The following is a 144,179-nucleotide window of genomic DNA, read 5'->3' as shown; positions in this document are numbered from 1 at the left end:
TTCATCCAGGTTTATTTTCACACATACAAAAATAACTTTCAAGGGTTTTATGAAGATTGGATATAAAAGTATCTGCATTTTTTTTGGAGGGTTCCCTCCCACGTGAAATCTGCTGTCTGAAACTAAAGGATAAATCTTTATAATCTTCAATGTTGGAAACCTGAAAATTAAATTAACGTTGATTTTGCATTTTCCCTCTTCTTTGGATAATGCAAAATCTTTTCCTCTCCTATCCAACAAAAATACTAGAAAAAACCCCGAGCCTGTCCCCCAAAAGGGACCATAACTTTGTGAGAAAAAATTTTTCTTTGAACCTCTTTTCTAAATATATTACTCTTTACTACCACTGTGATGATTTTATTAATTTTTCCCCCTGTATTTTTCCTGTTTGTTTATTATCTAATTTAAAAGCTGCATAGTTGGAAGATGTTTGAATTGTCTTTTGTAAGAAGGTGACTGGAAATGCAGTGTGGTTGTGGAAGTCTTCCAGGTTTTGCTGAAGATGTGCTACTGCCAGCTCCCAGAACAACTCGTCCCAAGGGAATCACAGCTGTATCAACATGACACTCATCTGTACCTGAGGCCTCAAATGCTGCAGACATTGCAAAATATATTTGCTTTCTAGTGGCTTGTGCTTCATTTTTATACATGCAAAAAAGCTGCAACAGACAATGTCATGGGTTGGTTTAGTTAATGCTGAAACACTTTGAAACAAATGACTGTTTGGCTGCAGAGAGTAAAGGCTAGTTGAATGTCCCATGGGTGGGACAGCCTAAAGGTGACCTGAGTGCACTGCCAGTGGGAGACTAACATGTGACTAATCTGTAACTTAAAGGCACCAAACTTTTTAGCCTTTGACTGTCTATAACTCCTATCCAATTGAGCTGGTTGCCTCTCTTCTGTAGGGCAAGATGCATGTGTGATGAACTATCCTCTGTCATGGAAGTACCTGACAGTGAAAGTATAGTGGCTGTAATTAAACCTGTTCTGTAGCTGATTTACTGGAAAGCTGCTATATACGGCTATTGTTCTTGGAAGCGTCACTAACGGTCTCTGGCAGACACCAGCTCATTTTGAGATTGGAATGGCTTGAGAAATCTGATCTACATTTGAAGTAGAGCTCTTGGAGCAGCAGATTAGACTAGGTGACCTCCAGAGTCCCTTCCAGCCTGAATTATTCTATGATTCTGTGGAATTTTCCTCAATCTATTCAGGGACACTGTCCTGCAAAGCCTCCATATGACCATGTGTTAATCTTGGACTACACTGGCCATCAGTTTCTTCCATGCTAAATCTGTCAAGTGAAGAGAGAAAATTACAGTGCGTGTGCAAACCTTATGTCCATACCACTTCTTACAGGTACATCTAGAAGGGTTAGAAATAGTACAAAGGAATATCTCAGCTCTGAGAGCAAAGCTGTTAAGAAATCTAGGGAGTTGGCTTTATTGGGAAAAGCAGTATACAGTGGAGCTTCATTATTCTACACCTGACCCAAGACAGTGGGTCAACAAGTGATATTAACTCAGCATCACTCTCTAGTGGTAGTGGATTAAAACCATTCCTATTTTTCAGTTGCAGTGGAAGAGAATCTGTACATGATGGTGGTTTGGAACAGGAATGGATCAAGCAGCATTTGTATTTGAGACATAAAATAGCAGAAAAATAACGACTTTGGAGCAAAACTCTTCCTCTCCAAACCTGAAAACTGTACCCTCCCAGCTCAAAATAAAAGCTATGGTTATAAAATCTCTTCCCCATAATACGGTATTAACTGGTTTATATTAAGGCATAGGGATCCTAGATGCTGTTTAATAGATTTAACACAGCTGCATAACCCTGGAAAAAGTCATGTCCTGAACCTTCTCATTCGATCATCAGACTTTGTGAGGAGAAAATAAAATGTCTTGCAGTAGTAGACAGGAACAGACCATCTGCCTAATTAGGCAGGTTCACAGTCCCATTAAATCCTTTTCTGCTCAGTTGAATGCTTGGTATGTTGTAGCAGACTATTATCAACAAAATGGACTAGACTTTGAAAAGCAGTCCCTGAGGAACTACTTAAATAGGACATTCAAAGAGAAGCTTTAAAAACTAGTGGGAGTTGTCTGTTTGTTTTCTTTAAACTGTTAATCAACATCATTTGTTGTTACTGATAGGCAATTAATAAAGACAATTTAAATTCCCAAGAGAATGGGGCATCCAATAAGCTAGTGCAATAGATGTGCCAGAGCAAAAACAAATGAAAAGCTTTTCAGTCTGTGTGACCATTGCTATGGAGCACAAGGGACAGGGAAGATGCAGGTAATAGTAAGAAAAGGAGGAACTCCTTTCACAACTATGTCAACTGTCTCGATTTTTCTTTGATTAATAGGACTTGGAAAACTAAAAGTATTAGAATAGGTTGCTCTCCAAGCTCCGAGAAAACTCTAATTAGGCAAGAAAAAGATGAGCACGTGATGAAGATGATTAAAATGTTTTTTGAGTGATAGAAATGAAACCAGGATGATTTATTGTGAGAAAGGAGGTTGGGAGGAGTTTTAGAAAGAGATTGATAATCAGGGTTTGGGAGATATTAACAAGTGTTGGAAGTGGTATAAGAGTACGAAGCCAGTGATAGGAGGAATTGAAGGACATTCTCTTTAGTTAATTTTAATTTTCCCAGTATTTAAAGCTTTCTAATTAGAGTAAAAACCCAAAAAAAATTCAGTAATGATTGTGAAGTTGATGCTGAATTTGCTGGATCCATTATTATCAGTCTTTACATGTCAGTATTTCCTCAGCCCTGGGTTAAGACTGGAGGTCTATTTGATTTTGGCTAGGGCAGGCTCTTAGAAATTCACTCTTTCACTCACTAGTGCAAGGAATTCTTTTCTTCTTTTGCAGTATGTCTGTCTTTTGTGACTAGACAGCTTTGTTCTGAGCCTGTTAACAGAGCTGCAGGAAGGACAAAAATACTCACTGAAGGGCCAAGTGAGGTGTTCCCATGTCTGAAACAGTCTGGAGATCATCCAGGACAAAGCTAGCAAAGGGAGAACCTGGAGAAAGCAGTTACATGACACCAAAAAATGAAAAAAAAGAGAAAAAATCAGAATCACTTGGGAGATCAGGATATTCTGACAGGATCTGTGGAAACTCAGTAAGACACCCTAATCTACATTTTTTTTTCAGTGGCCTTATTTAATTCTCATTCTACTGGCCTTGCCCAGGTAATGATATATGGGAGAGATACCTGGAGTATGGTTGTGCAAAGCAGAATATTTGAGTGATACATGGAGATAAAGACAGTTTTGTGATACAATAGCTAATAAATAATGTTGAGTGCACTGCTTTCTAGTGCTCCCCTGTGCAGGTGTATATGTTACAAACTGGCAGATAGCACATGCTGAAAATATATTGCACCTAATGTATATGTTTCTGTGATTTATCTGCATGCTTTTCTATACTGTACAACACTTTGAGACATTTTTATAAATTATGGCACTCAAACCCATATGTCATAGTACTTAGTATTTGCTCTCCTGTAGTATTACCCTGGGAATCCAGGTCATATAATACTTCCTTTGGAGGAGAAATATTTATCAATTGCTGCATCTGCAGCAGACTTTGCAGCATTTGAAGGGAATGTGTTAAAAAAAACCTAACAAAAAAACCAGAAAACCCCCCAAACTAACCAAAAAACCCTGTCTGCTCAGACTTACGCTTAAATATTTGGTTTTACACTATATTTAGGACCGCCTGGCTGTCTGCCAAGACAGAGCCTATCACAAATCTAAAACACTAGGTGGAAAGATCATGTGACTGCTAGTTTAATTTTTTATTTTTTTTGCAAAATGCTCCTTTTATCAGTACATCACTTGGTATTGTGCTATTAAAGTGCATGGGAAATAATGTTAACCACAATTTCTTCAGAAAAGAATCTATCAGACTTTTTTAGTCACATTAAAGGACTGCTCTGTTAATAGATTATTTGGTATTTCCACCACTACTAAACACATTGTTTATTACCATGAAATGTCCTAGTGCTCAGCAGTATCTTGGAAGCAGAGCCTGACAGAAGAATAAAGGGAAGATGACAGGGTATTTCCCCAAGCTGTGATGGACCTACATACAGCAGGACTCCTGTGCAGAGTTTTGATGGAGCTCTAAGTGACTTGCTTTGTCTCATTGACACGGGGGTAGAAGTAATTCACCAGGCCACTAATTACAGACAGTAAGTTTTAGGCACTATTAACAAAGGAGGTAAGAATCAACAATGCTTAAAAGCCCTCCCTCCCCAAATGTGTAGTCAATTGTTCTGCAATGAAATGAACCGTTTAGCTGTCCTGACTGGTTGGTGTGGATCTACTGTTTGTTACAAGAGATGGTGCATGTCTGAGTGGGGATTTCTATCCCCAGAATCCTTCTGACCTTTTACATCGCGCTTACAGACTCTTACTTGGAGCCTGGTTCCAAGCTTTCCCATATGTTTACTCTGTCTTTCAAGGTACTTTGCCCTTCTCTGTGCTGTTCTGTGCGTGCTCACATTAATGAATATGCTTGCACCTTCCTCAGAGGGTGAATACCTTAAATAATCCATGCCTCTGAAAACACTCAGATGTGGAAAAAGTTACAGAAGTACCAATTCTTATGATCACTTTAGATCCACACTTCTAGTGTAACAAAGTTAGAAGGGAAAAATATGCCTTGATCTTTGCTTGGGCAGGTGCTGGTTCTTCTCTGGTATATAAATATACATATCTTCTCTTCTCATGTGTACACAATGTAGAAGCTGGAGATTGAGGGGAAGATCTGCAGAAAAGTATGTATGTTAGTTTGGGTCCGGTAATCCCACTTATCATTTGGATGTCTTCAGCACATTTTGAACTAAAATGTTTTACAAAAGTCTTTTCCAGGTGTTATGAGCCAGGCTCTGGTTTTAAACACCAGACAAAGGAAAGGGAGCTCTTGCATCAGCTCCTGGAGATGTCTTATTTTATGAGGTTCAGGCATAGAGGACAATTTCTCCTGGAAGATTTGGGCCAAGAAAATGCACTCTCCTGCTGCAGTGTCTAGCCCAGGTCATATTATTCTTCATCTCTCATATTGCTGGAGCACTGACTGCTATCCACAGGAATGCAGGGCTGTTAGGAAGCACTCCCAAACCTTTCTAAACTGCAGGTGAACCTACACAGGAATGATCTTTGCTTGATACACCACCACCTTTCTTCCAGGGCCCCACCTCCGTGCCTGTAGCCATCTCTGAGTAGAAGGCAGCAGCTGGTTAAAAGTGCAGAGAAACAGTACATGATTGTTTAGGACAGGAAGTTGCAATATCCACTTGCAAGAGTGTAATTGCTTTTGAGCTGGAACAGGGCCAAGACGGTTGATTCCAGCTGGTAGGAACAGCTGCAGCTGTGAAGGCAGCCAAAGCCAGGCCTGCTGCACGGAGGGAAAGGGGAGAGATGGAGCTTGCCAGCAACCTTGTGAACCCAGAAGTGTGCAGGGAGGACCCTGCCCAGATGCGTCATCCTCCCCACTCCTCTATGTGGCTTGTGGGGAAGACTGCAGAGGAACTGGCCGGAGACTGTAGCCAGCCACAGCCTGGGACTTCTGGCACTCAGAGGGCTCTAGAGAGTTTTGCCTGGACTCCAGCTAGCCATGCTGTTTGCCTGTGTCCATCCTCCCATTCCCTTTTGTTCAGCTTCCTCAACTCCATGCCACTCCACTCTTACCCCTTTAGCTACCATATTTTACAGCTGCTTTCTCTCTTTCATTGCTTAAACCTTCTGGCCAATCTCCCTTTCCAATGTCAGTGAGCTACTGCTTCGTGTACATTGTGCTTTCTGAGGGCTTATTTGGACAATATGCTCCTTCTGTGGAGCCAGTCTGCTGTTCTCTTGGTGTGGCACCTTGCACAAGGCTCAATCTCCACTGGTTCTTAAGACAAAAAGAAGGTTATAAGTAACAATGAACTTTTTTTGCCACATGATAGCGTCTTGTGAATCCTACTCTACATGGAGTATGCTGGCTTAAGTATACACCAAAACCCAACCCTGTGATCGAAAAATTTTGCTCTTTCTAAAAGAGGGGACTAAAAGTCCCCTAGGCTAATAACTGTTCACATGAATCCAACATACAGATTAAACACAACTGTACAAACAGATTTTTTTTTTAAACTTGAAATCCGTATTTGAGAACCTTAACAGAAAAAAACTTTGTACTGAAAAGAGTATCATGCCACTGTGACACAACAATGCCTTCATACTGAGGCTGAACTGTGAAACTAGAGCTTTTGCAAACTCAAAACTTTTCCAGGTTTTATTCATCTGAACTTAGATTTTTCCAGGGTTGGTTTTGCAAATAAAGAGAGGCGTGTGACTTCTGAAAGTGTTAGAAAGCATGGCCAGTCTGCCAAGCTGTCTAATGCTGTCTGCCACATGCATGCATGGAAAATAAAAAATTCTTTTCCTTTAGAAAAGTCTCCTATACTTCCCGGAGGGTCATTGTGCTCACACTGCTTCCCATCACCTCCCCGTGTGCCAGAAAAGACTATGTGCTCCAGGTTGCTTTTCTTTCCCTTCGGGGATAAGTCTTCATTCAGCTCATGTAGTTTCTGTTGGGGAAAGTCCTTTACCCTTTGACTCTCCTGAAGTATGTTGGGGAGCTGGATACATGATACAGTTTCTTAGTACTTGTGTTTTTTAATTTACCAGTCCTGATGAAAAACACTTTGATCTTACCCAGCTACCTTAGCCTAGTTTAAATTAAAAGAGAGTTTTGGGAAGAGCGCCAGGAGAAGTATTTACAGCATCCAATATAGGCAACACAGTTACTAATGTTTATAAAAGAGGTAAGTGAAGAAATTACAGAAAGAGAACACTTAATCTAATCACAGCAAGCTCATATCTAACAGGATCTTTTAGGTTTCGGCTGACTTGTCACTGCCCCAAAAACCTTGTCAGGGTTTTTCTACCCTTTTCATCTGCAGTTTGGGGAGCACTCTTCAGAGCCAACTCTGTCCTGGGCAAAGAGATCAGAGGGATCAGCTCTCTCTTGATGGCTTTTTTTTGCCGTCACCCTTCCCTTCACCCTCAGGCAGAGCCAGCTTAATGATATGTCCTCCATAGATTTGATGCTGCTCAGATGGAAGCTGTGACTTTAGTGCTTTCCTCTCTTGTCAGAGCTGGCAGTGTGTATGTTTCTGTGGCTCACAATTTTTGCCCACCATGCCTTTGAATTTCCTGCCAATTTGTATCATAATAAAGGTACTTGCCCTAAACTTGTAAATGGGATTGGTGAAAATGATGATGGCTAGCTTGTGACTGAGACTAGGCATGAGGATCATCAACCCCATGGAGAAACAAAGGCTATGAGACACTTAGCCACAGCAAATTTAACCCTCAAAAGATGCTCTAACATTAACTTTTACTAAAATAAGAAACGAATCTTATTTCTGTCAAACAAGCTCTGTGGTGAGGTTTTTCATAAATAACAGGTTGAATTTGAAGAGAATTAATTTTCAATTGATTTATGAATGGGCTTCTGTAAGTACAAGGCTGAGTAAGGTAAGTGATGATGCTATAGAAAAGGTTGCATTGTATGTGGTTGAGAGCTGATACAAATAGAAAGCTTTGCTTTTATACCTGGGTGTCACCAAGTGATTCTCTGACAGTCTTGAACAGGAGGGATGCAGCCCTCACGTGGACATGCTGGCAAACTTGCTGTAAAATTTCTGGGATCAGGCACTGGATTGTCCTGTCTGGTGCCATCAGACACCTGCATTGATTGTTATGAAGATAATAAGAAATGGTTTATAAGACTTTTTTTTTAAATCCACTTTCCAAATCCACAACTAAATTTAATAGTTTTATTATTAGTTGCATATGCCTAATAAATATGAATATATGTAAGAAATCAAGATAAAGAAACATCTTGGTTGGCTCATTGCTTTAATATATATTCTAGGAGGTTTTCTTTTTTCTATTGAGTATTCAGAGAAAATGTTTGTTGTTACCTCTTTGCCCAGATCTCATTCTCGTACTCTCTGTCATATGTCCTAATGCCTCACTCAGAAGCTGGCACTGACCTTATGTGGTGGAAAGTTATGATTTTTTTCCAAATGCAAGTCTGTAACCCTCTAGTCCTCTGCTGTGAATTTTGAACATAAAATATCTCTCAGCTGAAGTAAGAGTTTGTTCTACAGCTGTTGGCATTGACTGGGTTTCAATTATTCATTTACAGAGGTCTGTAGAAATGACCTGGTAACATGCTGTGACCCATTAGATATCTATGGCAACACAATTTTTGGAAGAATGCAGAGTATCTACTTGCATGGATGGAGTCTAATTTGTAGACCAAGAATAGATTTTTTTTTTTAATTAAATCTAACCATACTGCTGTTCAGATCTACATGTAACTACAGATACTCCAGAGGAAATTCACTATAGTGTTGAATTTACATATGTGAAGTCCAACTAGTGCTTCTGCAAACTTTGGTTTTCCCATTTCTGCAGCTGCAAGCACTGCTCAGAAAGCAGCAGAGAGCTTACATTCCATGGCCACCTCATGGTCCCTTGCTGTGATTGCATGACACAGGTAAAAGGCATTAGTGGCAGCATGCAGGTAAGTCACATCACTTCTTCCCTTAGCTTTGAACAGCTGGTAATTCTGAAATCGAATCTCAACCATCTACTTGCAAATAAAAATGTAGAAGTAGAAATTCATAACAGCAAACCATTTTCTTTAAGTTCATTCAATATCAAAGCCAAAATTCAGTTCAGCCTGCTGTGTGTGTGCAGTTTCAGGGACCAATGGGAGACTGCTATTTGTGAAAATAGTCATGTGAATGAATGATACATTGGCTTTTAAAAAATCACATACTAGATTACAGACAGTGGTAATATTTTGGAATTCATCCTACAATGGATACATACAAAGTTGTCTAAGTGGGTAGGAGAAAGCCTTTACAACCCATATTGTAACACTACAGTCTAAGTTTTTAGATTATCTATTTACAAATGTAATTCAAATTACATTTGAAAAACATTACTTCCAAAACTGTTTGGAGCCCAAACAATATTTACTGAAGAAATTTTGTCCGATATATGAGACAGCTTGTTTAGACGGGTATACAAATGATCAGGAAGGAGCAACACGGGGTGTGAGGAAAAAGGTGCTGGGGCATGGTAATATTGTGAAACCTCAGTCTCAGGACACAGATTGAATATGAGCAGAGGAAGAAACAATACATAACTGAATCATTGTGAAATGTGGACTATTTAAAATACATCTTGTGAATAACTTTCTTTTGGGTGCCATGAAATAACATGATGGTGACATACTGGCTTTAAATAAGATCTGTTTCAATCCAGCCTTCCAGGAACATGGGATGGAGACAGCTTCAGAACATACTGTAATAATAAGCACCTTAAGCACATGTATTTACCTGAGAAACACTTTCACTTCAAAGGACTTGTAAATGCCTCTGTAATATTTCTGGGTTTTACTGAACATGTGCACACAGAAAGTACAATAAAAAGGTATTCTATGTAGGTTCTTTTGGTTAAGGGAGAGTGTCATAAAATGTTATGGCACTCATGGTTCAAGCAGAGTGATGCCATTGCTCATTAACTATCTGTGAATATCTCTGAAATGTGCCTCCATTTTTCAGTAACGAACATAGTCTGTTGCCAGTTTGCTTCTGTCAAGAGCTCTTACAACATGTGAGAGGAAACCTGTCCACTGGCATCTCTTCATCACAGTGTTTGCTGCCCACCTACAGCTAGAAGGAAAACAAAGGAATAAATCTGTAAAAAGCAGAGATCGTCTGTAAACAAATTCTGTAAGGCAACAAGGTCCAAGTCCACCAAGGGCTGTGTTTAGATGGGTAAGTAGTTTGTTTGACTTCATAACTGTGTGCAAGCCAAAAAGAGATGCTACCACCAGAAAAGCAAAATCTGACAAAAAATGGTAACTGGGAAGGAGAGAGGGAATCTGGAAGCACTCTTTCCTGATGTTATGCCTGCCAAGACATGTTTCACTCTCACAGCTCCCACTCCATGCCCCTTTTGTAGGGAGCTGTCTATGGCACAGCCCTGTTCTGCTCCTCTGGGGAAATGTGTCACTGACCGGAGGAGATGGTCTGGTATTCTCGGGTGGGAGCAGAGCCAGGCAGTGGACTGTTAGGCATTGTAGCCTAATGACACTCTGGCAGCATGTGACTTTGTGTGCTGGAGGACATACATGTCCTCTGTCCAAATGAAAGGTTTGCCTGACCCGCTCTTCTATTCCAAAGAGTGAAGCTCATGTGCCTGTTTTCAGACAACTCACTTTGATGCTGCTGAGAGATGCTCCTGGGGTACCAGGAGGCCTGTAATGTGCAAGGACTCAAGAGAGTTTTACTTCATCGAAGACCAAAATCTGCTGCAGTCAATGGGAGACTTGCATTGACTCTAGAGCTTTTTAGGTCGGGTTCCAAATGATTAATTCCTCATAAACAAAGGGGAAAAAAGAGATTCCAAGGAGTCAGGCCTGGAAGAATGAAAAAATTTGGTCCTATAACTGTCATACTCTTTATAAACTGAGTTACATGGTTATGCAGCTTCTAATTATCTTGTAATCTTCAGTGCTGGGTGAATATTAATATTTACATAGCGTCTGGACATGTAGTATGATTGCTGTGTGCTACAGTTCTGTGAGTACTTGCCCTTCCAAGAAGTGCCTGTTCAAGAGTGAAACAAAAAAGCTCACATGGAAGAATAAAGTTTAGCCTCTGGGAGCAACTTCCAAGTGCATTACTGAAATGCCAGAGTTGAGTATGATATAAACTGCAAAAATGCTGACTGAGAAGGGAGGAAGGAAGGGAGCAGAGAAGAGATGACAGTGAAAAAGAAGATTAGAGTGGAGAAGGACAAGGACCTTGAGTTCAGATGCATTCATTTGCAGCTTTCAACTGAACATTTTTAGCATAGTTAGGTTTAATTCTATGCTGTTGAAACAGCGAGGGCAGAGCCAGACAGAGGAAAGCCTAGTAGGCTTTCCCGTTAGGTGGACAGACAGGTTTCCTCTCAAGTGCTCCCACTTTTATGCCTGTATTTTACATACCACAATCAACATGGCTTTAATTCATCTTCTTTGTGCATTGATCCCAGACTTGTGGGATTTCTAGTAAAGGAAGCAAAGGTGCTTGCTTTTTCTGACAGTGAATGAGAGTTTGTCTCAGAAGGCATTAAGCTCCTGTCTGCTGGGTGACACTAGCGATCTGCCAACAAGAGCTCTGCACCACTGGTGTGCAAAGCCAGTGTGCCAAGTTCATCTTGTCTGTGTGTGAGGGACAGCTGCTGCTTTGTGCTACAGAGCAGCAGGATTAAACATAGCCTGAAATACAGGTGTGTTATAATCTGGATTCTTGTGTACAACTGATCAGTGCAGCTCAAGGATGGGCAAGAGAAACACCGCTCTCCTCTCTTAGTCTTTCATGGAGCACAGGCTGTATGAGAGTAAAAATGTGAGGTAGGGTTGGTTCTTCATAAGAGTGAGTAGAGATCCAAATGCTAACATCAAGCTGAAACCCATAGAGTTGCCATCACTGGTTTTACATTAGAGAACTGAAGCCCTTGAGTTGTTATAGGGAGGAAACATGGCACTTTGTATCAGCACTGAATCTAGAGGAAATGGCAAGGGAAGAGACTTCCATGCAGATATGGCATTACATCTAAGACAGTGTTATGGGAACTAAATTCATAGGGAAAGCCTCTTGTGGAAATCAGGCATCATTTCCTTCCATGAGTTCTCATTGTGCAATTTTTTTGGCCACTGGAGGCCCACAATGCCTTTTATGAGTAATCTGCAAAGGGCTTTCAAATGTGGCTTTTTTTGATGGAGCCAGCAGATCCTTAGTTTTGTGGTCTCTTCTATCCTCCCTGGGGCTGGAGCAAATCAGAACTTGCACTGACCAGCCAGACTAGAACTGGCTGTCAGTCACCTGACAATGCCAGTTAGCAATGAAATATTATATATAAGGGACTGAGCATACAATGTAACACATTTCCAATTAATAAAAAATCTCTTGTCCAGAAGTCCAAGACTCACCTATCTGTTGTAGCATTCTTTAAAAGAAATATTCATAAATCCTGGCATAAATCCTGGCATGCAAGGGCATGCTTAAGTGGGAAGAAGAGCTCAGACTGAACACTGCCATGTTACAAAATGTTTGCTTGGGACTAGCAGGTTAAAGAAGTTCTGACTGACCAATCTTAATAAGATAGAGACAGCAGCAATTTTACATGATAAATCTGTTGTATAGGATTTGCACTATCAATCAGAAAAACACATCTGAGCAGAACAGGGTCAGTTCAGTTGCCTGTTGGTTTGAAACTGTTGCACTGAGGTGGGCTGAGTGCGCACATAGCAGTTATTTTGTCTTAGCTGGGAATCAGCAATGGACAGCTGGAACATGACTTACGCAGCAGAGCTGACTTGCAAGTGAGCCTGTGGTTTGCCACTGCATATGAGCAACTTACAATTGACATAGAAGTTGAATAGAAAGCTTAATTAAGCCTCACAGGCTGGGCAGGCTTTAGAGTCCCTGGGAGGTGATAATTTTCTGAGGTGCCTGAAAACATGACCTGGCTCAAGGCAAGAGTTTTAACTAGTTAATAGTCTCTGCGTCTGAAGCCAGAAAACTGGCCTCCTCCCAGGCCAGTGTGAACACGCCCTTATCTCTGGGATCTGACAAGAATCCGGCCTAGTCTCTGCTCCCTGGTCTGACTCCACAGAGTCTCTAGCATGGGAGACTCAGCTGCAGAAAAGCAGATAAAAGTGGTGGACAAGTGCTGCCCTGTTAGTGGATAACATTCTTACTGTCTCCCTAGGCTCCTTTCTCTGTCCTGCCAGGTACACGTCTGTGACAAGCAAAGTAAACTATATAGATAGTCAGAATATGAGTGGCTAATTCACATATAAGAGCTATGTTTAAACCTACACCATCACTCAGAACATGCAGACTCTGGTTGACTGGAGACATGGTTGTATTTCCCTTTGTTTCAGTTACAGTACATAGTGTCCTAATTCTGCAGTTAGAGAGGAGGCAAGCCATCATGTTATGTTGGCCAATGTACATGAAGTTTTATGCTGTAAATATTTCCAGTTGCAACACTGAATTTCTCTCATCCTCTGTCCTCCCCTGGAAACATCTTCAGTGAAACTATCCATGCCCAGTGCTGTCCTAAGCCTTACACTTGTGAACAAAACTCTGAGGCACAAGGGATGAGCACACTGGGGAATGAAATCTTAATGGGCAATGATCCCCTTCTGAAGGTGTTCTGGGTGTTCCTTTCAAAATGTAGTGGAGTTTTCTCCTCCTAAATGCCGCACTCCTGCTTTCTATCACTGGTAAAGGCATATTCATTTTTACCCTAGAGGGTGGACTTTCATTATTTTAATTGTAACAGTTCATATGCTGCACAGAGTTTGATTTTTAACATATGTTCCCTGGTACATCAGTTGGAATGAATTACACTCCTTTAAAAAGTCACTTAACCCAGTACAGGATATTTCTTTTTATATTAGTTGTTTGGAAATGTTAACACTCAAATGATCACGAGTACCCTTTGAAGTGAACCCTGGCATGGAGATCAATTGCTGAATTTAGCACCTTGGTTGTTTTTGCTTTACTTTGTCTGCTTGAGGTCTCTCTAACACGTGAGTTGATTGTTTTACAACATGGAGGTTATCTTTGACATCTAAAGGGGCAAAGCACTTAATTTTCTTACCTTCGCAGTTGGGGTTTGGAAGTAGAGAAGGTCTCAGTCTTGAGAGTCTCCAAAATTTCCCTGTCTGACAAATTGAATTACTCGGTTTTGATTCAAACAACCAGGACAGATATTTCAGTTTTGTGTAGGCGATGAAACGTGGAGGAGTCTCTGAAGCAGCAAGGTTTTTGTTGGTTGTTATAGGTTATTTGGCAGGCAGTATCACTAGTAGGTTGCGGTAGAAGTTGATGTAAGGGAAAAGTCTAGTGAGCTGGAGTGCCTCTGCACTAGATTGGCTAACCTGAGGCACCAGCAAGGCTGCTATTTTCAGGCAACACCTTAAGCCTTAGAAATCAGAGATCTTTGTGGAGTCTCAAGTCAACTCAGTCATCAGTCACTAAAAAAAAAAAAAAATCCTGACTCTTGTTTGGATAAGGCTTAAAGGATACTGCAAGGCTATTTTCTTTCTTCCTCCTTGGTCAGAATAGAATATGCTCCTGAGGAGCTCAGTCTCATGGAAAAGCAAATCATTTGCTGGATTGCAGATTGTTGCTCAGTCATTTCATACAAACCTTTTCAGGAAGCCAAGAAGGAATTTTACCTCCCCCAAATATTTTTCCATTTTTACTAAGAATATTTGCAGACCTTGCCTAAGTTTGTAAAAGGAAAGATAAGACACACATGCCTCAGTGAGAAATATACATTAAGGAACTTGGGCTGTGATTTATTTCCCAAGTATATAGCACAATATTCCACAAACCACATTCATTTTCTCACACTGTGAGATAATGGCAACCTGTGCACATCAAATAGATTCATCGATAAACCTTTATTTGGAATGCAGCAGGGAAGCAGCATACATGAGTTTTGTCTGTCTAACAGAAAAGCAATTTTGTGGCAAATGCAAGGTATATCTCTCAAAAATAGCTGCAATAAAATCTTTCCAGTACACAGATGGCTACATTCCTAAGGATATGTCCAAACTGCTTGAAATAAGAGGGTATGTCTAAATTTCTGACAAGTTAGCAGTGTCAGAAAATCACCACAAAACTTTCTTCATGAGGTCCAAAGCCAAAAATAAAATCTGAAGAGGCCATCAAAGAAATGAATGACTTTACCTTTTCTGAAATAGCAGGAGAGAATTCACAGTATGAATCTACAGTAGTATGAGAGGTTTTAATTTTCTGCTAAAGTTTCTGGAGTTTATTGGTATTGACAGCAACTACTTCAGTTTTTCTGTGACTGTGTTGCATTTTGTCCTTGGCAACTGTTAAGGAAAAAGTGTTTCTGATTTACTTGAAAGGTCTCATGAAGGGCACTGCTAGAGGAAGAGACTTGCTACTCTACATTAACCCTAGGATTTTTGGTGGGGAGTTTTGTGGACCCGCTTGCCTTTCTTCTTCCTGAGCTTAGGGTGTCTCTGGGAGGAAAAAGATCATTGTACTGGTGTGGAAAAAAAGAGTCCTGAATGATGGTAATGTGGCCAACTTGGGCAAAGCCAGAAATGTAAGACCTTGGTCCAGAATGTGTAATTAATCACTAAAACTCACTTCCTCAAGTTGTCGTAGAAACAAAATAAACTGCATAGTCTGAAACAATTGTATTAGTTGAGATTATATAGAAATTTTAAAAGGGAAATAAGGTCTCAAAAAGGGAAATGCCGGTCCATAAATGGATGAGGAAGGAGCTTTCCCAGTAATTTGGTTTCTGTAGAAAAGATTTCTTGCACTTGCATTGTGGCTCTCTTCACCAATGGAAACAAGATTTGAGCAGGATGATTCACCTTACCCCATGTGTTGCACTGCTCTGTTTATACACAGGCTATAGTTGTAGTTTGGTCTTGTACAAAACTTTTGCACAGGACCCTGCTAGTTATCACCGGGCCAAAGCCTGAAAAATCTCAAAAAAATAGGTAAAATTATTCTCAGGTTTCAGACTTTCTGAGCAGCTCTTTGATTGTGAATTGACTTTGGTGGGACTAAAATCAGGAAGAAAACAAGCCTAAAAACCATCAGAACTTTTGCTGAATAAGGGTCTGAAGAATGTTAAACTACCAGGTGGTTCTAATTTGAATTACTGTTTTAATTAGTCACTTGATTTTGACACGTCTAAAACTTTCCTCTGTTGGAGTAAGCTTTCTCTTTCTTATGACTAGCCTCTGTTTCTCAGTCCTCCTCCACAATTTAACTTCTTCTTCAAACAGCAGTATTAGCGCAAGAATGACAAGTGCTCTGCCCTTGTCAAGACTGAACTCTATATAATTTTCTTCTCCTCCTGAATCATCTGTTGGAAGGATGTGAATCTAGGATGTTATTTTAAAAATATTATCTCTGCAACGGAATATGGCATCTTTGATGTGGGTGATCCATTAAAAAATACATTCTGCTCGTAAATTTTAAGTCTTTCATTAAAGTTTAATCGTGACTTCATGAAAAAGACGTCAATACATTTTATTTAGCTTAAATGTCATAGATGGCTTAAAGTTGGAAAAGCAGCTAACATTTCAACGGTCACATGTAACTGCTCTTGAAGAATAAAGCTCCCATATTTTATTCTTCCATTCTGCAAGATTTTGGTATAGCTTCTGTGTCTTGTGCTCAAAACTCTGCATATACCCATTGATCATGGGGCCAGCAGAGGAAGGAGATGTTCCCTCAGGATTGTAGAGTCTGTGTCTTGTTCTCTTGTTATCCTGAAGAAAACTCTATATAATTTTTTTGACTTTGTTTTCATTTTTTGTGACTTGTGAGCTCTTGAAGGCAATAAAATGGATGGAATTTGTTCTGAACTTAGATGAAGCTGTTCAGAGGACAGGATATAGGAGAGAAGAAGCCAGCCTCTAGCAGCTTTCCTGAACTGCGTCTTAAAAAATCATAGCACATCATGGACCCATCATACTTAACAAATTAAGGACAACCATACATGAATTCCTGCTTAGCATATCTCACAGAATTTAAACAATCCCTTTTTGTATAAAGCATGCAGCTTCTGTCTCAACTCTGGTGTATATGTCTGAAGGACACTGGTGAAAATCTTCACATAGCATAGGATTCACTGTTCCTACACATATTGTTCAGAGAGTTAATTACAACTGCTGTTTTGAATGAGCTTCCATAGCTAATTTAAAGGAGGTATTTCTGTGTTACTACATCTGTGTTAACAGTAGGCTGAGGAGACCGTAGTTGAGTTTCCAATGCTGTGTGGTCTTTCCTGTGTTGCCTGACCTGATAGACTGTTTTGACACCACCTTTTCAGTTTCACTTAGTAAATCCTCTGGTTAAATACATGGTTACAATTCATTACCAGGCTAACCTCAGACAAGTAAATGGATGCACAATGACTAAATGTTACCCATTGTTTAGTTTTAAAAAACTTTACTCCTCTTTACTCCTTGCACAAAGTTTGCATGGTTGCAGCAGCTCAAGTAAGAGCAGAGCCTGATATTTCTTAGATTGCCAAATGACAAGGATCCTGCAGTTGTGAGACAGCTTAATAATATGTATGTTTTCCAAAAGTCCATTTGTAACTCGTTTATCATCAGTTGATCTCTACTCCAATTTGACTGAGTCTGAGCTGAAACTCTCTCCTAATGTTTCCTTATCTTCATCAGCTTTGGACTTTTAGCCTATGTGGCCATATTTAAACATAGAGGTAAGAAAGGAAAATAGTTTAGTTAGTAGATTAAGTTAACGAGCATGAGTAGGAGGAAGCCATAATTTTATTTTGTATTTTTAATTTATAGCAATACGACCAAGAACAAAACTTGGGTTTCACCAATAAAGTCATCTGGAATACCTGCATAAGCAGTTAAAAAAGTATGCTGAACTCTGGCAGCACATCTGTCCTAAACAGTCAAGCCACAGTCTGGAAGTTGCTTTTTATTCCATTCACTACAAAACCTTTTATATGGGTGTCTAAGGAGGAAAAAAAAACCACAAAAAAACTTAATAGGGCAATCTTCAAATTTTTTCTTCCTTATAAATGAGTTAAACTTCTATTATGACTTGTGGTCTCAAAAGCCAGAGAAACAGTCAGAATACAAATAACTTTAAACCTCCTTTTCCCTCCAGTCACAGTGACAGCATGATTTTCACAAAGTCACCTCCAAATGCATAATTTGAAAATAGTGTTCACGAGATACTTGGGTATCCAGATACTGAGAGCTGCCCTACAGAGTTTCATGGATATTTTGTTTCTTTTTTTTCCTGGTAAGTTTATTATTTTTGTACACTTAAAATAATAAAATGTATTCAATCCTGGGATAAGAATGAATCTACTAGTGTAGACTAAGCATCCACATTGAAGACAGAATTTTAGTGAAATCAGATTGCATTTCTTTTGTCCTTTCTCACTTCAGTGGATTTTAATTGACCCAAATCTGTGCAACCTGCAATGTATTCTGATGGATTTTTAATGGAAAAATAGTTTTTTATGAAGACATGATATTCCTCTGAGATTAGTTTTATTGCTTGGTAGTTAATGCTTTTTATTTCTACTAGTCTTTATGACGTTTTCATGGTATGTTTTCTCTAGTGCTGGCTTTGATTTTACACCCCTGTAAGAAGGAGTTACAATAGGAAATTTCTTCAGTTTGGGGCAGGGAAAATTTTACTTTTTATATGACTTTTGAAATTTTTATCCACAAAATTAAAACAAAGTTACATGGAAAATCCTGGGGAAAAAGAGCACACAAATCATATAGAAACCATTCACTAAAATAGCTATCAAAATGTTGATAAACTCAAGTCACATTCATATGAAAGCTGTTTTAGGGCCTGACTGAATTCCCTGCAGCTCACTGAGCTACTGGTTTTCCTTTGTGCCTGCCTAGTCCCAGGCATGCCACCATGTTTTGGGCACAGGAGAGACGTTTGGGTGACTCTTGCATCCTACTCATGTTTGAAAGTCAGTTTTAAGTATGGGGATCTGAATATTGTGAGTGCTTACACCAAAGCAGCCTGTTGGGTCCCTGTGTTGGAAGACGAATTGGAAAAAAATCACTGTGCGTTTACCTCGTCCTTAGTGAAAATGCAGAAGGTCGCCACTGTGCTTCCCATGATGTGGGGGAGGACAGGTATTGTTTGGAATGGAGCAGAGGTGTTTGAATGGACAAAACCTTTAGACACGAGTGCACATGTGAGACAGCAGTTGTCTTTTAGCTTTTAGCTCTGCTAAGTTGAATTTTAAAGATTTTGGCTTTGATGGATACTGAAGATATCCTACACCTTCAGTGAAGGTTTCCCTCTAACAGGTGTTCTGAGTTAGGCATGTCGTGGGAGTGACTGCCATTAAAATCTCTATACCATACTTTAAAGACGTGGGTATAATTTTGTAATATCTGGTAGCAGCCACTTGGTCTTTGACTACTGTTGATCATTTGTTCCCCTTGAAGCAGTTTCTATCATAGACATCTCTAACATTTCTTCTCAAGACTGAATACTTTTCAGGGTGCATCAAACAGCAAGTAGTTTAAAGGCGGATACTTTCCACTACACAGAACGTATCATACCTTTCAAGACTCTACGGGCTCTACTCATGCTCAGCATCAAACAAATCAATCAGCTATGCATATTGCTACAAGTACATGAACAATTTTGGACAGGATGCTTAAAAAGAATATATTTCTCAATGGATATTGTTTGGTTTTTTCAGTTACAAGAAAATTTTTTTTCTTTCTTCTTTTTTTTCCTTTCTTTTAAGTGGGACAAAACAGTTTGAGAAGTCACCTTTTGCAACATCTGCTTGTATAGATAAACATGTCGGTGACTCAAGCTGCTTCTGCCCTGTCTACCGGGCCTCTGCTGCCACCCACCGTGGGCTGTGGAGGAGAAGCTCCAGGTGTGTGGTCGGCTGGAAGTCTTTTATATCCGTTATCCAGACAAATTGCAAAATGAATCACCAAATGATGTGATTTACTCAATATGTAGAATTTTGTGATGGAAGAATTGTTCTCCTATAAGCAAGTAAATATTAAAATCTTTTAAAAGCCTATTTCCATTCAGAGGGGTTGGTGAATATTATTGCTTAAATCCTGTACAAATAGAACATGAAATCTGATAAATTGAGCTAGAATGATAATCTCTGGAAATACAGAGTAACTGGGGCCAGATTTTTCTTGTATTAGTCTCTGAAATAGCATAGGCACATTTGAAAATATCATTCTGTGTTAAACTCCCATCTGTTGTCCCTCTGATGTATGTCACTGTTCTTTGCTGTGATGGGACCCAGGACTTTCCAACTTGAACTACCAGATTTGGGTAATGTCTTAAAATCATTCATGTCTGATAGTACTTGGATGGTTACTTAATTTTCACCCCATCTGTTGATCCCAGACAGTTCCTCAAAAGCAGCACCTGGTTTGTTACTGGCTGGAGGCTCCTGCACCCAACAGAGGCAGGAGGCAGCCATCACCCTGCCCACAATGAGCCTGGGCAAGCTGCCAGGCTGGGTCTGGGCTGCAGCACCACTCCTGTAGCCACTGCTGTCATGAGCAGGTCTCTTCAGAGCTGTTCTCACTGCAGCTTTCCTAAACTGTAAATTCCTCTGATATAAAACAGCACTGTGCAAATTTTATTGTTGTATGTCACTAGTACATCCAAAACCAGTCTTAGTAATGAATCAGTTAAGCAAATCCTTCCCCCTGTCCTTTTAGCATCCCATCTCCCATGTAATGTTTGGGTTTATGGGCTTTTTAAAGGCTCCAGTGATAACTCTCATGAGCAAAGACTTGTATGCAGCCATAGATATGTGTAGGCAGGACAGGGTCACTGACTGGGAAAATCTGCTGTCTCCTCACAGAGGGCAGTCCAAAAATAGTAACCTAATTGGTCTGTATTAACTCTTTAATGGCTTCATCCCTTCTTCTGTGCATGTGCTTAGGCTGCCTTTGGTGAGTTGACATCCCATCTTCCCTTTAAATATCTCATAAATGTGTAGTCTGTCGCCTCATGGATTTTAGCATGTTCAGTTGTGCATTGAAGTGCAACACTTGATAAGAACTGTCATAGATGTTATTGGGGGAAGACAGGCTCTGAAATATTCATGCTTTGAATTCAAACACCCCCACATCACATCAGCTGTGGTCAGTGTTCTCCACTGCCCAGAAACAGGACAAGGAGAGGAGAGCAGAGAGGTCTGTCCCTTTCTGTCTCCCAGAAGACTGCTAGGTAAAGGCTGGGCAATCTCTCTTGCCCTCTTCATGTCTTGCACACATATAGATAGGAGAAAGGAACAGCAGTTCAGCTGTGCATCACAAGGGTCCTGCAGGCAGGTAACAGAACACAACAAATGTCCTTTGGTGGCTGGCATACTCCATGATTTGACTGGGGTTCACCTTAGGCAAATGTGTCCCTGGCATCAGGGAAAGGAGCTGCCCCAGGCCACTCAAGGCAGGAGTGTCGCACTGCAGGCTTTTCTCAGGAGGATCAGCAGGCACTTGGTTCTGCCCTGTGGCCCCTTGCTGGGCTGCTCTGCAAATGCTAAAGGGCTTCTCTGAGGACTAGTCATAGGGGAAGCTCTCCGAATAAAAAGTGGATCAGATCTACACCCCAAGGCTGTGCTACATCTAGCTCATAGTTCTGGTGCTGCTGATGGCCCATGCCTGTGGTCAGCCTCTCTTTCATTTTCAGTATGACAGTATTTTTCCATCTAAGATGCCTTCAGCAGCACCAGCTTATCAGCTGATACAGTTTGATGAAAGCAAAACCTTTTTCTCCTGACTGCTTTGAGGGTACAAGAGAAATGCCTAGCTTTACTAAGAGTTATGTCATTTTAGATAAGATGTACAGATTTGTGGCTGCTTCCTCTTGTGAAACTCTTCCATATGGAATTAGAATGACATAGGGATGAGACGGACAAAGTTCCTCTTGGTGGGGGCAAGAACTTTGATTTGTAGGTTACAGATTAAAGTTTTATGAGGTAAGTTGTGGAAAACTTTACCAATCATTCTAGCTGTATCACCTTCATCCTCTACAGCATAAAGCAATAAAAGCACAGAGAAGAGATGTGATCACACATTTCTCAGGTTGCTGCTAACAACAGTTATTAAACAACAGATACATCTTGAGCATGAGACATTAATGTGCATGCTGAACTGAGAGTATGAAGGTCACTTATTTGAAAAATGTATTCTAAATACTTATTGATAAGTTGCAGGTGACTACAGACAAGAGCGAAAAGCTTTATGTGCTACTAGCAAAAAACAGTTTTCAATCCAGTGACAGCATTAACTCTTTTGAAACCCCTCAGGGTCAATCCTATAAGTGTGTCCTCATATGCCCAGGATTCATATGTCTCTCTCCATCTGGCTCTTCTCTCAGAACAGTTTTATATTGTTCTATTGACTGCAATGCATATATCATACTGCTCAGATCTCCAGGAGAGTAGAACTGAGTCAAGGGAGTTGAAGACGAATGTACTAAAGCTGTGAGTGATACTAGGTGAGAGGAAAGTGTCTGAAAATAAGCACTTTAAAGAGAATTAGGGGAAAAGTTTGGGCAAAGAGGAAAACATGAGGACAGAAAAAAAATAATAGTTGTTTTGAGGATACAGAATTCAGTCAGTACAGAGAAATGTAAAATTACATCCTTAAAAATTATGCAGAGCATAAAAGCAAGTGGTTTTGGTTTACAAGTTCTATGGTGGGAAAGGGGAGAAGGGAAGTTATTTATTTTTATATTTTTACCTATATTTGCTAGGGTGGCTAGTGGGTTACTAGGTGTGATCATTAAAAAGGTCTATTACTGATCATTTTAAAAGCTGAATGGGCTTTTTGGATATGTGGTAACCCAGAGATTGACTCCATATGACTGGTATGTGAGTGACGGTTTGCTTATTCCAGTCCTAGTTGTGTGTGTGACATGGTCTGTCACTGCTCTTTCACCTTTGGTGTACTGGAGCTGTTTGTTCTGGATTAAAATGTAGTTTAGAGATTACGGATAGTTTAAGACCTGTCATGCAACAGGACAGCAGGAAATGGAGAGGGACCTTAAAAGCTAGTGGAATCTGTGTTGTATTGGCCTACTATACCTGTGAAACATTTGGATACACTCTGCTGTACTGCGTCCGCATACATAGATAGCAGATGCTAAACTCGGATGTTTAGAAGACTTTTTGCCCCAACAAGACAGCACCCAAAGTCTGCCTAAGAGCCAGAATCTCTTGTTTTCTTCTGGCTAAAACTCAGTTTTTGGGTTTCAAGGGCCAGATCACCAGCCGTGACATTGCTGTTTTTCCAGTGTGTGGGCAGACTTGGCATCGCCAGACAGTGATGTTCAAACCCTGAGGGACAGAGGGTGTGGGCTTTGGTATGTCCTTGAGAATTAAATTGTCACAAGTCTGAGCAAGAATTGCTTTTCAACCAGATGGTTTGTCAATAATTGGTGACAGGTAGTTGAGTGTGCTGTTTGGATTTCTCCTCCATTTCCTTAGCTATCTGGTTTTCATGAAAGGGTGCTTATCTTCTATCAGCCCTCTGCCTACTCATTACTCTTTTCCAGATAGTAAGGAACCTTTACAACTGTTGTATCACACTCTCTTTGGGGAACTTCCCAAGAGAGGGCACATCTCTCTCCTACAAAGAAATGGTTGTGTATAGGAGGTGCACACAGGGCCATCATGAAGCCACAAAAATGGACCCTCACATTTCCTCATCCTTTTTTGTAATAAAGCAAATACTATTTGACTTTTGTAGCAGTGGTGTTTGTGTTCTCATTGCCTCCCACTTGAACATAGCAATTCTTGATCGGGTACAGCATCAGATTACAGCGGGGTTAGCATGTGGTAACAAGAATGATGTTGGGGGGCCTGAAGGAGGGAGAGCATTGCTCTAATTTTAAATCGCTGAACTGGCACCTTCATCTTAGATCAGCTTACCCAGACTCAAAGGATATTGCTATGATCTATTTAGCTGAAATTAACCTTCACTGATATGAGGTAATTACATTCCAAAATCATCTGATTAGCAAAATTCTGCTAATCAGTCCCCGTGTGACACTGTCCCTACGTTTAGGACCATTACTTTCAAGCTGTGAGAACAGATTTTTAAACTCAGCTTTGGGACTTCCTGAGTCCTGCCAACTTGTGGGCAGCTGAGTGTTTGTGCTGCACAGTTTTTAATCAAATACATTCTGCCATGAGATGGTTTTGCAGAGCAAGCTGAGCTTGTCCTGCAGCTGAGCTCACCTGGCTCCTGGGCACTCTTGTCCTCAGGAGGGAAGTGTAAGGTAAGAAGCCTCTTTGTGTGTCCTCTTCCTGTGTGCAGTGAAATCACCCACCTCCCACAGTCTCTTCCCTGTGTAAGGACAGCACTAGCATGGTCTCCACAGTCCTGCTTTAAGGGAAGGCAGGAGAAGACTGAGAGAGGCCAGTACCAGAGACACCTATTTCTGGAAAACGGCTGAATCAGCCAACAAAGCAATTCATGTAATGGGTAACGAAGAAGGACAGAAATAGGAAGCCCCTTGTTTGTGTCCTCACTTAACAATGACTTATGGACATAGAAGAGGAAACAGTTATTGAATGGCAACAGGAGATGCCAAGTCAGGTTACTCTGCTGACTGAATAGATGAAACCCAGTGGCTATCTTCACAGGGTGGTAGAGTGTGCTAGAGAAAAAATATGTGGATGAGAAGGGTAGACAGCTCTGCTTCTCATCCCACACTGTTTTCCATCAACCTTGTGAAGAGACCTTCCTAAGGAGTGACATGTGGATGTCTAATCACCAAAAGAATCTTGGGGGTTTGAGGAATCAGCCACAATTATTGACATTTAACTGTATCTAAATGTTCAGAAGACCCACATTTAGGCAGTTATGTGGGACAGAGGTGAGCCAGGAGCCACATGTTAATGTCCACACAGCCTCTTGTTTTATTGTAATGATGTTCCATACTGGTAGCTATTCTGAAGATGCTTTTGGATTGAAGCTATGTTTACCTTTACTAATGATGACATTGCTGTGATCCCTGTCCTTCTTTTAATATGCTGTGACAATCTACAAACTGCTAAGTTTTCTTTACGTGGCCTTAGATTCTGTGTGGAAGATTTCTTGTGTCTTGTTTTCTGATTCTCAGCAGTGATGTTTGTTAAACTGTATTAGTTGAAGGTTTAATACCATGAAGTCTACTCTACAGTCAAGAAAAGACACCGCCTGACTAAAAAGGAAGGTAAGTGCAAGAAGAAATGGCTAAGTATTGGCTATTTAAATTTAAGCACAGATGAGCTGCTAAGTCATCTCCAGTTCACCTCCATGCCAAACCCTTTCTTTCATTCAGACCTTACAGGTGATGGTTAGTGCTTCACAGGGTTCTAAGCAAGCTATTCAAAACACTTGCTCTTCTATTTGAAGCTTCTTTGGAAGTCCCCCAACAAAGTGGGTCTGAGCAGTCCTGCTTGTGCTTGTGTCATCTTGAGTCCACGTTCAAATAGTGTCCAGAAGTAGCTCAGCATTTTGTGTGCCTCAGCCCATATATAGAGGAAAGCAGCTTACTGGAGTCAAGACCAATAACCAGACCTCTTTATTTCTACTGAAATAGAAATGGTGTGGGAAAAGATCAGACTTTGTTTATTCAGGGTAGAGAAAAGATCCTGTTATGGCTGAGACATAAGGCAGCAGGATATACACATCTAAACATAATGCTGCTAAGGTGCTTGTAGAAGTGCAGAGCTGCCAAGTGTCCTGATTGCATTCTAGTGTCTAAACCAAACAGAGTGGAAAAGTGCCTCTGTACTTTAATGACCTTTCCTGGGGTCACATTCTCGTTCTATTCATTTGGGGATTGAATTCTTTTTTTTTCCTTCTCCCTTGAGAAAATGTTTAAATGTTAAAGTTCATCATGCATCTTGGATGGATTTCTGTACCCTTCTCAAAAGCCTCTGAAGCACTCCCACCTCCCTGGTGCTGACCTGCTATGTACCTTATTTTGTATAGCTCTCAAATAATGCCTGCTTTGAGCCGCCTGCTGATATTCACCATAAAAAAGAAAAGCTTTAACAATCACAAGAGCCTGGATAAATATAGTAAAACTATTGGTCTTGTAGCAATTCCTGTGTTCTCAACCTGGTTTCTTCATTGACTCATTGGGTGACCTTGGAGAAAGTGTACTGGAACAGGGCTTGACTTCATCAGGGTGGTGACTAACTCGTCTCAGCTTTGTACTGGTAAAAGAAGAGTTTCTGTGTCAAAGAGAAACCCCCACCCACGCCCTAATTCATCTCTTTTTGTACTTGTTGGGCTTTACTCTGAGTTTTCTTTGACAAAAACAATGCCATCTTTTATGGATGAGAGGAGTGGAGTTTGTCAGAACAAAATGATATAATAGAGAGGCTTCCACTTGCCAAAGATTCAATCCAACACTGATGGGAAAATTTAAATTAAGCTCATCCAAATGTTAATTATCCACTATGTAATACTGTTTGAAAGCAGAAATATCTGCATGATTGTCTCTATGCTTGCTCATAAAGGACTATCCCAAAATCTCACGTTTCTTACTCTAAATTATGAAAGAAATGTCTAGTCAGTCTTTTCTATGCCATGTTTTGATAGTGAGCTTGGAGAGTGCTTGCATTGGAAAACTGCCCAGAGAGCATTTGATTGGTCACATTCAATTTTAAAATGGTTTATATCTCCCTAAAGTCCAGGTTCACCATATTTAATATTACTAATGGGATGGTGAGATTGCCAAGCATTTATCAGCATAGAGATATCAGAATGGAAATAGTAAAATGACACATTAATCTTTGAGCTCTCAAAATGCCACCACAGAAACACCCACTGCCCATTATCCAAGTGTTATGAAAATACCAAGTTCTTAATAACAGACACTTTGGACGAGAGGTAGAAGTGCTCAGGAAAGAATATTGCCATTGACTCAATCCTCCCTTTCCTTGTTCATCTTCAGTCACAACACGGACTTGCAGGCAGCACAATCTGCCTCCCATGGAGACAGATCATTGCCAGGTTGTATTTAAAGTAAATATAAGAGACAGATTATATTTTATTTTTTATTTTTACTTTTTTTTTTTTAAATAAAGTGACACTTAGTACTCTTAAGCAGGACACTACATCTGTGACGACAGCAGGGCTACAACTAGCTTTACTGGCACTAGATGAAACTCTTGGAGACCTGACATATATTACAAAACAGGTTAAAATCTTAAGGGTGATCAGGAAATGAAATAGCAGGCAGCTCATGTATTGGAGGGCTGTGATTTAGCAAATAGCATCACTTCAAGGCTTGGCCTCCTCACTATTGCTCCACGTCTTGACCATACCAATAGTCTATTCCCAAGGGAAAGAATTAGAAAATGGAGAAACTGCACATTTGAAATTTCTGGGGGATATCTTTAGGAGTTAGCATAAGCAGCATTTGCACCTCCTGCCTCTGAAACTGCTTCCCACAGGCTTTATTGGGTAAACAAAGTTTAGTTAACTGTCACCTCATTGAACAAACTGATTCTCTCTGGGTAGTGAAGGAACTGGAACTGAGTAACCCGTGACTGAATGTGCCTCTGCCTTTTACTACAAGCGAAAATAACTGGTCCCTTCGTAATGAGCGAATCCAAAGGAATTTTTTTCCCTTATGACTAGGAAGGTCCCTCTGGTATGCCCCAGAAAGAGGCAGTCCAGCCTGAATAGCTCAACTGGTTTTGGCTCTGTTAATTCCTTCAGTGAAGGAATAAACCTCCAGCCTCTAGTGAAGAAGAAGAAACAACTGTTTCCCAGCTGAGGTCAACTCACTGGCCTTGCTTGGACCAGAAATTGTGCAGGAAAGGCTAGTGCACCACTCAGGCTGATGGCTCCGGGCAGAAGCAACATCTTATCCATAGGTTATGGCACCAGTATTTTCCAAATGCCCTTAATAAGCAATGAAACTGCTTCTTTATACCTTTTCCTCATATAAATGGTGATGATTTTATTAGTGGAATAAGCAATGGGGCAAAACAGAGATTGTCTCTTTTAATCCAAATGTTCTAAACAATAGAGAGCAAAGGAAGACATACGTGGGTTTCATCTGCCTTAATATGCAGCTCTGCTTTCTTATGAGGAGTGCACATATGACCTTTCCTCATCAACAAGGGATTTGATGTTAATTGGTACATACACAAGCTTGCAGTTCTTTGGCATGTGTCTCTAATAGTGCTGTTGGCCCATCTGTTCAAAAATCAGACCCCACACACAAAATGTGTGTTTAAGTCAAACTTTCTCTGTGAGACACTTATTTTAAGCTCCACAGACACTTTGCAGGTGCATCAGAAATAACCAGAACTAACATATCTGCAGTGAAAACAAAAAGCTCTGATAGTGATCTGGCTGCTTGTGTCGTCCATAACGTCAGACAAAAAGTCAGCACCTCTGTTTAACTTATGTTTTTACTTTTCACAGACCTGATATCCTTAAGTATAACTGATACCTTCTGTATATCTTATGAAGAGTCAGGAAGCACATATGAAAATTACAACAGCAGTTCTATAAGAGATTAGCCTGTGCACTAACTTCGCCAGTCAGGGTCTATCCCACACAGGTATGTGTTCAGAGACTAATGATCCTTTGGGTGCATTTTAGAACAAAAAAAGCCACAACTACCAACCTTGCGGATTCTTTGATGCTACTTGCCCAAAGCATTTTATTCAACCAGAATAAACACTGTGCTCTGATGATGACCTAGTGGAGCACACTGCAGGGGAAATCATTAATGCCCACACATTTGTTCGCTTGGTCACCATGGCCTAAGAATAAAAAGTCATCTGTGGTGATGCATGTGCACTTTGCAGGGATTAGCACATCTGTATGTTTCCATCTTTTAATAAAATGTCAGCTACATGAATGTTACAGCACTTGTGATGATTACTGTATTGTGCATCTGCTAAAACTAATGATTCAAGGAATTTCTAAAGTTCAAACACTTTCTTCATTTCCTAAAGCTCAAAGCTAGAACACTTCTGGGAACTGAATGCAAATTTCTGAATTGAATTAGGAGGTTTTTCTTTTTTCATTTTGTAATGAAAAAAGTAAGAAAAGAGAGTTAAACATCCTACCACAGCACAGCTACATACAGTAGACCACACATAGTACAAATTCAGATCAATAAAAGACTTTAATTGTATTTATTTTTGGATATACAGAATGAGTCAGAGCCTCATCTTCTCATTGAAATGAATGAAATTCTGTTTGGTTTTTTTATACTGTGGATATGCTATGTTTCTTCCTCAAATAGTCCATCCATTGTTGTGTATATATATTTTTTTTAATTTTTTTTTTTTTTTTTTGTTCTTACTGGATGAGGATTAAACTTGCACTCTAAGCATACATACCTGTTCAGACTTCTCTGTAGCCAAGGGCTAGGCTACTCTAGCCAGCTGTGTAGTCAGCCAGTCTGGTGATCTTGATCACCAGACCCTTTTCTAAAATGAGCTAACTGCTGAGGCTCACTACAGCAAGGCATCCATTTCAGCAGAGAGCTGGTCTAGGCAAGGAAGATACTGCCTGTTGAGGTACTGTGTGATTTATATAACATTCCTGTTCTGCATTAACTGTCCATTGAAATTGCTCAATGAGCAGATGGTATTGAGAACAACTCCACTCTGATAGTGCCAAACATTATCTGGCTTTGAAAGAGAAGGAATCTCCTTGTGTTGGCAACTGTATGGTTGGAGTAGGGCTGGGTTTTTTTCTTAGTAAGGAAAAAGTAACTGTTCCCTGTCACAGCACCTTAGAGCCAGCTCTTAACAATCCATCAGCTGACCATTCCACTGTGGTGTCCAATAACAGCTGCTGTGGCCCAAAGATCCCAGACTCTAGAGCTGCTTGGCTGTTTTCAGAACTAAATTCCTCATCCTGAAAATCTCCTAGTCCTAGCTCACTCGTAGGAGTGGTTAAATTTTGGGATTGCCCTGGCTCTAAGGGAGGTCAGTGTCCCAGGTAGCTGAGTCTTGGGCCAAGCAGGGTTGGACTGTTTCAAAGGAGCACCTTGCACACCTGCACAGGGGAAGTAATGTCAGCCATTGTAATTCCAGTAACACGATCCTCCCTTGTTAGTATTGTCCTACAGAGTTTCAGCTACAGCTGAGTAAAAGCAGATTTTTGTCTAGGCAGAACATATGAAACTTTAGGAACAGCTGTTGAATAAAAGACATCCCAAAATACTTTGCTTCCCTCCTGTGAGTATAGCACAGTTTCAGTAACTTCCTGATGTCCTCAACTCCTCCTCTCTGCATTCTCATTCAACTTCAGCTTCCAGCTTTCCTATCCCTATCCACACTTTGTCTATGGCCAGCACTAGAAAACCTGTGGGCTTGTCTCTGGGAATGGTGGAACCATAGCCTGAGGTACCTGAAGGTAAGACCTGCTCATTTTGGAAACTTGTATAGTTCCTTTCCCTTCAAATGGAGTGGTGCAAGGTTTTGCAAGGTTATATAGAGTGAATGAAGCTGGACAAATAATTCAATCACTATCTTACAGTATTCAGTTTTCTGAAATGTAAGTCCTAAATAAAGAAAATCCTGCAAACTTCTTCTATAGGAATACCTTTCGATAATGTAAAATTTCCACTTGGATTCAGCAGTGCATCCAACAGTAGCAGGCACAAAGTTGAGTAGTAACATATCACTGGGTCATGCCCTAATGTGCCTACATTTGGGCACATCTGGAATGATGTGGTGAGACTGTCACAACACTTCCACGTCTCTAGGAGCTTTCTCAGTTCTCTTTGCAGAAGGAATATCTGAAGAATCCTAAGGCAGGGAGGATTATTGTGCAGGTTCACCTTGCTCAGTCATGTCTCTCCACCACAGCTTTGCTCTGCCTTGGCAGGCAAGAGCATCACAATCCTAAACAATGTTATATAAAGCAGGGTCTGAAGTTCTGGGACTGCTTGAGAAGAAAATCAGGATTTATAAAACCAGAGTAGGACCCTGCCTAGAGGTTGGCCATGACTTCTTCAGCCTTGAAGGCATTGCTACAGACAGTTTGTTCATCTGCATTTCCAAGCAGATGATGGTGGTGCTCAAGTTTTTAATGGTCCGTGTTGCATTATAGACTGGATTATAAATGAGAAAAGTCTGAAATGAGATGCAGACTGGTATGTCTGACTGCATAACAACAGACAGACATGCCCCTGCTCCAGAGGGCATGTTGTCCTGTGTTTGGAGGTGGGTGCCATGTGTCTCCACAGGCCGCCTCAGCAGGCTGCCACGTGGGCAGAACAGGTGGTTGTGGGTGGCAGTATCATTTACCCACTGCCATCAGGATGGAGTCACTACACCATGCACTGAACAGTGTCAGTAGCAGTTGTCTGTCCAAGATTATGATCCACTCAGGCATGAGGTTAGAACAGATTGCTGGTAGCAGCCACCTGAGACCATAATGTGAGTGCTTGGAAATGTGTTGCTGGTTTTGCCTCCTCTCTAAAAATATTTGTGTTCAGTATGCTTCACTTAGCACAATGCAGCAGAGTACAAACTCGTAGTAATGAAGAAACCTAAGAAAATGCTTTTAACATATTAATAGATACATAGATTCTGAGGAAGAAATAAAAGTAATTTCACGACCAGCACAGAAGAAACCAAATCTTTGGTCTTTGAAGAAACCAAATCTGAAAACATTTTCCATATAAAATTCTTTAAAGACAGAAGGGAAAGAATAAGCTAAAACACATCTTTTTCACAGGAAGGAGCTGAAGCATTTCAGCACAGTGCAATCTTCTGTTGACTGCAGAAGTAAAAGTAAATCTGGCGGCCCAGCCCTGGAACTGTGCTGGGCGGGAATAGAGGTAACCCAAGAGCAAGTGACAGTAAGAAGAAGCAGCTGCAATTCCTTGATGTGGACATCACCACTGTTACTGCAGGACCACATGAACAGGGATTTTTGTGAGGCCAAATCTTCTGTTCACACAACTTCACAGATGATCTCGGTTTAGCTAAATCTGTCAACTCATAAACTCATTCTTCTCTCAGAGTGCTGAGAATACTCTTCCAATTTGAATTCTTTGACTGTAATCCAGAAAGTAAGCACTGAGAAAAGCCAGTGTTAAGCGATCAGCCTACATGGAACATCAACTGAAATGTTAAAAGTGCATAATCTTGCAGTATCAACCTGCAGAGTATCTTCATCTTCTTTTCATCTTAGGTCTGACACTATGTGACTGTTTTATTAGAAGCCATGTGTTAAGGCCCCAAAAAGTGCTTTTAAAGTTTTAAATGGAATTTAAAGATGTCTGTACACAACCCTGATACAACTTTCATTATCACCTAGTGGTACAACACTGATTTCAATTCAAATGTTTAACTTACCTGAGTAATTTTCCTTGATGGTTTATGGAGAAGCCACTTTGACAGATGGATTCAGCTTTGCTTCATTTCATATTTATTAGAAGATGACCTCTTAAAGTGATTTTCATAGGAGCTCAATTTTACAAAGAGACACCAAATACCATCCAATCTGTTATTTTAACCTTAGGTTTCTAGTAAATAGGCAATACCTTGCAGAACTGAGCTCAAAATTAATCTTAGCAGTGAAAACACCATGTTGGCTCTGAATCTGTAAGTTATATGATTTTTGTTACTTTCAGTGCACAGAAGTTCCTCAGCACCTCCCAGTCTGGACAATGCTGTCAGAAGTGTTTCATCATAACAGTCTTTCTCTGTGAGAGGCCAAGGATAGTGAGTAAATCGCAGAACTGATCCTGCAGATGGATTTGTTTCATAGAGTCTTAAAAGACATTTGTGACACTTAACAGCCTTGTTTACTGCAAAACCCACTTCAAAACAACACTTATCTAAACACATTTGTCCCTGAAGGTCAGCACTGGGAAAGGAACAATATGTCCTTTAATGATATCTCTCAAATATGGTTTCTGTTGTTGATTTTTGTCTCATCTGGGTGCTGTGCCTTGTACTAGCAGTGAACTACAAGAGAAAAGTTTTTCAGAAGCAGTGAGTGGTCTAGAAGCCTCCCTAGCCATTCTAGGACTTACATGGCTAGTTGCTGGTGCTGACACAAGCATCTGCAAGATCCTCACAGGATTATACCCTTGGATAAATAGTCTAAACACCAAGACTGTGGAACAACATTCAGCTGCATTTCCATGGTTAAGCTAGAAGATTTTAGCTCATTCATTTGTGGTAGTTAGCAGAGCTTAAGGATACTTACAGAATCAGCCCCAGCTGTCAGCAGAATGAACATGGCCATCTAAATGCTCTGTTTGGACTCATCTTCAAATTCTGTCCCACGTGAAAAGCAGGCATGCTGCCATCTCAATGTTCATGGCTTAACAGCAACAGAAATGCAGGTAATGCACAGAAACCTGTTAGTAATGTCCTCCATTGCAAGAGTTTTGTCAGTTTTGAAGATTTTGATGACTCCTGAGAATTACCAAGAGTGAAGTACTTCAGATTACAAACTGCTGCTCTTTCTATTTATTGTACAACAGAGAATCAAATTCAGAACTGACCCAACTTCCTTGAATTTTTGAGATGTGGCTGAGATAAACTTTGCCCTTTTAACTCTTGTTTTTCTTTCCAAGCTGTGTTCAAACACTTTGGGTCTGTGTAGTTTTTCATTACAAGGAAAACATACTTGCACTGTGCCTCTTTGTGTCACTATTTTGACGTATCGACCCCTACTTTTCTCTCCAGGCAGTCTCTGGAGAGCCTGGAAGAGCGCAACAGCTCATTGACTTGCAATGTGATTAATCCATGGATTAGTTAAAATATGATGCAAACAGATCCTGACCCGGTGCTGAACACTGGTTTTGCCTGTGCATGCAGTGTTAGGTACCTTACAACTGTCTCGAATTGATCAGGACATCCGGATTTTGTAACCTCATTTTGTAACTGTTCCTCTCGCTCAAATTCCATCCTGTGAAGTTCTGAGGATATGTAACAAGAAGCCACCCAGTTACTATTCCTTGCAGCTATCTGCCAGTGTCACCTGCTTCTCTGGCATCATCATGCAAGTATGCACTGTCACACTCCCCGCTGGAATCTCAGCTCGCGAGTTGAGATTCACACCATCACTCAGCCTGACAAGAGTGTTGACTCCTGGAGCCAGAGCTGTGCTTGGGAGCACATAAAAGCACCAGAGTCCCCTACGTCTTGGCAGGACTTCAAGGACTATCCCAACGAAGAGATCTTGACAGCATAGTTGTAAACTCCACAGGCCCCAAGGGCTCAAACACCATGATATTTATGCTGCAGACTGGATTGCCAAGATGGTATCACTGTTATGCAGACATTGGTCCCTGAGTAAGAAGTAGCATTTCTCACACCTGTTAATTGGCATTTGAAAAAATTGAGACTGGCTGGAGTGGGCAGTGTGACTGAGAAAGACAATGCATGCAAAGGCTGTATCCGGTGTTTCTTCTGTTCTCTGTTCAAAGAGACTTCAGCTACATGGGTACCACAAATAATTGTGAAAGCCAGTATTAGCTGAAGGAATTACATGCTGCATTATTGGCATTCCTGATATACTTAGGACTGTTGTTTTACACTCCTTTCAATCTTTATTACAATCTCAATCTCTTGAAAAAATAAAAAGTCCAGAGCTGTTAAATTAAAAACATGTTTAGGAAGCACTTAACTGTACTGTGGGGTTACATGTAGGCTATCAAATGAAGCACAATCCTTCATCCTTTCTCAGCTCTATCCCTGATGGAGATACTGTATCTGAAGTAGGTCCTCCACAATGTTTCACCAGACTGGTCTGATTGTAGTAGTAAGCTCAGGTATTTTTGTATTAGCAGGCAGTATTTAGAACATTAAAGAGAAGAGGTGAAGCTGGAGATGTTTTGGCAGGTAGTGGTTCCAGCACTTCAGGCAGTGTGAGGTAAGTGTGGCAGCACTGGAGTGAGTTCATGAAGTCAAGTGCTGATAGCGGATTTCAGACTCAACCTTATGAAGTAAATAGGGAAATTAATACCTTGTAAACTGGTTTTGAAGTTTGTTTGTGTGGGAAATGCCTTAAGAACTTCTGACTGACGTCATAACTGCATTACTCAGCTCTGATCCTCAGTATCTTTTCCTGAGATTTGCAAGGGTTATATATTAACATAACATCTAAAAAAAAAATTGGACCACAAAGGGCATAATTATGTGACCCAGACAAACTGCTCCATAAGCAGAATAACAGAACAGAACATTAAAAATCCTGTTAATAATTCTTAACTCTATTTTTCCTGTCTAAAGACCTGATTTTCTTTCTGAACAAACAAATTTTAATTTGGAACAATTCCATTAATTTCCAAGAAATTATAAAGTAAATAAAGTCCATGGCAGTAATATGAGAATCTCCATTATGGGAAGTCAAACCCAAAACCATCTTGAAATTATTCCGCCTCATGCAAAATATCTCGAAAATGCTCCCAACTTGTAGCAGCAACTAATCAGATTCATAGTAAAATCTCTCCTTAGTGAATGTAAGAAAAATGAGAACAAAGGGTAAAATTTTTACAAGTACTTGAAAATAGGTATCCTAAAACTTATCTTAGAATTAGAGAATGGCTTGAGTTGGAAGGGTTCTTAAGGATCATCTAGTTGTAACCAATCTTTCATGGTCAGGGATGCCACTCACTGGGCCAGGTTGCTCAAAGCCCAATCCAACCTGGCCTTGAACACTTCCAGGGATGGGGCATCCACAGCTCCTCTGGGCAACCTGTTCCAGTGCCTCACCACTCTCTGAATAAGAGTTTTCTCCTAGCATCTAATCTAAATCTATCCTCTTTCAGTTTAAGACCATTCCTCTTGTCCTATCACTATCTGCTCACATAAAAAGTTGCTCTCCCTCTGTTTTTTATAAGCCCCCTTTAAATATAGAAAAATCACAATGAGATCTCTGGAGCCTTCTCTTTCTCAGGCTGAATAACGCCAGTGCTCTTAGCCTTTCCTCACAGCAGAGGTGCTCCAGTCCCCTGATCAGCTTCGTGGCCTCCTCTGGACCCGCTCTAACAGGTTCATGTCTTTCCTGTGTTGGAGACCCAGAGCTGGATGCAGAGCTCCATGTGGGATCTTATGAGGGCAGAGTAGAGCAGAATCACCTCCTTTGACCTGCTTGTCACAGCTGCAAGAATTCTGCAATAGTACTCCTCCTCAGATTTTTTCCTATTTTTGTCTCTATTTCTGGTATAAGTGGAGAAAACAGCATTCTGTGCTAAAGTGCTGTTGTGCTTGTTTACTGCCCTCTCCCACCCTGTTCTGTGTGTGCCCTCAGATTTATTGCTCTTTTTGAGTGTTTTATTTCAGGGTCTACGTTTCTACTTTTCTCATATTCCTTCCTTCCTTCCTTCTTTTCCTTCCTTTCCTTCCTTTCTTCCTTCTTTTCCTTCCTTTCCTTCCTTCCTCTTTCTTTCTTTCTTTCTTTCTTTACTCTTTCAACATGGTTTCTCCCACTCTCATCCAACCGCTCGAAGGAACCTTTCCAGCATTTGAAAGCAACACAAAACAGATCCTCTCCGTTAAGTAAAAGGACTCAGGAAAGAGACTTTTGGAGGGGAAGCGAGAACACTGAGATGAGACCGGGCAGGAGAAGGACCTGTTGAGCCCTGGCGGGGTCCACGGGCCACTGGCCCCCTCTGGCGGCCACCGCTCCGCGATCATCGACGGCAGCAGCCTCGGACGGGCACTGCGGACCTTGCCGTGGCTCGGGTCACCCAGCGTTTTGAAGCTGCTTGTGTGCCTCTTTTGACTTCCTTGGCTCAACAATTTTCAGTTGTTGAACCCACTTTCCATTTCTTCGTTAAGTCCTGTGCTTATCCTGCATTATATAAGTGGCTCGAAAAAATGTTGGCTGCACTACCGGCCAAAAGCCTGACATCAGAATTTAGAGTGCAAGAATGCTTACATGATGCTAGCCTACTGTTTCAGCTGGTGCTATTTTAAACTTACAAATCCCCCCTTATTGATTGAATACTCTTCCCATAGCACACTTCCGTAGATTTCTACAAGGGGAAGCACCAAGAGAGCCTCTGGTCAGAGCTGTACACTGTGCAAAGCAAATTCTGAACTCTGATATGAATTTCTTCAAATGGCAGCTTATATCTTTAGAAATTGCTGCAAGTTTGTGTAAAACTTGGGATACTGAACACTAAAAACATTGACCTTGATCTAAATTTTTGCTCCTGGGATGCTTTGTCTAGTAATATGTTAACATGGTGATGTTTCAGCTTTTTCTGACCAGTGGAACCTCCCTCACTTGCAACTGAATCCTACTAGCAGCAGGCCTGCTGTCCTTAGTGATCTTTTAATGCTTGAACTCCTGCACTCACTATGATTGAAGTGATCATATTGTACAGATGGGTCTTGTTGTTTCTCCATATATTTTGTGAGTTTACAAGTTTTGATACTGTAGTATCTTTCATCTTTGTGCACTTTCTGTATCCTTTGCACCACGATAGCAGTGCATAAAATGATTACAGTTTCTTCCAAAGCATTATAAGAGACCTCTTACTTTCCATTCTTCATCAAGCTTTATTAATGAGAAGAGTACTCTGCACAGGGCTCTAAGCAAAGACCTCACCATAATTATTCGGATTCATCTCAGGGTTGAACATAAAATATTAAGAGAGATTCCTTTAGCAGTGTTGAAATACCATAAGTGAGCATATCTGATGCTGACCATGCATATGATATTCCCAGCAACTGACTGACATGCCTTCAAAAGATCAAATTCAGCCTTCCTTGCGTGATGTAAGATAAAAATCTGGCCTAGGATTTAACTGTACCTGGTAATTAAGTTTAAAGAACAATAAGGCCTCCCAAACCTCTCCAGACCTACAGTAAGCATGCAGGAATCTTGGTTGCCATTTCTACAAACTGTTTACAATTCACATACCTCTGCAAATCCAATCCTGATCTCAAATTGCTGCTCATAAACAACATAGCAGAGATTTGATGTATGAGGGCATGTTCTGAATTCCCCTTTGCTAGCTGTAGCATGGTTAACTTCTAGCATTAAAACCCCCTCTTATATCTCTTATTACAAGCAATGCTCAATTACCTACTTGAATACATCTCTCAGTCAACGTGGTTTTTTTGTGACTGGTGACAGGAAGGCAGATACAACATGCTTTATTCTCCTCTTCTTTCGCTAGCTGCCTCTAAATGAGTATTTTTCACAACTGGAGTAAGGCAGCCTCTCTTAAACATCTCGGAATTTCTGTGGCACTCCATCTGACAAACCAGATGTTGTCAATCTTCAAAGCATGATAAAAAGCTGACCTTTCAGTCAATACTCTTCCTCAGTCTTAACACATCAGTGTTTATTAGTGAACCTTGGTAGTGCAGTGATAATTAAAAATTGTGTATACTCTCCTGTTTCATAAAATGTACTTTTAAGGAGGGAGGAAGGTCTTTGCAGGACATATTGTTCAAAAAAGAAAGAAAGAAATTACACACCTGCATTTACTTAACTTTACAATATAAAAAAAATTAAGGTCTGTATCTCCAATATTAACTGTTTCATGAAGACAGACAAGCATCCCAACACATATGTTACTCTGGGGAACTAGAGAAATTGTGCAGAAGTGAAGTTTGAGCTGGTTCTAGAAGAATTGTGTTTCAAGAGAAATTTAGGGGCAGGAGAATTTGGAGAGGAGAACTGGGATGCACAAGACCGACAGGAGAATTTTATAAGGTAAAGAACAGGAACAGCTCTCTCTCATTTTACCTTGCCCTTCCTTTACTTGCGTTTAAGTGGTAAAGATTATGCTTTATGGGCTCACTGAAATCAGGGAAAACTCTCATTTCCTGAGCTGGGATTGTTCCCAATAGTCATTGATGTAACGGTAAGTTATCTCTAAGAGACAAAGAATGAGGACCTTAAAAGAACCAGAGATACCACTTACACATTCACACAGGAATACGCAACGTTAATGTAGCCTAGTCTCAGGGCTATTTGCAATTGAGCCTCTATTCTTACATTGTGATATCCTCCAAAGTGGCTTTGCTCTTGCCTGGGGCAGCCACCGGGTATGAGGGATGATACAAAAGAGTGTGGCAGAACAGAGAGCACAGGGGAACTCAGTTCAGTCTCCATGGCACCACCGCAAATTAGATTTAGTAGAGACATGAATCTACATGCCATAGCGCAGAAAGGATGGGTGTGACTTTACAGGAAGAAAATAACACCTCAGGAATGTGTTGGAACTCTTTGAAGAAGCTCTTGGTTATGTGAACATGTGCTCATCTCCAGGAGAATTTCAGTGATGTTTCTCAAAGTGTCATAAACCCACTAATCTATAAAAGAATGAGATTAAAGGTCCCTCATAGATTGATAACTAGTTACAGGTAGAAATATAGAATATATATCTCAGTCCTCTAGGGATCTTTTCCAGGACCTGTGCTATGTGACCTGATGTAGAAAAAGGGAGTGAGAAGATAATAAATTTTGCATGTGATAATAAATCACTCACAGCAATAAACAGAAAAAACAGCTATGAAGGATTATACACCCTGCAGAAAGATCTCATGGTGTTGGCAGGTTAGAGGATACAATACCTAGTGAAATCCAGTGCTGCCAGACATGAAACAACGCATTTGAATGAAAAACAAACAAATAATCCCCCAAACCACCACCAACAAAATCAACCACCACCACCACAAAAAAATCCCAAACAAACAAAACCACTAAAAAACCCCGAACATAGAAAACAAACAAACAACCCAAACAGATACAGGAACAGATTCAGCACTAATTACTACCTCCCAGGAAGGAGACTAATAACATAAATCTGTGAAAATATCAGCTCACTTTGCAATAACAGTTGAGCATAGAATAGTGAGAGTTACTAGGAGAGAAAAAGGGACATACCATTATGATACTCCAGAAATTCATGCTCTAAATGTATTCTGACCACTGTTTTCAACTCAGAACTGCGTCACTGAGAGGACAGACCTCAAAAAAAAAAAAAAAGACAACATTCTGAAGGGTGGCAAAGATGAACCAAAATTTGCAGCAACATTGGTTCAAGGATCAACTAAATAGGCAAGGATTCTGCTACCTTCAAAAAAGATATGCTACGGGGGGAAAGAAAGAGATGGCTACGAAACTGTGAGGAATACAGAGAAGGTATGCAGAGAGTCCAATCTCTGGGGATAAAGGCACTTTTAACAGTGCCTGTTGTCATGGGACAAGGGGCAAAGTTTTTTAACTAAAATCAGTCTATTTAGATTATATATAAGGAAGAAGTTTTCTTACAAGAAAGGTGGTGAGGCACTGGAACAGGTAGCTCAGGGATGTAATGGATGTCTGATCTCTGGAAACATTCAAGGTCAGGTTTGATGGGACTATGAGCAACCTGACCTAGTGGAGAAAGTCCCAGTATATAGCAGGGGAATTGGACAGGATAACCCTTAAAGGCCCCTTCCAATCCAAACTATTGATTCTATTATTCTTTTTCATAATAATGACAGAACTGTGACAGGTTAAATTAAACAAGGTAGTGCCAGACTTGACACCAAAAGGAGGTATTTCATCACAGGCACTGAAGCGTGCAAAACACTGGCATGGGTTTGTGAATGCCAGAAGTTAGCATGGATTGAAAGATAGGATTCATTATTTGAATGGAAAAAAATGCTGTTTGACATAAAGAGGAAATGAAGTAGTTTCTGTGCTAGGAATGGCTGGAGGCTGGAAAGGTACTCCGAGAAGGCCTGTAACTCTTGAGGAGCTGTTTTGGGAGAGGAATGCTGAACTGGGTAAATCTACAGTTGACCTACTTATGGCTGGGAGAAGTAGCAGTGGGAATGTATGGGCTGTTCAAGATCCTTTTAAGATGCGAACTTGTCAGCCCATGATGATATTTGGGCTTCTCTACTTTCACCACTGAGTTTATCATGTAACCATGTGCAAGATCACACGTGGTATCAGAGGGAATGCCTCCACTGGTTCATGGGAGCTGCCAGACTGCAACGGAAGAGCAGAAAGTGCTTGTGCTCTGGGAAACACACTCAGAGTAGCAGATGACTTTCCTCCCAAGAACTCAAGTGCAAGCATCCTTATGTTTCTAACAACAATTCTGCCTAATGCTGTTGTGCTTGCAGGATTATCCTTCTCCTTCCATTAGTGTGCCTGAGAAACTGCATACCCATGACAGTAGCCTTTTTTTCCCACTAGGTGTCCCACAAAACCAACAATTGCAGTCATTCTGCTCAAATTGCACTTATTTCAGCCACAGAAGTTTATCATCTTTAAAATAAGAGGTTTTACTAAAGAGAAAGGCTTTATTCATCTTTATGCTAGTGCTTGAGGCAGTACTGCAGATGAAGCTTAGTACGTCAAAACACATTGATTAAACTAGATTTCAGTAGAAATTTATTGTTAAAAACTGGACTTTCTTCAAGGGTTCGAGTTGAGAAGTTGCAAATGTCTAATTAAAGTACAGGGGACACGAATGAACAAACCAGTTAAGGACCTGGTCCTTTTTGGGCTGTGTATTCTGCACAGCTCACACACAGGGGTTCTTTGCAAAGAAGGTCATATCTTGTTATTAAGAGTGTTTGGGGCTCTTTTTTTCTTTTGGGGTACCGCCTTTCTAAATAAGGCTTTTTCTTTTAAAATTCCAACTCTGCTATCTCTAAATACAGATAAGATCTCCATATTACTCTGCTTCCTCTTAGTAACTCTTCTACTGAGGACACGGAGATTTAATTGTCTGAGTATCAGTATATTGTTTTTATTTGAACAATAGCCAAGAGCTTCTGTTCCTGCTTTTGAGAGAGAAAACAGTGGATGCGCGAGCTAAAAGCCAAAAGCTGTTGCAATTACTGGCTCTACAACTAGCACAGTGTCCTGGAATTCCCCTTCTGTGCTATCTAGGCAGCTCAGTTTGGGAGACCCTGTTCTAAGTGTTGCTAAACTACATTTACAGTTCAAAGATGAATTTTGCAGTGGTAACACTTCTCAAAAAATAAGGTATTCAATAAGGGTTTTTTTGTTTGTTTTGTTTATTTTATAAATGTGAAGAACTAAAAGAACATTTTATCAGATATCTTTTATAGCACAGCCCAGAGATACAGGCCATACAGCTGCTAATGCACGTATTTGGAAAGGTTTTTACAGCTATTGACTAGATTGTTTGTTTGCCCGGAGTAGCACAGCTTCTAGAAAGATACCCAACCTGTGAGAAAGACTGCAAAATCCACTATGATCCTAGGTGTGTTGTTCTGCTAACTAATTACTTGTATTATTTAAAATGTGTAGATTTCTACCCACAGAATTTACCTAGCTTTACTTAGGCCCTGGTTCTGATTATCAAAGCCTAGGAACAAGGTTACTGTCTTTGCTCTACCTAGTGATAGACTTTACCCATTAGGGTATATACAAGGCACAAGTTTATAAAGAGTTTTAGAGTCCACAGGAACCAGATCTAGATTACTAGGGGGAAACTTATGTTCAGGAGTCTTGACCATACCTTTGGAATGGTTCTTCTGTCAAGTGTCTACTCAGTTAGAGCTTTAGAAAATCATATAAAATTAATTACTGTGGTGTGTTTTAGTAGGAAGGAAAACTTTTGTGTTTCCACAGCCCTGTATGGCAGAGACTTTGGTAAAGTTCAAATGAAGAGTGAGGGTTGTCTTCTCTAGTTAATATTTCTCAGAAATCACAGTGTCTTTTTGGGAGGTGACTGTCTATATAAATCCCAGAAAACCAGATAAATCCAGATAATCCAAAAAAATTGCCCAGCAATATCCATGGCTATGGCAGTGTTAAAATAAAATAGACTAACAAAGATTGTCTTCTTTGTTGGTAAAAAGATTTTTAGTGCTTCCTTTTTTTCTCAGGCCTATCACAAAGTTGTCTTTCCATTGGAGAATGAGAATATTTTCATCTTTTCAGCATGTTCTCAGCAGTCACTGCCAAAATCTGGAGTTCTTTGACTTCATATTTCTACTTATGACATATCTCAGGGGACACTTTCTAGCAGGCCTTGAGCGAAAGAGGCACTGAAGACTTTGGCTGCACGATGAGGGGAAATTTACTATGTAGTGATAAAAGAGCAGTTGAGGAAATGGTTTAGATACTGACCTTTAAGTTAGAAAAGAGAAAAATCTGGGATAGTAGAAGAAAGTTCAGGAATATGAAGGAAACAAAGAGCTTATGAAAGATGGATGAGACAGGAATGGAAAGAAGATTCGCTTGAAGCTGGGAAGGTTTTGAACAGACCCAAGCTTTTCAAAACCTGGCTTCAGCAGTATTTTGGGAAGGTGGGACAATGGCGGGTATGGACTCTCCTGGGCACTAGGTCTAGCCTCCTATGAGACACCGTCTCACCTAGACCCAGACTAGCTGCATCTGGAAACATCTTTATTCTTGGCCCATGATTAGTCCTGTTATAGGACTTATGCAGATATTTACTCTTTTGCTGATTATTAATGTTCTGGTTTTCAGATTAAATGTGTTCTGACACTGTTTGCAACTATTTTTCTTATGTCATAGAATCATAGAATATCCTGAGTTGGAAGGGACCCACAAGGAACATCAAAGTACAACTCCTGGTCCTTCACAGGAGAGACCCAAGAATCACACCAGGTACCTGAGAGCATTGTCCAAACACTTCTTGAACTCTGGCAGGCTCTGTGCTGTGACTACTTCTCTGGGGAGCCTGTTCCAGCGTCCAACCACCCTTTGGGTGAAAAACCTTTCCTAATATCAAACCTGAACCCCTCCTGATGCAACTTCAGGCCATTCTCTTGGGTTCTGTTGCTGGTCACCACAGAGAAAAGATCAGCATCTATGCCTCCTCTCGCCCTCACAAGGAAGTTGTAACTGCAATGATATCTCCCCTCAGACTCCTCTTCTCTGGGCTGAACAGATTAAGTACCCTCAGCTGCTCCTCATACAGCTTCCCCTCAAAGCCTTTCACCATCTTCGTTGTCCTCCTTTGGACTCTCTCTAAGAGCTTAATGTCTTTCTTATATTGTGGTGCCTCAAAATACACACAATATTCCAGGTGAGGCTGCCCCAGCGCAGAGCAGAGTGGGGCAATCCCCTCCTGTGACCAGCTGGCGATGCTTTGCCTGATGCCCTTCAGGACACAGTTGGCCCTCCTGGCCGCCAGGTCATTTATGAAGATATTGAAGAGGACTGGGCTGAAGATGGAGCCCTGTGGAACCCCACTAGTGTCTGGTCACCAGCCTAATGTTACCCCATTCACTATAACTCTTTGTGGCCAACCTATGAACCAGTTGTTTACCACTTGCATGACGTGGACCTTGAGATTAGCTCTGTTGGTTAGAGCCTCGTGCTTATAATGCCAAGGTTGTAGGTTTGATCCCTGTAAGGGTTATTCATTCAAGAGGTCAACTTGATGATCCTTGTGGGTCCCTTCCAACTCAAATTATTCTGTGATTCTTTTTTAATGCAGCTGTGTTTTGTTCAGAAGGATACTGTAAGAGACAGTATCGAAAGCTTTACTAAAATCTGAAAAAGACTACACCAAATGGCTTCCCTTGATTAAATAGGTGGGCTACCTTGTCATAAAAGGAAATCAGATTTGATAAGCAGAACTTTCCCCTCATGAAGTCATGCTGGCTGTGACTGATGACTGTGTTGTCCTTCAGGTGCTTTTCAATACCTCCCAGAATAATCTTCTCCATGACTTTACCAGGCACTGAAGTGAAACTAACAGGCCTGTGGTTCCCAGGGTTCTCCTTCTTGCCCTTCTTGAAAATTGGGACAATATTAGCCAACTTCCAGTCAACTGGGACCTCACCAGATTCCCAAAATTGCTCAAAAATCATGGGGAGAGGCCTTGTGATGATATCAGCCAGCTCTTTGAGGATTTTTGGATGAATCCCATCAGGTGCCATAGATTTACAGGATGCCAGCTGGAGCAGCAGATCCTGCACAACTTCAGGGTCAACTAAGAGGTTACCATTCTCACAGCTATGTTCCTCCATGGGCACTGAGACTCCCTTAATCTGTCCTTTGTGCTGAAGATAGAGGCAAAGAATACATTAAATACATTTGCCTTATTTGTGTCCCTGTTTGTGAGATGACTATCCTCATCCTGTAACAGGCTGATGCCATTGAATTTTCTCCCTGCAGTGGCAAGCAGCATCTCTATATTCCTCCCACATCACTTGACCTTGCTTCTACTGGGCATACACTTCCCTTTTTTGCCTTAGCTCCTTATCTCCATTCTTTATGTCGGTGTTTCACTTTATCTTAAATAACTTTTCCCTTTATTATAAATAACTTTTTTCGTTCCCTCATTTTTACCTTCTGAATATAATAAGAGAAATGATTGTCTCAGCCATGATTTTCTTAAAGTATTTAATCCAGTTCTGTATGATAGAATCACTCTCTTTCTTTGTATAGAAAATGTCTCTTGCTTGCACATTTCATATTTAAATCTGGTACATTCATAAATGTTTGAAAACCATTATTGATTATCTGTGAAATCAGCATAACATGCTTAAACAGAAATGAGATTATATTATTGTATTTTTTTAAAATATCTGCAAGCATACTGGTTCTGTCAGATAGAAAACTGAGCCTATCCCAGAAGCAGAAATATGTTAGTTTAAGGATAGTATTTTTACTACTTGTTTTTATTTTGCATTCTGCTCAGGTGCAAATATTTTGCTTGATGTTTTCCACTACAATGGATTGTTCTTTTCCCATTGTATGAGGAGGACTTAAACTTCCATATTAGAAAAAAAAATTGCTTAATGAAATTAATATAGCAATTAGTCAACTACATAGGTAGCGCATTTTGCATTTCAGAAAAACACAACAGTTCCCTTTTTTTTTGGCCCACTGAGTTTATTTTATGGTTGGAGAACACATTGTCTTCCAAGCATCTTAAGAAATAACATCTGAGTAAAAAGTGACAGAAAGGCATCACACTTGCAGAGTTAAAAGGGTTTTTATCTTCCTTAGGTGATTTGTTATCATTCTTGAAAAAGTCCTTTTGGGGTTTTGTTCTTTTGATGTAGAGATCTAGATGAAAAAAAGAGATCTATATTAGTGGTTTAATATATACACTCAAACCTCATCAAACACACAGTGAAAGCAAAAGACTTCCATTAGCTTTTATGGGCCTGATTTGATGCCCTTTAAACATTAACATATTCTCCAGTGCAGCAGTTGATAAACTGTTGCTGATTGCGATCTTTGAAAATGGAGCATGCCAGGGTTTTTACGCTCTTCCAACAGGATCCCTCCAAGTTAATCATTATGCACCAATATCCTTTTATAAAGCCAAGTAAGAGAAACATTTGTTCATACTAGTTATGTTTTTCCTTGTCTGCCACTATCCCTTTAATTCCACTTTCCCTTTCCTATTTATTACCTCTGTAATTGGATTCTTTCAGTATGCATAACCTGTTGGGACATAGTTGGTATGAAAGGCACCTTAGGAAATAAGGTTTTATTTCACAGGGAATTGTTTTTAAATGTTGGGCATATTGGTCATTGATTTCATTTTTATTGCACTCTGAAATCATAAGCCACTTGAACAGCAAGCTCTTATATCCTTAACAGCAAATAGGCAATAAAAAATGAATAATACATTTTATTTATGTTGCTTCCTGCAAGTTCCATCTAAGCCCATAGGGTGAAGATTTAATTTTCATTGCACTGTGTAGCAAGCAGTTGTACATCCATAATATATCACAAAGTAAATAAGATCACAGAATCACAGAGATATTTGTATTGCTGCATTTAAAAACGAAAAGTGGTGAACTGTGCTCCTGTTGAATAAGGCCCTTCTTTTTGTTTCTGAGTTCAGTTTTTACCCAGAGATCCCACCACGGACAAGTATGGTGGATTTTACGTTCTAGTGAGGCAGGTGAAAGTAAATTGTATTTAGGCATCTAAGGAAATGGTTGTGGGTAGATAGATCATTAATTTAGGTATCCAACTTAACTAGCTTTGCACACAAGTGTTAGAGCAGCCTCTTGCTTATCCCTACCACAGACATCAGACATATCTACTACACAAGCCTTAGGAATCTGAGTGTCTTGCCAGCACTCAGATGGCTATCTTGATGTTAGTAAAATGTGATGTCGTTCTCCAGCACCCTCCCTGTCCAACCCATCCTTCTTTTCCATGGTTCATTTGCTCCATTCTTGCCAGCAAAATGACCCCGGGTTAACCTGAGCTGTTTTTGTTTTGTTTTCAGCCTCTGCTGGGATTTGAGTGGTTATTATCAAAATAGGTGCACAGTCAGTTCTAAAGAAATAAGAAGATAGGAAAATGAACAGGCATAGGAACAGGATAACTAATCGAAGCACTATTGTGGCAGCTTTTCAGGCAGTAGAACCCTTCTACTAAGCTACAGCCAAATGCTTTTATTAATCCAAATGCTTAAATTACACTTTCCAGTGCCTGTTTTACCTTTAGATTACCTGTGCTAAGGGCAGGGAACTCACTGCAACACAAGAAAGATTCAGAGGTGGCCTTTGCAATGCCTAGAACCACTCCTGTGGCACAGATGGGACAGCGGCACTGTCCGGTCCTGGAAGTCCCCAGAGATCTGGACTCCACTGAGTATTTCTGACCCTGCATGGCTGAGTGGCCTTCAGAAAGTCACTTCTCTATAGCTCAGTTTTCTCATCAGCTATGCGGGTGTAACCCCTTACTAGTAAAACACTTTCAGTCTCACTGGTGGCTGTCTAAGAGCTGGGGATTGTCAGGACTGTGATGCAGGGTGAGACTGTGTGATATTGCAGGTAGGCACTGAACATAAAACAGTCCTGTGAAGACTTTCACTAACAGACTGTTGACACTCATCTGGGGGAATTTTCTTCTACAGCAGAGGGAGAGCAAGTAGAAAGGCTCTTCTAAATACAGTATACTATGTATAACAATTATCTTTCTTTCAATGGAAGGCTTTGTGTCTATCATCTCTGATGCTGGTAGGCAGAGCTAGACCCCTGGTAGCCACTCCTTCCTCCTACCCAGGGAAGGTTGGTATCATCACGTTAAAGTTTTCTTCCATGATTGCCTGTAACACCTGGGAAAAATTATACAGGAGGCCTCTCTCAGCCCTGGGAGCCTCTGTCCTAGGGGTTCTTTTGAACTCTTTTTGTCCTACAACACCCTGAGTGTTTTTCCTGACAAACCTGGTGGGCTGAAGTAAGGACTGTCACTGAAATACAATGGTAGCTCATATGCTTCGCTACTACAGTTTTCAGTTACTTCAGTTACCTTCATGTTTATAAGATTTCTTTACAGTAAGGGCTAGGACCTTACTCACTTTCAATGGAAGCTGCACTTCTGGGTTAATCTCACAGCTCTGGTACATAGGGCTCTTAGTGTGGTATTGTAATGTTTACAATATGGGTTGAATCAGGTACTCTTAAAGAATAAATGAAGATCAGATGAACAGTAAGTTAATTTGGGAACAAGAAATTTCAGTGAGTTCTAGTTTTTCTGGATGGGTCCTCCACCTGTGATCATTCATTTCTAAGCTAAAGCCCTCTTCCAAAAGTTCCTTCTTGTTCACCACTATTTTCGGTTTCAAGTGTCTCACCCCCCCACTTTGAAATAAGCTCAAAGCTCAGATCTTGCCTCACAGCTTCTGTCTATGTTCTCTGCTGCTCTTTTGTCCTCTCAATGCCTTCCCCAGCCCATGGTTGTAGTTGGCTCCGCTCCTGTTTTTATTTCATCTCCCACAGATGACTGACTTCTACAGGTTCAGTCAGCATTGAGTGCATTGGGCGAGTGCCTTCTCAGCACTTGGCATGATGTTCACAGAAAAGAAAATTAAAACTCCCGGTTCTTCCAAATCTTCCTGTGAGTCTTCTCTTTGGAAGGGGGTGAACTTTATATCTTGTACAGGACTCTGCCACTCACCAGCTCTTAAGCCATTGAGGATTTATTGCCAAGATCCCTCGCTGACATACGTGTTTTTCTTGAATGTTGCAGCAGGAGTTAGGATACAGCTTTGCTGATCAAGCAGTGCTATTGAACAACAATGGTGCTATACATGATCAGATGTATTTTTCCAACCAGCAGTCTTGGCAGCACAATGCCCCCTCTCACCAGGAGATGCCTATGGATATGCAGAATACAAAGTCAGACTGTGTGCAGGAGCTGTTTAACTGAACAACGCTATGCTCTTTACCAACTATAGGCCACACTGGAAAGGGGACCAGGGCATGGAAAGTCAGACTGAGAACAAAACTTAGATCTTGGACATAGAGACCAAATCTCATAACAACAAAGCTTGTCATGCAAAGACCCGTTCAGCAAGAGCTGTTCCCCCTAAAATGTATTACTGTAAGTGCTCTGACACAGGAAGAATATGTGTCTGTCCTATTTACCACATAGTAAATTGGATACAGCACAGCTTTTGATCCTTCTGCTGTAGGGAGGCCCTGTGATATAGGAGGAAGTATCATCAAGTAATGTCTGTGCAGAGATTTCTGAGAAATCAGCTCTGGAGTGATGGAAGGTTATAGAGCTGCTCAGAAGTTCCTTTCTCAGCAAAGGCAATCAATCTATGGGATGTGCAGGGATAGAATGTAGTGTCCATATCTAATAACAACAGGTTATTAGATACCACACAGAAATCTCTTTGGTCTCTACACAAGTGCTACATAAACTGTGTGAGAAAGGAGATGTATTTGGGAGTCTCTTTTTTTTTTTTTTTTCTCTTAATCTGGGTGGAAGTCTGAGACTGAAGGCTTCAAAGTCACCATCCTTCAAAAATGCTACTAAATTCTAGTTATTATTTGATGGTCACTTTCCACATGAGAATCAGTTTAGTAGATCCCATGCTTCTCTTGTTTCTGCCAAAGTTGGACTAGTCATCCCAAGGGCTCAAGATGAGAGGTGGCATGCAGAGTGGTTGTAATATGTCCTCTGCTGGTGACATCAGTGATACCATTGCATCCAGGTGGCTGCTGCAGGGATTTCTCCACCCTTCAAGGTTGCATTGCGGTGGTGAGGTGAATACACATCAATGTGTTCTGTCTCCTTCACAGGGAATAGATGAGACAAGCACTCACAGTGAGATAACCAAGATACTGTAGCTCCCTCACTGGTCAATGACCTTCCTGGGCAGACAAGCCTTCTTCACAGCATGATCCTAAACCAGTGCGGGGAAATGTGCTTAGGACTGCTTTGCTGTAAACCACCTGTGTCTGCTCTCCCAGTAAATGGGGACTGCTTTAACTGCTGGTGTCAAAGAAGCCTATCCTGAGCTGAAATACAAGTGTTCACAGAGAAATTTGCTTGAACTTGGCTGAAGAGGGTCTGTGCATGGACGAGTCTGGGCAGAAAGGGACCTCTCTTTGGAGTCCTGGTACAGTGTGGCAGTGCAGTGTCTTTGCTCCTCTGCAAACAGCTGGGCTTCTCTAAGCAGAACAGAAAATAATCATATTTTCTGGGTGTCCAAAACCTCACCTGCACTCCTGATCTGTGGCAGGAACTCCTATTTCTATATGTTGGGCTTTACATTTAGATTTTTCTTTTTTTGCTTATCATTAAAAGCACAGAAACTGCTGCACACAGAAACATATTCAACCTCCCAGCATCTGTGCACAGGAGGGCAGGAACCTTCTGGTATGCAGCCCCAGGCTCAAGTCCTGTGTCTTTAGGAAAGTAGCAAGGAGAGAAGAGAGAGAAAATTTTCCCCCAAGTACTGAAGTCGCTTTTCACATGCATTTTTACAGTAGTAACATTACGTGTTAACTTAGTGTATTTGAATGACTAGAAATTCAGAGAATAAAGCACTCACTGACAAAGGCACTGACCAAAGACAGGGTGAGTCAGCTGGAGCTACTACAGCTAATGCAGGAAAGTACTTTCATATTTTATTGCTATCGTGTGCTGGTATGGGTGTTTACGTGTGTGTGTGTGTGTATGTTTAACAGCCTGGGTGTAGAATAAAACAAATGTCATTCCCTTGACAAAAAATATTAAACATCTGACAGAAAGTGAATGGTCAGCAATTGCATTCCACATATATTTTCTTTGCTTTTTAATTTATTTATACAGCTACACCACTCACAGCTTCATGGTCCTTTGCACTCAATGAAATAGTTTCTCTGTGGATAGGATTCACTCTTTTGTCTCTATCTTGCATACTGTATGTGAGAATTGGAGAATCTAATATACAAAATACAGTGCAATAACAAAAGAAATAACAACCAACAGTATGAAAAAAAAATTAGATTTATATGGCATGAACACCTCAGAGATAAAAAAAAAGAACTTCATTTCTGCAAAAGGAAAATGGAGAAACAGAGAACAATAATATAAATATATACACCATATATAAATATATTTAATATAAATATAAATATAAATATAAATATAAATATAAATATAAATATAAACACCATATTCCTAGGCTTGCTCTTCTGATTAATTCCTAATAAAATACACAAGCTTTTCTAGTTATTTAAATCCAGTCATAATATCAGTTGCTTTTTGCTGTTGAATATCCTGCGTCATCAACTTGTGAATCAGGTGACGTGCAGTCGGCCAAAACACATTGGTAAGGTAAAATTATAGAGGCAATGAACCTGAGTCTGAATTTTGTCCTTATCAATGCTGATGGCAAACTTCCCTCTGACTTTAATCTAAATCTGTGTTTGTCTGTGAGGTTGGATAAATTATTATTAACTTAATACTATGCAATATAAATGTTAAAAGGGAAAAAAGAAATAACAAGGACACAAATTTTAACATGAAAACTAATCATTATATGTTACATAAACAGTAAGTTTTGTTCTCAAACTGTAAATTATCCTTGGAATTTACTCTTTTGCAGATTTCTCTAAAACTGAAGATCAAGAAAATATTACATTTTCTTTCTGGGAATTTCCTTGTTGCATTAGAGAAAATTAAGTCTGAGTTAAGATAGAAATTTGAAACTAAGCATTGACATTTTGAAATAACACTTTTGGTTAGTTTCAAAATGTTGTTTTGGAAAATGGAAATATTTTCTCAAAACTGGTGTTTTCCCATGGGTGGATGGGACTCTAAATTAGAAAATGCAAGAAACTTTTCTCCTACACTAATTCATCTACCTGACTTTGGAATTTGAGAATGAAGCTGAAGCAGTTCTTTAAATGAAAATTGAGTGTCTATAAAGAAGAATAAACTCCAGTGTACTCTCTATCTGTATAATATTATTTCATATAATACATTTTCTGCATTTTGCAAAGCAGGATGGAAGCATATTATACACCTGTGCAGTGTTAAGCATAAAGATATCCTGATTTCTGCCACAGCGCACACAAGAATCAAAATGGGTTTGTCCAGTTCTCTGTAAGTTTAATAAGCCAATGCATAGGGCTTTCACACATCCAGGGAGGTAGCTCAAAACACTCACTCTAGCCCACTTTTTTTCCTAAATACTTCTCAAGAAAGTACTAGGAGCTTCTGCTGCTCTACAGATGTTCCAGGCTGCTGCGGCTGTAGCTGCATCATGGTCTCTGGAGTCTAACGAATGTCTAACACATTTCAGCTCTTTCTCACTTTAAGACCATCACTTCCCTGCACCGAGTTTGATTTTCTGCAGATTTTCTCGAGGTGAAAAGAACTCATGCTCCAGACAAACTCAGTCCCCTTGTGCTGGATACAGAGCTGATACTAATCTTGCTAAGCTCAGAAGCTCAGCTCTAATGTCCAACACGGTAAGTCGGCCTCATCCTGTCCCAGCTTCATAAATGAAGATTTGGAATTTAGCTTTACATGGTGGTTCTCATCCGGAGGAGCCACTTGTTTCAGCTGGGTACACTAAGGACAGGCCTGAGATGACCAAAAGCAGCAGGACAAAGTTGGTAATGACTCTTAGCCAAAGATATGCTAAGCTTAAACTCACTACCCCAGTCTTAGTGCTGGCAGACAGACGCTGGGATTAGCAGTGTAGTAAGGACTGCGCAAGGGCTGAGATATGTAGATATAGATATATATGTAGATAAATATATAGGTATATATTAAAAAAAAATTAGCCCTTCACAAACTACACTGTTCTGTGTCTCACCTCTTTCTAATCTTGGCCTAGCAAAGAGATGCAGGTAGCTATCGAACTTGTCTTTCCTGCCTGCTCCAGTGTCTTGCCCACCATGCTGCAACAGGAGCCACATCAGGCTTAGCCCACAGCAAAAACAAAGTGCCCTTACTCATTCCTCTGCTCTTTATCTCAATGCCCTCTGAGTCTGAACTTGCTGACAAGAAATTACAGTCCATCTCCATATGTTACACACTGATGTGCTTTACTATCTGCTACAGCCAAGAAGCCAGCACTGATTCTCTGCTGCATGGGAGAATCTAGATTTCCCCTAACATAACATGTCAGATATCACTTCACAAGCTTTGCACTGTTACTGCACAAAATTAAAAATCTGGACCCTATTTTGATTTTTTATTAATAGCTGTTTGATGCTGGTAACCAAGTAGAAAATAAGACTGTTATCCTGAAATACAGTGAAAAGCAAATGGAATTACCACTTGCTGCAGATACTCCAAGTTAGCTTCTCATTCTCTCTGAGAATGGGAGAGGGTTAATTTTTCAGGACTTTGCTGTCATCTGTCCCTGTGAGCAAAAGCAGAGTCAGTGCAGCCATGTCTGGCTGTACAGGTGCCAGACAGAGCACTCCAGCTCACAGGGCCACCTTGGATGAGCTCAGTATAGCACCAGAACATCTTGTTTCTTCATCACTCATTCTCTTTTGGTGGTTTATTGATAACACAAACATCTGCTTGCGAAGCCAGAAGGCCTCTTGCTGTTAAGCTCTAAGTTGTACTGGATAAGGGAGATCCCAGCACTTCACAACCCCTCACTTCCTGTCCCCCCACTTCGAAGTGGGGGTGGTGTGTGTGTGTATTTTGTTATAGTCCTCTCTCCTCGAATTGAAAAAGTGAGGTAACTCCAGGAATGTAAGTTCATACATGGATATCTTGTTCAAAGAGGATTTTTTTGAAGTAGGGCCTGCCTGTAGAGGTAGGATAAAGGGAATTCATTTTAAACTGAGAGGATTCAGACTGGATATAAGAAGGAATTTTTTTTATGGTGGGGGTGGTGACACACTGGGACAGGTTGCCCAGAGAAGCTGTGGATGCCCCATCCCTGGAAACAGTCAGGGTCAGGTTGGATGGTGTTCTGAGCAAAATGGTCTAGCTGAAAATGTCCCTGCTTACAGAGAGATATTGAACTAGATGAGCCTTAAAGTTCCCTTTCAACCCACATCATTGTGTGATTCTATGATTTTTATCAGGATAATTCTTTTAGAATATGTATTTTCTGTCTCCAGTGTAAAACACCATAACACCTATATAATGTCTGGTGAGACTGCTGCAGTTATCACTGGGCTGTGAAGGGGTACGGACTGGAGAGGTTTCTCCTGATTCTCCTGAATTGCTGTCCTGAAAGTTGGACTGGGGAGGAAGGAGGACTGTGAATGTTCAGAAATAATATTATTTGCTTTAAAATAACGTAAAAAATAACCAGGTGAACAAATTTCTCTTCCACAATTGCCTTTCGTTATTCAATTCTTTAGGATTTATGCAGAACACCCATTTTTGCCTCCAGTTTAAACTAGAGCAACTGTGGTTTAAAACTAAATATTTAATTCTACACATGATCATGTAACTCCAGGACCTGAAGTTTTACAATGTACAAAATGTCATCCCAAATATTTCCTTTAAAAATTGGGAGATTCAGAGCTCCTTTAGCATTCCAATAGAGTCCTGAGCTGGTCTCTTCACCTTTGACTTCCTGTCTTTATGATTCTCCCTAGACTTGTTTCATATCTCTGACCTTACATACCCTGCACACTTACATACTTGGCTCCAGTCTTTTCCCCGTTGGAATTTGCTCTTCACTAATCCTACTCTCTGGCACTCACTATCTCTATCAAGACACATCTTCTTTTTGAGTATGCCTCTCGAATCTCCCTGTTTGTCATTATGCTAAACCTGTTTTGGGACTGTATCCATGTACTTTCATCTTTGACTTGCAAACAAAGTGGATTTTATCCTCTCTTTTATTTTCTTTTCTCTTTTCTTTTATCCTCTGTTTGCCTGTTTATGGCAAGGCTGCACTAAACATTCTAGCACTTCTCTCTGAGAAAGCATTTTCTGGCTCTTTGTGATAAAGCCATATTATGATGTTGTGGATGCTGGTACCACTTTTTTGCATGCAATGTTCACTATTATTCTTTTGTTGTTCTGCCTTTCTCTTAGTAATTTATGTTGGATATGCCATTGCCTTGATTATGCATTCACTGCATTTACATACACAGTTTAGGAAACTTCACAATATTAGTCTTGCTTTGGAATGATGGCTCTTCTCTTTAATACATTGACTTGTTGAAATGAAGATCCTGTCATTCATTCACTGGAAGGTAACTGTTCCATTTCTCTACCAACTGGAAATATATCCATTTTATCAAAGAGTAGTTACTGAGCTACACAGACTTCCAAGGGAAGAAATGGAGAGCTGGATCATTTTGATGAGGTCAAGGACGTCTCATAGACCTAATACCCTACAAGGATGGCAAAATTTGCAGGACTCAATGTCTGGTCTAAGTCATTGTTCTCCTTTTTTTTCTAGGGGGACAAGGAGGAACAATAAAGTCACTGCTGGTATAGAGCCCTTTCTCCGTAGTACTTCATCCAGTTCAAAGGGGAGAAGTTTAGGGGATAGCTGTGCTATCCCATCTCTGCCCACCTTTTCTCTGTCCAGTTGCATAGGAGTAATAGCAACCATTGAAGAAGTAGTTTTATACCTCAGACTGGGCTGCTGAGCTGCAGCGTGAAGGTCAGGTAGGACAGGACCAGCTGTACCTACCAGATAGAGCCAGGCTGGGAGGGGGGGGAGAACTATAATCTCCCCTTTAGTTTATACTCAGAGAGGAGTGAGTGGAAGGTTCCTTTATTCACAAGAACTGTTTTTGAAAAGAAATGTTCCAATTGCCTGCAGCATCCTTCAGTTTTTCTTATTATCCATGTGCATTTTCCCTTTTTTGTGCTAGTTGCTTCATGGAGTTTTTTTCTCCTGAGTTTTCCAGCCTTTGGATCCTCTCTAACATCTTCCAAGGTAAAACCTCACTCTAGAATTATAGCTGAAAAAGACCTTTAAGATCATTAAGTCCAACCATCAGCCTAGCACCACCACCATGTGCACCATTAACCATGTCCTCAAATGCATATTCTCATGTTTTTTGAAGGATAGTAACTCCACAACCTTCCTGAGGAGCCTGTACCGATGTACAGGGAGACTATCACTGCCCTGGTCCTGCTGGCCACACTATTTCTGACACAAACCGGGATGCCATTGGCCTTCTTAGCCACCTGGGCACACACTGGCTCATGTTCAGCTGGCTGATGACCAGCACCCCCGGGTCCTTTTCCATAGGGTAGCTTTCCAACCCTTCTTTCCCCAGCCTGTAGCACTTCCTGAGGTTGTTGCGACCCAAGTGCAGAACTCGGCACTTTGCCTTATTGAACCTCATTCAACTGGCCTTGGCCCATGGACCCAGCCTGTCCAAATCCCCAGCCTGTCCAGATCCCAACTGATCCATCAAATCTAAAATAAGAGAGCAGTCCTTTAGGGCTGGACTGTGAATTTCCAATCTAAGCTGAGATGAACAGGAGGAGCAGCACAATCTCAGGTAGAGGACAAAGTGTAGGCTTTAGCCTTAGTTCTTGCCCCCTCACTTTTTCTGAAGAAGCTTGTATCTCTAGCCTACATAATTCCACCACCCCCTCCCCTGGCCTTTTATCATCAGCCACCGACAGTGGCTGGTTTCCACAGGAATGGGAGGAACTTACTTATCCCCACTGCTGCCCATTTCTTAAGTCACCACTTTGCTTCTCGTGGTATGGGGAGAATGAAGGTCTTTTTATTTCCTTCACCCAGCAAATTGGAGCAGTATCAATTTTGTTCTCAAGACAGCATGTCACACCAGCAAATAAATAAATAAACCCCAATGATTCCCTACAGCTTTGACAAGCCTGCACTTTAGCGTTTGATTTCTGAGACTCACACTGTAGCTAATTGAAAAGGTCTGTTTACATTTTTTTTCTAAGAGCTCTGTATGACATTCAAACTATCTCGTGCACATAGAACATGGGCAGGGAACTTAAATCCTTACAACATGGCTAGGTATTCGTAAGGGTTTAAAGGGAGATAGTCTCTGAGCACAAGACCCCTGTGCTCTCATTCATATGAAGAAAATTAGGCAATTTTTTTACCACCTAGAAAAATTTTTTCTTTTTTTTTTTTTCTAGAGTTCATGAACAATGGGTTTGCAAATAGCAAGAGAAGTGGTTACAGCATGTGATTATAGCCAGCAGCAGAGCATGTCTGAATGGTTTGTCACAGCCATAATGACACCAAGTCTATTGCACTCAGAGGTGACAGATATGCCAATTGGGTTCAGACACCTGTGCTGCCACAACTGCTTCAAAGTTAAGGACCAATTGCAAAACACTTTACTATTATGTAGGTGTGTTTGTGTGCAAGCTGTGGCTTTTTTGGTGTGGGTTCCGGGCTCTGGGAGTAAGTGGTGCTGCAGTGCAGCAGTGTGCCACAGCCTGAAAGCCAGAGCATCCTGGGGAGATCAGAGGCAGAGCACTGCAGACATCCTCTTCCTGCTGTGCCTTTCTGGTGGTGCTGGACAGAGAAAATAGTAGTTATTTAAGAATTAAAGTCTGCATAAAGCTAGCATCAGATTAATAGAGGAAAGGTTACAGTATTGGCTTTCAGCTGTACATAGTAATGCAATACCTTTCAAAACGAACATGAAACTGTTTTAGGCTCTTAATTGCATGACATATGGGCCTCACAAAATAGATTTGGCTAATTGAGGTCTTGATGAACTGATGGGCTACAGAAAACAGAAATATATAAAGTTTATTGATCAGGGAGGCTAGAAGAGTGAGCCTGGAATAACTGCCATTTTACTGCATGTAAAGAAAACAATATTAGATAGATCCAAGTGGCTCTCTTAAAAGAAAATATCATGGCTTACTTTTGGGACTGGTACAGGAATAGAAATAAATCAAAGAAAAATTAATCCAGGGAAGATATAGAAAAGTATTCTTTAGGAAAGAGATCTAAATATGACACCAACAAGGCAGCATTCATTATATTTTCAGTTGGCTTAATCCAAGAAGCAGCGTGATGTCTCACAGATATGATACAATGGATGCAAGCTTCTGTTATTCCTGTTAACAAAGTGCATCTGGAAGCCCTTAAAGATCTGAGAAGTTTTTATGGGCATCAGTTTGTTCTTTATTTAATTCTTTTGAAAATATTTTTTTTCCTTGAAGGTGGCCAAAAGGAGAACAAACACACATATCTTCACTATGTAAAACAAAAAGTAAAAACATTCTGTGATGTTAAATATAGTATTAGAATACTTTTAATTAATAGGAAGACTCAGCCACTGCCTTCCTCCTGGATGAGTGAGAAAAGGAAAGCCTTAAAGACTTTGAGGAAAACACAAGCTACATCAACACTGGGACTCTCTCTACTCCCCACACTGCTGTAAGGTAATTTGCTGAGGCCAGACCTTTGGTCACTGTAGGAGACAGTGTTGTTCTAAAGCTGATGAAGTCTCCTAGGAGCTGTCCCGACTTAAACCTACAGAGGATCTGACCTAATATATTACAAAAGATAATATGGTTGATGTAAAGAGGGCATACATTTATATCCTTATTGGCCATCTGTCTGTTTGGCAGCAGCAATGTTGACCTCAGAAAACGTGGCTGCAAAGCAAAGACATTGGTGGCATTTGTTGCTATGGCAGTTCCAGATGAAGGCATGAGCTTAGTGCTACATAACAAAAAAGTACTCAAGTGTCTCCTCTTAATAATATCCTTGGATTTCCTGCATCCAATGGCTATGAGATTTGATTCTTTTATATGGAAAAAATAAAAATAATGTGTAATACTTAGTAACTAGAATATGGAAAAATAGCCCAGTTCATTCCACCTAATCTATAGTTATGCATATGCCCATTATCACTGCTCTGTCTTGAGCCTGATTCTGAACTGAAACATGGTAGCATAAATCCAGAATAGCTCCACTGATATGAGTAGAGATGGATAGGCTACTCTGAGTATAAGCTCTTGTATTTTTACTTTCAAACTGTGTAAAGATCAGTATTTACCTCCTTCTAAAAAGAAAGTAATTTTTCAAATTTTTGATAGAATTCATTGCTTACTAGAATATAAACAAGAAATGGACAGCTATTCAATGTAGTTAGAGCAAACATTTTTCTGGATTTTCTTGTTCTATCTGGAAATTTTGTCTGGACAGAATTTAAGAACTTTTGGACATATTTTAGGATACCTGGGTATCAGGCCTAATGAAGCAGCAGGTCTGATGACACGCATTAAGTATCCACATCCCACCTAGTACAGAGGTTTTTTATAGTAGTAGAGCAAGTACTACACCATGCACACATGGATGTGTTTCTGAAAGGAAAACCTTTAGTACAGCAGTACTAATGAAATTATAATATTACAGAGTACTTTAATTCAAAACAATTTTAAAAAGATGTGGCATATAGTAAACCACTGTCTTAAAAATGTGAAGTTCTCAATTCTTATAGTATAGAAGCTGCTTTTTTTTAATTAAGCTTATAGTTTTATTTTTCCCTTTAGCTCCTTATTTTCAATATTACAGCTTATTTAGTTGAGCCTTAGCTTTACCATCCTTGCTACAACATATCTGTGCAGATATTAAGACTATACAGAGGATCCTATTAATCTGTATCATGTGCATGTGAAGAACTAAGGCAGTCTCTAGGGGGCTGGGTCAATAGCTTCCTCTCTCTTGTCTTGGTAAACCAAAGCATAACTTGTCACTTCTTCACTTTTTATTAGAAAGTAAATTTGATGGGTTCTTGTGGTGTCCAGAGGAGATTTATGGACTCACTAAGACTACGTAAGAGTTTTTTCGGTTTCTGTATTCAAAGCAGTGTAGCTTGGAGACTTTCATGCTTTTTGGAAGCTGGATACAAAATCCTACATATGTGCATAAACCAAAATATGAAGAGAAGTTTACCAACTACAGCAGGTGCCCTTTCTGCCTTGAACTGCAGTAGAAACCGAGTGGTTGCAGCTTCATGTGGCCTCATCCACAGGGGTGTTAAGCATTATGCCTGAACACCTCAACAGTCACCTCACAAATGCGAAATCCTCTAAAGTCACTAAAAGATTTTCTGTTGACTTTACCAGCTTTGGTTCCAGTCCAGTAAGGCAATTGCACTAATAAGCTTTGCAGAACTGTGTGCTCTAAATAACAAAGTGTTTTATTTATATTAGATCAACAGTAACAAATGTTAATCAGATAAGTGAAGAACTCATATTCAAATTACAAGCTGAATATACCTTTCCGTTCACTTTCTCTGAGAGAAAATAAATTGGTACATCCATGGCAAGGGGACAGCTGGCCAAGTTCACACATAACTTTAAGTCCAAAAACACTGGCTCACAGTGACTTCATCCCTGCAGTTGGGATGCCATTGATCTCAGCAGTAGGTAACAGAGAAGCAAAGGGCAATTGGTCAGCATTGAAACTAGGGTGGTAATTTTAGGAAAACAAGCTTAAGAGGGAAGGGGGACAAGAGCATGCTGTCCTACACCCCACCCATCCTGCAAGATGACATGACTGCTGAGTGGAAATGCAAGTCAAAACTGCCTTGGCATTAGACAACTGCTGGAAAACATCTGGCCTTGAATTTCAAAGTCAAAGGAAACTGAGACTCATGAACAGGCCAGAGGGCAACATAACTGACCAACACCTGAGGTAGCTTTAAATAGACTGCTGTGGATATCACACGTGATGTGAGCCTACAGCTGCCCTGCACAGAAACCATTGAGCACCTTTAGAGTTATGAATACATAAATGGAATGGAATGGTACCCTCAGCTTCTGAAACAGCATTGCAGATCAGCACCATTTTCCTTGTACTGTCTTGCAACTTGCCAAGACATTTGAGACCTGAAGTATGAATCCACAACATAGTCATTATGAATTCAAGAAAAGCTGGATGATGATTCCTGGTCCATACAATCTGCTGCTCTATGACTACTCAAAAGTTCATTTGGTCTTGTGTTCTTGGGGAAACAAAGAATCTCCCAACTCCCTTATATTCACAGTCTGGACAGTTCCTGTGCCAGTGACTGCTGCCCAACAATCACCCTTAGTAGTCACAGATGAACTTGTCTCTCAAGAATTTGATAGAACCTAGACACGGCGCTATGGGTGAAACAAAAGGAAATTTCTGTATTGTTTAAAACACCATTCAGCCCAAAAAATAAGAATCACAGTTGCATGATAAAATGACTACCTCGCTAACCCAATAATTTTGTATTTCTATAAACAGGAGGCTTTTCTGATGATAAGAAAGAGGTAAGATCATATTGAGTTAGGCTTATGAAATAAATAACACATCTTCCTTGTGTTTTCTTGGTCAAAAAATCAAAAGGTTAAAGATTTCACAACTTATTCACCATGTAATCCTATCTTAGTGCTGTCAGAGCCTTTACGGTTCATTGGTTGGATCTTGCTACCAGCTATTTTTAAATAAGTATTAGGGCAAGTATTAAAAACAGTTTTTATAGATCTTTTAAAAAATTTATGATTTTCAAAAGCATCTTACGGGCTTATCAAGCTACAAAACAGCTGAAATTTACTATACAATATTCCCTCTCTGTTTTAAGACAGTGAACTAATCTGTGGCAAGTGAAGTTTTCAGTGATTTTTGGAAAGAGAAATAGCAGGAACGTCTTAGATGAATCGATGCACAAAGTTAGTTGGAAACCTCTTACCTTTCACATTCATGCAAATTGGGAGACCATGTGATACCTACAAGTGGGTTTTTTAATGTCAAGTCCCAGAGGTGAACTGGTATGTAATGTTGTATCCAGCGTGATGTGTTCAAAGCCTCAGACTTCAGGAAAATGACTGGGCTCCTACAAGGTACGTGGTGCTCATTCAGCAGTTTTCTTCTTGATTCTCTGAATTGGAAAGAAAAATTCAACTTCTTAAGACTTCTGCTTTTTCCTCCAGTGGTTATATTTCCCTATGGAAAGAGTGGAAGGGACTGACTGAGTGAAAGTGAATTAGCAGTTCTCGTAGTCTTCCACTTCTTCAATGGCCTTCCCAGAAATTTCATTTTTTCTGCAAATCCCTCCTTTACCGCTCTTCCCTGCAGGCAAGGAGGGTGGTGAAATTCACTGATTTCCAGTGAATCAGGAAATTCACTGGAGCACAATGAATAGGTATTAGTGAGCAAAATAAATGAGGCTGCATATGATTGCCCTCCCTATCCCTTGCCTCGCAGGAGTGTTATCAGCATAAAGGTGAAATGATAAAATTGGAGCAATATTCACCCCTTCTCTTGCAAAGATTAATAAAAATCATATTCCTTCTGCACACAGAGCAGAAACAGACAATAGTGCACTTGCCTCTACTGTATGGGTACTCCTTTCAACAGAATGAGAATCAGGAGCAAATTTGAAAAAGCCACAAATTGCATTATTTCTCACATGGGGTTTCCACAGAATTCATCCCCTCTCCCCCTTATCCACTATAAATAAACTATACAAGTCCAAAGATGCATATAGTCCACTGTAAAATCTGAATGGTTCTTTGTGATCCATATCTTCTTTCCTCATTCTTTTGTCAATAACTTGGATGAAGGTACAGAGGACTCTTCAGCAAGTTTGCTGACAAAATCAAGCTGGGAGGAGTGGCTGATACCCCAGAGGGCTGTGCAGCTCTTCTGAAGGACCTCAACAGGTTGGAGATGTGGGCAAAGAACCCTCTGAAATTCAACATGGGTAAATGCAGGGTCCTGCACCTAGGAAGGAATAACCCCGGGCACTGACACAGGGTGGGAGCCAACCTGCTGGAAAGCAGCTCTGCAGAGAAGGACCTGCAGAACTGCCCATGAGCCAGCAGTGTGTCCTTGTGGCCAAGAAGGCCAATGGTATCCTGGGGAGCATCAGGAAGATCTCTGCCAGCAGGTCGAGGGAGGTGATCCTGCCCCTCTGCTCAGCCCTGGTGAGGCCCCACGTGGAGTCTGTGCTCAGTTCTGGGCTCAGCACAAGAGGCACAGAGCTACTGGAGCAGGTTCAGCAGAAGGCAAGAAAGATGATTAAGGGACTTGAGCATCTCTCTTGCGAGGAGAGGCTGAGAGAGTTTGTTCTGTTCAGCCTCAGGAAGAGATGACTGAGAGGGCACATCATCAATGTATATAAAGTATCTGAAGAAGAGGTGCCAAGAGGATGGAACCAGACTCTTCTTGGTGGTGCCAAGCAATAGACAAGCGGCAATGGGCAGAAATTGATGCACAGGAAATTCCATCTGAACATAAGGAAGAACTTTACTGTGGGGTGACCAAGCACTGGAACAGGTTGCCCGGAGGGGCTGTGGAGTCTCCCACACTGGTGATGTTGAAGAACAATCTGGATGCAATTCTGTGCAATGTGCTCTAGGATGGCCCCACTTGAGCAGGGAAGTTGGACTGTTGGACTGGATGACCCGCTGTGGTCCCTTCCAACCTTACCCATTCTGTGATTCTTTGATTCTGAAGTCCTGATTAGGAATCTGAGGGAACTACCCCAAGAAATTATATCATAATATATATATCTATATAAAATCATAAGCAGGAGCTACGTACCAGGCTGTGAAGTTTACAGATGGAAGGGTGGGAAGATGATACATATTATAATAAGTAGAAAAACAATGAAAGACAATCTTTGAAGTCACATTTTTTGAGAGCAGCAGGAGGACTGAAATGGGAAAACAAATATAACGATGGTGCCCTGAAGTCCTCAGAGCATTGTGGATCATTCATTTTTCTTTATATTATTATCATAAACAGAAAAGACAGAAGAAAAGAAACCTATATATAATTTTCCCAACACCTCCTACACGTACAAATAAACATGTAATATTTGCTGCAAGTAAACTTTACAAGTGTCTAAAGCAACACTTAGGTTTTCAAAAAAGCTCATTTCTTCCTTCTGCTGCTTTTCACTACATTTAACATAGGTCCAAGAGAAGAACGTGCTCTTTTAAGTCACCAGAAATAAAACTGGAAATTATTGACCTACCTGAGAGAGACGTATAGATTCTTAGGAGAGAATTTTTTGGAATTTTTGTCTTTGTGCTTCTGCTGTTTCTTTGTAAGCTGAATTACGAACAATATGAAGAACTCTCTGAGTTCAAAACAATGCTTTCTCCACTTTACCAAAACACAGACAAAGAAGATAAAAGGAGAGGGTATTAAAAACTGAAACCTACAAATCCACAAACAAATCTGACAGAATAACTCAACAGCTTTCTCATAAACTACAAGAGTAAGGTTTGGCTCTTAAAAGCTACCACTCATGTTGCTAGCCCTATTTCCAAGTGGCTCCTTGTGCTTACAAATCTTCCCATCTCGAAGTTGAATTTACTCAGATGGAGCGGTCTTTGGAGCTTGCCTTGGACATTTGTCGAACACTGGCACCCTAATCTATGGCCAAAGGGCTGTCAAATTATTTGCTATACAAGTAAGAAAAAGCACTATTTACAAAAATAAGCTTCTTAAATTTTGGATTTGAACATATAGACTACAACATTCATTTTGGAGTGTTTGCACAAATGAATGATTGTGCTCACTGCTAATCACATTTATTTTAAATTTTAAAAAAAGTAATAAAGTTGGCCCACAAATAGAACATCAAATGTTTATTCAGTATAATCCTATTGTTTTAACATTAGTTAAATATGACATATACATGTACATATATACAGTTCTGCATACTAGTTCTTAATTATAAATATACTGCAAAGTGTCATTCTGTGAGAAATAAAAATGTATAATGTTAGGAAAAAGCACTTTATAATATGATAAATACTAAAACAGCATAAGAGAAAATTAGTGAGAGCAAAAGAGTGAGACAACAATGAGGAATGTAATGGTTAATACTGGCCAGGTGACTGCAGGGCTATGGCTACTATTTTTCTGGTTCCTCATCATCCTCCCATTCCTGCTTTTGTTCTCAGCATTTACTTTCTGCATGGCCAAAAATTTTGAGTACAACAAGGATTTCCATGCTATTTCTTTGTCTCTGTGTGTAGAATTACTAGTCTTGACTGGAGTTTGTAAGTCCTGATAGAATACAAGGAACCAGTGACTTGTAATTAATAAAACTAGTCTGAAATGGAATAGGAAGCAAAGAGATGGAGGAACTGAAAACCAGACTGGAATACAGCAGGAAGCAGGAAGGGTAGGAAGCAGAGCTGACAGCATAAAGAAAGAAGGTTGTAAAGACTCTCTCATGCAGATCTGGTCGGTAGAGGCCCTTTTTTGTAGCACGGTTATCACCTGCAGATGCTCACGTGTGTGGCCTTTCTGGCTATGCTACAGCCAATCCATGTGGGAGCAATGGTGGACAGAAAGAATCTGAGGCCTTGGAAAGTGTGATGGACTTCAAACTGTCAGTTTGGGGAATATTTATTTACGTGACAAGAGAAAACTGATGCTGTGTTGTTTGGTTTTGTTTTTTCAGCATTTAATATGTGTAAATTGGTAGTATGTCTCTGATGTACAGTTGTTTCTGTATTAAAATATGAGCAAATGGCAGACAGAGATTGTTTTGGGTTTCTTCCCCAAAATGAATTAAATCAAGGCTCCATAGACTGTCTGATGGAAAACAGAGAGACAGCAAGAGCCTTGAAGGCTCAGTTCAGACCCAGATCCAAAATAAGCAGAAGGTGTAAGAAACTAAGAACCTAATAGGATAAACTCATCCCTTCACTGTTTAAAGGTAGTTTAAATTTACATTAACCTTTATATGTTTTCTAATAATATAGTAGGGAATAAACCCTACAAACTCTGCAGGGAACCTGGAGTGTCCATGACTGTTACTCCCTGAGTTTGTTGGGCAGCCTGAACTTACTTTCTGACTTGTTCAGATGCATGCTGGCTTGGGGGTATCAGAAACAGGTCTATCCAAGATACTCAGTTAAGCCAGAGGAAATCAGTGTATTCCGAAGACTTATGGCTTTAGGTGAAATATTGCATACTGTCGTACACATTCCATGCACATCTATGGCATTTTGTAAGTGATAAATGAAATACAAATTGTAAACAACTATTAAATTATCAGGTAATTAGTTATTTGGTTTGGGGTTTTTTTACCCGTTAGACAACTATTTATAATAATGATTAGTAGAAGCAATGAATATATACATTCATGAAACATCACTGCTCTCTGATTAAATTATAATAAGATACCGTGATTTGTTTGTTATTTCTGTAAAATTAAACTGACCCACTAAACTAAAGTTTGCTGATTTTAAATGATATTACATTTGTGATGTTTGTATTTGAAAACCAGTGAGTAATCATCCTTCTATTTTCCATAAATTTATGAAGTTACTAAAGCCAATAAAAAGATCCTCACTTCTATATAATTCAATCTATCACATGTATAGACTGGTATAATTCATAGTCAATATCTTATGTTGGAATTAATACCAGTACGGTAAAATAGGTAGAATGACCTTGGCATACTAAAAGGACATTAGTAGGCCAAGAGTTTGTGCTCTTCCTTTGAGAGGAACCTATAAAAAATTCCCAACGAAAATCTATAGTGGATCATGGACAAACTAACACAAAGCCACATATTCAGAATTTGTCTTTTAAAAATGCTAGATTATTAAAAAAATTAAAAAAGACGGAGAACAACAAAATTTTTGAGTCTTCAGTCAAAAAAAAAAATCCATTCTTCATAATTATGAAGATGTACACATTCTTAATGTCTTAAACTACCCCCACCACTGTCATCATCAAAAGAACTATAAAGGTGCAAAATATTCCATTTCAACATAGATGTCTCCATTTTTATAATGCTGCCTCTAAAGACTTCTTCACTGGTTTTCTTTTAATTCTATTCTGAACTAAATGTGTCCGCATGTGGAGCAACTCTGGAAAATGTTATAAATTTACATGACTCTTTCAAGTGAAGACAAGCCCTAAGGCAAAGACATGGCTTCTTTGCCCCCATGAATCACAGTGGAAAAGCCTGTTAACCTCACTGGCCAGACTCCTACACTCTCCAGTCTCTCCATGTGCTCACTTAACTGCCCGCAGAGACAGGTTTCCCTGTGTTTACTAAATACTTTTAGGGTAAACATCCTGTTTTAGGTCTTTCCACAGCAAACTCCTTGCTCAGTAATTTATTGTAAAATCAAGTGTTGAAAATAAGTGTAGGGATCTATTTCTAACTATGAATGACTAACAGTCTAGATATCTGCTTTGTTTCTTGGAGCGTCCTCACGTGCTAACATTGAAATTTACCCCAAAAATAAAGTCCTGTTACACTGGACCTCCAAAACCTGAAATGGAGACTGTGGCCATGCTCGAGCATTTGGTGTTTTACATTTATATCTATTTTTATCCTTTCAAAGAAAATGGGTGGCTCTTGGTTTCAGCACTTGCAAATCCCAGTTGCAAGCTGAATCAAGTCAAACCTTCTGGATGGAGCTTTTAGAGGGGTCTGGGTATGCAGAATTATGAGACAATGTTTCTCCTGCCCTCCCAGGACGTCATTCCTTGCATTCCTATTGCTGTATGCACATGTGTTGCCTCTTAGAGAAGAGATATGAGGGAAAAATTCTGTGTTCCCCTTGCTTTCCAGAGTAAGAAACTGTGGACTGGAGTCTGACTCTCTCCTATTGCTACAGAATGAGAGAAATGATGGAACGTTTGACCTGAACACAGGTCAACAATCTCCAAATTCGTATGCTGGCTTAGTTAACATCTTCCTTGATGGAGCATATTTAGCAGATAATGCTGAAAAACTGTCTCCACCACCACTAGACTCCTAGGTTTATGGATTTTCCAAAATTTTTGTCTCAGTCCTTATCAACTACTATTTACAACCACCAATGAACCAGGCACGTGACAGATGGTTTACACATCTGTGTATTCTCAAAGTCAGAAAAAAATCTCATCACTAGCATAGAGATGGCTTCAGGGCTGAATCCAATCACAGACCACTGATTAAGCCAAATCGAGACAAAACAAGTTTCAGGAGAGGATGAGGAGAAAAAGTGGATGAACACGCAGCCATGGTGTGTCATTACCAACTGTGCTTCTCTAGCTCGGCAGAGTCCTTCATGATAAAGGTAATTTTTTCATCTGTAAAAGGATGGTGTGTCTCACAAGCTGGTCTGGGACTGGCACATGAATCCCTCTAAAACTCAGCACTGTCAGAAGTATGTTAGTCAAAAACTTCACTCATCTTGCCATCTCCCAGATCAATGAATGGCAAGGCATACATTTATCTTTTAAACCTAATTCTAAGTTTTAATTCTAGATCCTCCACTAAAATGCTTCTCCCTCTGGAGAGAGGTTGCAATAACAAATGTGGGCCAAGCATTATTAGTTTTAATCAGTATACTTCTGGAAGACAACAGGGACTATGCCAATGAGGAGAGTGTAAAAATCTTACCAGTGAGAAAGCCACTGGGATTTATGCTGTTATTTAGAGGGAATTGAATGGGGTTATGGGGGATTGCTGTTGTTGTTAGGATTTTCAAGAAGAGCACCTCTCCATACATCCAGAACTGAATATCCCTCTCCACCATAGCAGAAGGCAAGTTTCCAGTTTGCATGGCTGCAGAGATAATCTCCCAAAACTGTAATGAAAATTACAAAATCTATCTGAATCTTATAGTTGCTGGAAACTCAGTGGTGTAAACTTTGGTGATCCAATCGGTTTGGCCTCAATATGCCCAACTTAATCAGAGAGTACTTTTAGTAGACAGGCAAATGTGAGAAGACAAACTACAGTGGCCAACATGAGTACTGCCAGAAAAGAAAGTCAGAGGAAAGAATATAGAAATAGGGGTGTGAAAAAAGGAAGAGATCAAGTAGGAAGAAAAGCAAAAATAGTAATGCATTTGATGACAGCACACTGTACAAACAACAGTGGCTTGGAGGACATATAAGGGTGAGTCTTTGCTTTTCTCCACCCCTGGCTGTGATCTGTCTGCCATTTTTACTGGTGAGTGAGCAGTCCCATGTGACTTCTGGGCACATATGGAATCCAAAGTTCATTCTCTTCCCTGTGAACTGCAGTTTCACATCACACCACAGTTCCTGACTCTGCCAGGAATTCCTCCCATGAGTCCTGCACTTTTCCCATACCTACTGCAATTCCTCCTCTCTGCAAAGGCAGATTGATAAGGGTGTGAGAGAGACACACCACTGGCATCCCAATTACGCTAAAAACCACTACTCCTCACTTTAATTCCTGCAGCCTCAAGCATACTCTCCTGGCAGTGATCACTCTGAAACTTGCATTCTGCCCTTTCTAAGAGGACGAGGTGTCTGCATCCTTTCCTTGTCCCTGAGGTAAGCAAGGGCTGTCCTCTCAGCTGTTTCCTGTGAGGACTTTGATTCTGTTCAACTTTGTCGTGAGGTATGTACAGTACTTTTATAGGTAGGGGCTCCAACTCCCTTCCTATGATCTTCTGTCCGAAAGGACTTCATCATAATTTCCTTGTCTCCTCTCATACCCTGAAAGGGTACAGATTTCCTTATTTTCCTACATCAGCATTGTTCCCACAGAGAGACAGCTTTTCTTCTGATGTCTTCCTGGTTTTTCTCCGCATGTCATAAAATTACAGCCTGGAACTCATTGAACGGAGTATCAGTGTTACGAATTCAAAAAGAGACTGTATAAACATACATAATTTATATGGACATCAAACCCACTGAAAGTTATCAAAGTAAACAGCAATATAAACAGATGAAGATGATTTCCAACTCAAAGCCCACACAAACCCTCAGGACATAACAACTCTGGTGTTTCAGGGTTTATAACTAACCAAGCTTAGGATGAGACCTGAAGCAGAGGGCAGATAATCTCATGTGTGCTGGTATTAAGTTTCTGGTACTTGCCTCTGTCTGTTAAATTTCAAAGATGGGATACTAGACCAAATGGATTTGGCCTCTTCTCCCACTGATGCTATATTGTTTCGAAGGGATGTTTTGGTCTTCTTGCTTATCTCTGCTTTTTTGTGGGATCTTCAAACCCCAGAGCTTCCCCTTGCCTTGCTCCCCCCAGCTCTCCCCATCCCTTCTAATCTCCACAGGAGTTTCTATATTAGTCTGAGTGGCTGGATAGGTCTCAGCCTCCATCTGGGGGGATTAAACCTAATTTATCCTCTTAATTCAGCAACAACTTCCTCGCCAAATCCTCTTCCTAGCTTCGCCTTTGCCCCAGAATTTGGCTAGTACTTCAGGGTCGTACCTCCGAGGAAAAAAAAAAAAAAGGAAGAATCCCATGTCAATATCGATGCTCCCTGGGAGGGAAGCAGCCGAGCTGGGGTCTCGCAGGGCGGGACGGGCCGAGGACATCTCCCGGGAAGGGGGAGGGCAAGAGTCCCCGCTGAGGAAGGGGTGACACCCCGCCCCACGGCACCTAGGGGTGGGTCCTGACTGTCCCCCCTCCGCGGGCAGGGCTGGCCAGCCGAGGGGTCCCGGCGGCACGGGGGTCTCCCGGCAGGGGACGCCCCGACCCCTCCATCGGGGCTGGGCCGGGCGGCGCCACGCGGGGGAGGTGCCGCGCCGTGCCCCGCGCCGGGCGGCCGTAATCCCATCAAAGGGCCGGACCCAGCCTCCTCCCCCCTTCCATTTCCGTCCGTCCCCGTCCCTGTCCGGCGCAAGTACCAGCCCTGCGATCCGCTCCGCTCCAGCCCGGCTCCCCGCCCGGTCGCCGCCCGCAGGGGATGCGCGGCGGCGGCGGCGCCCCTCGCCCGCGGCCACCGGCCCCCAGCGCCCCGCTCGGGCGGGGGGACGCGGCGCACATGGAGGGGCCGGGCGGCTGTCACCGCCGCTGCCACCGCCGCTGCCTCGCCCTGCTGCTGCTCCTGGCTTCGTGCATTGGGTGCGCGGCCGCGCCGCGCAGGAACATCCCCCGCCGACAAGGTAGGGCGGGCGGCAGCGCTGGACGGAGGGTGCCCGCCCCGCACCGACAAAGTACCGGGTCCCGTTAGCACAGGGGCTGCCCCTGGCCGGGGACAGGGGGCCGGGAGGGTGACGGTGTCGGGGCAGTGCCTCGGGTCGGGCCGCCGGGCTCCGTCTGTGGGAGCGCGTCCGTGAGCGGGTGCCTGGCGGGGCGTCCGCTGCTCCTCGCCCTGCCCTGTGAGCCCCTGCTGTGCCCACTCACGGAGAGGAGAGGATGCCCAAAGGTAGTGGCAGGGAGTGTGCCACCGGGAGCCGTGAAGTTGCGGAATCGGTGTACGATCCGTTTCTTCTGGCATCTTGCACCCAGTGCCGGTGGGTTCGGTCGAGTTACAGACCAGGACCAGACTGAGGCTACTGCGGAAGGAGTTTTTCCCTGGATCCCGTAACCTGCGGTGCTGCGTGGGCAGAGTTAGGATCCAGGTGAACGTCTGAGCCGGTGAACGTCCGACGTGGTCTGTCGGCAAGGCTGTGCTGTGGCTGTGACATGTATGTGTGCGGCAAGCGAGTAACATAAGACATGGAGTAGTAAACGTGAAAGGAAAATTACTAGGAAAGCAGTCATTTTGTCCAAATATGTAGTTATTCTGTACCAAGCATGATGTGGTCCTGATCCTGCTTCTGTCTGAGCGTTACCCGTGTCCTGCGGGAGGATTCTCACGACTGTCGGGGCGGTTTGTGCGTTGATTGAGGAGGTTGTTCGTGGTCCTTAGTGGCTGAAAGTTAAAACTTGAAGTCTGAGCAACTTTTACAGCCCTTTTACAGTCTGCAGTGTATGAAACACTGAGGTAAAATGTAAACAGCGAGATGGGACACAGTGCATGGGGAAGTTTGACGTTCTGCATGCTTTAAAAATCGTGGTGCTAAGAGAAGATAACTATGTTCAAGACTGTGGAGTCTTTGAGGCCAGCTGTGACTTTTATCACTGAGTACACTGGGGTTGGTTCAATTGAAAATATAGTAAGTTTAGTAAATTCTACCTCAGCTCACAAAGTGTTTGTAGCTTCAGATCATTTTTGTCTTTATTCCACAGTGTTTAAAGATTTGCATTGCTGGTTTTTAGAGTAGTTATTGTGTGTTCTCTTGCTTCTGAGAGAAAAAAACCAAATGACTGTACAGTTGGAATCTTAATACTTAAATACAGCCTGAGCTTAAAACCCTGACTGGACAGATGGCTAATTTTACTGGTCTGACCTTGTCTCTTAGGGATCTAGTCCCATGATCCTTGCTTGGCATAATAGCTACCATTAAGTACTTGAGGAAATTAGGCAGACAGTCGTTGTGAATGATATGATTAGTAGCTTGTGTTAAAAAAACTGGATATGTGGAGTTGTGGATGGAAAGTTATAAATATTTTTAAATATTCCTGTACTGTAGCATACTGATGTATTTGTTTCCCTAGTTACAGCAGAATGACAGACCTGGGGAAAATGAATTTCAGTGCATTAAAACAGTTTAAAGCTTGGAAACTAATTGTAGCATTGTGAGGGAGATGAATTAGTATGCTAATATTGTGTTTACTTTTGTTAGTACACATTTTGTGTTCACTTTTTATAACATATTTCAGGTTCACTGACTGATTCAATCATTCAATTTTTACTTCTTTTGCTGTATAAGAAGTAATGAGTTTTATTTGGAACAATTTTTTCCACAATTTGTGCAAACATTTGAATATCCACTTGTAGCAAGGTTTGAAGAGGGAAATCCCCCAGACAGTTTGTGTGCAGCACTATATGGTTTAAATCCCATCTGCCTTCTGCTCAGGGCTATTGTAATTGCAGGCTTCTGAGAACCCCATGGCTGAGTCCTTACTGTGAAATGTTAGTATCAAAACACTGAGAACAAGTGTAGTTACTCATAGGTAACTCACATCTCTTCCTTATTCTGCAGTACATCACATGCTGGATGGTTAAGAGTGGAAAGGAACTTTCATTTACTCACAGCTCCAAAATCACACAATCAGTGAATAAAGAAGAGATAAGAGTGAAAAGTTCTTTAAGATATTTTTTTCTTTCACTTTGCCCTTTTAGTAGCAACAGAAGTGAGATTTGTACAGCAATTGTAACTGAGGTGAAAGCTAAAGGTTATATTGAGAGAGAAGTCATAAAACAAGTTCATATTCAATAACAGGAACTGACTGGGAGGTCCTGTGGCTTGAAAGAAAAAAGATAGTAAAATGCATCTCCATTTTTCCCAAGTTTTAGCTCAGGGTTCAGCTTACAAAGATCGATTTTGTAATCCCAAGAAAGCAGCTGACTGAGAAATCTGTTTATGAAGTTAAAAATATATAGTCAAATGGTCAGTATTGCAACTTCTTAAATTAATCTTCAGGGAAAAAGGCTGTCGTGCTCAAATATGAAACATCCTGATGACTGCTAAACTCATTTGAACATTTATTTACAGTTACATAATACATTTGCTGGAGACAAGGAAACAGGATGACAGACTCCTTGGGAAGGGTTTAAAACAAATTCTTAGACACTGTGTCGTGAATAGCATAGTTGGGAGCAGATTAGCCCGGGATTCTCTATATCTTGTATTCCTAGAAGCTGGCACTCTTACTGCTGCTTTTGCATTGTTTTCTTGCTTTTGCCTTCTGCAAAGACACAGGTTTTCACCATTTCTTTTTCAAGTTTCAACTGGTTGAAGATTAGAGAGCCTAAAACTAGCCCCCACTACGTTACACTGCTGCTAATGTAAACACAATAATATTGAATTTTAATGGTTCTATGATTTTAAAGAATTAAAGGGGAAAGAGCTGACCAATTAGCTGATTGCCTGTGGATGTTCATGGCATAAAGTTGTTGCACTGTATTGCATTGATGCTTTTTTAGTAACAGAGTGAAAAGTTCCAATGCTCTGTAGAATAATAAAACCGTTAAGTTGGTCTGCCTGGAGAGTAAAAATAATCATATCTGATGCGTAGGAATGCTGCTTGTTTTATATATATATTATGCTTGCCAGCTAATATAAACAAAGAATTCGGCTTGTATCTATTTCCCAGATGTTCATACCGGTAGACATCACTGGCTTTGTGAGGAAGTGCTGGAGGAATCAGATCGGGTAAGGTCTGAAGAGAATAGCACTCAATATCAGGGCCAGATTTTGAAAAGAGCAGAGAACCTTGGTTAGCACTACAGTAAATGACTTTTTTTTTCCAAAGAACTTGGCACTGTGATACTTGAATTCTTTAGAAAATCTGACTATAATAAGAGCTGTTTGATACAGAACACTTTTGAAAGTCTAGCCATATTTAGGTATTGAAACAGGTAAAACTGCCTTGAAATTAGGTCTACAGATATAAAAATGTAGCAGTCTTTGGGAAAGAACGTACTTGCTTGAGTTTTTAAATATTACAATTTTTTTTGAGCAACAGTAGAGTGAATTGTAGTTCAGTGTCATAATAAATCCTACACATAAATCATGCAAGGCTAAGGTTGATTTGCTGCTGAATATGAAGAAGAGGAAAGAGTCTCAAGCTAAATGATTCCTAACATGAGGGCTGCAGAGCTGTCAGAGATAGTGCGTGTCTGTGAACTAAAATCAATAAAGAAGATGTGAATAATTTATTCAAGGGAAGATTAATATCAATCTTTTATTGTTTCAGAAATATCTGATGTCTTCAACACCAATAAAATCAACCAAGCACTAATTATATATGTATTTGTCACATTTGGGTATAAGTTGCACCACAACATTATGTGACATTCCCATTTTAGGTGGACTTGCTCTTGCTCTGGAGTCCATACTCTAGTAAATTCAGTATGTTTTCTGGTTTTAGTTAGCCTCACTCACAGCAAAACGTGTTGTGTCCTGTTCATCCTGAAATTGCTATCTTCCTCTGTAAAAGGAAACTTTCAGTACACGTTTTTCTTGGGCACCATTTTCCCAATGCCCTATCTAAAATGACTATTCAGACTTTCACCAGCATTCAGAAAGGTAAAATAAGACAAGACATTTTAAATATTCGTGGAATTATACTATACCACACATCGGGGTTCCCAGTGATGCTTTGGAGAGGAGTGGTTTTTTTGGAGTTAAGGCACTGGGGCAATCCTTGGGAAATCCTTCTGCCCTGAGGCCATCACAGACTGTCTTTAAGAGTTTACCAGTCCTCCTGAGGCCAGATTTTCATTTTTATAAATGGGATTAGAGTGGTTTTATGCTTTTATCCTTTTCCAACCATGACACATTAGACAGCAGTAAGACTTGGGATAAGCATAGTTTTACCCCAATTTTAATCAGTGTTACTAGACTTTAATTTAGTGATAGTATGTAGGTAAATGCCTCCATATCTTCCAGAGTTCCTTGCACAAAAAACCACCCTCTTTTTCTCTGGCAGATACACAGATACACTGGACTAGACAGAGCACAGCACTGTGTACTGTGTACAGCTCATGAGGAGCACACACAACAGTCAGACTCATTTCGAACTTAATGGCAGGGATTCTGAGTGTCAGTCATCCAAAAGACACCTGAAGGAGCAGAAGAGTACCATGTCTTAAAATGGAAAATTTCAGAGAATTAGTTCCCTTCAGTGCCCCTCAAACTCATTGATTAGCTAAGAGTATACTTGGGTCTTTCCTGTTCCTCAGATCATGCTTACATTAGGACTCAAACTTGTGCCCAGTTCTGTTTCTAGCCCTTTAATGTGGTCTTATTGAAAATAAAATTTATTAAAAAAGGTGCCTAATGTTGCTGCTTCATGTCCTCAAAACAGGACTGATAGAACGTTTTCAACAGGGAAGTGAAAGCCTAAAATGGCCAAAGAAAGTTTTTCATATTAAAAAGTTATTAAAGGATATTAAAGATGCCTGAAATCTAAGTAAATTGCCATGAATAGGTCTTTGCAGAGTCTGTTATTTCATTATGGAGTGTACAGTTTGGCCATATTTATCGGTGAATGTGCACTAGTGTTCTGTTATCACATAACAAAAGATTTTTTAAGCCACAGGCACAGGAGGCTATGTTAGCTGTGTGATCTTGAATGAAATTTCGTAATGGTTTTCTGTGCAAACAAATGATCTATTTAAAAAAAAAACCAAAAGCCAAACAAACTCCCAAACTGTTCTTCATAACTAATTCCAACTGAAAGGAAATACTTTTGAGTAGGGCTAGGCAAAATTTAATTTCCTTTTATTTTTTATTTTTAGTGAAGATGGTTATATATGAAAACCAAATTAGTTATTTCATATAACGTGAACGTCCAAACCACAGCAAAAGATGAACTTTTTTCTTCAGACTTTTCAGGGTTGCTGAGCTGAGAACAAGCACAGCCAAGTTCATCTTTGAGAGTAACTGCTTCAGGAGGGCTTAAGCCACTGCAAATTGGATGCTTAGGGGGAAAACTTCATCATGAGGTACCTAAATAGCCTAGAGAATGATACACTGTGTGACAATCCGTAAAACTCTGCAGGTGAGAGGTGTATAATGTGAAATACATCAAATTCATGCCAGTTCTTCTGTCAAGCGCAGTGTAACTACATCCAGGAGTAAAGATTACCGTTGAGGAAAGTCAACGGTATGTTGGCCTCTAATGAAAGAGGAATTCACACAATATTGGCACAGGGAGCCATTTGTTCAAAAGGAAGAGAACAGCTATGGGGCTGTGGGAGAAACACTTTGTTGTGTTGGTGGCTTGCTGACCCTGCCATTGAATAGTCAAAATGCATTGGCTTAGTTTTCTTAAAAAGATCTCTCATTCAAGCATTGCCAGAATTAACCTGGATAATTTTTAGACCTACAAGGTATAAACCATATGCAGGTGCTAACATATTCTGAACTTGACTTTCTGAGTGTATCCTCAAGTAGTGATAGGGTGTGTTTCTTACATATATATATATATATAACAATATAAGTATATATATATAAAATATCTAACAATATAATTATTATATATATTATATTATATAATTTTATATATACACTATATATAATATATAATTATATATTATATATTATAATATAATTAATAATATAATAATATATATAATAATGTGATTTTTATATATACATAAACCTTGTAGTTAATAAGTAGTGACAGGGTGTGTTGCTTATACATATATATATAATATATATATATTAACCTTATAGTTAATAAATATCTATCTGCACTTTTTTAATTACAGTGCAAATAGCAGTTATGTTAAGAGAGTCTTTCTGAGAAGACACTCAGCGTTTCTGAGTTTCCCCATGTCCTTGGAGTATAGTCAGTCTAGTTTAACTCATACAGAAAGATCTTTGAAGATGGAAGACTCCCAAGCCATGTTATGCTTCCCACCTCTCTCAATTTTAAAAGTAATTTAAAATTGCTGGCATCTGTAGAAATCATGGCAGAGTCAAATATCAATACCTATGTACATTTAGAGTTTGCACTTTGAATCATCTTTCTAAAATGAGGGGAAAGGGGCATCTTGTGAAGGTTGACCATGCTGCTTTCAAATACAGAAAGTCATTCTGGTCCTTCTGGTATGTCAGAGGCATTGTTACACATATAAAGTTTTAAATCAAGACTGACTTTGTGTTGTTGGGCTCATAAATCTTCTGAAAAAAATCCTAAAGGCAAAAATTATACAGTATTTTACCGAAGTTTAATTCTTTCATGCATGAAAAATTTCAACTAGAATATAATTTTAGGAAAAAAAAACCTTGAACAAAACCCGTCAAACTACAAATGATGAAAAGTAGGTGTCTAGGACCAAAACTTTTGTGGTTTAATTAGACATAGCAGAAGCCAGAATTTGTTCCTTGGAACGGAAATGTGAGCTCTTTTTCATATTCTGGTTTCTAGACAATTACAGGAGAAGGTAACATGTTTCAAAAAATAAGCAAACATTTTATGAAAATGACTGTTTACAGAGATGTTGGCGTTGCAGCTGATACTCCAGCCATGCCTGGAGGCCAGCATGCTGCTGGCATTTTTAGTTCCTGTTCCCATTTCATGATGTTCTTGTGCCCACATGAACCTGTTGTGTGCAGGTTGCTACTGTTCTCATCTTAATGAACAGTCATAGTGGCAGCACTGTGATGTGTTGATTTATGCAGCCAAGAGTTGTGACTCTGTCCATGTGTGTGTGAAATGACTTAGTAGTGTGATTAGTGCCTTCCAGCCATTTACACTTGCAGTGTCGTAAGATCATAGGATAGAAGAAGAAACTTGCAGAATATAAGCAATTCTTTCAGGCACTTCTGGAGAAAGGAATAGACAACAACTAAAATGGGTTTAAAGGGGGAAAAAGCAAGCTGTTTGAACCAGCTGATGGTAAGAGAAGGGCATGGCTTGCGTGAGATAGCCCTGGTAGAGGTTTGGGCCAAAACGTTTCTTCAGGCTGCAGAAAACAGGGTGCCAGTGGAACAGGGAATGCTTTGAGAGAATTAGGGAGCATTAGACACTAGCTTTGTAGATGTGTCTGGGTCTTGTGCTATTTTTTTCCTTACATATTTGGTCTTTATGCTGTGATATATTTCCATCTCCCATTGTCTCTTGCAGTGAAGAAGGTTTTGTCCTTTCCTGTTATTCTCCCAGCTTTCACATCCTGCTGCTTGTTACTGGTTTTCTGGATACACAGCCACGTCCTACATTAAATTATTGCAGGGATTCAGGTTTAAAAAGCACATCTACTTCAGTCACTTAGTAGAGACAAAGAACTTCCTCTGGTTTTTACTGTTAGTGCTGGTGAATGGAGACACTTCCCGACTGCAGAAGGTACTGAAATTGTCCCATTTCTTATGGAGGAACTGCGTTGGAGAAGGATTTCCTCCCTAACCTGGCCTTCAGCAGCCTTTAATAAAACTTCAGTTGCCACTGAGCAGGTTTCTCCTGTCACTGTGCAGTGGCAGCCTTTGTGGATGTGCTCTTGCACTCCTCCATTAGGAGGAATGTTGCCTGGAGGTCAAGTGAGATGATCCTTCCTCTCTATGAGAGGGACACATCTGCAGTACTGGGTCCAATTCTGGGCTTCCCAGTAAAACAGGAGACATGGATATACTGCAACGAGTTTGACAAAGAGCCACAAAGATGAATAAGTGGGGAGAAGCTGAGAAGAATAGTTCAGTTTTGGGAATAAGACACTTGTGGGGATCTTAAAAATGTTTGTAGCTGTTGGCTGGAGTAATGAAGATGGAGCCAGGCTTTTCTCAGTGGTGCCCTATGACAGAACTGGAAGAAATGGGCTCAAAGTGAAAGCAGGAAATTCAATTTAAATATAAGAAAATACTTTTTTTTACTGTGAGGGTGACTGAGCATTTACCCTGAGATGTTGTGAAGTCTCTGTCCTTGGAGATATTCAAATCCCGTTAGGCAAAGCCTTGGGCAACCTTCTTCAGCTGAGCCTGCTCTGAGCAGGGGTTTGGACTAGGTGATCTCCAGAAGTGCCTTCTAGCCTCAGCCCCTCTGCGTGTGTCACAGTGTGTCACAAGAATCTCTTGAAAATGTCTGTTTCAGGTCTCACGTTCATCTTCCTTTGGGCTGTCTTTCATCCCGTCATGGACTGGAAACACCAACTGGACAAACTACTCTGCTTTCTACGGGGAAATGGGTGTTTGCTGGAGTTTTGATCGGTACAAAGATGTTTGGTGGGAGGTTGCTACCCTTTGTCTTCTGTAGCTGTATGAGGCCTGTGCCAGAACTTTGGGGATAACAAACCTGCACATTTATTTTGTGATCCTTTCTGTTACATGACCAGATAGTTTGTGAGTAATGAGTAATGAGGTTCAAAACAATCACTCAGGATTTGGAGGGGTTGTGGGAAACCATGATGCTACATGTCTAGTCCTCACCCTGCACATTTGTTGCTTGTCACGTGGTCAGCTTTGTCCTCTTTGTACTTTAATCTTTTTGCATGTGTGTCTGTAAAGTGTGTGTGATTGTAATTTTTTTCTATCTGACCACTTTTCAGGAAGCTCCCGTTGCATTTTGTTTCTTGTACTAAGAAAGCTATTTCTTCTAGAGCTGTTTTGTTCTGAATTTCAGCAAGAGAGAAATATGTAGTGGATAAAGCAAACAGATTAAGGGACATCTAGGAGAACATTTTTCAAGTATCGTGAACAATTTTGCCAAGATTCCTGTTAAAGAAAATAAGCTTTGGATAGCAAACACTTGAAAAGTACATCCTTAAGTGATACTGATAGATGGTAAAAGAAATTTTCAAATTATTTATTTGACATTTTTCAGTTTAACTGGCCTTTTTATTTATAGATATATTTTTATCTATATAATGAAACTATATTTTTTGATAATAAATACAAAGTCTTTCATATATAGTTCTCTTATATATTGTATCATGTTACAAATGCTCAAAAATGCAGCAGACTGACTTTTATCCTTATTTTTATAATTTCATTTCATTTCAGTGAAATTCCTGCTTAGTAGTTCATTTTCACCAACAATGCCTAAGACTCAGTCATGAACTTCAAGCACTATTTGATCAACTTTGTTAGTGTTTTCCTCTTTCTGCTTTGAATTGTTTTCAGAGTGCCATGCTTTCTGGAGCTCCTATGGTATTAGTGCTTCCTAGCACCTCAGATGCATAACCCACGAGATAAAAGAGAACCGCTTTTTCTTTTATTATTTTTTTTATGGTGGAAATGGATTGAATTCTATCACATGGCTCAAATCAGTGCCAAGAGGAAGGGAGAAGCCCTGGGATAGGAAGGTGGAGAGAAACACCTGGAGGAAGAGGAATGGAGGAGTGGGGAGGTGGCAAAGGGAAAGGGATGAGACCTTCCCCTGGCCACTGGCAGTGAGCAGCTGCTTTTGCCCAGAGAAAGGATGGAATTGCACATCTGGATCGCTGAGTTTTTTTCAGATGCAGTTTCCCCTGTGCTTACCTCAGGCAGCCTGTGCAAACCCATGGGGCTTCCTGGCTGGAAAGCTGCTTTCTGCTGCCCCTCTCCTGAGTGGCTTCTTAAGTGATGGATGCTTACAGTGTAGTCCAGGTATAGAAAACTGTGGAGGGAGACAGGGTTGGAGGGAATGCCAGGATAAGCTATTGGCATGCTGGTTCTTAAGCAGCCTGTCCCACTGATTATTAAAGTCTGTTGCACAGACAAGGTGTCATCCTGTTGCTTGATTTCAGCTACCTTCTGGCACTTAACCCTCTGAGACACTTTTTTTAAAAGAAAACTGGTGAAGCAGCCACTAAGAGGGCAGGCAATGGCAGGACAGGCAGGGTGCTGGCAGCAGGCAGGGCTAACTGCAGCCCACCAGTCATGGACACATCCACAGGGACAGGACATCACAGAGCCCAGCCGAGAAGTCCCAAGCCAGGAAAAATGTTGAGCTTTGCATTCAAGCAGTCAGTAGGCTGGAGTAGTGTGAGGTGAGCTTCAGTGCCACTCCTTCTCCAGGAATGGGAACCTGGCTACCGTTTTCCCCTGCCAGGCCGAGGTGCTGCAGAAATGTCAAGTATTATGGCAGCCATGCCCCAGCTCTGTGGCTTTAACAGCCAAAGCACAAGCTGGATTTTAAGGGACTGAGCACTAGATTTTGACTCAGACTTCCAGAAAGGCACCTGAGGTTATGCAGGTGGAGTGTCTTGGTGAGGCTTTTTACAACCCTTTCATTTACTCTGGAAGTGGAAAATGCTTCCATCAGGTGAAATATTTCACCAAGTTGTCTCAGATGCAGGTACAGTATATGCAAGTTTGCATTTGTGTTAATCAGACTGGCTCCTGATTGGTAATTATTAAGAACACAAACCTGTAAGAGTTGCACGGAGAGTTCCCCATGTGTTCCTCTTGACAATACAGGTATAAACTAGGTATAAACTAGACCTTTGCTCAGAGATATGATGTCCCCTGCTTTTTATAGCCTTCAGCACCAGGAATTCCCCAAAAGTGATTCCAGTGCATAACCATCCAAAGAAGTTTTTTCTATATCTGTTTCTTAAATTTTTTTTTTTGAGAAAGCAGTTTCTGCTTTTCGTTCTCAGTCCTAGATATCACTGTGCACTGTGCAGAGCTCACTTCCGCTCTTCTTCCCTTCTCTGCAGAGTTGGAGCCTTCCCAGGAGCAGACCCCTGCTCCAGGGAGGAGTGTAGGGAGGGAATCAGGGCTTCCCACTGCTGTCTTTCTGTTCTGTGACTTGCAGGGCGAAGGCAAAGCAGGAAAAGCTGCGACAAAGTCACCAGTGACATTGTGGCTGTTTGTAGTTAATGGGATTTGCTGTGTTACACTGTAGCTTAAGTGCTGAGCTTTGTCTCCTTCATTCCCCTTCCTTAGCCTATAAAACCTCTGGTGACTGTCACCTCAGATGTACCTGTGGCAGATAAGCGACACATCAGAAAAACATCACGTGGGTCCAAGTCTGTTACTGTTATAATATTGAGGGCGTTTTTTCATTGCGGTTTTTTTTTTCAGTATTTTTAAAGTACTAATGAAGGATGGGTTAGTCTCTCCAAAGATTTGTGCACTGTGGTCTGGCTCAAAACCCATGATGCCTTCACAGGCCCGTGTTACCTGCCCTCTCTGCACTGGTACTCAGTGTGGCAACTTGCAGATGATCCAGTGGATTTCCTTTTGTCAGGATCTGATGCAGTGAGAGGCAACTCATTCAGAGTAACGACTATCGGGGTTTTCCCATTTTTGTTGTTGGTTTTTTTTGGTGTTGATGTTGCTACTCTGGGTGCAGAACCAGGAGAGACTGGCTGAGATTTTCCGGTTTCAAGTCATTGTCCTTTGTAGTTACTGTGGCTGCGAGATTCTTACTCTCTTATGTACTGCTGCAGGGCAGTGGGAGCTGGAAAATGCTTCAAAGAAATATAAAAATGGCACATTTTTTTCATTTAGAATTTCCTGACCTTTTCAGTTTGTCATTCTGTCTTCCTTCCACTCTGGTGTTTGCATAACCTTGTTCTGTCTGTAAAAGGAAGGGAAACAAGAAAAGACCTTATTGCTGTTTATTGTTTTATAAATAAGGATTTCACCAATATTTCAGTAAGAGAGAGTGGACCATAATGTATTTTGTTTCACTTCTAGGAATGGGCAAGCTGTTTTCCTGGAAAGGAGCTATTACAATGATAAAATGCTATTTCAGTAAAACTTGGGGGTTTTATGAATTGGTGAATGCAATGAAATAATGTTTCAAACAGAAGAAATTCAAGAATATTTCTGGAAAATCCTTTGTTCTGAAAACTTCAGTTTAAATGTGTTTGAATTATTTTTCATGAGGTTTTTTATTCCTATTTCTTCACACTGTGACATGTTAGTAGCGATAGCTGGCATTTCATCAAATTTAATCAAATTTCTCGTGTTTCATGGAACACAAATAGGAGACACACCAACCTGGAAAGTAAGGAGTACTTCAGTTAGTATGTCTTAGCTGCTACTCAGAGATATTTAAAAGTAAAATAATGAAATGCTTATCTCCTTTAATTGGCCTGTGCCCTGTCATTAGTAGTAGTAGTACAGAAAATGTAGTATAAAGATTTTGGTTTTCCAGCCCACAAACTACTAAAGATGAAATGAACCATCTGTTTTCCCTGAAATGTATTACCGTATTATTGCATGAGGAGTACATGAGTGAATAATTTGCATATTATTTCATGATGTGTAAGTATCTGTGATTACCTGCAGGCCTTGAAACAGCAAATACATCTAAAAAGAAAAGATAAAATGCAAAATATAGTTAAAATTCTAAAAGAAAATTTTCTAACACCAATCCTTCCAGATATTGCATTCATCACTACTTCTAAAAAAATCTGTTTGCTGTCACTATTATTTTAACCTAGTTTAAAATTTAAATCAGTTTTGAAGTTTACTGTAGAATAGTTGTACTATTAGTACACTGTAAAACAGTAAAGATGAATTTTATCCAACTCATCCAAAGCACTTCAGATGTGAAGCTTATGAACACTAGAAATGTTTTGGTTTTTTTTTTTTTTTTTTTGAAGTTGGGTTTCTTTTCTCATAATTGTTCATCACTGTAGTAAGACTTTGGGCTCAGTCCATGACTGGAAGGAAGGAGAAGCTTGCTTGTGTCCACATAAGCAGTTTTCTTGCAGTAGTTGAAAAAAGGTCAGGCTGAAGAGATTGCTTAATTCATCACAGTAAAGAATAGCATAATTGACTGGCCCAGGCTGGGGACCACTCCCAGGAGGCACTTAATATGTGGACAGAGGCTGTTGTATGTAGCAAAGGGAGCCACAATGGAAGCAATACTTGTATTGAGATGGGATAAGCTTTTTTACCATCTTTAGTTTGAATTGTTTTTATGAAGCAAAAAGTTAAATAATGGTCATTATTTGGAAATGGTGACATTTACTCCGTCTGAGGGAAAGGACTCATATATTCTTCAGCTTACTTGGAGAGCTTGTTTGATGACTTCTTCACCGGTTTAGCAGTTTTTGCACATTTTTAGAAGTACAGAGCCAAAGATGTATAAGCGAGAAGGAAAATAGCTGTAAGCAGAAAAGTAAACACAATATTGTCAGCTCAACATTGTTTATCTACAGCCAAATCCTCACTAATTTCTTGTATTTGATATACTTTCGTAATGTATAGTCATAATATGTGTAACAGTGCTCCCCTTTAGTTAATGCCTTCTTTACATGGGACTGGAATCATTGCTTCCATTACCATCAAAGCATTTTGGACAATATTGAAATTTCTGTGCCTGATGGGCCAGAAAGGAGAACAATCAATTTATATAAATTGATTCCTTATTCTTTATGATCAGAGCAAATCTCCATGCCTTCTGAGGTATTCACCAGACCAAACCGCAGACCACATTGGCAGAGGGGATCATCACTGTGGCAGATTTTCAGAATATGTGCAAGCAGTGAATATGTCACACCTTCCTTGCTTGCAGATTCCCAATCCAGTGGGCTGCAGAAGGGAGTATACTCTGTTGTAGTTTTGCACTATGAATGGTGCTACCAGGTTAAGAGATTTTGTGCTGAGTTTTAAGAAGAGATTTGACCTGAACTCTTTGGGTACAAATACCCAAAGAGTTTACCCCTGGAAACTATTTTTATTTTTAATGGTCTAAACATGACATTTGACATAAAGACATAAATATTTAGACCAGTTTCAGTATCTGTTTCTAGTGTGCCTAATACTTGATGCTCCGTAAAATCATGCAAAATACATGAAGCTCATATTTATCGCAAAATAGTTTGTCAGTAAAGCAGCAATATATGTTGCAGCAGTTGTGATCAGCTGCAAACCACTTTGATATGGTATTGCAGCAGAGTTGTTCAAAAGCCATATCTCCTGCAGCTCGGTGCCATAAACATTGCTTGTGACAGATCCTGCAGTCACTTTGCCGTGGTTGCAAAGGGAAAGTTCAGTCCAAAAATGGACGTTTTTTACTTTCTGCCTGGTTTTGTGAAATTCAGACTCTTGACAACCAACAGTGACTCTGAATGCCCCGATGCACATTGCTAGGCTGTCAGGGCAGGAACGGTGACAGCAGAGGACTGTGGGACTGCCACACTGCATGAGATACTCCTCTCTGCCTTGCCCTCTGTCCTCCCCAGGAAATAAGTCTGTGCATGGGTCAGGGATGACACAGGCCTTCCTTTTCCTCTTGGCTCCTGGCTTGGGCATGAGGCAGCCCTCTCCCTGACAAGGGGAGTGCCATGTGCCTGCTTTTTGCACAGTTTTATCACGGAGAGGGCAGGAGGCAGCGGTGTGTGAGCGCTGAGCTTCATTTGAGGCTGCTTCTGGATGCAGTGCTTACACCTGATATCCAAGCACGTCAACCTGCTACTGCCCTTGTTGTGCTAGGGAAATTTCTAACTTCTATAGAGTTTTCTCTAAATTGTAGGGTTAATTAAACAAGGAGGATAGAAATATAGGTCTCTCTGACTCCTTGCTCTTATTTTCCCTGTCTTAGGCCAGGGCTTTGTATTTACTCCTCCAGTAACAATTTATAGGCCAGTGTAACTGAGGTCAGTATTTGGCTCTTGGTGTCTCTTTCATCAGCTGCAACCTGGAGATAGTAGTGTTTTCTAGAGCTGAGTGAATAATTCATGACATGGCTCCTTATTTAACAGATGTTGTCTCTCTGTTTGCAGATAGTCTGCAAATGGATTTAATTTTGTTCAAATTTATTTGTTGTTTCAAATTATTCACCAAATACTTTCAGTAAATAATTTTATTGGCCTAAAGTGCGTTCAGAATATGAATTTGAAGCCTGCCTTACATAACTGTTTGTCATTGCTGGTTAAAATCTGTTTTTTTGGCAGCTATGCCTTCCAGGAAACTTGTCTCATAGAACTTCCCCAGAAAGTAATACAAGGATGCCATGAATATGTTAAGAGTGAATGTTTAGGGGGTATTCTTTCTTCGTTATTACTAATGATGTGTGATGTCAATCTGTCTCCCTGGGTGTTGTGAATATTGGAAAGGTGTTTCCTGAATGTGAAATGTTTCTTAAGTGGACAGTGATACCCCAGCCCTGGCTGCTCATCTCTGCTTCTCCTTTCAGTTGCACATGGTACTTGGTAGTGCATGGTTCCAGCTACTGCTGAGTGCAGGGCAGGAGGTGAGCACAAGAGGTAGCACTCTGCTGTGCTCAGAGCCCCAGGAACAAGCAGGAATCCATGGGACTAAGTCTGTGGTAATGAAGAAAATGGGTAGGGGCCCAGGGAACATGGCAGGATTTGACTCTCATCCATACGGTTGAACTCCTTTCCTTCCCCAAAGATATCCATACTGGTGTGGTTCATGAGCTGTGCTGTCCTCAAGACCATTCCTGGGAGACTTTCCCAGCAGGCTGAATCTGTGCCACAGGCTGTACAAACACCACGGATGGATGTGTGAACGTCCCTTTCTTTTGGTCCTGGGTAGTATCCAGCATCTCAGGTGTACCTTTAAAAGCCTATGGGTTGCTCAATGGCATTGCTTGAGGCACTGAGTGCTCCTGAGCTGATCAACAGCTTTTCCACTGGGAAAAGGAGGTGTCCCCCTTTGCTCCCTCTTTCCTGGTATTCTACTGCCACCTTGTAAGGCAGAGGTGGAAAGCGAAAAGAGGCACCCAAGTTAAATCTGAGTAGTGGGCTGTGTTTGATAGTTTGGAATGAGGGGCAGCATAAGTCTATTCTTCAAATCCATACCTGCCAGGTAGCTAAAGGAGGGGGCTTTTTGTCCTGTGGCTACTTATACAATGCTGTTTTGTTTTCAGCAGATAGGTTGGGGCCTCCTCTCAATATACTGCTGGATTCACTGAACTGCACAGCGTTCAGCGTGCAATGGAAGATGCCAAAGCAGCACGCGAGCACCATCTCGGGATACACAGTAAGTGATCCTTCTGCTCCATGGCCTCAGCCTGCACATGTGGCACAGTGAACTGGGTGGGAGAGCCCGTTCTCAGAACAAACAGTGCTGTCACCCGGAGAGCAGTCAGGGGACAGTGGGCTTGAACAGATTGAACTGTAACTTTAAGAAACAAGCAGATCACATTTTAGGAACAAGCTACAATGGAAATTTGGGTTGGATGCCAAGGGCTTGCAGTGGATATATATTGTTTTTCTGTTGTGCTTTCCCTGCAAGGGTCTCGGTGCTTTCTGCAGCTGATAAAACAGTAAAGTAGAGCAGAGCAAGTTGATATTACACTGTGCGTTCAGATCCTTTGACTTGTACTTCCAGCCTGAGAATTACTTTAGCAGGAATATCTTGTGCAAACTAACCCTCTAAAACTTCCCAAACTGGTAGCAGGTACAAGAAAAAGCGTGTTTCATAGTGTCTCTTCTCCTGATAGGAACTGTACTGCATAGCATCCCTGGGAGCCTAGCTACAGCCTTAAATAGCAAAAGGGATTTTGCTTTATTCCCCTTCCACCTCAGAGTTGAGTTTCTGTTAAAGAAGCTGAGCGATTTTCCTGTTTTAACCAGCAATTTTGTAAGGGTGTCTCTGATCTGCACCAAACCACCTAGAGGGCAAAAGAGAATGGCTGGCCTAAACTGCTTACGGTGTTTTAGTGTGCAAACAGAAGAGCAATGAGCACTAATATGCCATTCAGTCTTTTTTGTTAGATATTGCTTTAACCCAGGTATTCCATGGCAATAAAATTCAGTCCCAAAATGGAAGTTAGGCAGTGGGAAATTAGCACCAAAGGTGTGGCATGTTAACTAGGGTGTGTTGTTTTCCCCTTCAAGAAAAAAAACCAAAAACCAGCAGATTTTTTAATCAGCATTTTCTGTGGAGGGATATGAAATTTTGAGGAAAAACATATCCAAATTTCAGTTTTATATGAAAAGATGGGAAGCAGAATGCTCCTGACTGCCTTTATTATTAATGTACACTAAAAGAGTGAGAATATTCCCTGCGATAGGTACTTCTGGTACATATGTTCCTTCATCCCATGGTCTTGTAAATGACACCAGTGGAGCCCAGGTGCAGGGTTGTTTTTGTTGTTCTGAAAGTGCTTGTAGTCTAGAAGTAAGAAGCACTTGGCCAGGACCTGCCTCAGCTGGGCTCTGCATGCAGTTGGGTCCACCCTTGTGTGTGAAAAGAGAGGTGCAGTGAGTAAGTGGCTAAAGTCGTAAACAGTTTTCACTGTTCATGCAGTAGATCAAGCATCTGAGCTCCAGTTTATTTTTAAGCCTTGAGCACATGAGTGGCATGATAATAAAACTAGTGAGAAACAGCACTGATAGAGCTGTACCCAAATCATCTTCACTGTATTAACTTTTGACCCTTTGACATCTCAGGATCTCTGTGTGCAGGAAAGTAGACTCTCTCTAATTAGTCTCCAGAACATGACAACAGACATGGAGAGACATTTTATGATAGAACAATTTTTATAATGTCATAATCATGTAATGTCAACATCTTCCTTATAAGACGGTGTCTAACTTGTGCAGACTAGTCCCACAGCTGTCCATGCTGGCCACAGACAAATGATGCACAATTCAAGTTGGTTCAAGTCTGCCCTAAAATCTAGGCTGTGTTTCATATCTGTTCAGCATATACCCTGTATGATGGTGTCCTTTGGTCACACTGACAACTTCTAGCCACTGAGAAGGGAATGTTAAAGGACTTTAGGTTTTCATACATTCCAAAAGGTAGGAGGTTGTGGGCTCAAATGCTGTCCACAATATGATAACAATGCACTCATTTTTTAAGTCACTCTGAAGCACTGAGATATTGCTTTAACTGGTTTGACTATATCTTCTTCCCAAGGTCTTTTACTCAGAAGTTGAAGGTGACAAAGCAGTTAAACAGCTCTCACATGATGTTCCCCTGAGTTTGGATATGATTAGCATGGTGAGTATTTCTTTTCACCAACAGTCAGAGCGCTGAAGAAGAACATGCAAGTGGGAACTTGCACATGTCTCTTTGTTGTCTGACTATTTTATCATGTAAAACAATTGGAACTTGTTCGTATCTTCCTAGTACTGACCTTTGACATCTCCTAAAATAGAACTTTGAATAGGCATTTTCTGTGTGTTTTCACACATGGAAGGGGTAGAATTGCTTGAGTCTGTGCGTAGTTAGAGTTACAATATCAATGTATGTGTATTACAGTGTCTTGATGCAGGTGTGTGAGTTAACACACAGAGTTTTCAGTGTGTTTTTAGTCTCTGTGTGAGACTGTGGCCTCCTAAAGTATGTCTGCTTTAGTTGCACTTTTTCCAATTCATCTCCTAGAAGATTCCCTCCATTTCTGTTTTTTTTCTTTTGTTCTTGAAAGCACTACTTTTTGTCATTGCTTTTCTTTATTTGTTTGTTGTTTTGTTTCGTTTGTCTCTTTGTTGTTTTGTTTTGGTTTGATTATGTTTTTTCTTATATCTCTCTGTTGCATTTTGTTTTTCATTGTCCCCTTCTCTTTCCTCCTTTCCTTTTTCTTTCCCACTTCTTTCCATTTCCATTTGTGAATGAACACTGCCATCCTCTTCTGTTGTATGGCTTAGCAGTTAGTGCAAAAATGAAAGCAATTTTTCCCTGCTTCTGGGTGGTTTTTGTACTGTCTGCTTTTAAATGGTATTCTTGAAACATGTCAGTGCTTCCTTAGTGCAGAGAAGCTGCTCCTTGAGATCAGCAAGTTGGGAACAAAGATTTTCTGGACTCTGCTTGAGCAGAGAGTGTTACAGGTTGGGTGCTGTGAGGGGAGCACTTTCACACCATGCTCTGCAAAGGGGAGTCTGTCCACCAGACAGCAATGTTACCAGCACAGGGAACAAAGGCTTACATGTGCTCACAGAGGACCATTGCAGGCTTTCCAATCTTTCTTTTGTTATCCCTCTTCATCTGTCATTTTTTTTCCTCCTTTTTCTTCTGCTCATCTTCATTCTCCTTTATTTTCTCACCCCTCTTCCTTCAGTTTCCCCACCTGATGTTCAAGAAAATGCATTCACTGATCCCTTCTGGGCAGTGCTCAGAAACCTCCCCACGAGAAGTGTGAATGAGGGGGATGCTCAGATTTCCTGCAGTTTTCCATCACTCTGGTTGTCAGTTCTGAATTCTGCAGGTTTCTGGTATCACAGTGAATGAAAGAATATTATTCCCATGATATATTTTTTCTTTATTTACACATTATTTTTTCACTTCTTATCTTTATCTCTGTTTCCTCTCTTGCCTTTTTTTTTTTCCTAAAAAACATTCCTGCTAGTAGTGCCAAAAAAGATAAAACAGCACATTGTTTTTCTTTCTTAATCTGACAGCAGTACTTCTTACTCACTGGGAGGAGAGGGTCTGTATACCAATACTCATGCAGATGATTAAAAGCCAAATAGACTGCTATGTGTTGCAGCATTTGCCTTGTTTTAATTCCCTGACCCATTATTTATATGGTTTTGCCATCCCTTATTAGTATGTTAGTTCTTTAACAAGTCCTATTTTGCTTTTTTCCAGGATCAGCTTGAAGGACAAGCAATTTTTGTAAGTATTGCTTCACATGAGACTTAGTCACAGCTGTGATTTAAAATGGAATTGAGCGTTCCTGACCTGGTCTTTCCACAAATTCACACACAAAATTTTATCTCAGATGTTGATTATACTTAGCACTTAGATCTTTCGTGGACAAAATACAGCAAATAGTAGCAAAAGCTCAAAATCCAGAGGCAAAGTAGCTCCCTTTTTACCAATGGGTAAACGTTTTTCTTACTCATCATAGGTATTTATGATTTTCTTTTTTTGCTGGAGTAAATTTGTGTAAAGAATGAGATACATCCAGGCAGTGAGTACCTAGAAGTGATGGGGACAGCCAAGTAATCAGACACACAGTAAAAGGGAAGAACAAAGTCTGGCACTTGGAGAGGAGATGGAGAGGAAAAAATCTGAGCTAGTCCAGCAAGAGCCGAGAAGGAGGAGAAGCTCAGGAAGAGGCCAGCCATGCAATGCCCAGGAGGAAGGAGTGGGGGAGTAGCTACTGGTATAAAACAAGTTTGAAATAAATACTAACTCTCTTAATGGCTTTGCAGCTGGTGAATCAACTGATTATTTCCAGTATGGCATGCAGTCCAGTCTAATTCCTGTGGGCATTAAACAGGCTGGCTTTATTGTGAGGGGAAAGCAATCAAGAGTTGCTGAGATTTGGGTTGGACAAGGGCAGAAATTTCAGTGTTTAACGGAAATCCCTAACACCAACAGCCTCTTGCAAACTTTTGTTTCCTGAGACCTGTTGTAGGAATGGAGAAATCTCATGAAGTTGGTGAATCTTGCCCAGCTTTCATGGTCAGAATTAAGGGAAGTTTGGTTAACTATAGGAGGCTGATGTCAGGATGAGACCTCAGGATGCACTTGAACCAGGACTATCTGGTTCAGTCCTTGCAGAGCTGAGTCTGGATTGTGACATTTCAGAGCTGAAGTTCCATGCTGGGCCCTTTTTTTCTGCTTGATAAAAATAACACTTCTGAGGGGTACTTGTGGAGAAGTATGACTGGCTGGGATTAATCAGCTCCCAGCTGTCATTAATCCTCAGGAAGTGGTGTTCTCACTGAAATGCTTTCTGTTATATTCATACCAAACGCAACAGAAATCTGCAATAGTCTTGTGGTTAAGTCTGCATAGTTCATGTTTCCATCACTAAGCTGCCTCTCCTGGTGCTGGGTACAACCCTGCTGCTTTCTTAGAGGCTTCTCTGTTCCGTGTGGGATGGTTGTAGCAAGAGGTGATTTGCACTACCTGTTTCTGTGCATGTGTGTGTGCATATGCCTGTGTCTTAGCAAGTGGATAATGTATTATAGCTGTATATCATCATGAAATAGAGAACATGCAAGTGACAGCAGCCAGTCTGATTTAGTAAGGTGGTTGTTATAAATGGGCATGGCATTTAGGAACCTGAGCACAAGTAGTTAAAAAAGGAGAAGAATCAATAATAATTAGTAGACTTTAAAGATGGGAGGTTTCAGGTTGGGCACAGAGCCCGGGGGAGCAACAGTGCTCCCTGTCAAATCACTAAACACACCAGTACGAAATGGGAAGTGACCAGCTGAGACCAGTAGCGCAGGGAAGGAATTGTCATCAGGGAATACAGCATCATTAAACCCAGCTCAGTTCCTGCAGCTGTGCTGTAGTTAAGAGTTTGATGGTTTTTTGGATTAAAACAAAACAGAAAACAGACTTTCTTTGGAAAATAATTTGTAATGCTAGTTTCTGTGAGGCAGCTTACTGCACAGCCTCACAAAGCAGTTTCAACACACTTGGAGGGAGGGCAAGCTGTGTGGCCGGGCAGGGAGGGATATATGGATTATTCTTTGTGCAATTGACTCTCCTACCACAGAAAAGGCATCACAGTGCTTCACTCCATTCAGTGATGTGAGATTGTAATGAAAATATCAAATGCCATTTTTTTGGGTTTTAGCAAGAGTGTTGTGTAAGACAAGAAAGTGAGGTTGGTGACTAGTGAAGCCTTATCAGCAGTGTAATGTCCAGTTTGGGGTATCATGCTTCAAAATATAGAGGCAATCTGAGTCAAGGAAGGATTACAAAAATGATGGCAAGTTCACTCTTCCATATACTACCTAAATTTATTATCTGTGAGGCCACTCTGTCTCTTCTGGGAGAGAGAAAACTTGGGTTTAAGACCCATCTCCTAAATACAAGTGAAAAAAAGAGATGAAATATGTACCCACAGATTGCTGGACAATGGGGTACAAGGAAATGTGTTTCTTCTCTAGGATTTGATTTGATTTGAAATTGTTCTGGTGTAAGGTGGGTATTCCCTGAAATTGCTACAGGTCAGGGTAGCTTTATGGTGTCCTGAATCTTCAGTTATTCATTGATGTCCTGATTCTTAAAGATTAAAAGACACTTGGTCTCATGGATAAGTACTGTATGTCCAAGAACTGTGTTCATGGAGAGGATTTTGCTAGAAGGAGGCAGGTAGCCACATGTGTAAGGCATGAGGTTTTGAGGGTACACATGTTGAACTTAAAGACCTAAGTAGATATAAGGGCTTTGATCTTGGTTGGCCATACGCTCAGTAAGATTCCTTCTGTTTAGTTCATTGTAGACTTGGGTCTGGAGGTAATAACATGAGGCAAGTACATGAATATCCAACTCACTGTGGGGAACAAGTTCCCAAATAGTATGAAAACAGTAAGACAAATAATGAAGGATTTTTTTTTCTCAGAAGAATGAAAGAGGAATACTGGCAGGAACAAATGCACACAGTTTAAATACAGACAGTCAGTATGTATGGCATAGAGGATAGAAAAGCAGGAGTAGGGTCTCTAGTATTGTCACCAGGAGGAGGTGCTGGGTTTTCAGCAACTGGATTCTCAGATCACATTTTGAAAGATCTAAGTACCTTCAGCTCTGACACTGAAAGACCCAGATTAATCTTTCAGAGTGAGTGTCCTTGCTACCTCTCCTTGGACAGTTACTTTTCCAGCATCGCTATCATCTCTCTCAGGTTCATCTAGACCATTCAAGCAGATCAAGGGTGAATGATGGAAAAACAGGATAATGGTCAGGTGGTCCATGTTAATAGGAAATCAGTGTTGGAGCTCCAAAACCACAGCCAAAGGAATGATAGATGACAGGGTGTTGCCGAAAAACATTGTAGTAATAACATAAGTTCCCCAAAGGTTAGAGAGGGAGAGTTTTTTCCAAAAGATCATCATAAGTAGATTTAGCAGTTAATAAAATTTTAGGATTGTTTACTGTTTAACTGGAAATGCAGATTTAAAGTCCGTTCCAGCATGAAGAGAAAAGGATATCTCCGATTTTCACATGTACTGTGACTAATGTTTTTAATATCAGAGAATGAAAACTGGAAAAAAAATCTTTGTAAAATACTTTTTTATGAGACCTTCCCCTCCCCCCCCCCCCCCCAAGAGCAGTCTGTGATGTAGAACCTGGTATTTCTGTTTACTTGTATATGCTGTCAAAATTCCTAAGTCTGAGATTAAAATAGAGACTAGAGGTAGGCTGCAGGTAAAGAATACTGAATTTCTGTACACATGTTCCAATAAAGATCAGATCAAGTGTCTGAGGCTCATCTGTGGTATATTCAGCAGCCAGTGATGAAATGTAATGTTTTGGTGACATTTTTTTAATTTCTGGGAGATTTGAACAGGCTCCTCTGAACAGTATTCATCAGCACAAGGTCTTCATATGGAGTTGAGCATTGCTTCCCTTACAGTAGTTGTCTGTGGGTTAATCTTTCTGTGTTTATAGCAGAAGGACAAATAAGGGAAATGCTCACTTCAGGTCAAGGCTGATAGCTGAGCTCGTAAAATTGTGAGAGGCAATGGGATAGGGTTCTGCTACATGAGAAATTAAAGATCATCAGTTCACACTGCATCAGATTGCTTCATTCTCAGGAGGTTTTATGGCCTATGAATTTAAAACAAAAATAAAAACAACCAAAAAAAGAAAAAAAAAAAGAGAAAGAGAAAATGCACCAGACTGATACCAAACACCAGCAATTGGCTCAAGGGAAAGAATAGTATGTGCCTTTGACTTCACCAAGGGAAAAACTGGATAGTAAATGCAAATGATCTACAACCTTATGAGTTATGCTGAGAAATGGATCCAGGTCATCCCTATGGATTCCCCTGGGGCAAAGCTGCAGCTTGAGAGGAAACACGTGGTACTGTTTGTGTTTGTTGTTTCTGAGCTGTTCTGGGCTAGGGACAATCTTCCTGGGAGAGTACATGGAAAATGAGCTGTAAGATACTCAAATCTCAGCTCACAGCAGCATCCCCAGTTACAATGGAGAACTTTCACGCTGTGCTTGTCTCCTCTTGACTCTGGCAGGATGTTGTCATTGGTGACCTGAAGCCAGGCACTCCACATCGTGTTAGCATTGGAGCATATGGCTGGGCAGGAAAAGGACGACCCAGCATGCCCAGAGAGGTGACAACCTTATCCCAAGGTAATGCCTGATACAGGGCTATGTTGCAAAACTGGAAAGGCACATGTCTGTAACACTCATACCTACATCTCTGTCGTATGCAGTAATGTAATATTTTGCTATTATTTTTACAAAAATGTGGGGTTTTAAAGGGGCAACAGGTGGGAGGAGAAGCCTATTAATTTGATTCCTGGGTCTGTGGGAGTTAGGTCATTGTGTATAGTAGCCCAGTTTCTTCTCTAATGCTATTCCTTTGCACTTCTTCTGGCTTAGATAAGTGCATGCCCCCGGCCCCACCCTACCAGCCCCAGATCGTGGTAGTTTCTGATTCAGAAGTTGCATTGTCCTGGAAGCCTGGAGAGAGCGAAGGAAGTTCTCCTATCCAGTACTACACGGTGGAATTTATCAGGCAAGTTTGCCAGTGGAGCTTGAATTTCAGTGTTTGTATATTGCAGTTTTTTGATTCTTGTTTTTGGTTTTAACCTAAACTGCACTATTAAACGGCATATAGATCCATTTCATAACTTATTTACTTACTGTGTATAGTACACTTTGTTTTCCTCTCAATATGTGTTGAATTACCATGAAAATTTAAAGACAAAACCAGAAACAATCCAATTTGTTATAAAATCACCAGTAAGTTGTTCTTTCTGATTGAAGAAAAATAAGGTCTGATTTGATCTGTTCCCTGCAATAATGGCTTTGGTGAATGAAGTTTTAAGTTTCTCCTGTCATCAAATGCTGTCAAACCATGCTGAGAAAAGAGTGTGTGGCAGAGCAATTCCCCTGGGCCAACAGTCCTCTGGGCTAGAGGATTATGTCCTCTGGATAGGATATAATCCAAGCATTGAAAATTCAGTATGTTAGGCAGTTTTACCTGATAAAAGTTATAGAACCATAAAATTGTCACAGTTGGAAGAGACCTTCAGGATTATTTAGTCCAATTGTCAACCCAGCACTGCCACTGTAGTCCATAAACCACTAAACCATATCACCCAGTGCCAGATACAGACACCTCTTGAACACAAAGTCATTTGGGTCTTGAGCTTGCATTATGTAGACTTGCTTTTTTTTATGCTAATGCTAATCAAATTTACATGAAATGTTGGTCTCTCTGTTTAGGGTTTGGGGGGAAGGGGGGGGTGTGGATGGGGCTTTTTTTTGTGTGTGTGTGTTCTTTTACATTGAACTCTCTAAAATTTGCAGCAATAAAACTGAACTGTGACAATTTACCAATCAAGTTGCTTATATATGCTGCATAGGAAGGGTCAGGAGGAGATGATTGTATCTGCAAGCACAAACAAGTATTGGTACTTGACTGTCCATATGCTTTTGTGAGCTAATATGTTCATACAAAGCTGTTTATTTGCATTTGCTTGCCCTTATGTTTACTCTTACAGTGAATGCAAAATTCAGCCTTTGGAAGTTTAATCCTTTGGGTGAATACTTGATGACAGGTTTTGGTTGAGGTTCCTGGATAAGAAGAGGGATTGCTTCTTTAACTACTCTGTTCTGTAAAGGTCAAAATATTGTTCTTCAGGAAAATAGAGTAATTTTTGATAAAGAATTGTTGTTGTTGTTGAGATAGACAGGAAGAACTATTGATTTTCAAAGTGCTCAAAGTATGGTTGCAATCTAGAAGATATAGATATAACAAAAAGAATTCCCAGGCTGAAAACCTACTTGTGAACTGAAGTACTTTTTGGATCAAAATGCCCCAGTATTTAGTGGGAAACCATCCAGTGTTCATTGCACTGCGATGCTGGACATGAGGGCTGAAGATTCTTATCTCCCTCATGCAATTTCTGCTGTAGAATCACCAAGAAATTTCGTCAATATCTATTTTTTGAACACAATTTTTATCTGAGCCTTTTCTTCTCTGTGCATCTTTCTCATTTACTCAGTGTGTGGGGGAGGGATTTTGTTGAGTTCTGATTGACTGCACTTCTACAGGCTCTGTGCTTTTACTGGAAAGTGGAGCCTGGAGGTTTATGTACACTCCTTCATAGCACCAGGAGCCTGCTAATGGAAGAAGAAGTGGGCACCGTCATCTCCATCTGACACATTGAAAATGCACCCTTGAATGTTTTTGTTCAGCCAGGGAATGTAAAGTTGCCTTTAGACTGTTTAGGTCTAAAGATGCGAGTGATTGAAATTTCAGTGTTTCGTTGGTTTTGGACTTCGGGAAAGAATTTGCTAACAGCACAATGTTTTGATTACACTGTTTAGTTTGAGGTTTAAAGCTCAGCTGGAAATGCATTTGTTAATTTTGGGATTATGCTCTCTTAGACTTGGAAGCTTAATTATATATTTGGAGAAAGATCAATGAGCCATAAGCTCTAATAGCAGTTAGAGGTAAACTTTTAAGTTTCATTGTCTTTTGCTGCATATAGTTTTAATTACTATAAAATGTATTACCATGATTTAAAGCTGTTAAATTAAGCCAATGTAAAACTAAAACAAATTGGTTCAAGCAAATTTAGAATTAAGTCCTCTTATGTCAAAGAAATACAACATTATGCTGTGCTTTTGCGAAATTAATGACTTTCTTATGCAAATGTTTAATTTCTCTTGGGTGCAGAACAAATGTCTAAAAAGTATCACATTGTTGAAATAATTTCCACCTCTACAGAACTAACTTTATGACTAGAAAACACATGTTGGGAGAAAACACTCTTTTCAGTTTCTCAACTGTGATATCAGGGGTTAAAACCTCATGAAAATTCAGTGCATTAATTGTTTTCAGATATCAGAATCCACTCAGGGTCTAAATTTTGTGGTTTATTTAGGCACTTTGTATAGTTTTCCCTTAGGACTCTTTGGTTCCCTATAGGCAGTGGAGGGCTACAGGTGGTTTCAGATGTAGGAGGAGCTGGGCTAGTGAAAGTTCTGTTCTGCTGCTGACTTTTAAGAGAATGCTAAGGAGACCACACCCCCATCTTATCTAAATGGTGAAAATCAAGAGGGAGACTGTAGGGACTCGATTCTCACCTCATCGTTCATAAGAAATGTGTGAGAGAACGCATTAAACCCAAAACAGCTGACAGTGTCTGTAAAAGTTTGTAGGGTCATTGTAAATATTCTTTTGGTTAATGATGAGAAATATTTTAAGACAAATGGCATTTTTATGAAAGCGTCTAAAGTGATACTGTAGACTTCAGCCTATGGATTTGGGTGTTTTTCCTAAAGACACTATAAAAAATTAATCCTCAAAATGCCTTGGATATTTTCACTCAAATACTCCAAATACTCAAATTTTTAATCTGTTGAATGTCTACCAAATCTTTTAAACTTGATGATTAACTTATCCAAATTTTTATGTTCATACAGCAGCTACAAATGTTTTATCAATGTATCCTTTAAAATGATTAGGTCACTTTCTTTTCATCTTGTTGGTACGTAGATGAAATCAAAATCTTTCAATATTAATTTTGGCATGCAGGGCAAATTTTTCAGTATCTTGATAGTGATATGAAACGTCTGCTGCAATGAACTAGGTAGGTTCTGCTGATAAAACTGGGAGATTTGCCATTATTCAGATGTTAGGGTGGAGCAGATTCAGCATAATGTTGTGTGCACATTTCTTGATCAGTTTGAAGCCTTCCCTTTCTCCTACCACCAAAAAAAAAATCTATCCCTGAATTCATTTCCTGTTGAATTATCTGTCCCTAGCATTGCACTGAACTAGGCAGTCATTGTTTGCTTTTGTTTGCAAAGAACCTGAAACAAAAGATCTGACCAGGGAGACACCTCCCCCTGTCCAGGGAAAATACTTTTAATACTTTTTTCCTGATTGTTTTGTCAAACAGTCATATCTCAACATTTATCTCACTACCTGTGAGGGTTAAATCCTTGAAAAGGTAATTAATGAAGAAAGAGGAGTGAAAGATGTAGAAATTAGGGAGGAAGTGCTTAACAACATTAGACATGATCAGAGGAATATCTAACAGGAGACTGAGTTTAAAGAATTGGCCATTTTCCCTTTCCTGGCAGTTGGGTTGATATATTTTGTAGAGAGTGTCAATAATGTTAAATAATAATAATCAATGAAAATAATATCATATAGTGTGCTATATTCAACAGAAAATTTTTTTGTAGTGAATGAGAATGTATTGTATTTGTCATTGTATTTATTATTTGTAGGAATATTTTTAAAAAATGTTTGTAGAGATGAATTTGCCACTTGAGATGATTATAAACACGGCAGAGAAGAACATTCAAAAACATTATAAAGATTGGATCGCTAGCAGGTGCTTCACTCCTAAAACATTTCCAGGTGATTTTAAAAGGAAGTTCAAGTGAGTAGAAAATTTTCATTCGCTGCATCAGAAAGATTTCCTTTCTCAGGCCGAGTCACTCTCCACATTACAACATAAAGCAATAGTGCAAATATTTTGGGTACGTATGGCATGAGAATTCTGCCCTTGGTTTATACCCATTCTGTCCTGTTGACTTTAGCCATATATTTATTATCTCAAAAACAGTCTGACTTGGTCACTGGCAAGATTCTTTCTGCATGGCACTTGTGCATTGGAGGTGCACAGCTGTAGCTTCAAGAGCAGACTCTGTCCGTGGAAGTTGTCTGATTTCCCCGTGCACGGTTACAACCTCTGGAGCTGCCCTGCAAGGTGTGTGACAGAGAGACCCTATGCAGGGGAATGTAGTGCTGCAGTAAGGTGGGAAAAGCGATATCAAAATGAACCCTTCTAGTGTAAAAGTTAGCAACAAAATTAAATTTGACACACATACAAAAAAAGAAGAACCATGGAGACAGTTTTCAACAAAATGTTCCCATCCTACGGAACCCAGGAGCTGGCTGGCCATGGATAAGTCACCAACTGAGTTTGTTGTGTTCCTCTCCCCATCTGTTTGCCATGTTTTCATCTTGTACCAATTTGTTTGCACAGAGAATGTTCTGGAGAAGTAGCAAAGAATGTAGCTGCAAAGAAGTAGCAAAGAAGTAGCTGCAGATGCTTACATGTTTGGAGGAATTTCCGTTGTTATAAACTACAGAAAGAAATGTTGTGAGAGACAGCATATTTGAAGGCTAGCCTGTGTTTGTGTTATCTCCTGAATCTTTGTAGAGTGCAATGTGTCCTTTGGGTCCCTTCATCAGAGGCGTGTGTTTCCATTTGGGCACAGACATCAGCAAGGTCTATTTCAAAGAGGCTGTGAGGCAGCTCTTGAGCTAGCAGGAATTCTTTGGATGGGAATTGGAGCCAAAAAAGGATGTGTACAGGAAAATTGAAAACACTACTAAGTAAGCGTGTGGAAGGAAGCAATGTTAGCAGTTTTCATTTGGAAAACACTATATATTTTCATTTTGGCCCAGGCATCAAAAGCTCAGAGGAGGGGAGCAATGGAAGAGTAGCCAAAATAAATGCTCTACTGTCAACCAGGAAATGGTTGTGGAGGGTGACTTAAGATAGTCTGTTTAGCCATCATTACATCTTATGCATTTGTCTGATTTTATTTTTATTTTTAGTAAGACAATGAAATACTCGTGTCCTATGTACCACTGCAGGAGCCAGGCAGCTGGGAGCTGTTGCTTTGTGACTGCATTTGCAAACTGGCACAAAACAATGGAACTTCAGTGATCAATAAATCTTGTATTGACTGGTAAAAGAAAACATACATTGACTTCGGCATTTCCTTCCAATTGAAAATAAATAAATACAAAATGCCTGCCTTGTGCTATAATTTTCATTCAAAGACTGTTGGAGACATTTGCAGCTAGCCCTGTGTAAACACTGGTAGATTCAGGGAGCACTTGGAGTTTACTTCCTGTAATAAATATCACAAGGACACTGAAATAATTTTCTCTGAAAGCAATTTCTGTCCCTATTTTACTTTCATAAACTTTAATTTTAATATTTTGGGTGGCCTAGCATGAATGCTTACATTTTTGTTTTGTTTGTATTTGTTTAGCTTCTCATTCTGTTTTCTCTTTTGTAAGAAGAGGCCACTTTTAGAGAGAGTGGAAATGGTGTGAAAACATCAGAATACTCTCTCAAAGTAGACCAACCCTTTCCGATGTCCCTCTGTGTATGAACCTAAAACTTTTGATACCAAACTGTCATGTGAATGGTTATACTGGTTTCAGATGAATTATAATGGCACTTAGAGAAGCATTTATTGGCAGCTGGCTTCCAGTATGAATCAGGAGTTAACTAGGCATTGTCCAAAGACAGACATAGGAAAGCTGTTGCAAAATATTGGTTATGTTCTCTGCATGATTGTTCTGTGGGTTTTGGGTTATCTTTGTGGTTGATTGGAGTGTTGGGTTTTTTTTTTGTTGTTTGTTTGTTTGTTTTGGTTTTTTGTTTGGTTTTGTTTGTTTGTTTTTATGGTTTCTTTGTTGTTTTTCCTGAAGAGGAGACTTTGGATCCAGATTTCCCTGCGTGTGTGGATTAACCTGATTACCTGGGAGATCAAATACTAGATTCTCATCTTGCTAATGCTTGTTTGAAGTGACTTACTGGTGTTAGAGCACAAGCTCTTAGAAATAAATCAGGATCTTTCCCACTATTGCAAAGTATTACTTTATACAGCCACACGGGTGGTATAAAGCAGGTGCAGGTAATAGACCTCCACTTGAAAGCTATCAGCCCAAAACCCATGAAACAGATAAATAGACCTGGATTTGTCAATCAGTCCTTTAAATAACCTCCTTGGCTTTATAAGCAAAATCTGAATATTGAGTTTGTATGATTGCCCAGTTTTGATATCACAGGCTTCACGGCTTAGTAATGGTTGATTGCACAGTCTGGGTCCTTTAAGAGTGAAGGGTTTCAGTGATGACTTAGTAGACTTCTATCTCATTTATTTATGTATTTTCCAGGAAAGTTTAAAGGCAGTTAATTTGTACAGCAAGCTTTAATTATTTATGATCTGGTCTTTGTTTGATCCTCAAGGCCAGACCTTGACAGCAATTGGACGGTAATAAGAGAGCAGATCCAGATGGAGTCCATGGTTCTCAAGGGACTTCTCCCAAATACCAAGTATCAGTTTGCTGTCCGAGCAGCAAACTCCTATGGATCAAGCCCTGCCAGTACACCGAGTGACATCATCCGAACGTTCAGTGAGTAGAACCAGCATTTTTCAATTAAAGCTATATAAAAATAAAGTATATCTGCAAATCAATTGTATCTGGGGCAGTTTGTGGAGGTCTGCTGATGGAAAAAGTTGCTCTACCAGCACAGGCACTACTACTCCCCATTCTGACACCATTCGGTCCTGTCTGAGGAGCTTGCAGCACCTCGTGAAAGTCAAGCTATGAACAAAGATTTAAAAAGAGCCAGGCAGCAGTGCTCTCATGCCATTTCTCTGCTCTGGAGGTCATTGCCAGATATTTTTGGATCACTACTTACTGACTTTTGTGCTGGTATCATGCAGAACTGATAAGTGAATATCATGGGGAGAAATGGGAGAGACAAATCTATTGTTCACCTTTTTTTCTATTCTTTGAAACTGAATCTTATATATTACATTTATAATTTCAGCAACTCAGAAAGACCAAATCAAACCTATACTGTTTTCTACGGAGGAAGGCTCTGAAATGATTAAGCACAATCATGAATATAATTATATAAGGAAGTAAACCTCCCTTTCTGATCAGAAGCTGCATAGCAAAAATTTTAGATGAAAACGCATTCAAACATATCAAAATCCCAACTTGTGAACAGTTATATTTATGTTTGTATAGCAAGGTAGGCTATGTACATTGCAGTAAGTGTGGGTCCAGCTGCTGCTGGCCTTCCTTGGTATACAATTCTCTGCCAGTGCTGGTGTGCCTCTGGACTGACTTTGAGGGGCTGTTGCTCCTCATCACACCCAAAGTCATAGCTTGTATGCAAGGATCCTGACCAAGCCAACACAGAGGGTGTTGGGAATCGTGCAAATCGCATCTTTCAAACAGAGAAAACTAATGCCACAAAGAGAAGCAATGGAGGAAAGGGAGCCAAAACTGGCAAATTATGGGAACTATCTGGGCTATATCCTTAATGTTTCAAATTTTTATATAAAAAAGTGTATCAGTACTTTTAAGTTCCAGTTTTGAAGGCATTTATAGGGGATGGAATACCACAAAAGAATATGCCTGAATAAAATTTGAGCAGATTAATGAACTATAAAAAAGAGCAGAAAAACTGACTTTTTTTCTTTTCTCCCCCCTCACTTGCAAATCAACTTTAATTAACTAGCAGAAAATGAGCAGTGAATATTTAGGTGGAACTGTGAGCTCTGCAAGAAGATTTTGCATGCTGCAGAAATGTGGACAACAGGTTTAGTGATCTACCAGTGTGACCCTCTAAGGATTTATTTCTAAATTGCCTCCTTATCTTGGAATCCTTGTTTTCACTGACTCTTACAAGGTAGTTTCCATTCTTTTTATTCCTCTGTCATAAATTCAGTCACTTAAACAGTTGGCATGTAGTTTGCTAGGGCTGCTGAACTCATAAGTTTAAATCCTGAAGTAAATATTTGTGAAAAGTCTGAAGGTGCAGTGTGTTCTGGGGTTGCTCCTTCCCTCGATCCTCTGGGATCAACTCTTGCTGCCTCAGGCACACATGTGTGCTCCTTGGTGTTTTGTTTATCTTTGGATGTAGGTGATTGCATCCTTCGGTCAGAAAAGATAAAGTGTTTAGCTCTGTTAATAAGGGTGGAATCGTCTTCATGCTCTGCTTATTACTACAGTAGTCCAGAGAAGGCACTTTGCCTTTGGAAGCTGCATGTTCTGCAGAGGCCTGGATTTCTGTCATTAGAAGTTGGAATCGAATTCACAACCAGTGTGTATAAGCACTGATTTCTGGAGAGCTTCATAGGGTACATGAGCTTGGTTCTCTGGGCCTGGATCAGATCTGAAAAGTCAATGCATTATGCATGTTTCACTTCTCTCTGAATGGGCTTAAAAATTCTGTGCCAGTCCAAGGCAGGCACGTGGGTACTGCAGTGGCTGAGAGGCTGGTTTCCCTGCACTAACGGGCTGTCAGGGCTTGGACAGAGACCCTCATGAGGGGCAGAGCTCCTTCAACGCAGGGCTGTGTCGTGTCTGTAATGTGCTCCAGCCTCGCATCAGGTCACTTGTACTTGGGGCTACTTTGGCAAACTCTGGGCCCTTTGCAAATGCAAGTGTTGTTCCTTTGCCAGTCTACTCTAGGTTTACAGGGTGGATTTTGAAAATAGGCTTAAAAACTGTGCACAGCCACTATACTTGAAAGCCTGTGTCACCTTGTGGATACCTGTCCTCACAATAACTAGCTTTTTGCAGAGCAAGAAGTGGTGTTCAAAAGTATTGGAGGATGCATGCCTTTAGAAATAAATTCTGTGGCTTTCTGGGGGCGGGGGAGTGTAGCTGAGATGATAGTGTAGCTGACAGCAGCTCTCACTTGTCTTTAGTTGTGATGTCTATGTAGGAGACTGGTTTGATGTTAACCAGATACACAAGTACATTGTGAATTAGTAGAAAACCTAAACTTCTGTTGTGAAAAAATGCTCTTGATTAAAGCTGTACATAGCCTGAACATTTAATTTTCCCCAAAGCACTAAAAAACCCTGAAGAATGATTTAAACCACTGATAGGTTTCTTGAAACAAACAAAAAACAGCATGCTAAACTCAAGGGCAACCAACTTACTCCTAATTCACATTATGTATCTGAAGGCATTTTCCCACTTCTAGTAGTCAAAAAGCCCAGTTCTTTGGACAGTTAATGACTCACTTCAGTTGCTCAAGCATAAATGTTCAGTGTATTTGAGGTCCTCTGGGTTCCCTGGTTTTCAGCAGTCACTGCAGGATGTGCCTCCCAGGCATCTCACAGACACCTGATAATCCTCTGGGAATGTCTCAGGTAATGCATCTCAGGTGGCACCAGTTGCTTGACAGTCTTAAAGCGCCAGCAGATACCTCTAAGTCACCTACTGTTGCCGAAAAGGTGTCAGACAGTTGGCATCTCTGAAATTGAAGCATCTTTATTCTTCAGGGTGCATATCCTAAGAATTACTGTCTTCATTATTACCACAGTTCCTCCTCCAATCTAAACAGTGAAACATGCCACATGCCATAGATTTTTGATGCTATTTTTATGACTACCTGTGTATTCTTGAGAAATACCTGAAATATTTCAGGAAGCTGGCAGAAGTTCATACAATAACTGGCTCCTTTGCATTACACTTAGTTCACATACAGCTGGCACCTAAGCACCTTAGTGTGTTTGGATTTCAAGAATTTGTAGCTTTATGCTTGTATATGCTGGATGCTTGTGCCTGACTTGAAATAATTAGTGCTTTTCTGATGCTTATTTCAAATGAATAATAAATTCCCAGCATTACCTCAAATGCAGTGGAACTTCAGGGTCTGTATTGCCTTGCACAGATTTTCTTGCAGCTCTTCTAGGAAGGCTGAGGTAGAGATGAGGCCACACTACTTGGGGATGTTTTCTGCTGGGGCTTATCTCATTCTCACAGATAATTCTCTCATTTTGTTTTTAAAAGGTAGGTGGCTTTGCAGTACTCTTGACTGCATTGTTTCAGTTCTGTGTAGGAAAACATTGTCTTTATTTGCTCCTTTAAAGGGATGCTGACAGTATCACCTAATGTGACAGACCTCCCAGGGTCTGAAAATAGAACATGTGGCCTTGATTATAAGCAGTTACCCACTTACCTAGTAAAAAATATATACTTGGTTTATTGCTCCATTTTCAGGGATGAAAGAGAGGGCAAGTTTCCCCCAAGGGCTCTCATTTATTTGTGATTTGGTTTCATTAATTTTTTTCTAGACAGAAATGATGTAATAAATCAGTTTTTTGTTACCTTTCTTAATTACAGTTGTAGGTTGTGGGTATTTCACTTATAGGGTTGTTGGGGTTTTGTTAAGTCAGATCTTTCAATGTGTCAAGGACAATTCACTGGAAATTTAAAAGTTGCACATGCTCAGTTTAGAAACAACAAATAAACTCTCCCCAAGAATCAAACAAAGTGTCATCATCTGCATTGCTTAAATACCCTTCACCTCCTCGGGAAACAGATGGGGTTTGCACTGTGCCTGGAAGGTCACCAGCCTTGGGCTTTGCCAGACCAACAAAGGAAGCGTCTTCTGTTAAAAATACCCTCCTGCTTGTCTCCACAGAAAACATGACAGAAGTGTCTGCTTAGTTGGGGCACATCCCTTCCTCTGGTCCTGGCTGTCACCGCCAGGCTCACTCTGAGCCAGGCATTGGCACAGGTGCTTAAATATTCTGTACGGAGTTTAAATGTGTCAGCTGTGGCTCAGGCACAGGAAAAGAGCAGTCTCTACCCAAACCTTGATTTAAATGATAGTGATATGTCTTAGAAAATGCAAATGGAGAAGGTTTTCCACAGAACTATGATCTCCAAAGGCTTTGCAAAAGCGGTGTTGGTAGTTATAGGGACAGGGACAAAAAGCAAGGGACAGGCCAAGTGATACGCAGCATCTCACTGTGAGTCACTGAGAAGCACAAAAGTCACATTAAAATACTCTTGATGTGTATTTGATTTAGACTTGTGAAGGGTTCTGCATGAAGGCAGTCAGTCTCTTAACATTTCCATTCAACCTGCCCATGTTGCAGTGCCCCCTGCTCTGCCTCCTACACTCTCTTGTGTCTCATCAGCATGCTGGTGGCAACCTAATGAGCAAAACAAAAGTTTATGTGGCTTTCTATTTGTTTTGAGAAAGATTTCTTTAATATAACTTAATCCCTGATTATTTGGAAAGAGGCTATGGTTCATGACCCCCACGAGTTTTTCAATTAATTACAGAACAGGATTATAGGACCTAGTAGAGGGTCTTAATCAGACTTCATCTCCTTCCACACTCTAACGTATTTAATTAAATATAGCATGTTTATAATCTCTTCAGTCTTGTTTTGGTATTTGCAGAGTACCACTTTGCTTAATTGTCCCTGATTTGCCACCCATTATGAGATGAACTCTGCACTAAAGCACCACAGTGATGTGGGGGTTTCTCTACAAAAGGACCTGTTAATTTCTTTCATTTTGTTTATCCTGTAGTTTTATCACATCATATCACATGTAACTGTCATGCCATGTCCAGGGAGCAAAAGCCAGGGGTAAGGAAGAAGAATGCAACTGAGAAGCCAATGGGCTTACATCTCGTCATTCGTGTGTGTACTCACCTGTATAAGGGCGTAATCAGAAGCAAGTGCATTCCATGACTGCATTGCTCCTGGATGCATTAGGAGTTACCCAAACTGCTCACAGATCAGTGGGTAGAGCAAAGGAGGGTGTGCTGGCTGAAACTCAGATAGGTAGAGCCAGGAAGGGGTACAACTGGAGATTTGGGGCAGTGCTAGAGACCTATGGATACTAGGGCACCTTCTGAAGTTACATTTTTTCTGGTGGTGCTAAACTTACATCCTGAAGGTCTTTGAAGAGAGGCCTCAGAGCAGTCTTTTCACCAAACACAATAAGTCACCTTCTTTGCTCTCTCCAGGCTCCAAATGTTGTACCAGTTCAATAATGTGAAAGGAGTCATTCTCTGGTTTAAAATAGTGGGTACATTTTGTCTCCTAGGGTCTTCTGTTGGAAAAGCACGGAACATTTTGATCTCCCAGATGAAAGTAGCACACCTGCTGCTTGGGGAACTGCCAGCCTACGTTACCATGTCTCATTGCATGCTGGTAGTTATTAATGTACTTTAGTGATAACTCAACTCAAATCAGGAGAGTTACACTTCCGTAAAACTGGTGTGTATGTGTATGAATATAAAGATATTCATATATAGAATATATATATATTCATACAAAATATTCATGAAGATATGGCACTCTTATTGAACCTACATCCCACTAAGCCAATAGTTTGACTGAAAAGAGAGAAAATATGACAGCATTTGGACTATAACAGATGTTGTTGTAGCTTATGACTTCTAAGTTAGAAAATGGAGTTTGTATATCACAGCTTGTTTGAATACAGATTGGATTGTTTCCCCTGACAAATGATTGTGATTTTTCCTTTTTTTTTCCAAATTATCTTTTGGCTTTCACTGCTCTTAGGTAAATTACAGTTTCATTTATTAGAAGAACTAAATTAGCTCTGAAATACTTTCAGATACATAATACAAAGGCAATTAGTAATAGCACAGGCTTGACTTAAAAGAAACACTCTCCTAATGAGTTGAAAATTGCTGCGTCTGCTGGGAGCTGAGTTAATGCTGGGCTCTGCTTCTTTGATATGGTTTCTCTTAACCTGCAAATCATATTTGTAATGTTTATGTTTGAAGTTTTACACAGAGAAATTTCTTTGTAGAAATGCATTCTTATAGAATCACTGTTTCCAAAGAAGGGGATTCTGATGCAATTATGTGTAGAAGATGCACCTGGATTAGACAATCATCATAGGTCCCTTCCAACAGAATAATTTTCTATTCTACTCTACTCTAGTCTTCCTACATTCCTGCCTGGAGTAAAATTATCCTGGAAGGTGATTAACCTGAGTGACTGTAAAAGTGAATATGAGGAGTAAGGGCTTTTGTTCACACTGTGATAATACCTATTGTTTTCAATATGTTGGAATTCATTCCAGTGGTTGCAGGATTGGGACCGGTTCATAAATGTGCAGTCTTATTCTCTAACAGTAATCCCTTGCCTGTGCATTGACAGTCACTAGCAGAAATAATCTGGATGTAGCTCGTCCAGTTTACCTCATCTCATTACCAGTCATAAAGCTAAGAGTTCTCTGCTCAGCTTATTTGGTAGACCTTGGTGCTGAATGTTTAAAGTACAGCCAAACAGTATTATTTACAGATTACTAGCTTTACATGCTAGAGTGAAAAGACTTATCCATATTCTATCCCAGTCTAGCATGCTGTTTTGGTTGCAAGTGTGTATGCCTCATTGCCTCTACTCATTTGCCTCCAACTTTTCTGTATGCTGATGTAACATGCAAACCCCATTGATAAGTAACTCCCACAGGGCGTATGGAGTGTGGCCAGTGAGCCAGGCAGGGCACATGTTCATATCTGGTGCACATAACGCTTGATTTCATAACTGTCTGCTGAGATTTCTGCGTTGCAGTCACAGCATAGGAGAAAAGAGTACAAAACGATTTAGATAAGTGCACTCCCGCCCCTATGAGGTCAGAAAAATACTTTTGCTTTATTGTCCACCGGGGTGAGAGATGGCTGACCCCAGTCAGACTGACTCAAGCAGCCCAATAGCACTGGGTGCACATTGCTTCTTCTGAAAGTTTGCTGAGCCTCGTGAGCTTTCTCTGGCTCCTTCGGGTTGTTTAGTACTGGTAGTGAAGTACTTCTCACTACCATCAAGTGGCATTTTCTGAGTCTCCTTTCCGCAGACAGGCAGTGCCTAGCAAGACTTTGCGTCTCTGCACCTTGCAGTATAAAGGACCTGCTAGCTACCAGAAAATATGGACATCTTCTGACTGCTAAAATAAACAAGCAGCTGTAGTCAGCTCCTTACAGAGCCTTTGTAAAGCGAGGGTTACCTATGCTGGTTTTAAGTGATGAGAAAATACTTTATGGAAAAGGCAGATATATAAGTCTGTTGTTTTAATGGTTAGAAAATGTCTGTTTTTAACCTTGCTGAAATGATAAGTAACTGTAGCGATGTGGTTGCTTTTAGTATATTTCTTCATGACTTCTGGTAAATTTTAATAGCTAAAAAGTGCAAATCAATGTTTAAGTAGAATTTGCACTGTAAAGTGCAGAAAATACAGATATTTTCTAGGAGGATCCCCTTACTGTTAAAATTATCCATTCCCAGCCCAGAGTCCTTTGTTGCAGAGTTCAGAGCTCCAGGGAGAGACAGAAGCAGATTATGTACATGAAAAACACATGGTCATAGAATCATAGAATATCCTGTGTTGTGAGGGACCAACAAGGATAATTAAGTTCAACTCCTGGCTCTGCACAGGACAATCCCAATAAATGCATGATGTACCTGAAAGTGTTGTCCAAACGCTACTTGGACTCTGTCAGGCTTGGTGCTGTGACCACTTCCCTGGGGAGCCTGTTCCCATGCCCAACTACCCTCTGAGTTAAGATGTTTTTGCATGTTTCATTTTTCAAGGTGTTAAATTCCATTTTAAAAAATAGTCTAACAATACACTTAGGATGCTAATTTCAGGAGCTTTGGGGTCAGTGGAGGTGGATTACATCCTAAGCAGAGCATGCCCTACCTTTGTGCGTCTCTTTTGCTGTTACAGTTTATTTGGTTGCTGGTAGGGCAGATGTAGAACTGTGTATTTATAAAAGGGAAAAGCTTGACCTAAAAACTATTTAGTCACTAAAATGTTGTCCATGCTGAAAAAACTCAGAAATTTTGTCCTGGGAGAATGATGAATAAAAGTCAGTTTGCAGAGGGAGAACTGAGCTTTGCCTGCTTTGTTTGTTTAATCACCTAAAAAGTGACTTAATGGAGGCCTTGCCTTTGTTTTAAGTTGTGTGGACATCACTTGGACAGCATCTCCCATCTTCAGGCTGACATTTGCATTGTCTGTACAGGACGAACAATGACGTTACTTCAGATTTAAGCGTTGTGAACTGGAGGGTGGTAAGGTCGGAATTGCTGTGTGTAAAGAGAAAAAAATATATGAACTGAATGTGCCAGTTATGTCTTTTTAGGCTCTGAAGAGTTAGGAAGTGGAAGCTATGGGCATCGGTACATCACAGACACAGTGACTGGTGATGGTGATGGATTTGATGTTGATGATTCAGACTATGACATTTATATCGAAGAGGTAAATTTCAAGATTTCATTTTGGCACTTCTGTTTTCTTTATAGTATTGATATTTTAAAGTGTCCGGTCCTGTCAGGTAATTTAATATCTGATATTATGTGCTCAGATATAGTGATGTGGTTGCTTCATTTTCTTTGTTGAGGGTGAGTTCATTTCCTCAGATCTGTATCTTGAAAGGTATTTATTTCATTTCCCTATAGCATTTTAGGTTTTACTGAATTGGTGTTTCTTTATTTCCTTTAAGCTCAGACCACTTCCTGCTATTAAAGGAGGCAACAGAAAATTCCTGGTCAAAACTAAGGTTGCGCCAGGATCTAGTTCCAGGCTCCTGTCCCGGGTCCTTACAACCACTTTTGAACCCACTACTTCCACTCCCACCACCACACGACCTTCCACCACAGCGAGAGCAACCACAGCTTGGGCAGCGAGGAGGGGCAGCATGTCCTCTGCCTCGCGGCTCTTCGACCTGTCCTGCGACGAGGCCGTGTGCTCTGTGGACAGCTTCTGCATCAATGACTACGACCGGGGAGGCTCCCGCTGCCACTGCAACTTGGGAAAAGGAGGAGAGACCTGTGCGGAAGGTGAGGTGTCTGTGTGCCTGCTGCTGCTGGCTCCTCTTTGTCTGAAGCAAGGAACCAACCACAGCGCACTTTGGAAGCAGCCAGCTGGGTTTAATGGATCCCTAAGGATAGCAGCAACTTCCACATCCCATTTCAGACATCATCCCCTTTTCTTCTTTTTCCTTGGTTAGGGGTGAAAAAGTTATTCTTTAATAAAGTTGAATGCAGAAGTTGTGTGAAGGTACAGAGGGGAGGTTAATCCTCTTTCCCCCTAAGAGTGAGGGGGTGATGAAGCCACATATGTTGGTAGTCACCTGGGTGTGACAGGGTCCATTGTGGCATCCACAGCTTCCAGCAGAGATATTCAACCCTCCTTTCATGCTTGCCTTTTGTCACCAGCTGGAGCCCTGAACCACTCCCATTTCTAGTGTGGTCTGTTGGATGATGCTGGTCCTGCAGGAGGGATGTGAGTCAAAGCTCCCGTTGTAAAAGTACCACCAGAGGAGGCTTTCCCCATTGTCTGCAGGGCAGAAGTGCTGAAGTGGTAACCCCAGCACTCATGTCAGGCAGACAGGGGAAAGAGAGGAATAAAACCCTCTTCCCAGTTCAGAAAGCATGACCTGCAGTCTGGGTATATTTGTCCCGGTCAGGATTTGTCACCCATCCTTTTGCCTTCTTTTAAGGCATCTGAGCCAGGACAAGAGCTTGCTGAGCTGAAGGAGGCCATCTTGCTTCTTTTTCCCTCATTGTCTTCTTGATCTCTCCCTTTGGAAACCTAAACTCATCCTTTAGCAGAGTTAATGCTGAGCAGATCACCTGGTAAGCCAGTCCAGCTCCCTCACCATGCCATAAGCAGGTTACACTTTTCCCCTCAGAGTAATTTTTCTTCTGATTTGGCAACCAAGGGGTCAGATGAATGCCAGAACTCACACAAAGATAGCGTCCTCTTGGTTATAGTGGTGCTATCCCTCCTGCCAAAGAAGAGCTGATCCGTCCATCCCTCTGCATGCTCATCTGACCTGCCAAGACCCTGCCACACAGCAGAGTACCAGGGACACATGTATCTTCAACAGGGTGATGTTAGACCTTCATGATGCCCAGTGTCATGCATCAGGGTTACAGACACTGAGAGTGTTTTGTCTTCTTCAAACTGGAGTGCTGGAGCAAAGAGGTCTCATTCTGAAAACAATCTGCTGTGACTCAGTGACATGAAACAGCTGCAGATGTGATTTTAGGCCTTGATCAAATATGAAGAGTTGAGGATTTATTTGAACTGACATAGCTGTATACAACTTGCAGAGCGGGTTTGTTAACATCAGTCCAAACCCACCATTTTTCACTGGAGAGTGTGTTATTCCTTAGTAAGTAGTAGCACCATGGGCCAATATTCCTTTGTACTGAATTTCTCTTCAGCAGCCAGTATTGTTAAATAGTATATTAGTCTGAATGGAAACAGACTTCTCTTCACAATCAACAGCTGCATGGTACTCTGGTCCAGTCAGTTCTGCTTGTGATCAGGGCTTGCTCTTTGCTGATGTTGCATTCAGTTTTATAGCACTGGTCCTCTTCACCTCAGCCTAAAATGTATGCCTTGCAAACAAAAAAGCTGAGAGAACTGTATCCAGATGCAAATATGCAAAAAAACCACACTCAGTATTCAAATAGCTAAGAGAAATAGGACTCCTCATTAGACTTAAATCCGCTGCAAAAATAAGAATTCAGGCCTGAAACTGTGTCTGTCCTCAGTGCTTCTTAGGGAAATTAGCTGCAAAGGGAGCAGTAAGACATGTCTTATTTTCATTGTCTCTCAGGGTCAGGGAATAACATAAGACAATGAAGAGTGAGCATTGATAATGCCAGTGGACAAGACCAATGAGAAGAGCCACTGTTGCAACCAGGGATGGAGAGGTACCTACAGGGACCCTCTTCTTCCCATCACTCTCTTCAGCCTCTGCCCTGAGCTAACTTGAGGGAAGTGCTGGAAGCTGCTGGGCTGTTATGAGACATCCAGTGATTCTCCAGATGCTCAGTGCAGCAGCTATGGAGCAGCAGTGACTAATGCAGCCTTGAATTGAGCCACACTTCCGGCATATGTTTTCGTAATCCTGCCAAACAGAAAGTTACTTTGTTCTCTCTTTGTTAAATGAATTCTTAAAAGAAGATAAATACAAAATTGATGGGTTCTGTCTTCTGTAACAAGGATGAAAATCTGGAGAAATTTTCTCTGAAGCCTATGATTAAACTGTTGAACAGTATTTGGCCCTCAGTATCCTGTTTCTTTCCAAGTTCACCAGGTCCTTGGGAATAAAGGAATTAGTTGTGAAAAGTGGTGGGAGGACAAGGCAAGAGGTTAACTGATTGTTGACTGCTGCTGAATAATGGCCTCTGGAGGAACTCTTCCTTTCATTTCCACCTGATGTTATCTAGTACTAAATGCGTATATTGATTTTTATATGGGAAAAAGCTGCTAAATAACAGGCTTCTCTCTTTGCTTTTCAGACATCAGCATCCAGTATCCTCAGTTCTCTGGCTACTCATATATCACCTTTGAACCACTGAAAAAATCCTACCAGACATTTCAAATTACCCTTGAGTTCAGAGTAAGTTTGAGCAATTCCAAGCTCACATTGGAGTTTTAAATTTTATTTACTTATTCTAGTGCAATGGACAATAGCAAAATAACAGCTTCAGTATAGCTCGTAATGTAATTGTGGTGAACCTGTACATAACCTTCATCTGTAAAGATCTGGCTTAACCTTCAGTGAATGTAAATGAAGTTTGTAAGCAGCTAAAATGTTTGCATCTGTTATTGCTAGGCACAGCATGAGAGAATTCCTGGGACTAATAATACTGGTGTTGTGGACTAACGGCAATGTACGCTGGCAAGGTTATAGCCACGTGAAAGAGCTACAGGCTGAAGTACACACGGAATTTTTGTGAATTGGAGTTTGGAAGTGGGATGTAGTATCTTTTCTTAAAAGAAACTATGATCCTGTCATACAGAGCAAAACACCTTATCCTGTATTCAGAGCTACTCTTCCGTCCTCCAGGATTTAAGTGCACATTATTTTCCACCTGTGAAGTTTGAGACACCAGCTAATATATTCAGGATACCTTACTACTTAAAATACAGGTCTGGCTTAGGTTAATTCTGTTTAGGGACAGAACTGGTGAGACTGCCTGTAGGGAGGGTGGCCGAGCTCTTGGATGCATCCCTACTCCCACAAAAAGGCAGACTCACCAGCTTCACAGCCTGGGTGTGAGACTGTCACTAGAGCAGCAGCAGTCTGTTGCCTTATGTGGTGATGTAACACTCTGCTGGCAGTTTGTCACTTTAAAATGCAGGATGGCTGCAAAAAGCCGCTGTGTCAGCCGTTATGCACATATGGAGAAGTGCTGCCAGCATGAGTTGTTCATCTTGAAGAGTGTCAGGCTCACAGAACATGTAAAGTAGGGTGTATGTATTCATGTTCAGTAAGTTCAATGTGGCTACACTTAACAGGCTTGCTAGGACATTCTTGCTAGACTTTGTGCTCAGAAGTCTCACATGGAACATGTATAACAGTCTTTGGTACTTTCAGGCTTTTTTTTCAGGTCTGATAGTATCATACTGTAAGTAGATGGTCTTAAACCACTTAAGGCAGTGATTTTCTAGGTTCAGGGTTCAAAATTGATCAACCAATTTCTGATTCTGCTAGTTAAAAACTCGATCTGAAAAATGCTGACCCTTTCTAGAGAAAAGTTCCCCACTGCTGCTTGCTTTTATCTGTTATGCTGAGGCTTAGACTTTGATTTTTCATGTTGATACAATGATTACAGGCTGAATCAGAAGGTGGTTTGCTGCTATACTGTGGAGAAAATGAACATGGTCGTGGTGATTTTATGTCACTGGCAATCATCCGGCGTAGCCTCCAGTTCAGGTAAAACTTCCATCCTAATTTGATGTAAAGAGAAAGAGCCATTTCTGCCTCCTGGGACTGCTATATGTGATGAATATCTGCAGTGTCTTTGCCTTCTGCTCCATGCAGTGCACAAAATGGACAATGTAATTTAATTTAAAAATTCTTTAATACTTTTTTCTCTCATCCTTCTTTAGTGTGTGAACTTGTACCCTGTTAACTGTTATATTCAGACCTCAGTGTAAAGGCAAAATGATCAGTTTTCTTCAAGACGTTAGTCTGGGCCTCATTGCTATGTTATCAGAAGTCCCAGTGAGCTGCTATATTTGCTGAGGTGATGGTATATCGAGGGGTGCATAGTCAATGTTTTTGTTTTGCAGCAAAAGACTTGCAGATAATGTATGAAAATCCAGAAAGGGGCCAGGAACTTCATCTTGTATCGCTTGTTTAGATGACAGTTGCAGGTTTTTTAAATGAAGGAGAGGGTTTCTTGCAGTCCGATGGATATGAAGGATGTGAAAGAGTATCTCCAGGATCTCCTTACTTAGGAAAATGAGTGCTTTGAAAGTGGGGAATAGGAAAGTGGGTGATGTGCCTTAGGTAGTGTTTTTGTTCACTTGCACTGCGTGGCAGATGGGCAAAGTGGCACATTTTGTGCGCAATCAGCTCCACAGAGACTCTCCTGGAGGTCTTCTTGTCAATGAGTACTGAGTTTCAAATACAGTAGCTGAGTTATTAATGTAGCACTGCCTTTCACAAGGTAGCTAGAAAAATTCCCAGGAGAAATTACTGTGATAGCAGGAACTCAGATTGTAATACCCTCCATCTTGAAACAGTTTCAGCTGTTGGCAAACTTTGCAATGCAGTCGGTATGGTCAGAGAATGCAAAATCTTCTCCACGGTAGGAAGACAGATGATGAAGTTTGAAACTTAGAACAGATATACTAGACCTGCTGTCTGATTTTCCTGTGCTTATATGCAGTGTGGAACAGAGAGGTTCCCAAGTGCAAAAGGAATATTTGGAGTCTAAAAATGACTTTTGGTTATTTGATTATTGCGAGATTGTCACCTTGCCCTCTCTGTCTCCTGCTCCCAGGTTCAACTGTGGCACTGGAGTTGGAGTCATAACGAGTGAAAACAAAATCAAGCTGGGGAACTGGCACAGTGTCACGTTGTTCAGAGATGGGGTGAATGGCTGGCTCAGGATGGACAACAATGCTCCCGTGACAGGAAAATCTCAGGTCAGTAATCCTGCCCCTGCAGCTCAACCTTGGACCATCTCAAAGTTATGATGACAACTTTTTTCTTGCTACCAGAAGTCTGATTAGATTTAGAAAGTGCATTTTTATTCATCAGTGTTGGGACATTTAGTGAACTAGTACCAGTGTACAGATTACTCTTCCAAATATGTAGTCTAGAAATCACAAAGATAAATATCCCCAAATCCCACTACAGTTTTCCTGTTGTCTTCCACGCTTGCTCTGCCACCCTTCTGCTACTCTTTGCTAGTCTCAGATAGAGGCTGCTGTTAGAAGTTTACTAGATTGTTCAGCTGCTGTCCCTGCCTGCTTTCTTTTTTAGCCTCAGAGAGCTGCTTTGCTTCTTCAGACATAAAAATTAGATCCATATGGGCATGCAAGTATATATATTTATGTATAATATGTATATAGCCACACAAGGTTTGTATACAGAAGTGTAATTAGATGCATATCCTGGAGACAGATTTAAACAGAGTAATGGAAATAGACATTCTGCCCTGACTTATGTTAACACCAGTAAGTTCATACAAGGCTTACAGGGTAAAATATTGCTCATCTGTGGCCAGAAAACAGAAGTGAAATTAGGCACTGGAAGAAAAGGTAGTTTCAGATTGTTTCAGATGCCTTTCCTTTGATGATCACTATTAGCATGTCATTCCTAGCCCTGAAAAAAAGCAGCTTCAGTCATCTTATTACTGTACACTTTCATGTGCAAGCACTGAAGGGAAAAAGAATTGCACTGCATTGAGTTCTCATCAGCTGGAAATGACAGAGAAAATAATTTCAATGTCTGTAGTATTGCTCTCTGTTTCCAATGCTACACAAAGGGCACATGTGAATCAGGAGACGTGTGCAGTTTCTGCAGTGAACTGTGCAAGTGAATACCTGCAGACTCAATAACTTTATCTTATTTAGCCAAATAAACATAGGCTATGGTGATATAATTTATTGTTTAAAACACTATGGGGGCAGGGCAGGGATGAAAAATCCAGAAAGCTTTTAAACTAAAGGTCAGTGGTGTCTCAAGCACACACTGGTTAAAACTGACCCTGAAAGGAACTGTGACTCTGTTGCCCACAATAGCATAGAGTTTGATGCAATGGTCCAAAAAGGTTCTGTTGCTTTTTGATATTTTTTGTTCTTTCCTATGCACTGTAGCAGTGCTAGTAAACTTGTATGTGTACATTTCTGTAGGCTTGTTAATGCCCCTCAGGAAAGGTGGGCACTAAATTTAGCACTGGCAAAGTGAGCAGAACTCTTCTCAAGTGGTAATTTTATTGGCTTTTGCCTTTTCTTGGGTTTTTTTTTTTTTTTTTTTTTACTCTTGTTTTTTGTCATTTCATTATTATTCAATGGTAAACACTTGCTGGTTTCTGTCCAAAAGGCAATATCACATTGGTCTCTGTCCTTCAGGGCTTAATGTTTAGAAGACAAACAATTTTGGCAAAAGTAAAGGAAGAAATTGCAGCAAAAGTCATATCACAATCTCTCCTCAAAACATAGTGATTTTTAAGTTTGTTATTGTGCTTGTAGTAGTCAGATGGATGCAGGTGCAAAAAAGTTTATTTAAAATGGTAGACTGATTTGAGGAATGACTAATGGAGAGGAATTACCAGTAAGCAACCCGCTTATTCCCTGATACAATTCTTTGTGGAAGGAAAAAAATTTATTGTAATGACTGTGGCTTAATATCCTATGTTACATCTGTTACACAGAGTGTTGTGCTCTGTTTTCCCTGCAGGGCCAATACAGTAAGATTACGTTCCAGACTCCTTTCTACGTTGGCGGTGCTCCCAGTGTGTACTGGCTGGTCAGGGCCACAGGCACCAATCGTGGGTTTCAGGGCTGCATCCAGTCACTCAGCATCAACGGAAAGATAATTGATATGAGACCCTGGCCATTAGGGAAAGCTCTCAGTGGTGCTGATGTCGGTAAGTGTAATGGCATGGGGTTCTTTAATCAGTGATTAACCAGGGGTTACTTTTTAACCTGTTGAAACAATGGTCCAGGTTTGATAGGTGTAAGGTGCGGTCTCTGTTTTTTGCCTGGTTTTATTCTGTGCACATTGCTTGTGGTGTGTCTGTAGTAGAATGCACAGTAGAATCACACTGCACAAGTAAATCTTTTGTGGGCACAGTTATTGTGCATAATAAATAGTAAAACTATATCTCATGAGCAAACAGTGCTGCTGATGTTATGTTTGCACCAATATTTCTGCCAGAATCTCTCAGGATGCTTCTTCATGCTCCTGACTGACACAGTCATGTCATCAGAAATCAATAGTGTGTATGCTGAGGTTGTATTTGAAACTATATGGATCGGAAAAAATGTGTTTTGCCTAAAGATACTATTGCGTTTGTCCAAAGCGGTACATGGATATCTCAGCCCCGCAGCAGCACTGTGGCTGTTACAGAGGGCTTTTCCCCATTAAACCCCATCACTGCTGAAGCAAATAGGCTTTCCTGACTACCATCCATTGTTTTACTTTCCAGAGTCATGATATGATTTGAAAATAGCTAGGAATAAATACTTTCAGCAGCTTTGTGAAGTGATATTATAGCATTGTCTCCCCTTCACAGATTAAAAGATGGAGAACTAGGGAAGCTGATTGGCTAGTCCTGTTTTACTTACTAATCTATTTCATCCATGTAATGGGAAGTTAAAAAAAACCCAGGACAATAAAATCCTTGCTTTAATGACCTCCCAGTCTAAACAGTTTAAGAGTAAACCCAAGTTAGAGAGCAAGTGGTAAAGGCAAGAAATAGATACCATATCACTGAACTCTCTGTGCCATGCTTCAACCACAAAGTCATCTTTCTTCTCTTCTTAGCTGTGCATTTGGCACCTCAAGAAGGAAGCGACTAATAAGAAACTTCGTAACAATTGCTGTGTATTCTCTAGATACCATGATCAAACTTCTGTGCTATACAGGGGGAGGACAGAGTGGCCCAAGAAACAGTTGCTGAAAAGAGTAAGACTTTGGAAGCAGAGTGTAATTTCACGATAGAATGAGAATCTATGAACTTTAGATAGATGAAAGCCCTGCTGAAGTTCCCTGAGCCCTAATCTCTATCGGCTTTTGGGCTGCAGCTAGCTTCATTCCCATCCATGAATGCTCCACATACTACTGCATTAACAATCAACATCAATAAAAACAAATGCTGTGTTCTGCAATGTGTGACTCGAAACTGAGTGATAAAGCCTTACTATCCTTACATGACTGCACACATTCATATGAAACTGTACCAGAAGAGACTTGCAAACTATATGTCATGTAAGTTAAACGCAAAAAACCTGCAAGTAAACTCTACTAGGGTTTGGGGATGACTTTTGCTAGCCAGTTTTTGTTTTTTTTGGTTTTCTTTCTGTTAGCAAAATGTATATAAATCAGAGGTGCTGTGGCACATGGATCACGGAATTGAGGGTGGGGAGGAGAGGGGACCATCCTGCCCCTGCGCCGCCTCTGCTGGCTATAGCAGAAGTCCCACTGGACCGTGAGCTAAGGGGCTGGCAGGGGAGGCAGGGCTTGTGGTTCAGAGCAGGCGCAGCAGGACCCTGGACTCCTGCTGCAGCTTCTCTCCTTCTTCATCTGCCATTGCAGCCAAATATATGCAGCCATCAGGCTCTAGATTTGCCTCTTCGGTGTAGTCACCTGTGCTGGCCCAAAGGTTGTGATGATAAGTCACTGAGATAATGGGAGAGCAGCCTGTCCTTAAATACCAAGACTGCTCCAGTTCAAGCTATTTCTCACACCAGTGATCCTGTGACTTGTCCCATTACTGTTATCTTCCTTGTCCTTTTCTGTTTCTCAACGACTTTAACTTTGCTGTTTGACCATACTGCCACCACTGATTAAGAGTGCAGCAAGTGCAGCAAAGATCAGCGTTGTCTTAGTTTTCTGTTTGTGTCTTCCACTTGATACATTGAGATCCTTGTTTACACATAGGTCTTGGCTCTGTTTCATTGTCTATAAAATAGAGCTAATCCTAATCACTTCTGTTAGTGTCACTATATTGATGAATATGTGAGAGATCTGAGACAAGATAGCTGTCCCGCTTTGTTTCACTTATGGCCATTACAATGCAGACTAGAAGGGAGAAACATAGGTCAACGAGCACTGTGAGCATCCCTTCTCCCATGGCTGGGTACGGGGCAGACATAATTGTCCCCTTCCACAGAGAAAGAACATTTGTTTCCCTTGTGGGGGACTTGTATGTTTTGTTTGTGCTCCTCAAGTTAGCCCTGGAGCCCTGTGTCACGACTGCTGTACACAGACTTTCCCTCCATACAATGAAAAATGGGTTGGCGGGAGATTTTTAGATGTGCAATATGAGACAAGCCTAATCTGCAGGGTGTTATACCAGGTGACCTGAGAGCTGTTACTGCCTCTGTCCTGAGTCAGTGAGAAAAGGTTATTTTCCACTGCCAACAGCAGAGTGATCAGGATGAACCAGCACATCAGCCACTGACATCTGCATACTTGTCTGTGGTTCTCTTTCTGGCTATGGGATGGGAATTCAAACTGTGAAGCTGGGGCTGTACTAGCACCAGCACATTATTGAAGATGTGTATAATCCAGGTCTGGAGACCATCCTTACAATCAGAATGCTGTATTTTAAAAAACCCCAAATACTGCAATAGTTTTGTAAGATTTCTCTCAGTCATCTCAGATGAAAAAAACTATTCCCCCGTGTCTATTTTCAGAGCTGCCTCATTAAACTTTTGTCATGTCAGAGATGATACTTCAATGTGCCTCAAAATAAATGTGTAATTCTTAGTTTGTCCCTCTGAATGTGTGCTTACATTTTTACACCACAAAAATCTTACTTCAGTTTTCTTAATGAATATGACAAGGAGAGAGTTATTTGATCAGAAACTTAAATAAAGGAGAAAGCAATCAAAATCAACAAGAATTTCAATCAGATGTACATTTAACTGTTGTATAATCTGACTTATAGATATCAGTTTTAAGAAGAAAATTAGTAAATTATTTGTTCTACAACAATTTCAGCCTAATTCCAGCAAGAAGAAATAATCTCCTTGTTATTTCAGTTGATGTGCCAGCATAGTAGAAATGCTTCTTAAAAAGTACATATGCTGATGATATGGATCCTTTTTAGTTCAGACAAGAGAGTCGCCAACCTCATTTTGGCTAATAAGATTAGTTGGTGATGATTAACACCTTCCATGCTCAGCATGACATGGATTCACAGTGAACAAAGAAGCACTTAAGATAATTGAAATTAAACAAGTCACAGTGCTTGTAAACAATCTAGACAATTTTTTTTAATGAGGAAATAGGAAGAAGAGCAGAAGATAAGTAATTCAGGGAATGATTGAAAACTATATTTGCTATGGTTTGTAGTAACTGCTGCTTCTTGCTATTTGTAAGGTCTCTTGCTGGTCTAGTATTAAGAGAAAAAAGACTAAAAATCAAATTACTTTGTCTTAACTGTATACCATTTGACAAAATGGGAAAGAATTCTGTCAGGAGAGCATATTTCATTAGTTAGTAGTGATGTTCAACAGCTAAATAAATCTTCTCTGGCAAACTTCTCTGATAAATTGGTGTTCTGACTCTGTGTTTAGGTGAGTGTAGCAGTGGCATCTGTGATGAGGCAGCCTGCATCAACAGTGGTACCTGTACTGCGAGCAAAGCAGATTCTTACATTTGCCTTTGCCCTCTTGGATTTAAAGGTCATCATTGTGAAGAAGGTGAGTGGGTGCTGGAATGCTTCTATTTCTTTCTATGTGTTATTTAGTGTTCAATGTGTTTTCCACATAGAGACATCTGAGGAGGTCTTGTGCTGTTACACCGACAGAAGAGACCACTTATTACTTCATCTTTTTACAGTCACGTACTGAAACCCTTCCTTCACCACTTTGGAGCTACCTCCAGCTCCTACCTAATCAGTGATTCTCAAACCTCTTTGCTTATTTAAACTAACGGTAATTAGGCATCTCAAACTTACTTTTCAAAGGCTAAAATAATGTACCACTCCACAGATGACCATTAATTCTAAAAAAATACCCACTTTTCTCCTAAAACCGGTGTCCGTTGTATATTCTGAAATGTAAAGGACACAATAGCAATTTCCTGCTAAAACCAGAGAGATACAAATAGCAAAATACATGTAGCATTATTTTCTATGCTGTAGAACTTTTCATGCCATCACCCATTGTGTGCTTCCTACTTTGAAAAACCTTATGGTGAATCACTACAGAAAAGAAATGTGATGTTTCATAGTACTAATATGTCCCTGGAAAAGGAGGGAATTAAGTGGTGTTGGCTAAGATAAAAAAATATTTTTAATTTCAATGACAAAATTTTGAGGTTGTTTTGCTAAATGTTAGCTTTTCCTTAACAAAGGGAATTGATACTGGTTGGTAAGTGTCAGTCTTTTACATTTGAGCCTCAAGTGACCTGTTTGTAATTTCTGGATTTCCAGCACTCACCTTGGCCATACCTCAGTTCAACGAGTCCTTAAGATCATTTGCTAGCACACCCTGGCCCTTGGAACCACAGAATTACCTTTCCTTCATGGAGTTTGAGCTGACATTTCGTCCAGATTTAGAGACTGGTGTCCTTTTGTACAGCTATGACACAGACAGCAAGGACTTCCTCTCCATTAACATGGTGGCTGGTTATGTGGAATTCAGGTTTGACTGTGGCTCAGGAACAGCTGTTATCAGGTAAATGGTGTTGCTTATGTTTCCTTTCCAATAGTGCCATGGTGCTAATCCGGGAGAGGAGTGGGCTGGAAAGAGTAACAGGTTATGATGAGGCGTGTGAGCCCACTGCTCTCTGATGCCTACTTCTGTGCCTAGCACAGAAATGCTAAAACTGTATTCAGGGGGAGAGGGTTTTCTTCCTATAGTGGTTTATGTTTCAAAGCTTTATTATCAGTGCCACCACCTTACTGTAGATGTTACTTTTGTGTCCGTATGGTATTGCACAAATTCCCTCCTTGCCTCCACGACATTGTGCCATAGCTAACTGGGGGATTTTATCCATGTTTTCTACCACAGCATTTCACAATATTGGCACTTTTGTGAGCATCCTCCACCCTGATTTTGAGTTCCAGGCAGTAAGCACCAGGGTGAAGGTGACACAAGAAGGTATATCTCCAGGTCTCTCCACTTCCTCATAGTGCTGGTTTTTGGGAACCCGAGGCTAGGTTCCAATTTATATAAAGTAAGCTGTCTAAGAGATGTGGTTTAAATTAGTTCCCCAGGTTTCCAGATAAAGACAGACGTTTTGAGAATGATTCATTGCATTCCAAAATTAATGTCTAGGACAGAAGCAATGAAATGCCTCAAAAAGGGCTGCTCTCCCTCTCTGCGTAACTGAGTGCCCAGTTTCCAGGCAGCTGTTTCTAGGCTTTCTGAAAAGGCGATGGGCTGAACAGAGGTACTCAGTATTGGGTGTGGTCCGGGAGTCTGCCAGTTTGACCAGTCTGACTTGATATTTGAAATAATCTATATAAAGCTTATACAAAATGTGTACACTGCCTGCAAGTCTTGCATACCAGTGACTTCTGTGGATGGACATCAGGAATTCTGACTATACTGCAATTAGGAGAAATGTACTGATTTTACACTGAATGAGTACTCAAGAAAACAAACCTATTCAGATGACAAAATAAGAGATGAAATTTCAAGGGAGCAAATGCAAAATAATGCACAAGCCTAACAATGTACAGCTGTGGAAAAACAGTGTTGTCAGACAGATCCTGGAGTTGTCATGGATAGTTCTGTGAAAGCAACAGCTAACTGCTCAGAGGCAAGTACAGAAATGTGAGTACAATGCAGAGAATTATTAGGAATGGAATAAGGAACAATGCCTCTGCTAAAACCCACAATGCACCCTGTCTTGAAAACTTGCTGCTAGTTTGGTCAGTTCATTTCAGAAAAAAATAGCAAAATTAAAAAAGAGGTGTAGTGTTGATATCTAGGAGAGGGGATGAAACAGCTTCTACAAATACAGCAGGACTTTTCAACCTGGAAAAAGAGTTTGGTGGAAGTATGATAAAGCTTTTTAAATTATGAATGACGTGGAGTTGAACGATTATTCTGTATTTTTTTCTATGTAAGAATCAGAAGGATTTTTGTTGTTTTTTTCTTTTCAGACAGCACATAAATAAGTTGTGGAAACTAATTGTCACTGCATTTTACAGATGCCAGAACTATAAATAGGTTAAAAAAAATTAGACAGATTTGAAGAAAACTCCATTGAGAGAGATCAAACACAATTGTACGGATGCAGCCTCTGACTCAGGAAATTGCTAAATGACAAGTTGCCAGAAGCCAGGATGATATATCAAGGGAAGAATCACTCCATACTTGCCCTGTTCTATTCTCTTGCTGAAAAGTGGCAGAAATAGCTAATTTTGTAGACCTTTGCTCCAACCCAGAATAGCCCTTCTTACAAAAGCCTTCAATCTTTACTGATTGCGGTCATCTAATTCCTGTTACTGACAACCATAACACATTGAAGTAATTTTTTTTTCTCCAAGAATATTGTAGCACTTCAGAGCACTTTAGACTAAAGTTTTACTGAGATGTAGGCTTTTAAAATGTGGCAAAAGCCACAACCACATGCCTGGGAGTGGACACTGCCCCTTTCTGTTTGAAAGGTGAAGGGCAAACTGGATGCCAGCTAGCACCTGAACTACATGTACTGGGTGAAAAGAGTGTGGTGAGATAGCTGAGTAATGGAGACTCATGAGACAACCCGACTTCATTGAGAGTTGTCAGGTTGTCCTGTTCACCTCCTTTTTCTAGATAATATGTGTAACTCACATCCTGTTGTCAGCTCTGTCAGTGGTTACATAAGATAAATAGATTCGTTGTTTTTCATGCTGGCTTGATCAACATCTGCTTAAAATTCTGCCCTGATCTTCATCATACTGCTTCATGCCTACCATTTGTCTTTAGCTCTGGGACTATAGCTCTGGGTAACCTGACTACCTCTTCCTTAGAACCATCGGGCTGTTAGATATAATATATTCAGAACACAACTATGATGTCTTTTTAATTAGAATGAGGCAAGCTTATTTATGTATGTCAGCAACAGCAGTAGGAAACCTGATGCTGGTGAAGCTTGTGTTTTTCCTGGTGTGTTCCAGGATGGAAGTACACAGTGTGTACAAGGGGCTTGACATGGAGAAGGGATTCTGAAGGGTTGCAGCATCTGAACTATTTGTTGAGATATCTCAGAAGAGAAATTGTTGTCCCCTGGGATTTCCCTTGGCCAGGCATGCACAGGATCAGGATCTTCAGGATTTGGTGTATTTTTTAAGGTTCAGTTTACATGGGGAAAAGTAACCTCACAGCATGTGAAGAGCCAGGAGTGTTCAAATGCCTGAAGAAAATTTTGTTTCAAAAAGCCCGTGATTCCAAGAAACAGCTTGCAGCTCTGAAGTGAAGACTCTGCAAGGTTCAGTCATTCCTAATTCTAATTAAATCTAGCAGAGCAGGTGAGTTAGCATTATGATGATCTAATCAGAAGAGATAATGTTTGTAATGCCACTTACTAGGTGGCCAAACCTATCTGGTCCCTTTATATGTATACATTGACTTCATCAGGGTGTTAAATTCTGATTGATTTACCCAAGGTAGTTAAACCCTAAATGGTGCTACCGAAGAAGAAGAAGAAGAAGGAGAAAAGAAGAAGAAGAAGGAGAAAAGAAGAAGAAGAAGGAGAAGGAGAAAAGAAGAAGAAGGAGAAAAGAAGAAGAAGAAGAAGAAGAAGAAGAAGAAGAAGAAGAAGAAGAAGAAGAAGAAGTGACTGGCATTGCTTGATGATATTTTCTTATGGAGCTTTTCTGAACCAAGTGTCATTCAGAAGTGACAAGTAGTATTGTCAGCATTGTCCAAATAGATAAAAACAGGCTTTGAGAAAATTGGGAGAACCAAAATAGATACAACAGAAAGATTTCAAAACTCAAGTTGATTGTTAAGAAAAAAAAAGAAATTGTTATTTTCACATTTTCAAAATTACATACCTTTTTGAATCAGCATTTGAATCACTATTGACTCACTATTTAAAATCACATTTTTTTTCATTTCTTTCATTTTGAAATATATAATGTTTTTTCTTTTTTAAATGTAAATAGCCTGAAAATACAAACCATTATTTCATCCCCAAAAATTCTGTGTTTTTTAACTGGAAGCTAGAAAGTCTCCAAGAGTCCTAGATAGCAGGATTTCTGTTTTTTCCAGCTTGACCAGTGAATCAAACACAGGTTTTCATTGCTCCTGGAGGAATCCTGCAAGATCTCATTTAGACATAAAATGTTTTAACCAGTGTAGTGAAATGACATTTGAAAACAAGGTACAAAGATCTGTTAAACTTGTAAAGTGAAATGTGGTTTTGCCCTTCATACAGGCTGCTATTCATATCAGTGTTGAACTAGTAGTTGAACAGTTTAAAAATGCCTCCTTTGAGACTGGTGAATACTTTGCACAGCTGGGGATTATTGTTTCTAGCCAAGATCTCATCACATTAGGCTTGTATTTTAGTTACTTCCTGTTAATGTACAGCATCCGGGCTGCACATGTGTGCGTATAGATGTCACTGTAATAGGATGCATAAACTGAGATGATAAGCCAACACAAAGTAGTTCTGTTTTAAAAGAGGATGAAGGATGTAGGACTAGACCAATCATTTAGTGGGAAGCTTTTAGTGAAATGAGGATGTACAGCTGAGACAAAAATTTGTCTTTACTCATTATAAGTGACTGAACAGAAAAACTAGCTTAGAGGTAGCTAAAACACAGGCTAGAGTGCTTGTTATTTGCTGTGGGAGCATGGTCTTTGCTGATGTGGCTCAGAAAATTGTTACGCCCTTATAAGGAAAGAATCACAGTGGCTTATGGTTATTTTTTTATTTAGGAAATCCTCCCAGAGGACTTGACTTTTTAACATCACAAAATATCAGGAAGGCAAAGTGTTACATACTTGAAAGTTTTCTTCCCCTTAAAACAGGAGTGAAGAACCTGTCAGTCTGGGTCAGTGGCATGAGTTGCGAGTGTCTCGCACAGCGAAGAATGGTATCCTACAAGTGGACAAGCAAAAGCCAGTGGAAGGGATGGCAGAGGTGAGCATATGATATGACTTGTCTTGAATGCAGCTGTTAGACTGTAAAAGTGATTGCATAGTGAACTATACAGTCTGCTCTCAAAGCTCTTACAAGCTTAAAAAAGTATACACATTAGGGAAACATCGTAAGACCAAAGCTGGAAATCTGTGAGCAAAGTCTTCCCTCAGATGACAGGGAAGCAGCTGAAATCCCTACCTACTCTTGACATGTAACTGGACTCACATTTTTGTGTCTGGTTCATACTTATTCTGGAGGTTCTTTTCTTGGTACTTACTTGTGGCTAAGTCTGCTGAATAATGTGTGCTGTAGGAAATTTGTCATCTGGAGAAGAATTATGCTGAAAAGTATGTGCCCGAAGTCCTGTTCTTTAGCTCTCTCTGAATATTGTCCTGGAAAGGTAGGCCAAAAGAAAATTGTTTCTTGTCTTCTTGCAAAAGTAATTTGTAGGGCAGAGTAAGAGCTGAAATATTCAAACAGTTGATGACATTTTGTTCTTCACTCACCGAGAGATTATAGTGAGTCAAGTTCGTAATAAAGTGAAATTGTGCTTGTACCAAGTGGGATATTCACTCTAAGCACTCAAATTCAAGCACAAAGGTATTTTTTTTATCTCAAGAACCTGAGGTTAGAACTGCTTAGAAAGTGTCCTTTATTCTTTCCTAGTGGACAGTGTGGACAGAAAACCAGACTTCAGATCCTGTTAGCAGAATAGTCAGCAGCTTTTTCAGCAAACTGGGAAGCTTAGACTATTGTTGTTCAATTTAAATAAATTGAACATCTAGTTGTCTGTCAAGAAACAAACTGAGTGAGAAACATTCAATTGGAGCAGTCAAGACTTCTTTAGATACATGGGTTAAGATGAAGACTCTCATTTTTTTTTCTCTTAAGTGCTTCAGTGCAGCTGCAGGAGGAGGTTGGCTGGGAGCTGCCAACAAAGAAAGCACAGAAACTTCTACAGGGCTGGAATCATGCAGTTATCCTGTCGTTAGCTGTTAAATGTCTTTTAGTTCACTCCAGGACCCTGATTATTCCCATCAGGTATCCTGAGCAACTGCTTTTGGTAACTAACGCAAGATCAATGTTTCTTTCGTTTAGCCCTATAACTTGCTATAGGTTATCTTTCTTTATTGGAAACATTAAATTAGTCTCTGTTGGATGAACTTTGCTCCAATGTTAGCTTTATGAACCTTATTTGGGTTCTAGATTTGCACCAGTGTACCTAAAGGCTTTGCAAATAAAGCTAGATGTGCAGTGGGAAACACGAGTCAATCGCCTTTCTTTCTTCTTTCAGTATTGCCATTTTGAAATACATGAGATTTTCCAACTACTTCTGATCAGGATAAAGCACAGTCAAGTAGAGAGTGTCCTACAATGGCTTTCTTGAGAGAATTGTACTAAAAAATGCGATTAACAGAAGTAAGGAAGCTTTATAGCATTTAATGTAGGGCTATAACAATTAATGTAAACTAATCTGAAGATACAAGCATGGTTCCAGCTACTCTAATAAAATGTTATTCTATGTTTTTTGCAGGGGGCTTTTACACAGATTAAATGCAGCTCTGAAATATTTATTGGTGGAGTCCCTAGTTATGATGATGTGAAGAAGAACTCTGGGATCCTCAAACCCTTCAGCGGGAGCATCCAAAAGGTATGTGCCCAGACAAACACACTGGGGGCATTTATTTCCATCCCATCTAATGCACACTGTATGTGGAAACTTGCCCTTATGCGACTGGCAATGTTCAAAATAATCTAGGATTTCACCTCAGGACCCCACCACAAAGTGCTTAAAGAATTATTTCACAGTGAAAAGTCATTAAACTTTAATAGCCAGTAATTATTACTACTACCAGTCTCCCTCTTTATTTCCATACTGTACCAATAAATGAGCAGAAGCCATATGAGATTGAATTCGGAAGGACATACAAAGCTATGTGAAGATTAGCATTCTCAAACTTGGTGATGTTTGTAGCTCTGTTTCTCAAACTTCCATTATATATAAATAAAGAAATGGAAGAAATGCTTAAATACTTGTGTATGCACACTAAGACAGTTAAATGTCTGACATAACCAATACACTTGTGAGTGAAAAAGAATCCTAGAATCCTAGAAATGACCTTAAAGATCATCCATTCCAAACCCCCTAGCTTGGTCATGAGCAGAGACACCTTCCACTAGACCATGTTGCTCAGATCCCCATCCAGCCTGGCCTGGAACACTTCCAGGGATGGGACATCCACAACTTCTCTGGGCAACCTGTGCCAGTGCCTCACCACACTCACAGTGATGAATTTCTTCCTAATACCTAATCTAAACCTACTCTCTCTTAGTTAGAGGCCATTCCCCTTGTTCTGTCACTCCTTGCCGATGATCCTTTCCAGCTTTCCTGTGGCTCCCCTTTAAGTACCAGAAGATACTATAAGATCTCCTCAGAGCCTTCTTTTCTCCAGGCCGAACAATCCTGTGCCTTTCAGTCTTTCCTCATAGCAGAGGTTCTCCAGCCCCCTGATCATATTCACGGCCTTCTCTGGACTCCCTCCAGGGGCTCCATGTCCTTCTTATGTTGGGGACCCTGGAGCTGGATGCAGAGCTCCAGGTGGGATCTCACAGGGGCATAGTAGAGGGGCAGAATCCCCTCCCTCAACCTGCTGGCCATGCTGCTCTGGATGCAGCCCAGGACATGTTTGGCTTTCCAGGCTCTAAGTACACTTTGCCAGCTCATGTCCAGCTTTTCACTCACCAGCACCTCGAAGTCCTTCTCTGCAGGGCTGCTCTTAATACCAGCATGTATTTGTGCTTGGGGTTACCCTGACCCTGTTGGAGGACCTTGCACTTGGCCTTCTTGTTCTTCCTGGGGTTCAAAAATTAAAATGGATTCCAGTCCCCTTCATGTATTCTTACACTGCACTGCAGATGCACACCTCACTGCCTTCCCCTCACACGATTTTATATGGGACACATGAAAGGAGGATATCTTTTCCATTGTTGGCAGACATTAGGGATAATGTTCCCATGAGGTCAACTGTGCATGGGTGCAGTTCTTTTCTAGAAAATATAAATTCATAGTCAGTCCTAGTAAATAATCAAAAGAAAGTTCAAACTGAACTAATTTTTTTCATCCTAAGCATACTTAAAATAATTTGGATACAGTTAGAAGGTTGGCCCTGAATCCTCATTTAAAGCATCGAGTTCTTGTGTCAGGTTAATGCAAACAAATAGCAAATAAAAAAAATTTTAATAATAGTTTTTTATTTAAAAAATTGAAAAACTCTCTACTGAATCATGTTAATGATTGCTCAAGGACAGAAAAGTAATTGCAGTTCAGTGGAAATGATGTTATCCCTTGGCCTGACATTTTTCACTGTCTTTGTCAGCTGTCTAGCAGAAAACATGAAGTTCAGGGAAACTGGGGGAATGTGTAATACCGGTAGGAACAGGTCAGTCACACAAGCAACAGTGGGAAGGCAGACTTGACTAAATGCAGTGCATTTCGGAGTGCAAGAGAGGAAGCCTAGGAGCAGATAATACAGGTCACACTTACAAGGTGAGGAGTTGTGCCCTGGAGTAAAGACAGTGACAAGGTTTGGGAAATTCTGAGAGTGAGCCCTTATTTCTATGATGTACTCAGTAATGCGGATGTCACAGAAACACAGGATGTGCTGAGTTGAAAGGGACCCACAAGGATCATCAAGTCCAGCCCTGGCCCTGCACAGCATCATCCCCAGGAGTCACACCACGTGCCTGAGAGTATCATCCGAATGCTTCTTGAACTCTGTCAGTCTTGGATTTGTATTCTCAGAGATCTGATGGAATGTCAGGGAAGAGTATTGCCTGCCTTTTGGGTACTGGGGACATTTAGTTTCGTGCTGTGTTTATACATAGTAGGATTTTGGAGAACTGCATAGAAATAGAGCTACGAACATCACCAAGTACTGGAAAATATGCTGAGTGTAGAAAGACTTACTATCACAATCTATTTAGTTTACTAAGATAAGGTGGAGAACTGGCTTTATTGTGGTTTGCTAGTTCCTACGTGGTTTCTTTGGATACAAGGTGCTGGAATTATGCAGAAAAAGATGAGAATCAAAGGCTGGAATCTGAAGCTAAGTTTAAACTCAGAAATAAAAGACATGTTTATATGAGTGTGGGCTTTTTAACCTCTGGAACAATGTAGCCAAAACTTAGAAAGAAGCTGAAAAGGTAGTGAAGTCTTCCCTGGTTCATCTATATGATGGGACTGGATGTTTTTCTGCTGTTGGAGTTGTGTGGGGCTGTTTCAAATAGAGCATATATGCTTGATGCAAACCCTTCTCCCAGTAGGATCCCCTAGAGTGCATTGTCTGAGTTACCAGGAGGCAGAGTAACTATTACCTTTTTAATTTTTGGCCTTAAAAATCTATTGTTCATGAAGATGGACTTTTTCTGATGTAGCTGAGACCAGAAGCTGTACTCACATGTAATCTCTCTTGCCTAGATATCAGCTGAGATTATACAAATGTTGGTTTATTTTGGAGAACATATATTTCTGACACATTAGGAAAATCCCACCATTTAGCAGTTCTCTTCCATTTACATAAAAACAGTTTTGTGAAGTCATTATTTATATTTTTCATTCATCTTAACTCAAGCTTCTTCCAGGCAAGATGAGATACTAGAAAGCAATAGAAAATGCAAAAAACAAGCTGTTCTGCTTAGTATTTCTGTTGTCAACATTCATCTCCTGAGAGGTTTCCTGTTCTCAGAAATGCTTTTCCTCAGCAGTGCTCATCTAATTTTACCATTCTAGCTCATGGCTTGGCTACAAAGCACTCTGCCAGTATTCAGACACAAGCCTGGTAAATCCCACACAGCTTCACCCCATAAGGGGGTTGCCCAAGGCTGTGTCACACTACACATGAGAAATTAATCTTCAGTGGGTCAAGGCGAGCAACAGGATGAGCTGGACCTCTACAACTGGAAAACACACGTTACAAGAAATAGGATTTGGGCCAAGTTTCGAGAGTTACATTTCTCTGACGTCTTCTAGAGAAGTCTTCTAACCAGCAGTACAATACTGTAAATTTTGGAGTTTTTACAATTTATTTTCCTACCTTTTTTTTTTCTTTTTAACACATAGATTGTCTTGAATGACCGAACAATTGATGTGAAACAGGATTTCACTTTTGGCATCAACCTAGCAAATGCTGCCCACCCCTGTGTGATCTCACCATGTGCAAATGGAGGCACCTGCGTCCCCAAGAAGGACAGCTATGAATGTGACTGTCCCCTGGGCTTTGATGGGCAACACTGCCAAAAAGGTAATGATGGCTGCATTTCAACCCAGAAATTTGGAGCTGATTGCAAAAATAAGAAAGATTTAGCACCTACAACTGCTGTTTTAAACATCCCTTGAAATAGAAAGCCTGGAGGCCAGAGCTCCCTTTGCATCTGTGCACTTTCCGTGTACCCAGGGAAGAATTTGTTTTGTTGTTTAGGAATATGGTAACTGTTATCCCAGCACAGAGCTGTGATCCATAGATAGTAACCTGGTATCTGGTTGCTTGTGGTGGCCAACTGCATAAACCCCCTAGTTATGCCGTGATATACAAAGGGGGAATTCCTGACAGTGTCCTCCAGCCAGCAATTGTGTTACATCCTGAAGCACAAGCATCAATAACCCTTGTAATTTTATCCGTGGGGCTGACAGCAAACACTGTTCTCATACCAAAAAAGCTCTAGTACTGTTTTAGATACTGACTACTCTAATAGTAATTTCATCATCTGCACAGACACTACCTTGGTATGGCAAAAGAGACAACCAAGAAGGAAGACTCACCTACGTGCATGTTACTCATCTTTCCTCAGAGCCACTGTAATAGTTCAAACCTTAGATTCAGAAAAGTGTTAAGATTGCATGAAAAGTGTTTTGAAAAATGTGCCTTGGGTTATTCCACTAGATGGAGATGTTTCCCTTCTGTCAGGCTTAGTCTTGAAAAACTCCTAAGGGACCGTTTTGTAATGTGACAGTAAACTCAGTTCGAAAGGTCTGACTGACCCACTGCTTCATTTCTCACAGGCATAGACTTCAAAGTTAAAAGTAATGGTTCTGGTTAAACTGTGATGAATAGATTGGCCTTTTCTTCATAACAGACAACATCTTAGAACAAAAGCATTTTATTAAGATACAGTGCAAGCAACCCCTTTGCTTACGTTGTTGTGGTCTAACTAATAGCCAAACCAACGTCATTTACCCGGTCTGCTTTGTGGGGAGGAGGGAGAATTAGAATTTTGGCTTTCTAGGTATGTACAGGGTGCTAAACTCCTGACTCCAAGTCAGGAGTATCTGCAGCTGTACCGACATCTCCAAAGGCAGTAAAGGCAAGGGAATAATTTGCAGTTTCAGTGTCTGACTCCCTGTCTGTTTGATGAGCTCTTGTCCATTTGCTGGTACCAGAGCTCCTCACCACTCCTGGGCTCCTGACCTGTGCTGAGCCCTGGGAGCAGTGTGCCAAGCTCGTGGTGCCAGCAGTGCTACTGGTTGCTGTTGTCAGCTGAATGAGTGTCCAGGCTTTCAGAGACAGTCTGAAGCACCTTGTGCCTATGACAGCTGGATCCTGGGTGCTGCTTCCTATGTGAATCCAACCTTGATTCATTTTAAAGTGTCCAAAAACACAAGTCACCTGGCTTCTGTCCTGGCTACCTGTGGCTCCTGTTCCGGTGCAGCTCACCCTCCCTGCACTTGCGCAACTTCAGCTGCCACCGAAAATCCAAGGTTTTGCTAATGGATGTGCTCTAGAGAGCATGGAAGTCCCTCCTGAAACTCAGTCCATGACAGCCTTGATGAGGACAACCTGAAATAGGTTTCTCAAAATAATCCTTACCTGTGTCTCTTTGGTGGGGTTCAGATGTGGCAAAGGCAGGATGCACATCTGTGTCCACTTCTATTTCAGAACAGGGTTTTGGTTAGTGCACTCAGAAGCTATGTGACGTGCAGGTGCTATCTCCATCCTTCTTTCTGGTGAGCTGCTGTAACTCCACACTCTTAAAAACCTTGTGCTTGTGAGGGACTACACATCATTCTTCAAAATTATACACACCACTTAAAAACTCAAATAATGCTGGTGTGAGGTAAATGAGATTATTGATTCATATTGTAATGGAGGATTCAACAGAGTTTCTGCTGGCATTGTTAGGTTTTATATTGTTCAAGTTGTGGTGAGTGTTAAAGGTATTTTTGTACTTAATTACAAGATGGAGTAGAACAGCAAAGTGCTGTTTAGAGCTGGTTAAATGTTCATAATTTCCTGGTTAGAGCTAATAGCTGGGTAAATCTTTGTGAGTCACTGGGATTTGAAAGCTAGGACTAGCAGAAGGGTTTGGTGCTGGTCCTAACTGTCTGCACCTTTGAGTGTTTTGAGTGGGCAAACATAAATACTTGGGGCAAAACAATAACAAAAGAGTGCTACCTTCATGGGTGATTGTAGTCACTAATGAAAATGGTAAGTGGGGGATTACACATTTGCAGAAAAGTGGGCATGAAACTAGACTAAGGGAGATTTTTATGCTTTAGAATAATAAAACCAGAATGTTCTTGTTTTGTTTTGTGCTGACTCACTGCAGAGTGTGGAAGTTACTGCCTAAACAGTAAGTACTGCAAATTATGTGAAAACTGCTCTGTCACTGTGTGTCTGTCTGGGTGCTGGGTTTCCATTAAGCCTTGCAAGTTTCTGTCAATAAGCCAAAATATTTTCTAAGGTTATGTAGTACTTCCTTAAACTTCACGCTGTTGATATTTCAAACTGCACCCAAAGCACCTGCCAAGCTCAGAGCAGTGGCTGTAGAGCTGTCCCTATATTCACAGAGCAGAGGGGCCAGGCAGCTGGCTGAGTGTTTTGTGGAGGTAGGTGCTACTTCAGGCTGCCCTGCAGTTCAGAAGTCATTCCTCCTTGTCACAAGGAGCTTTGGTGCTTCTCTGCTGAATCATAATGAGCAAAGAGTGGAGGTGTTTCATCCTAGATCTCCTTACTGCCCCAGTTCCCTCCCAGCTGCAAAGATCCTGCATGCATCAAGGGTACTGCTAAAATTTGTTTGGTCTTCCACAACAAATTCAGTGCAGCAAGTGAAGAGCATACAGAAGAGCAAGCAGAGATAAATGCATATCAAGTTCTAAAGAGGAAATCAGAGTGCTTGAGCCAGGGCTGCTGCATGGCACAGGCACCTTCCCCAGCTGAAGGCAAGAGCAGTGGGGCTCTAGTGCAGGATGTGATGAAGGAACAAGGGCTCCTTTCATGCTCTGCTGCTGTTCGACATGGTCAGAGACTCTCCAGTGCAGAAAGTGTCAGACCTGGCAAGGAATGTCTGGTCAGTGTAACACATCTTTTGCAATCTTCCAATGACATTGGCAGGCTGCAGACTGGCCATGGCCTGTGATGGTTTCTTTAGACACATTAGGCAACTTTCCTGATCTCACTATGGATGAAAACAGTCATTTGTCACTGTCTAAAATTCTCAGTCTTGGCACCTAGAGCTAAATTTAATATTGCTGTTACTAGCTGCCAGTCTACACCAATTGTTGTATATCTATGTTACACTGAACTCTGAAAGCCCAGCCAGCCACTGTGTTGTGTAAAAAAAGCAAGCATCCTTGCCCTGGAAAGCTTGAAATTTATATAGATGGGATTAGCTGTGAGTTGAAGGGATTAGCCCTAAGGAAGAAAATAGGATGAAGGCATCTATTTTAAGTAATTTATACAACTGGCTTATATTAATGGAGCACTCAGTTATGGAACATCAGCAACAAAATGTAGGATGTTCACTCAACAGAAAATCTGTTCAGGCCAGTTTCCAAAGCCTACTGAAGGGCTCTGTATCAGGGATGTTCAATGATTTATATCACACACAGCTGAGTTATTTTACCAAGTCTTCTCCACAGGCAGCAGTGCACCAGCTCCAGGTCTGACTGCAATGTGTGCTACTGTTTCAGCAGCCATACAACATGAGGGTACCTGGGGCTGTCTCTAGAGACATGGAAGATGCTCTCTGGGGGACACGCAAAATACCCTCCAAGGCAGCGCTAGTGTCAAATGCACACAACCAGGGGCTTCACAGCCTCTGCCATGCAGCCTTTAGCATGGTCTCAGTTACTTTCAATAGACCTAAAGTGACCAGAGACCCCCTGTAAATCCTCCCAGGAGGTTGCCTCACCCCACACTGCACCCCAAAGGTGAGCTCTGAACTGACAGCAGCCACTCTGTGCAAAGTCACTTATAGTAAAGGAGAACATGGGAAGCTCACAGGCTGTGCTGCCTCTTCGCCTTCTTTTGCAGGGTGAGAGGTCTCAAATGTGCTCTGCATATGGTGCTCTGTTGGGAAATGGGGAGGAGTTTCTTAGACTATGAACAAGGGCGGTTAATGAATAAGGTGTGGCAAGAGGGAAGGTTAAATCACACAGAGAATCAAATAATGTGGAAACAGGGATAAAGATAAAATTTGCAATCTTTTCCCAATACTTCATGTTCTTGTGTGCTAACATTTGCAGTGGAGCAATACATTAGGCCCAAGACATGAAGACTGTAGGTGGAGGGACTGTCAGCAGTTTATATTGCCTTTACTACTGCCCCTACATTTAGGTATGAACTGGTAGTGCCTTTTTGCAAAGCTGAGTGTGTTCAGCTCTGTTCTGTTTCACTTGCAGGTGCCTGCCAATGAAGCAGTAAATCAATCAAAGTCTTGTCTCTATTTTTTCCTTTTGTTTCTGTATCAGCTAACTGACACTCATCTTCATTTTTTTACTTATTTCTCAGCCATTACAGAAGCAATTGAAATCCCACAATTTATTGGTCGCAGTTACCTCACATATGATAATCCAGATATCCTGAAAAGGTAGTGTATCTGCTGTGAACAGAAATATTCTGTTTTGTTAACTGTTATAATGCTAGGACCCTCATGTGGGAGGCTGTTGTATATTTAGGTGTTTTAAGCTGTATTTCCCGTATTTCCCGTATTTCTATATTTCAGGGAAAAAATACATTTTAAATACATATCCTTACAGCTCAGTTAGTTATAATATCTGAGCATCTTGCAGCCTGTAGAGAAATGGCATGCATACATCTGACATGGACTGGTGCATGCTTCCTTAGAGCAAAAACAGACATACAGAGCCTGTATCTTTAAAGAGATTGAGGACTTTAACTCCTCCTTTAGCCTAACATTTACATCCTTGAAATTATTTTTTTTGGCTGCTGTGTACTCTAGAAGATCCCCAGCACACTGTGGCTTGTTTCAACAAATTCATCCATCTGCCTGTATTTCAGCCACTGACTAAAGGAGGCTTCACCAATGTCCTCACCTGCAACTCAGTAGCTCTCACCTACTGGGACTTCCTGATTTGGCCTTCTTATGCTTCTTCCACTGTCTTCTGGCTAATTCTCAAAATTTGCTTATTGGAATTTCACACCAGGCTTGAGGAGAAAAGGATTTTCTCTTATTTGTGTGGAATAACCTAGTATCTATTGTGTTTGGGATTCTGGAGGGACAAATTCAATTCCCTTCCACTGAAATGCTGAAAATGGGGATGTGAACCAGAATCCTTCACGCATCAGCATGTAGGTGTGTTGCAAGACAGCAACCCACAAGACCAGCAAGAAGAAATGCTGCATGATCTTTTATGATTTTTTTTGAAAGAAGACTGTCCTAGTTCACTATTTTACTGTTATTTTCTTCCACATTAAACAGGGTATCAGGAACAAGAACGAACGTGTTTATGAGATTTAAAACTACCATGAAGGAAGGACTTTTGATGTGGAGGGGAAACAGTCCCATGCGAGCTAACAGTGATTTCATCTCTCTAGGCCTTCAGGAAGGAGCTTTAATATTCAGGTAAAATTTCTCTCCCATATTTGAATATTCAGATAAAATTCCTCTCCCATATTTGTGTAGCACACAGTACACTCAGGGCTTGAAGGAGTTGTCACAACACATCCAGTGCACTTGTCCTTTGGCATAGTGTGATACACTCAGAACCTCAAGATTTTGTTCAGTGTTGGGTCCCATTTGCTGTCTAGAAAAGGATGTGAGTTGAACAGGTAACATGCTGCAAGCTTTGCATCATTTCTATTCTCTCCCAATTTTTAAAACATAATTTTTTGTTGTTATTATCTAAAAGTTACCTTATGAGGGGATCATGCTTCTTGAAGCACTCACCATCTCAGTTAAGCAGAGCAGAGTAGTGTTGGCAGAGGGATCAGAGGTCAAGGACAAACTGCTGATGCCAGTGGTCACTGTGGGCTCATTCTTTGCCAGAGAGCGCACATGGGAGCAGGGCTTCTGCCATCTCCAGCCCCCAGACATTCTACCCTGTGACACACACACAGCTGTCACCAGGCCTTGTTAGTGCCACCATGCACAGAATTGGTCATTTAAGAAATAATGCTGCTGTCAAAATGCTGAAGTTGGGGACTATTGGGAAATGTTGGGTTCTTGCTCCAGAACCTCTTTCTCCCTTGCAGGCACTCAGGCAGGCTCTGCAACTTTTTGCGTGATGCTTTTTTGGGCCTCCTGTCTTTTGAAAGCCCTGTCTTTCCTCTGATTCCCTTCTAGGTTGTGCAAGACAAGTACTGAAACAGCAAACTACAAATGTAATCATTATTATGGATTATTGTGAGACACTGTTGATTAAATGGCAAAGATTTTGTTATTTAAGCTAATTTGAAGCCATCTTTTACTTTACTTGGCTGTCATTTGTTACCATGGATACATAGATAAGTTGCACATTTCTACTTAAATTAATTTCTTTTAAGCTTTTTTAAAATGAGATTTTCAGTGGTTAACTTTGTAAAAATCCTTAGTTTCCTCACTGTTGTATAAGCAAGGCAGTGACTCTGCAGAAATTGCACACTGTTTAAATGTCTTTGGAAGAGCCTGTCTGCCTGATATGCATGGTAGTAAGCGGCTACTGTATTCTGTCATTTTTCCAGACACAGTGCATTTTCTATTAAGGTTGTTGCTCTTCCTCAGACATGAAGATACACAAAGGTTTTAGGAGAAAACAGCTGAATTTTACTGAAATTTTACTGTACCTTTTACATTTAGGAATATGAAAAATTAATTTCCAAAAGTAAAACTCTCATAAGCAATCACTGCATACTGAAGGAGGGCAACAAAGAAGATGGTGAAAGGATAAATGCAGAAAAAAAATGGTCGTTCAGAAAGGTTGATCTTTATGCTAGTTTTTGGCCTTTCAAAAGGTGAGGTCAGTAGAATATCAGGGCTGTGAATTGGTTGGAAGCACTTTTCTGTAGCCCAAGTTTAGACATTTGTGTTCTGGTCCAGTTTGAAATCCAAAACCTATCTTTTCTTTCCCATTTTCTATGGCATTACTCCCTGTACAACGTACCTGGTGCTGTAAATCCTTTCTGTTGCTTCCTGCTTCTGTGGAAACTTATATCACTGTTGTAAGGGATCCCCTTTCATAAGGGATATGAATCTCATTTTTACAAACACCTTGATACAATCCTAAACACCTAAAATCTTCTGTAGCTTCTGACCTAGACTGGTATCCGCATCCTGTGTTAAAAGGAGATTTTTGCTTGAGACTCACTTAAACCCCTGGGGCAGAAACAAATTCAGGGCTACCATTTTGCTCTGGGTAGCTCATGACTTTATGTGCTCTTCTCAAGTACCTTATCCTGGCCATGAATTAACTTCATGTTCAGCCTTTTTAAAGAGGCGATGTTGATTTTAATCTCTTTTGCTTGGTATGGGCTGAAGTCTGGCAGCAGCTGACTCTGGCTAGTTCATCCTGCTGGATTAGGCAGCTGAGCACCCAATAGCTCACTGTGTTGTATCATCTACTTCCCCTTTATTAAGGGTGGCCCAAACTTCTGGGACCTAGAAATTAAGATGCGTGAAGTGTAAACATGATGCGGACGCTATGTCTGCTGAATAATTTTAGTAGAATCAGACACAAATAAATAATTAGGGTGGCAGCAGAAGCAGGAAACTTCATGATTATCTCTGCATTTATTTATTAGGCTTCATCCATTCTGAAAGGTCTTAACCTTGTCTATAATTCAGATGAGTTGTCAATTTGTTATAGATTCTGTGCCAATTTGCTTTTGTAATGATGTATTTATTAACCTTGTTTGCAACTTCCCACTGTTTCTCCCATTAGGCCAAAGGTCACTGACCTTCATAATCCCCTGTTTCAGAGTGGAATTGCCTTGCAAAGGCTCCCTTCTTGTTCCCATGGTATGGTGGTGATGCTACCCACTCTGACCTGGGGAGGAGGGAATATTGACTGCTCCTCTGTGAGCCTGACTTTGTAAAATAAGAGCACTGCTGTTGAGACTATTCCAAAGGACTCCAATGGTTGCCCCAGAACCTGAGCTGTAAGGGAATAAGAATGCCTGAGCAACTTGGCAGGCAACTGGTCCTTGTGAGGGAGGCAGCAACATTTTAATGATTTTTTTTTTTTAATTGTAGCTACAATTTGGGCAGTGGCATTGCTTCCATCATGGTGAACGGCTCTTTCAGCGATGGGCGGTGGCACAGGGTCAAAGCTGTTCGGTAAGCAGACATGCTTCATCTGGGAGGTGTTTTGGAGCCACCCTGCCATTAAAGATGCTGGCTGGTGTGTCTGGATGCTGGTTGGGTGTGAATCACTGTGGCTCCGCAATCAGACATGGCTTAGGAGTGGAACTGTTAGCAACTTGGCTGTTATATTGGAGGTGGCAGTGCCAACTCGGCACAGCTCAAGGCAGGCTGCCAAAGTCATGCAGGGCTATTCTGGGGCTGTGACAGACATTCTCTTAAACCCATACCATTTGGATTAAAAGTATTTTTCTTTAATGTCTGCATTTTGAAATTCCCTAGTGAGCATTTTATGGACTGGCACAAGCACTGGAGCATGGACAGTGTAAGCCTACTTTTTCTATTTGGAGGAGGTATAGACATCTTGCAGTGTATATATAACTGATATTTATAACTCATTACCTAATGAGAGGTAACTGTGCCCAGCACAGAAAGCACACATGCCTCTCTTCATGAGATGCTGGTTCCCTGGAAATCACAGTCTGACATTAGCACAACTTGTTACCAAATTCAGTGAGAATACCAAGTGGCTTTTATGTCAATGCTGTTTTTGACCATACTTAGAATGGAAGTGGCCAAAAGGCACTAGTAAGAAGCAAAACTGCCTCTTAGTATGTTTTATCTCAGCTTGCCTGGTTTTTCCCTTCTGTTGAAGCTTCTGCTGTTTACTTTTAATATTAGATTTGGTTTTTAACAACAGGTCAGAAGCTGTCCATTCTGCTCTCTGCTCTAGCTGTGCAATTTACTTCTTTCCCAGCTCTTTCTTATCTGCAAATGTGTCCCATACCCTTTGCAGGTCTTTGATATCTTAGTCCTTATTAAAAAAAAAATCACCCTGAAGAGTTTGGACTTCCGTAACACACTGTCTGTGGGGCTTCCCGGCAGTAGTCCCAAGCCTCTTCCATGAACCCTGCCAAGCACTGAATTTCCTTGGTCTCCTGGCCACTGGAAGATATTGCTGCTCTTCCTTCTGCCTGGTAGTAGGCTGGACACATGAGAGTCGTTTGCTTTTCATTTCAGGGATGGACAGTCTGGCAAAGTAACCGTGGATGACTATGGTGCCAGGACTGGTAAATCCCCCGGGAAGATGAGGCAGTTAAATATCAATGGGGATCTCTATGTAGGTGAGTGCTCATTGTTCACATTTGGGACCCAGAATAATTTCTGTGTTTGCAAGGTTGGCTGCAAGGCAGAGTGTCCCAACTCTGTCCAGCTCAAGGTGGAGGCATCACGTGGCAGCCTCTAGTGGTCCACAGCCTGGTTAGTGTGAGGAGGCCTCTTTGACTGGGATGGGGTGAGGGGGATGCACCGTGGGGTGCACTGTGATACCCTTGGCAGGTACACAGAGAAACAGTGAGTGGCAGCTGCAAACCCCACACCAAATTTAGTAGGAATCTGGGCACAGGCTTCTTCAGCTCTTACTGATGCTACAGTTTCTGCAATAAATAATTATCATCCCAGTTCATTACCTCCAGCTTATCCCCTCTGTATTTTCAAGTACTTAAAATCTGTATTCAAAACAACACTGGGGAACCTGTAAATCAAAATTCCCTTCTGAGGTACTCTAGGAAAGCTAATGGTGTTGCTGGGTGTGCAGTCTGCCAAACAGAAGCAGACACCTGTGCTGATGAAGAGTTTCTGATGTCTGCCTTTCCCCCAGGTGGCATGAAGGAAATTGCACTGCACACGAACCGTCAGTACCTGCGGGGGCTGGTGGGCTGCATCTCCCACCTCACGCTGTCAACTGATTACCACATCTCACTGGTGGAGGACGCCTCCAATGGGAAGAACATCAACACATGTGGGACTAAGTGACAAGAGAGGAATCCCGGTGCTGAGGACCCATCATGTGCTTGTGTGTGTGGCCGAGTGTGACACAGTCCTCTACAGCTGGACCACGTTTGCCATCTGGGAAGGTGACAAAGCCAAAGGGAAACCCCAAAAAAGAGAACGTTTTCCCCTCTCATTCGCTCTCCTTTCCTGACCAAATGAAACCAAGTATTTTTTGTGTATGAACCGTGCCCTCTACCCTTACAGTGTTTAGTGAACGCTTACGGTTGTGCATCAGTGCAAATGGCAAAGTGTGATGTTGTGAGTAGCTCAATGACTGTGTTGTGGTTCTTAGGTTATCTTTTGTAGTATCAGAGAAAGCACCTGCAATCATCCCACCCTGCAGTGGTACAGTGACTGTGCTGTTCAACAAATACACCATCAGGCAGTGTATTTCAGCAATCACATGTTGGTCCTGGAACAAGCAGATCTTATGACTCTCTGATTTAGCTAAATTATGTTTCATCCTGTGTAACAGGATAACAACTAAAATCACTGGTTTCAAAATATTGTTGTTTGTTGAGGAGGAAAGTTCTTACAAGTCTACTTTTTTATTACAAGCAACAAAACCAACCAATTTTGTAGAAGTAATTTTATACTTGTCTATTTTTTATAGCAGCAGCAGACCTGCTTACATGGCATCACTTTTAACATTATGTGTACTATACAGTTAGCTCTTTGCACACTTTCCTAAAAATAGAAAAGTGACCTGTGGCTTAATGTCTGTATTATACAGTTTTAATGGGGATATTTGTGAATTATGACCAGTTTTACATCTGACTCTTTTTGTTCTGTAAATTTTGACAGTTTGAAATTGTACATTATGAAGCTTTCCTGTCTTAAACAGATTAAAAGATTAGGAAAAAAGAGCAAATGCCTGCTACTGTGGTATTATAAATCACTTTTTTTTTTTTCCCCCAGAGAAATGAGAAAAGGGATTGCAAGAGACCTTGGTGGGTCACAGTCCTCTTAAAGTAATATGTTTTCTAGGCACTGGAACAACACTTATGAAGCTTGATTACCAAACTGTAATTTAATCAGGCAAACAGAATGCTGTTGAGACAAAATTAGACAATGGTCCAGAATTTCATAGTTTGGAGATTTTCCTTCCTTAATTCTTTGTTCAAAGTGGATGAGTGAGCCATTTTTGGGGGTGGCGGGGGGAAGAAGAGAGACCCACCAGAGCTTGCCCCATGCCCACAGTGGGACAAGCACAAACCTCCTCAGTGGCTCAAGCTCATCTGAATACCTGTGAGCTAAAAGGACTTGATGAGGTGGAAGTAGTGGAAGTTTCTGCTGCATTTTTACT

The 144,179-nt window shown here is 40.7% G+C and overlaps 1 protein-coding gene across 3 annotated transcripts; it reads left to right on the top strand.

Moving 5' to 3' along the window:
• The first annotated feature begins 70,303 nt into the window (after window positions 1–70,303).
• Window positions 70,304–143,744, top strand: EGFLAM (EGF like, fibronectin type III and laminin G domains). 3 transcript variants are annotated; one of them, XM_064643132.1, is made up of 24 exons: window positions 70,304–70,633; window positions 86,799–86,908; window positions 88,796–88,879; window positions 90,467–90,493; window positions 94,820–94,937; window positions 95,190–95,325; window positions 101,831–101,997; window positions 110,534–110,649; window positions 110,894–111,230; window positions 113,709–113,809; window positions 115,029–115,129; window positions 116,205–116,349; window positions 118,109–118,298; window positions 121,957–122,082; window positions 122,817–123,060; window positions 127,357–127,468; window positions 129,003–129,119; window positions 132,588–132,768; window positions 135,071–135,094; window positions 137,254–137,332; window positions 138,185–138,328; window positions 140,933–141,016; window positions 142,061–142,164; window positions 142,701–143,744. In XM_064643132.1, the coding sequence occupies exons 1-24, from the start codon at window positions 70,435–70,437 to the stop codon at window positions 142,853–142,855; spliced, it is 3,201 nt and encodes a 1,066-aa protein (XP_064499202.1). In that variant the 5' UTR covers window positions 70,304–70,434; the 3' UTR covers window positions 142,856–143,744. The 3 variants fall into 3 exon arrangements, with proteins under 3 accessions (XP_064499202.1, XP_064499203.1, XP_064499204.1); XM_064643134.1 differs by having other exon boundaries at window positions 70,339–70,633; window positions 86,796–86,908; XM_064643133.1 differs by lacking the exon at window positions 135,071–135,094 and having other exon boundaries at window positions 70,306–70,633; window positions 86,796–86,908.
• The last annotated feature ends 435 nt before the right edge of the window (window positions 143,745–144,179 follow it).

Source organism: Pseudopipra pipra, chromosome Z (genome assembly GCF_036250125.1).
Source record: "Pseudopipra pipra isolate bDixPip1 chromosome Z, bDixPip1.hap1, whole genome shotgun sequence".
In the NCBI taxonomy this organism is placed as follows: domain Eukaryota; kingdom Metazoa; phylum Chordata; class Aves; order Passeriformes; family Pipridae; genus Pseudopipra; species Pseudopipra pipra.
The sequence above is the reverse complement of the archived record's forward strand: the minus strand, read 5'-3'. Positions and strand labels throughout refer to the sequence as shown.

Excerpts from the sequence above, each read along its gene's own strand:
- EGFLAM (XM_064643134.1), top strand. The coding sequence starts at position 70,435 with ATGCGCGGCGGCGGCGGCGCCCCTCGCCCGCGGCCACCGGCCCCCAGC. Across the intron at positions 94,938-95,189 it reads GGTGACAACCTTATCCCAAG|ATAAGTGCATGCCCCCGGCC; the intron begins GTAATGCCTGAT and ends CTTCTGGCTTAG. Across the intron at positions 135,095-137,253 it reads TGGAAGTTACTGCCTAAACA|CCATTACAGAAGCAATTGAA; the intron begins GTAAGTACTGCA and ends CTTATTTCTCAG.